This window comes from Amphiura filiformis, chromosome 16 (genome assembly GCF_039555335.1).
Source record: "Amphiura filiformis chromosome 16, Afil_fr2py, whole genome shotgun sequence".
Taxonomy (NCBI): Eukaryota; Metazoa; Echinodermata; class Ophiuroidea; order Amphilepidida; family Amphiuridae; genus Amphiura; species Amphiura filiformis.
This window is the reverse complement of record NC_092643.1, coordinates 28,109,030-28,248,341: the sequence shown is the minus strand read 5'-3', so window position 1 is coordinate 28,248,341 and position 139,312 is coordinate 28,109,030. Positions and strand designations below refer to the sequence as shown.

Below are 139,312 nucleotides of genomic sequence, written 5' to 3'. Positions count from 1 at the left end.
CCCCTTGGAGGCAGGTTAATAGAGATTGAACTTAACGTCGTTCAGCTTCTTTTATTTTCCTCCTATAGTTTCATCCGCATCAGTATATGATCATGGTCTTCAGCATCATTAACCGTATTCGTCATCAATATAAGCTTCTTAAATCTAGGCATGGTGTGATTTGATTTACCGCCATTGAGTATTGACACTCTGAAGACATTAAGAACCAATTTATGGGTCTACTAACACGCAACTTGATGGTTTTCCATTTTGAAGAACTGCTTGAGGTTATCATCCTTAGGCGCTTTACATTATGAACATAAGTCTTAAAGATAATGAATGATGAAATTGGTTATTTTTTTGCCTTATTTGTCCAAAACTTACACCTAAATGTAAATTTGTTGTGTTTGGCAGGTCAACGGAGCAGTAACATAATGTCGTAATCAGACATTCAGTCCCACATAGAACTCCACGTTAAACGGTCAAAATAGCTGGTTCACTTTACCTTGTTATTTCGGCTTAAAATAAACAGAAACCTTTCCTGACAGTTATTACTAATATTGCTTCAGCTTTTAAGAAAAAAATAACAAAATTAATATTCGATGGGAATCACACAGTATGGTTTTGAAATAACAAAGACACTTGTTATGTATGATTTTGAGATGAGAGCAATTATGATACTTTGACCATGTTTGGTTAAAACATGGGAGAATTTGGACGTAATAAAGGATGTCAACGACGGTGTGGTCACTGCTCTAATTCTGTAATCCACTATCTTATAGATAATTATTTCAGTATAATTAATTCAAAGTACAGTATCATAAATTATGTATGTCAACCCCATACACTCACTTCACATTGCACACTAAGGTTTTTTCTTGTATGGTTTTACATTCTTGTATTCTATTCCAAGAACAATGTTATTCTTGTCGCTACAGAGGTTTTTTCATATTATAACTTACAATACCTGTGTAAAATCTGAGCCATAATCTTTACTCTAAGTGCTGAAAAAATATTAGTAATAACTGTCATGAAATACATGTATTTTTGTTCAATTTTAGCCGAAATAACAAGGTAAAGCAAAGGAAATACCACTTCTATTTTGGTCTTAATTATTATGTCAAAATTATTCCGCTGTCCTGACTACACGAATTGGACGATTCTATTTAGGCGTTAGGCGTATGGGATATATGTGAACATTACAAATATGCCCAAAATCAGATTTGAACTATATTAACCTAATTTCATATTATATTCGTACATTATGACTTTAAGACACACGCATATAAAACCGTGAGTGTCTTCACTGAAATTTTTCTTCAGGATGAATTCATCAAATCAAAATAAACATGGTCATATAATTTATACAACCACAAGAAAATTTAACAATTATAATTTGGGGAGAATTGTTAAAAAACCCTGACACCCACGAACATTTCAACGATATTGACAAAGTCGCAACGCCCATGTATATGAGAATTAACCACCTTTTTGGGGCTAAACTAAACTGTGACTCTTAACTTTAAAACACTAAGTAATATCAATTTATGAACCTCATCTCTTACATCGAACATATTTAAAATAACCGGTGTCAGAATCAAATGTGTGTACTTACCGTATAGGAAGAGCTGTATCTTACACACCTTGCCACCTGGGAAGCCAAAATAAAAAGTACCACCACAACGTCTACCGTATCCGAGTAGTTTTTCTGCATTACAAGCAGATGAATTCCAAACTGAGCATAGTAGTCTTTCCATTGTACATTTGTACACTTGCAAATTCATATAATTGTGTATCATAATAGACCATATATTATCACGTGGAAGGTAGTCTAATCATTGCTGGAGGACACGCTTTGCTTTGTTTTTATTCCCTGTATTTAGACTCTGCTAGTCGGCATATACACATACAAGTTTGTTTGTGATGCAACTCTTGCAGTTCGTGTCACAACATCAGAAAACAAGCATGGAGAGACATCGAAGATGTAGACGTACTTTCTTTGGCAAAATATGATATATAAACAACGCAATCCCACATGGATGATCGTATATCCGTTGTTTTCAATATTTCACACACATAGACACATTATATATCCTATAGTTGTGCAGATTTTTCGAATGATATGAGTAATAATTACCGATCCAGTAGATGTACGATTAACATGTGACCTAGGCGTCGCTGTGATGAACTTTGCACGACTCTATCCCATCAGTGCAGAACGCATGCACTCTTGCTGCTGTTGTAGATATGGTTACAGCATCAGGAGCCAACAGACTCATCCTCTAACCATTTGGTACTGTTGAATTCCTCTGTGATGCTGTGTCAGATACATGGTTGACATTCCCAAATCGGACCGCCCCTAGATTACAACCAAAACAGATTGCAGATAATCACAATTATAGTTGATCATCAACACGTCGGTAATTTTTTTCAGTCAGTGCATTTCACAAACTGTTGAATGCAACTGCACAAAGAAATGTAGTTGCGAAGCTGCTGTCAAAATATCTCCTAACACTATCACCTCAGACAAAATATATAAATTGTTTAATATTGAAATATAAAAAAACGGCAGTATTGAGAAATCCTAGTATAGTATGCTACAGCTGGTTTTCCTCGCACGTTTGGTTTCATGCTTGAGCGATGGAGGAGCACTTTTAACTTCACTATAGGCTGCAGTATTCCCGCCCGACAGAAAACGTATCTTATATTAACGCGAGATTTACAGACTTACTAGCGAAAAGGGGGTAAAACGAGCATACAGTATATAGATAACCGGAAGTGCTGATGTACTGATTGTGAGCTGCAGCAACAATCATTATCTCTAGCTCCAAGTAAGTATCGTCGTGAAAAGACTATAACATGAATTTTACAAGATATGAAAACACAAGCCCAACTGAGATAACTACATCATGTTGTTCAACCAGTGTCCCATGAAGGAAAAACACGAAATATAGCAAACAGACTGAACTCAATATTCACCTCGCCTTTTCTTACACACTATGCCTCCCAGGCTACAGAATATTCGTTTACATACTCGCACTATGCACACATTTAAACAGGTAGGTTAGTGTCGGGGAGAGGAGGAAAAGAGAAAAGCTGCAGCACAGTTTTTAATCTATTCTTAACACAAAAAGTAAAAAAAATCAATATAAATCTATAGTAATATCCTGGATGAATAAAACGCACGTGAAATGTTACGCGTGTTATTTTTCTTGTAACGGTCTTCGTTGATTGTTGTGAACTGTGTGCCGTAGGTGTGGCTGTTGGTTCACAATTTGTTAAGGGTTATTCAAACAGATCTCAGTAACATCATGAGGGATTCTCCATCTCCCCTTATGGTGAGTTCCCTTGCCAGTCTTTATGTCCCCTCTGCAAACAACCACCATATGAAGCATCTTATTTTCGGTCATATATAAGTATAAGTAAACACGAAGAAAGAGCCTTGCCTCTTGCCCTGTAAAAATATTTACACCTCCTTTTTCAAAAAATCCGACCGATTAACTTTACAGCTCCTTAAAGGCACAAAAATACTCTGGTGGGATTACAGGCCGATTTAGTCGACTTGCAATCTAAACCAATTTCTACGTAAATCTTGTTGAAGTCCAGGAATAGAAAATCGCACGGTAGCGGACTATCAACACGATTACATAGAAGTGGTTCTGATGCGGAATATTATAATTATAACAAAATCAAATCCGAATTTGATCCATTTATAGCGTTGCAAACTTTAAATGAGGAAAGAAGTGGATGTGATAGCATCTTCCAGCTATGATAAAAAGAGCAGCGTCGCCCATCGGTTAAGGTTTGTGAGTTTGGTGCAAGAGGCCACCAGTTCAATTCCTGGTGCTGGCGAAGGCAACAAAGGTTATACTTATAGATTATCCACTCTCTCCATTACCGTATTCGAATTGTGGGGCAAATGTAGTGATCTCAAAGACTTTTCGTAACCAGTTCCTATCAGGGTACACCCAATGGAAATAAGCTTGGTATATGATGATTTCTTGGGTTATCCTGGGCCAATTAGGTAACTACACGACCTAAAATCTAAATTTCTATTGGATTAGAAAACAGTAGCACCCTGATGAACATTGGCCATTTGGACTACCGCCCATCAGTTGAATACCCAGCAAACACAGCATGGTTTAAATGTCGGGTCAAATAAAGGGTATAAAAACATATAATATTCATAAAACATTTATTAAAACATGATGCAAAAGATTCTAGCAAAATGTTATTTAACTGTTGACAAAATAAATTGCAAAAATAATGTTTGTCCCAAATATTTTACAATAATGTTTTAAAACGTATTCATGATCTTTATATATAACCCGACATTTAAATGTTATTTTAATTAAGACATTTTGAATAAAACATTTTAAGAACATTTTTACTTCTCAGTGCTGAGGACTATTAAAATTAGATCCCTTCCCCTCAACACATAAACCTACCCCCCAAAATCCCAACAAAACAAAAAACAAAAACCTATAGCTATGCCATGCCACTGGCCCGCAGGTCGGACAGCATTTAACATTGACTTAATACAGCTGCGTAATGGAAAAGATCGTGAGCAGTTGATATGCAACGGCGACAAATTTGGATGAATAATTAATCAGTTTCGACAGCTAAATATAATAACACTGTTATGATAGATCGAAAACATTGTAAAAACGTTTGAAGATTCATTTCATTCTCACACCTATGTTATTGTATGAATGAATGGATTGGGTCGATATAACAAAGTGAACACCTTAAATGGGTATCGATATTAATTATTATCGACAACGGAGATTCAAGCAATATTATTATTTTTATCACATAATACTTACTTTAATTGGCATATAAAGCTGTGTATACGTTGACTTTTCGATGTTCTTAAATATATCATGACACAGCAAAAAATAATAAAGATTAATAATCAAATCATGCTTAAAAATAAAATAACTTCGAAAGATTTTTTAAGTATTGCTTTTTCAAGGTCGATGAGTACCGTACTGATTTCCAAAGATGGATTGAAATTTAAGATTTACAAAACAATTTTAATTTTTTTTTAATTTTTAAAATAATTTTAACGAAGTGAGCTGAAGATACTGAATGTTTTAAATTTTAAATTTGACTAGGTAACAAAATGGAGAGTGTCTTCATTAATCTAGTACTAGTATAAAATACTTGTAAGAGATCCTTGATTAGAGAAAAGTGAAAGAAAAATAAACTTTTCGATTCTATCAAAATGATATAAAGGTTGCAAGGATCAAATTGCTAAGCCTTGTGTTTTATTAACTTGAAGCACAATTATTTTGTGTGTGTGTGTTGGGGGGGGGGGGGGTAGGGAAGTAGCCCAGGGAGAAGGGTGTTTGTACAGGGGGTGTAACATATGAGTACGCAGTTCATATATGTTGGGGTGTGTGTGTTAAAAAGATGAGAACTCTCCCGTTTATGTTTGCAAAGGTTCTCCCAGTGACAGAAGATCAATGAAGTACAATATTTAATCGATATGATTAAGTGCTATCATGGTACTCCATCCCATTGTCCATACATTGAACGGTTTACAGTAATATTGAGTATCCTAATTAAACAGATCCTATCATGCAAGGTTTATAAATGGGGTTTTCATGTATTTGATTCCATGTTATTTGATAACATTATAATGAACTTAAGGTTAGCAACTATTTTAAACTGTTGCGATTTGGTAGTTCACAGCATATTGCGAATGGTAGGGAGCTTTGGCAAAAAATTGCATTGATCATTTCATAGCGAGTGTTTAGAAGAATTCAAATATCACATTATATGATTTTGTAGGTCCTGTGGTTCTTGAGTTATGTTGTAAAGAGGGCAAAAACAACAACACTTTTGCAAAACGTGCATAACTCATATTAACAACAATAAACCGGGGTTCAATCCCCGCTGAGTCCTGATTTTTTCTCTCTCAAAATTTTCATATGTCAGTTTGCTCGAGCCCCAACATGTCATCCCAGCTAATCCCAGTTCATCCCAGACACGTCATTCCAGCTAATACATATTATTAGATTTATAAAGTTTACTTCGAGGACTGTCATTTTTGCCATGAAATGTGTATTATATCAGTCACCATAGGCCATTTATTAAAAGGCACTAAATTTAATGCCTACGTGACCCATGGGCGCCACCATAGCAAGACCACCAAGTGATCAGTAGATGTGCTACAATGCTAAGAATTTGCCAGACAAATATCATCAAAATGGCTGAAAATGGGTAAGGCAACTTAATTACACATTGGGGGGATTCTACTTCTTTAGTATGTTTTAAGAACTAAATTTTGGAAGTTTTTACCGACGGAAAAAAAAGTTATCGACAGAAACTCGTACAATAATACAAAATTGACAAATTTGCTAAAAAATTTGGACATGCATTCCGCGTCCACCCGCTGTGCCAATGGTCACTTTCCAGACATCCTGTCTAGAAGCTGTAATGTCTGCGCCCATCTGGTCACGTGGGCATTAAGTGCCTTTATTTAAATACCCTAAGACGATCGACTGTATATCGCGAATTTCAAAAAATCAAAATTATTTGATATCAGAAGGACATTCAACGTATTCAGAATGCAATTCGATGTCTGATGTGCTCTCATGTCCCACAAAAATACTGTCCAAACGTTCATACTTCAGCCTTTAACGTTACATATATTTTTTTCGTAATCGGGCAAGATTTAAGTCTGACAGCCAAGGCAACGCACTTTGATTAATCAAACTATCGGTAATTGAAATTGAATCCATGAGCATGATGAAACTTTGACAATTAGGACCGTCTAATTATAGAACATGCACATTGGCTTAGGGAGATTTTCAACATGGATGGTGGGGGGGGTGGGGGGGCTGACAATTGAAAACTTGTTGGTGGGCCACTCTGGGGGACCCCCCTGAGTCAGAAAATGTTGCAAAATATAGGTCAGAAACACCCATTTCCCTCTATTTTCGTTTTTCTTAGCGCGTCCATTTCAGCTGAAACGGCAAAGTCATTTTTACTTCCTTTTTTGAAAATATTTGTGCCGTAAAATCATGAAATTCAGATAAATATTTTGAAAAATTTTTACTTCATTACGATACCTGCAAAAATCTTTTAAAAAACCCAACAAAAACAAACAAAACCGCATTTTGAAACTGCCATGGTCTTTGAAACATGCTTTATTTTTTAGCCTTTTAAAGATACATGTAACTTCAAAAGAATGGTAATTGTGTAACATTGTATAATAATATCTATGGATAGAACATTAAATTGTGCAGTTTATAGGTTACTTGAACTCTATTGCATTATTTGAAGGTTACTTCAATTATATTACATTAATACATTTTAGTGATACTCTCTACACCTGCATGTCAGTTGTAATTAAAAATGAAATGAAACGCTTTACTGTTACCGCTCTGGCGTGAAAAGTTATTTACTTGGTTTCATGACGTTTGATATTAATATTCTGATTTCTCATCGTCGTCTGCGTCGGATCTCTACTTTCATACGGACGCACCATTTGATGGGGAGGTATGGCATAAGAATTTGGGTCAAGCAGATTTTTTGTACAATTTTAACGTATACCGTTATACAGTGTTGGGTGAGGGATTTTGTTTTTACTTATCAGTGAGCAGGGGTGGTGAGGCGAACTTTATTGTCTTACTTAGTGGGCGATTTTGTTTTTCAAAAAACTCCCATGCCCGCCCCTGGAAATCAAATGAAGCGCCCCTTACTGGACATCAACGTGATAACCTTTTAATTAACATTGGTAATCTGACATCAACCCTCGACAACAGCTGCATACTAAGGCTACTAAATAACCAGTATACATGCCAAGTATTTATTTATGTAAATACTTCATCGACTGAATAAATTATAGGGAATCCTATATTCAAATTGTAGTCAGGTATATAAAATTTGACATCTGTTGTACAAATAGTACCGTAAGGCGACGAAAAAACCCCTGTTCTACGTGCGGACTGACCTTTCAAGTAGGGTCGGTCGAACGGACGGCAAAAATATATAATTTGTCGCTGGTGACTGAAGTATGAATACAGTTAGATGTTGTATTCAAGCCGGCCTCGTTTCAAGTAATAAGTTTTCGTTTCTCTTTTCTTCAGAAACCAAACATCCGCGGATTAAAAAGAAGGAAAGACTTGTCTGCAATCATAATATCTAAAGCTGACTACATAGCTAAGCGACAGCGATTGGTTTATGAGGTAAAGCGCTTTTTGTTGCGTTTGGTAAAGCGCCACTACCTCATTGGTCAAATACCATACGCTTTTCGCTCAGTGATAAGAGTAATAAATTCAACTGTATTGTACTGCAGAGAGGACCATAAATATATAATTGTTTATTGTCATGATTGTGCTAAGCAAATGTCGGATACATATCCGGTTGTGTTTATATTGAATGTAGACAATTACATTATTATGGATCGGATATCAATCACACGTGGACGGTAAGAGGATTGGCGTGGCATGGGTGCTGGAAGTAAGCGCCATAAAAACTTTTGTTTGTTTGTTTATTTGTTTATTTGTATGAAAAATAAACAATGCATGATGATGGAGATGATTTGGTTATGAATTAGTTTATTGTACCCGGAAAGCACAACCCATACATCTTACCTCTGCCCCCTTTCCCCCACTTATGTAACCTCCTTCTCCTCCCGCCTCCCCACACTCGATATCTCCTCTCCCCAACACACTATTCCACCCACTCTCGAGCTCCTCTCCCCCTCCTTTCCTTCTCACTTCCAATGCTCTCTCCCCTGTTTCTCTTTCTCCATCCCCTTACCTCCCTCACACACTCTTTCCCTCTCTCTTCTCCCCCTCTCTCTTCTCATTTCTTTCGAGTAATAAATAACTTAAATGAATAAAAGTCAATTTAAACCAGCCTATATTGGAAGTCGTATAGCTTTCTATCGATCCTCCTGGATGCGATATGCACAAAAATAGAGTAGTTTATAATAATGTATATATCAATCTAGTGCCTATTCTTTTGTTATCTCGGTGGAAATACTTCGATGGTCTATATGTTTTCACAAAGAAATAAGCCTAGGTTTATTTCAAAAACTAAATCACGCTTTCAAATGTAGATTGACTTGTTCGACTTCTCTGCTCGTGAATATTGCACTTCAAACCTGATTTCCTGCTGTCACACGATTATGGAACAAACTGAAATGAAAACCGAAATGGCTTTCTACAAGTTTCTAATAATAGGTACAGACAAAGGTATTGATAATGATGTTAGTTAAGAGCTTAGGCAGGATAATAGGAAACCACGTGATCAAAACCAAAACCAATACCAAAACTTATTGTTTGAAACTATCGATTGTCATGAGCCAGAAAGTACGACCATCTCCATTGGCAAAACGCTTGTCGTTATCTCATTACCTACTGGACTGTGCCATTCAGGGATGGGTGAATTAGGCATATCTCATTTTATTTCATTTACATTTTACTTGATAATTATGGATTTTGTTGCTTAAGAGGCGTAAGAGTCACTTGACACTTGGTAGATGGCTTTTTGTGAAATCTTTTAGGCAAAAATGAGGACAAAACATCATTTGGACCGAAAGGTAAGAGAGTAAAATAGAAAAAAACTACATGCATGATTATGGTGGTTTATTGCCTATTGCGTTTGCCTCAAATTAAACTGACAAATTATACAAAAAGGTGAAGTTTTTCTCAAGTTCCACATTTCTATCTGAAAAATAAGAAGAAAAAATATTGTAACAAAATAATTAACGTATTCAGAACACGATTTTATATTTATACTTCTCTCGTGTACATTTTATCCCTATTCATTTCTTGGTATTTACAGAAAGCATAATTATCTCCGATTATCTTTGTTAACCCAAACCAGATTGCTTAAAATTCCAACTCGTTCTATTGCCCAAAATGGTATAACTTACAATGGCATCGTGAATAGCATCATTCAAGAATCATGGGAATAATAGTTATTATATACAACACATTCAAAGGTCATTCCAGAAATGTACAATAATATTGGGTTTAAAGAACCGTGCCGTAATAGATGAGTTTGACGATGCTCGACGATGCGTAGTAGTTCAATGTAATTATTTTTTTCACCGTTGTCAAAATAGTTAAGACCCAGCCAAGTAGCCAACATTTGTCAATCGCATATTAAAACTCAATACGCTTGGTTTGATGCTTACGTAGTCTTGTTTACCGCTTCTCCATTTGTTTGTATGCTCCTGGCTATGCGTAATATCGCGTTGTGTGCTAAATTAACTTTCCATACAGGTGTAACAGGCACCGTTGTCATTCCATCATTATCGCATATTAACTATGACAGTCTGCAACGAAGAACTAATAGAACTAATCTGCCTAGCTAAATGATATACATGGTAAGTCAGCCTCAGGTGAGTAGTATCCCCATCTTATATTTACACGTCATTTGGGGTCAAATAATCATAGAAAAGGGCAGTGTTCTATTATGTTGACTACAAACCTGACGAAGAAACAAATCACGCCACCGGTCATCGTTTTGTTTCTGATAGAAACAAGAATGTCATAAGCTTATTATGTCCAAAATAAAACTATGTTATTTGGTATCAATTAGGTTTGGTTTAAATTAAACTTTAAAACACACATGGATTGCTACTTAACCCTAACCCCCTCGGGGCTTTTTCGCGACGGGAAGGGAAAGAAGGAAGGAATAAAGAGAGAAAACAAAGAAAGAAGTTGTTTGCTCTGGGTGGGATTCGAACCCGAGACCCCTCGCATGCCAAGCACTGGGTCGGCGACACCTTGCTACGGGTCTTGGGCTTCGCTGGCCAGCGAACCCGTGCCTATATATTACTTAGGGCGATTGCGTCATCACACCACGTGGGATGCACACACGAACAGCGCATAATCAAGTAGTATTTTGTAGTACTTGGTCCTGTTAGGGTTAAAGATTAATTTTTAATTTTTAAATTTTGTTGCAATTAACATTATAGGACTACCGTATGCCCTTAAATATAAGATGTGGTTGCTATGACTTATAACATTTATGACATGACTTATAATGCTATGACAGGACTTATAATCAGTTATCCCAATTAGCCTATCGTACATAGGTTCAGATCATTTAACTGGAACTCCATATCCTTTACTGATGTTGTCACCAAAGCTACATCATCTGCAAATCTCAGATCTGTAAGCTTTTCGCCATCTACCGTATGTTGATCCCCCTCTCATGTAGGTTCAGATTTCTGAATATATCTTCCATTCATTGCTGTAGTGAATATTTTGGGGGATATTGTGTCTCCCTGTCTCACACCACGCTGAAATCGGATTCGATAGGTTTAGGATTTTCAGGTCAGTACATTAATTTTTATAAGTGAGACTTTTAAATATATCTAGATGTTCAAAATAAATAAAGATTGTAATTATCAATTGTTTGTTGTCGATCTTAAGTATCTATTTGTTCAACAAATATAGATGATGTGACTTCTGACGTCAATGCCTGGCAGTATGCGCACGCATCATCACAATTTCCATTGTTTTTTGCCTGACAGTATGCGCGCGCATCATATTTTGTTCAGGGATCGTGTTTTTAAAACTCCCGCCACATCACAATAAGACTATTAAACAGTGTAGTGGTTGCATGGGGTTCATTCAAGCATAAAAATATACCAGTCCCTTGCCTTTGTTGATAAACATTGAGGTCACCTCATCTACAAAATTAAACTCATTGTGCCAAGTCTGTACCTGACTACAGTTTCAATGTACGATTCCTAAAATTTATTCAGTCAATGAAGTATTAATAATTATAAGAAAATACTTGGCATGATTAATACTGATTATTTGGTAGCCTTAGATGGCAGCTGTTATTACCAACGTTAATTAAAAGGTAATTACGTTGATGTCCAATTAGTAAGCAGATAACCGACAAGGGACTCGGACGAATGATGAGAAATCAGAATATAAATCAAACGTCATGAAACATAGTAAATAACTTTGCTCATCAGAATGGCAGCCGTAAAGCGTTTCATTTACTACATTTATTATTAATTAGTTCTAGCAACCTTATACTGTAATAGAGTTCCAGCAATCTTTAAACTCCCTAATTTGATGTTACGTTGATGTTCCATTTGTAGAACTGTCAAATTAGTATAGTATTATTTCATTCATTGACGCAAAGTAAAGGTTACCTATAAAGTTACATTTCCCCAATGGTCATATTGGTTGCATATTTTAAATTAATGGGTTTTAATTTCCAAAGTATTTTGATTACAGATTTGCAATACCGATAGTTAAGTTAATCAAGGTCCATTACGTTGGCTGTCCGACCAAGACTCTTGTCCGATCACGATGTAGGATAAAAACATGTAACTTAAACCAATGAGGTATTATTGACAAGGGTGTTTATTTCGATTTATGGCATTCTTAGAATAGAATATGTTTAATTTAAGAAATTCAAGATTACTGTAAACTGTTAAATGTACGGACAATGGTACGTAGTATATGTTAGCTCTTGAGCCTATAGACTAAATATTGTACTTTATTGATCATCTGTCATCTGGAGAAGTTTTGCAAACATAACGGGAGTGTTTCATAAAGGGAATCTTTGCATTTACCCATATGCGAACACACACGCCCTACCCACCCTCCACAATACCTAAACAGGTACCTGCATGCCCATCCCTATATGTGACGAGGAGACACTTTTGGGCAGGTTTTCAATTTTGAGGTTTTCACATATATTAAATATAGCGATATTTTGCGCCACAATTCTGTTTTTTCCAATGAAATCGCACATTCCTAAGCGAAGATATTGAGTTCGTAAGTTATGGTATTATAAAATTGGAAAGTGAGATAGCAGCCTTTAAAAATATTATTGACAATGTTGAGAGTAGGAATTACCTTGAAAAATGTCTCAAAAAAATAAAAGATGCCAGTTATATTCCAGTCTGAAACTATCAGACAATATTTTTAACATTAATAACATCACAATTTTGCAACAAACCCAAATTGTGAAAAAATCACCCCGGGCAGATTTTTGACTATTTCTCCAATTACGATCCTGCCCAAAAGTGTCTCCTTTTGACATGACCCGTCATATATACCCACAAACACACTCCGCTCCCCAGCCTCTCTCACCCTCACTGCCACACACATATTGTGCTTTTATAAAACACAAGGCTTTACCATTTGATACAATACATGGTAACCTTCCACCATGTTAAAGGGGTACACAGTAATTTGATTTTGACATCTAAAACGTAATCCCAACTTATCGGTATTTAGATAGTTTAGATTTACAGCACTTGACCCTGCTACTGAATTCTACACGAATTCTACTCGAAACTGTTTTCGCTGTATATCTTTAAGTAAAATAGAGCACCCTCGAACACCCGTCGTGTATTCAGTTCAATAAACTTTACATTTACGAACAACTCACACATCTTTTGAAATCAGTAACGGCAGTACTTGTCGATCTTGAAAAACAATACTTGAACTATATTTCAATGTTATTTTAGGTATACTGTAATTATTTATCTTGTTATATTGCTTGTCATGAGGCTTGACACAGTAAAGGAATACATATACCGTATTCTTAAAATGTGAAATAAACTACGCAAAAAAAGTTTCTTTATGGTTAGGAAATTTACCCACAATTAAAATTTAGTTTTGTACGTTTGCTAAATAATCGCATGCGGGGGATTGTCCTGCGCATTTTGACACCTCAATCACTACCCTACGACACTCCTGAGAAAAGATATGAATGTTTAAGTACCAAGAGGTCGACAAATAAAAATTGCAAAGAAGCCTATATATTCAATGGTTTTAGAGCTGATTCACTGATCCAAGACGGTTTCATTATTCCCGCCATTTCAATTTGAATTTATAGCATTTTCCTTGATGCATGTTGGATAATAGTTTGCTTACTGTGCAGATGAATGATCAAAGACAAAGGTGAGTGGGTACTAAGACATTTACGTTTTGAGAGATGGGTTTGGAAAAGGGGTTCAAAACAGGTCATGATTACAGCAGTTTGGAAGATACTGTATGTTCAATATGTTACCACAACAGAAGGAATTGAGACAAGTGAGTGGCCCTCCAGAAGCCCTGATCTTAACCCCTTGGAGAACCTTTGGGAACAGCTCAAGAGACGAGTCAACAAGAAGATAAAGGCAGATACAACTCTGATGGGATTGCGTCGCATCGTTATCAACGAGTGGAATGGGATTGAGCAAGGTAACATTCGACGTCTCATTAGGAGCATGAGACGCCGCGTGGCTGCTATAAGGAAAGCCAACGGTGGACACACAAAGTACTGAAAGAAAAAGAGATTAATCTCAAGTGAAGTTGGAAGCAGCAGTATGATGCCTGAAATGTGCTCAGCAAGTAAACAAAAAATGCTATCTGCATGTTTGTTGTTTTTTGTGTTCTTTTATGCTGAAAACTTGAATAGGCCTTTTTGCAATTTTCATTTTTCGACCTCGTGTTACTTAAACATTCATATCTTTTCTCAGGAGTGTCGTAGGGTAGTGATTGAGGTGTCAAAAAGCGCAGGACAATCACCCGCATGCAATTATTTAGTCGCTAGATTTTAATAGTGGGTAAATTTCCTAACCATGAAGAAACTTTTTTTACGTAGTGTAGCTTCACCCAACATACAAGCAGCTCATCTGACCAATATAACTTTACAACAAAATCACAATTTAATTGCGGAGAGGCACGCACTTTGACGTAAACTAGATCTTCTCCGACCTTACTGGCAGGTAGTAGTATATTGACTACATAAAATATACCTGGTTCGTAATTTCCTTTCTTTGAAGGAATTGGAATGTAAGCACATTAGCAAGCCCAGAAAAACACTTGAATTGTGTTTACATTTACAGAAAATATTTTCCTGAAGAAATTGTGTAAAAAGTGAAAATAGCACCATTTTGGAGATAGTCAACCATGCGAGGATTTTATGCAAAGGATATAAAAGTCTTCAGTGCACTTCGCTGAACAGTGATCTTCGCAGGACAAGTGAATCAAGATATACATCAAGAACAATAGAACTTGAACAACAAGAAGAAGGCTGCTGGATAAGTAACATTTATAATAGATATATTTGATTGTGCATGTATTTAATATTTATGTATCAAATCATTATAAATCATATTTTACTTTTGATTAAAGACTTAAATATTGTTAACTTAATCAAACAGTGTGTTTTGTTGCGCATTCTGAATTGAATTTGGGGAAAAAAGTGTTTTGGGCCTTGAATCATTAAGCGACTCGTCACAGTATCTCAAATTTAAGATAAAGGTATCTATACTTTTACTCTAATATCATGACGGAGCAAAATTACAATATAAATAATTAAATCATACTTAAAATAACTTTCAAAGATACCTCAAGTATTGTTTTTCGAGATCAACGAATAGTGCCGTTACAGCTTTCTAACGATAGAATTACTAATCAATACAAACACTATTTTAATGAAGTACCGTAATCTGAAAGTTTTATACGCTACTAGATATCAAAATAATGAGTATCTTTATTAAAGGGGCATTTCGTGATCCACAGTCTCATCCCCCCACTTTTCCCAACAAAAGTTGAGATTTTTACACCACTGGATACCTCTGGCTACATAATGTTTATGTACCAAATATTTCTTGCAGATTAATTCGTTTAGCAAAAATATCGCCAAATTTGAATTTCGTTCTGGTGCACCAGAACGAAATTACAACACATTGTCTATGGAGCAGTGTAATACACATAATCATGCATAACTCGCAAACGCAAAATCGGAATCAACTGAAATTTTGGAAATAAGCTTTTTTCGTGGATATCTACTGAAAAATGTCATAAAAAGAGGATGCTAGGATCACGAAATCCTCCTTTAATCTGGTAAAAGAATAATTGGAAATGAGAGTTGGTAAGAGAAAAGTGAATGAAAGTTAAGTTTAAGTTTGAATATTTCGATTCTATCAGAATATTAATAATGGTATATACAAATGACTGTATATTAGAGTCATTTTTGCATCAAAGTAGATTTTAATTTTGACATCTTCAACGTATTAAATAAACCTCAAACTTAAAAACCTGCCACTCCAAATCATATTGAATAAACTTTTCACAAATACTCTTCAAGCAGAAAGATGAACAATATCAAAAACAAGAATCGCCTGTGTGTGTTGACAGCAATATACTACACACACGATGGAATAAACGGCGTATATTTGATGGTGTTCTATTTTACTTGAATATATACAGCGAAAACAATTTCGAGTAGAATTCGAGTAGAATAAAAATAGAATTCAGAAAGAAGGTCATTTTGGTAAATCGCAAAATACATATTCTATCACAATACTATTTATAAACGGTTCCAAAAAAGTAAGTCCCCCCTATAAAGACATTTTAGTATAACCCAAAAACGGCTTGATAAATTTTCTTGTTTTAAAGTTTGGAACATAGGCTGATTAGTTATGCATCACGTGAGCGGGTTTTTGTTGCTACTTTTTATCATCTTCATTGCAAAATGCAGCCATTTATGAAATTTTCGGCCAAAAAAAATTTTATGCTTCAATTTATGTTTGACAATTGTTTCCCTTTAAGTGAGTAATTTAATCAAAAAGAAGCATAATTTAATTTAATTAAATTTAAGCTTTTCCTGATTTAGGTGTCACACATTCAAACACATTTTTTATGGTTCATTGAATAAATTAAAATGAATGCTGCAGCTTATTAATGTCTTGCTGTTGGTCAAGCTGGTTCCCCGCATGCTGCAAGATTTGCTGCAAAGTCCTCTAAGGGTGTTGTCCCTCACTTGTCCGCTTGTAACAAGTTGAGCCTTGAGAAAGCCAATTTAGAAAAGTGCAACTTTTGTTGCTGATAAAATTTCAAAAATGGCTATATGATTACTCACTGAACCATAAAACATGTTTGAAATGTGTAAAAATTAATTCATGAACATCTCAACTTGTTGTTTTAATAAAAAACAAAAAAAATATAGAAACATTCCTTTTTGATTAATTTTCTTCAAGTGAAAGAGGTCTGAAACCAAAAGTCTTGCATAAAAAATGTTTTTTTTGGCCGAAAATTTTATAAATGGCTGTGTTTCTCAGTGAAGATGATAAAAGATAACAATAAAACCCCGTTCACTTGATGCATAACTAATCAGCCTATGTTCCAAACTTTAAAACAAGAGAATTGATCAAGCCGTTTTTGGATTATACCAAAAATTCTTAGGGGGGACTTATTTTTTTGGAACCGTTTAGTTGGTATTACATTTTAGATGTCAAAATTAAATTACAATATATCCCTTTAATAAGGGGAAATCTAAGTATAAATTGGATTAAATTGTAAAGACTTGTGTTTTATAAAGTACAATCATTTTATGTGTGTGGGAACGCAGGTGTACGGGTGGGCATTAGCACCAATCCGGCTTGAAACGTGGGGGATCGGCCTGAATGGTCAAAAAGTGGCTGAAAAGAACAAAGCGGGGCATTATGGAGGATGGGTGTGTGTAGGGCTTGTTCGTATAAGGGTATATGTACAGAATCCCTTTATGAAACCCTCAAGTTATCCCGTTTGCAAAGGTTTTCCAAATGACAGAAGAACAAATAAGAACAATATTAAGTCTATAGACTAAAGAGCTATCATAGTACTCCGTACCATAATTGTCCTTACATTGAAAGGTTTACAGCAATCTTGAGTTTCTTAAGTCAAACAGATTCTATTCTAAGAATTCCATAATTCGAAATAAACACCATTGTCAATAATACCTGAACGGTTTAAGTTACATGTTTTTATCCTACATCGTGATCGGACAAGAGTCTTGGTCGGACAGCCAACGTAATGGACTTTGATTAACTTAACTATCGGTAAATTGAAATCTGTAATTCAGGATATACTTTGGAAATTGGAACCCATTAATTTAAAATATGCAACCAATATGACCATTGGGTAAATATAACGTTATAGGTAATCTCAACTTTCGCTTCAACGAATGCAATAATATTAATACTAATATTTTACAATTCTACAAATGGGACATCCACGTAGCATCAAATTGGGCAGTACAAAGGTTGCTAGAACTCTATTATAGTATAAGCTTGCTACAACTAATTAATAATCAACATAGTAAATGAAACGCTTTACGGCTGCCGTTCTGGTGAGCAAAGTTATTTACTATATTTCATGACGTTTGATTATACTGATTTCTCATTATTCGTCCGAGTCCCTTGTCGGTTATTTGCTTACTAATTGAACATTAACGTTATAACCGTTTAATTAACGTTGGTAATCTGACATCAGCCCTTGAGAACAGCTGCATGCTATTAAATAATTAGTATAAATCATGCCAAGTATTTTCTTATATTAATACTTCGCTGACTTAATGTATTCTATGAATCGTACATTCAAATGTGTTAAATTATTGATCGTGATGAACGCATTCAGTTAAGTTGCACTGATATTTATCACAATCATATTATTCAATAAATGATCATAAAAGTTTCTATAATTATTGACAGTAAAAATGAAGTATACGTATGTTATTAATGCAACATATCTTGGTATAGTTATATATAATGAGGGCTCACTTGCAGAACAATTCTGATTTTGAGGTCTACCAGTTTATGGATCGCGAAAGCCCGAGTAAAAATATGGGAAGCTAACAAACAGTACGGTGACTGAAAAGATCAAATGAGAAAAACAATATGCATTAATGTAATAGCCAGAGTGTGCACAACGGGCAAGTGGACTACGGAAAAGTCTATATATATCACAATGAATTTAATCTGATATTTGTTGTATAAATAGATAAAATATTGACAACATTATTGACTTAATGTTACATTGTTATAACTTAATGTTGACATTGTTTTACATTCTTGTTTCTATCAGATACAAAACAATGACCGGTTTGTAGTCAACATAATAGAACACTGCCCTTTTCTATGATTATTTGACCCCAAGTGACGAGTAAATATAAGATGGGGATACTACTCACCTGAGGCTAACTTACCATGTATATCATTTAGCTAGGCAGATTAGTTCTATTAGTTCTTCTTCGCAGACTGTCATAGTTAATATGCGATAATGATGGAATGACAACGGTGCCTGTTACACCTGTATGGAAAGTTAATTTAGCACACAACGCGATATTACGCATAGCCAGGAGCATACAAACAAATGGAGAAGCGGTAAACAAGACTACGTAAGCATCAAACGTATTGAGTTTTAATATGCGATTGACAAATGTTGGCTACTTGGCTGGGTCTTAACTATTTTGACAACGGTGAAAAAATAATTACATTGAACTACTACGCATCATCGAGTACGACACTAAAGCAAACTCATCTATCACGGCACGGTTCTTTAAACCCAATATTGTTGTGCACTAATGGAATGACCTTTGAATATGTTGGATACATGTATAAACACTAGTGCTCCTAAACTTAGGTCGGATTCTGAGCTATGATTCTTGAATTATGCTATTGAATGATGCCATTGTAAATTATACCATTTTGGGGAATAGTGCGAGTTGGAATTTCAAGCAACTTGATTTGGGTGTTTCAGGCAATCTGGTTTGGGTTAACAAAGAAAATTGGAGATAATCATGCTCTCTGTAAATACCAAAAAATAAACAGGGTTAAAATGTACGCGCGAAAAATAATTAAAATTCCCACTTCGTGTGCTGCCTTTGTTAATTATTCTGTTACAATAGTTTTGCTTCTTTTTAATGTAGAAATGGACAACTTGAGAAAAAACCTACACTAGTGGTGCATAACAAATGACGTAATTACTTTCTTATTTTACTCTCTTGTTTTTTAAGTTCCAAATGATGTTTTGTCCTTATGTTTGTCTAAATGTTTTCGCAAAAAAACCACCAGTTTTTGCCATGCTATACTCGTACACATGTTGGCAGCTCGCAGGTAATAACCAGTTTCCCAGTCTGTAATACAGACTACCCAAAGGTATGTGTGATGTTGTATATATTTCGTTTTCTTTGCTTTGGTAAATTGTGAAACTCCAAAACTTCCCACACTCTAACAGATTCACCTTGTAAATGTGTATAACCCTGATGTAGATTTGATGTATGAGTTTAATCAGTCGTCAAAAGACGTAAATATAGCACTTTTGTCAACAACTTTGTCTCCTTCGCTCGAAAGACAACATCCTATATATCTTTTAGAGTTTGCATTTAACAACTGAAGAGTAATGGTTGTGGTCACTGTTCAACAAATTCAAGAGTTTTTCCTGATTTATACATACGTGTCTTACGTCATAACGAAAATACTTGAAAGTGGATAAGTAAAGTATTCAAGTATTTAATCGGAAAGTGGAAAAGTACTTGTCTTACTACTTTCCGTGCGACTTTATAAATTCAAATAATACAAAAGGTGAGTCAAAAGTATTCAATAATAACATTATGTTAATCAAGAACTACTGGCTCAACACTAAATTTGTTTATCTTGGTGTAAATTTGTTTGTTCCGGTCTCAACGTAATTATTATTTATGTTTCAAATATTAGGCTTAAAATCAATTCTGTACCTAGTACTGTTCTAGTTTCCTGAATAGCTCGAAGTACAATTTGAACTTCGGATAGTGATCAGAAATAACTTCAAGACATGATACTTCAGTATCACCAAATGCAAGTTATCGATATTAGTAGATCAACAATTCAATGTTCTGATTTTGTATTATAGTGTTTCTGGATTTATCAGGATTAATATTGTCATTGGTAACACAGAATAGTAGATCAACAACTCTATCCCTACTTTTTCATCATCAAAATGGAGGCTTTTGGTAACACTGAAAAGCCCATGATTATTTTTCTCAGTGCAGTGAATCTGTGCAGAAAATGTACATTACAGATGTTAAAGATACCTTCAAAGACGTTTTGTTCGGATTTTGTAAGCCGAAATGTCTCACTTATTCACGCAATGAACATTTTGTGTCTCGTGTTTCAAAACGCATATAGAATACTGGCGCGAAACTCCACATGTGGGTAGCTGAAGTTCAAATTCAAGTTCAAGTTTATCTGTTTTTATCTCAATTCACATTAATGTTATTAAAATGGATTAATGCAAGATAAAAAAACCACTTAATTATATTACTAACTTTAACTATAAGCACATTGAAGAGTGAAGAGATGTGGATGCCGCAAAGACGCAAAGCGTACAGATTGTGGGCCTGTGGCACCCGTCTGAACAAGATGGACATTTCGTGGAGTCAATGCTGCTCGTTCGCAACTAACTAGCATGTAATTATATCGGACCACTCTCTATTAAACAAAGTAGTTGGCAAGGAGAGGTCCGTGTTATCATTTGATTACTGAACGCCCTTTAATATCTTTTAATTCCCTGATTGACAAGATGACTGTCATAGTGGTCTAAATAGTATAAACCTTCGGACTGGTCGGTCTGTTATAGGCCTTTGATGAATTTGACCTACATCATCACAAAATAGTTTGTAAAACTCAAGCTGAGCACCGCGTAGAAAGAAGAGTATACAACTGCTACGCATCATCAACAATGACAAACTCTCAACAAAATCAACTTTAAATGGACCATCGACACATATATCTCTACAAACCGTGAAAGGCGGGTGAACAAAAGTCTAAGTTAATAAAAACTGCGTGCATCATTGATGCTGATGGACCACACGAGGCAGCCTGTGGTCATATAAGTTATTGGTCAGGCTAAATTGATTTAATGTCATTCGCTAGTCTTGAGCGATTAAATCTGACCAATGAACTTAATCGTTTCTCAATGCTTGAGAAAGATCAGTCCTTTTTAATTTTTTATTGGCCAATATTATTCGCGTGTCTTTAGAAACTGGAGTACGTACAATGTATTCAGATTTCAGGTTGTGGAAGATCAATCATTTGCATTAAACTGAACTGACGTTACTCAATTTAGCCTAAGTAAAGCACACTAAATGTAAGAAAGAAGAGCAATTCGAATCAATCTCAGCCTTATGTCGGTAGTAATGTCCGGAGTAATATCAGGCCATTGATGTGACTATATATCGTTCTGGATGGCCCGTGATTAACTTAATGTAATGTCGTGAATGGTACACGTGACCCAACGTCAGTTAACCCCATGAGAACTACCTGCCTATTGGTGAAAAAGAAGTTTTCATTATCAATTGGACCAACCAGCAACATTGTTAGAATAATTTCACCACGCAAAAAAATTGGGGTGAATTATTTGCACAGCTCCATTCTGATTGGTGATTAAAATGAAGATATCATGTAATTGACCAATCAGGGGCAATGCTAGATCGGCATTTAGTGCTCAGGGAGTTCCATGGCAAATGAGACGGTGTCGCAAGTTTATATATGGTTTGGTATCATATCACTATTTTTGTTTTTGTTTGTTTTATTTCTTCTTTAACCTGGGACACTCAATTGGCTGAAAACAAAATTAATCATTTGTTCCTCCTTGAGGCCCAGGGAAATTTTTTTTTTAATATTTTTTTTTCTATTTCCACTACAAGTATTAACAATCACATTTTAAGATGACAGTCACTACACAAACAGGGTTGTTATTCTTGTGAGAAGTTCCACGGAAAAGTCGGGATTTAATTGGCAACATCTGTAGATTAATTTCATGTTTCCGCTCTCCCCTTAGTTCATTTAGAATCGGGTAAATGAATCGCAAGAGTAATCCGTACTTCTGAGGGGACGGTTAGCTGTCGGTCCTGTGTGAAGAGTCATAAATGTACATCACCGTCAGTTTCGAAAAAAGTAGGGCGTTAACCCCTGCAGTGGCGTAGCGTCAGGGGCACGGGGGGCACGTGCCCCCCTCGATCTGAAATGTTTAAAAATCCCATTTGAAAATGGCCGAAAAACGGCTTGTGCCCCGGTGCCCCCCAATCATGGTCGGTGCCCCCCCCCCAAATATGATGACCCACGCTACGCCACTGAACCCCTGGCTGTTGACTGTTCCAATTTGTTCCGGTTTATTAATGGGATATGCTTAAGATCGGCAATGTTATTCGGGGTCTATAGATATTGATTAATATCAGTTTGTGGAAATTGGAATTATTTGCTTTTGTGTAAACTGTCACAACCCTGGCTAAAAATTCAGTTTAATTTAATGTCAGCTTTAAGACAAAATATATCTCAGTATGTTCTACCAAAAACAAAATTTCGAGTTTAGACCTATACACCATATTTTGCATATTTTGACCACTACCTTAAAATTAAATCTCCCGAAATACGTCTTAGCGCAACATCTTTATTGGTCCCGTAGCGCTATCGGCGCCCGAAGAAGTACCGATGGCACTTTTTTTTATCGTACCCTGAACATTTGTACAGTGTATTCGGTTTTATTTAAATGAAAAGCAATAACACCATGCAACTGTTCATTATATGATACAATTCATTACATCTCCAGGGAGTGATGTTAAGAGTGTGATGTGCCCTGAGTAATTTAATTTGATGATTTATCTTTGTTTACAATTAAAATCTATTTCATGAGACATTTTAGGGATTCCCCTTTCTTGCATGAACTTGAACAAAAACAAATTGAATCATTTCTAATTTTGGATCATATGGGAATTCCCCTGATATTGTAAAGTGAAGATGACATCATATGGGATTCCCCTCAGGAAGTGATGTCATGGGATTCCCCTCAGGACAGTGGACTTCGGGTATATATATAAATGCGCATATATAAATGCGCACGTGACATCTACAAGTCGCCATACCGTGTTCAACGATGTAAGGTACCCGGATGTGCACAAATTCCACACGCAAAAGTATAGGCGAAAATGACAGGTTACAAGGAAAATTGGCTTTGCAAAATAGTGGCATTGATTGCAAAGGGCAAAATAATTTGACCCGAAACATAAACTCTTTATTTGGATTTTCCATTACGGAAAAAAAAATTATGACAAAAATCGGTAATCTGTACACCCTTTGTCACCCTTTGACGTACAATTTAGAGTATAAACACGTAGATGACTGTACATGATCTAATCATCCCGGCTGGAAGATGTTGAGGAAGACTCGTATACTATACATCACGCTCATACGTTATATGACAATTTGACGTACAATCACGTATGTGATGCATGGTTTGAGGTTTATTCAGCTAGTAAGTCATACACATTATTGTCATGGTATTATATTGTAATTGTATACGTCAATTTTGTTCAGTTTGATTCAACCGGCTTATAAAGTTTTACTTTACACGGAAGGGGAAAGTTAGCAAAAAAACAATTAATTTATGAGTGTAAAAGGGGGGAGGGGTGGTTTTGGGGGAAGGGGGGGGACAAATAATATTTATAAAATTATAAGTAAGGCGAGAAAAGAGAAATCCTGTTCTACGGGCGAACGGACCTTTCAAGTAGGGTCGGTCGGTTGGTATTTTTTTTTTTTTAAATAACCCAAAAAATCACAAAAATCTGTAAATAAATTTCAATTTGAGAAAATACAAAAAAAAATTGTCCTGAAATTTCCGAAATTTGGGGTCGGCATTCATTTGTACAGGAAAAATTTGTTTCCCAATTTGTTCAAAATAGAACAGGGTTTTCGTTTTTCGTCGCATAAATAAATAAATAAATAAATAAATAAATAAATAAATAAATAAATAAATAAATAAATAAGTAAATAAATAAATAAATAAATAAATAAATAAATAAATAAATAAATAAATAAATAAATAAATAAATAAATAAATAAATAAATAAAAATAAATAAATAAATAAACATTAGCTATGTTTGTACATGGGGGGAGCTGTGCAATAATCATGATCCTTTGATATCCATGATTTATCCTTGCAAATTTATAGCATCGAACCTCCAGCCAATGTTCCTTGCCAGTGCTAGCCACGAAACAAGGTCACAACTGTAGCCACTCCTTCAATGATCGCCATTTCAGTGATTGACAGTGATGTAATGCAAATATGGCGCTGGCCATCTGGTCACGTGCGCATTTATAAAAGCGCATTTATATATACAACCGAAGTCTACTGCAGGAAGTGATGTCATGTGAAAGTTTAATCTTATAATTAAGACTTGGGAAGGTAAGTAATTTGCTGTTAATAGAATGGGGTTTTTGTTTCAGTGCTTGGTATATAAGAAAATGTAAACATGATTCTTCACAGTTGAGTGTTGTATTGGGCAATTAGCTAATGTGCTTACAGTAAATTTCCGTCAAAGAAAGGAAATTGCGAACCAGAAATTTTTTATGTAGTCAATGTACTACTGCCTGCCAGTGTTGTCGAAGAAGGTCTAGTTTACGTCAAATGGCGTACCTCTTCCAAGAAAGGAAATTATATTCTTCTGTCGACTTTCTGAAGTCTGTTTTATTGAAACAACACATCTGTCAATATAAGTGGGGACAACTGCAACGCAGTCCTGCTTCCTGAAGAAATTGTGTGAAAGGTGAAAATAGCACCAATTTGGAGATAGAGAACGGCGCAAGGAGTTAAGTGTTTGGTGAACTGCGCAAGGAGTTAAGTTTGGAGAAAGCAATGCAAGGAGATAAATATTTGGAGAAAGCAGCACCATTTTTGTGTGGAGATTTTATACGCAAGAATATCTATAAACGCAAGTGTACAAATGACTTCGCTGATTTTCGCAGGACAAGTGAATAAGGATATATACATCAGCCGTCCAGAACATTGCAAGAACTCTATTACCATCAAGACAAAGAATGTTGGCTAAATTATATTTGATTGTATTGTTTGTGCATTTGTTGTCATATATTGTACCAATCATATCTTACTTTCAATTAAAGACTTACATTTTGTTAGCTTAATCAAACAGTGTATTTGTGTTGTGCATTCGTGTGAATTTGGGTAAAAGGTGATTTTGGCCTTGAGTCAGTACGGCTCGTAACAAGAGTCATCGGTACCTAACCGGGCACCGATAGTTCTGTAGGACCAAATTTGATGTGGTGCCTTACTGACTCGCGTTGATAGAAATTAACCTATGTAGTGTACCGTTTTATTGGCGATAAAGCACACTTTAGAGTCTCGAGTCTATTTTGAGCCATGGTCAGAAAAGGTTTGGAAAAAGTAACTTACGTGCATACTATTAACCTCTTATATTAAGTAATTCTTACTCGCCATGAGGGTAAAAACCTTCTTGCCATGCTGACGATACATACTGTCAAATGTTATCCAGTGTTCAGAAGTACGGCCACTCGAATTAAGAATCCTTTGGAACAAAATCACATGGGAGTTTAAACCTTTCACCTTGTTTCGTTGTTTCTCATTATTGCTGTACTGTAGACACAAACCTGTCTAAGACGTCTCACTCATGTAAATTAACACCAGTCTCTCCTTGTACTTGCATTGCAAAATGCATTGGCAAGGCCGAAAAACGTGTCAACTCCTAACCTAATCAGACATGTGAAATTATCTGATCCATTCAGGATGAAGTAGGAACTTTTGGAAATGTTAGGACAAGGCTCATGATGTTTGAAAATACAAATAATCTTAAGTTTTAAATACACCATTACAAGTTCTAATTTTATATTTTTAAAACTTCTTATATACTATTTTCCACCATGATGTGGCAGTGACGTCAGGGCGCATCTCATTGTGTGCAGCTACAAATCGCCAGTGTTCGCTCATATTAGCGCTGGCGTACACACGCGTGAACGCGCGGTTGTTTGATTTATTAATGTTTTTAACAAAACATTACATAACTTTCAGTGCCAGACCAATACAATACTGACAGCTATTATACTAATATACACACATATTTTTTTAGCTATTTTTAACTTAGCTTTTCTTTTCTTTTTATCAAATTTTTCATCCTTTTCTACCTTTTTGTGGTATTTTTTATTCTATAAACTGTATATTTGTCTGCACATTGAGGGCGCAATTTACATATATTGTAAACATAATTTAGCCCCATATTATGAGTTATTCCTTTTATTTCATGATAAAAAGTAGTTGGAAAATTTCCTTGCTATCTGTTATTCATTTTTATGATGTTTTAATACCATTTTACAAGTGTTAACCCCTTGTAAAGATGCAAACAAGATTTGAAATAAATAGTGCCATCAGTGTTGAACTTTGCTTAAAATGAATATAGTAATATGCCTTCAAACAACCGCGAAACAGCTGCCTCAACTCTTTGACGTCACTGCCACATCAAGGGAAAAAATGTTATAGTTTACCTACTCTACAGATCGTGTATGTAAAGGTATAAACATACATGACCACCTATACGAAGCAAGTTAGGGCGGTTTCAAATCCCGACCGCCAGTTGACTGGCGTTTAAACCATGTTCCATTGAAATCGGGTCCAACCGGACAGAACTGGTGGGCAACCAGCGGTTGAGTTGTGAAGCCGTCCCTGAAACAAACACATTGATAATAATTATTTTGTGAACTTCATTTGCAATTATTTAGAACAAAATACTCTTATAATTTAATTATGCAATTGTCACTTATTTTGTTGTCATGATAGGCTACAACCATGGCCAAAATGTGTTGGGACACTTATGGAAAACGTACACTATAGTATGACCTTATTTCCGTTATTATTAACGTGATAAAGTGGAGGTTTCTTTGGTGTCAAGCCTAAACACTTTCCTAACACCTCAACCCTCCCCTTCCCCACCAATCAATGTTGGGTGCCACAAGGCTCGTGTGACCAAAAAGTCGAATTCAACATTGATCGGGGAGTGGGGGCTTATTTACATTACCCTATCAAACCGTCCCAACACTTATGGCCAGCATTGTAGGTCCTACACTATAAATTGGCCAGAACACATGGAACGCGTTCATTAATGTAACGGTTTTTTAACACATGACACGTGTTCAACTTATTTAGAGAACACTAGTGTGAACACCTGAGACGTGTTCATAAGATACAGTTGAACACATGCCACATGTGTAATAAGTGTTCTAAAAAATTTCAGAACATCGGTGTTCAAACTACAAGAACACCAGTGTTCAAATGAAACAAAGAAAGACATAAGGAAATTTTAAACACGTGTCAAGTGTTCAAAAGGTGTTACATATGTGTTCTGAAGTTTTGAAAATGTTATCTTATTTTTCAAAATCAAATATTAATGTAACAATGTATCCTTGTTGTGATAGTGCTAGGTAAGGAGACGCTATTTAAGGCAAATGGATATGCAGACATCTTTTCATAACTAATCTTGGAAACAGAGACAGAACACTAGTGTCAAGTGTTCTATGACTTTTACAGTGTTAAACTAGTGTATTTCTTGAGTGACCCTCTTGGATGTTCTACAAGACGATTGTCTCTATCATGTGTATAATATACACTGCAGAAATGGTGGCTCCAAAGAGAGTGGTTTAAAGTGGGTGAACAATACCTACTAAAGATCTGATGTTGTTGTATAGTTCAAAGTAGGTTGTCCTGTGCTATGTATAATCATTAAATACCATTGCTTTGAATGAATTTGATTTGTTTAATACCTTAAGGTTACACAAAGAAATGTATAAAAACGTATAAAAGACGTATAAAGTTGTTCTCTAAAACAGCGTTTTCTCAGTATTCAAATATCGCAGCGAGTGAAATGTTGGTGCATTGGATGTAGCTTAACATTATTTTTGTGTGTTTATACAAATTTTTAGAATAAAAAATCCTTCGTTTAAATCCTTTTTACGCACCATGTTCACAAGATCAAAAACGCGTTCCATGACGTTTTTTTTCAAATGTGCCCCCCGTATAAAACCACGCCGAGTGATTGTTTTATTCTTTTTTGTATTGTACTACAAATCGATCAAAGAAATAATGTTGCCATGGGGAAGAACCAAATACAGTACCGATTACATTTTAAAAGCCCGTTTTGGGGGAACATTTTCAAGAATCTAGCATTAGAAAACACTGTTTTGTTACATTATCGATATCTTGATTGTGGAACGTTAATTTTGACATCTAACTACCTACATTATTTCTCAACTGTCTGTCGATTTCGCTACCATTTGATTTTCATTCCAAATTGAAGCTACTTTTGCAAAAAAAAACCCGATTTTTTTCGTCATCGATGCGTCCGACTTTGCATGGGTAATGCGCTTGTTTATCATAACAGCCTCAAGAGGATGATTTAAGGAAGCCCCATCATGCACTGCAAAAGTGTTATCACTTTACTTTTCAAATCCCATTGAATTCTGTGGAAAAGATGTTTTTTAAGAATTGTGTGTGTGTCATTTTTACTTGGTCGATTTCAGATCTAAAGTGATGTAGGTATGCATAAAGGATAATTCACACCTTCTGTAGATAACATAATATGTGAAATCGACCAGCTTTTTGAAGGTATATTTTATTGTAAATACATCAGTCCAAATTCAAATTTAACCATGCACGTCTATGCAGTGGGCGGGCAGTGGTGTCATGTTCACTCACACAGCTATGCTAACCGCAAGACTTGCTGGGTAGTGCTTAAATCATCCTCTGACAGCCTCTATGCACTTTTCCATATTATAGTCAGTTTGAGACCATCATTTCCCGTGAGTGCCTCCGTGGCGCAATCGATTAGCGCGCTTGACTTATACTCTTCTCGACTATTTAATAGTTTTGTCCTGAACGACGACTAGTGCGGGTTCGAGTCCCTGTGTGGGCCAGTTCTATTATTTTCTTTTTGTCTTTCTTACTTTGCTCTTTTTCTGTCTTCTTTCTTGTTCGTTTCTTTCTTTCTGTCTGCAGTGATTGATTGTTTTTGCCGGTTTTTTTTATTATTATATAATTCAGGCCTATGTCATGTCATGAATATATTTTACAAATTAGATATTGGTTGTTGGTTTTGTTATTGTTGTTGTAGTTATTGTTGTATATATTGCATAATCAGAGTAGGCCTACAGGCCTATTATAGCCTATAGCAGTAGGGCCTATTGATTTATTTCACGACAGATATCATCTAAGGATAATATTTAAAAAATTGAAAATTTAGAAAATACCATAGGAAAATTGCAGAAAACCGCCCGCCCCCTATCATTGTGGCCCCCTCCCTATCCCTGCAACATAGGATGACTCACGTGCCACGGTTTCATAGGTTCGTGGTCATTGTGCATGTAGATTGATACACCAAGTACGCCTGAGTTCATTTTTTCTGCATGGCTGTTTCTATTATTAACTTACGCCCCTCTGGAATCAAGCCTTGAAAATCCATTGTATAACCTTAATAAAGAATATTAAATAATTTTCTACATCTTGATGCTTGTTACGTCTATGACCCTTTCATGCAATATCTAGATAATATGATTCAATCTTTAAAAAAATCGCTCTGGCATAAAATCAAATCGAATGTGCAATAGAAATATAGCAACATTTTATTTTAGCAACTTGAAATAGGAGAGCAACACAAAAGGTCTCCTATAAATGCGCTTCAAATCCATACAGTACTGCAATAGACTATGAAGTATTTAAACGTCAAGCATATTATGCTCTATAACTTAAGTTTAAAGTTCAGATGCCCGCTGACAGCGAGCGCGAGCGACCATGTTGGGGTTGCATTGTACTGTTGGATCAAGAAGTATCAAATCAGCTCATTGGTTAGTAAGTAATCATTCTTTTGCCAGCTAATGTGATTTATAAATCCGGCCTTCTTGCGTTCCCAAGAGCTGTTTAATTTTGCACAGCGCTAGACGCAATTGTCTCTTTGTAGCAACATGGGCTGTTTAATTTGAAATCCACCCCCCAAGACATGACCTTAAGGGTAGCAACTATTTCAAACTGTTGCGATTTGGTAGTTCAGAGCATCTTGCGAATGACAGTGAGCTTTGGCAAAAATTGCATTGATCATTTCATAGCGAGTGTGTAGAAGAATTCAAATATCACAGATATACTTTTGTGGGTCCTGTTGTTCTTTAGTTATGTTGTACAGAAGGCTGAAACAACAACACTTTTGTAAAACGTACATAACTCATTAGCAACAATAAATCAAGCAAGTTTTCAAAGTATATGATTTGTAGAATGAACTTTTGCAAACATCAAAGTGTTATTTTTCAATAATATATTGATTTAGATAATTTGGCTGCTTCGACCAGCAATACATCTTGTACCCTTAATTGTCCACACAGGAAGTGTGTCTTTCAAATAGGGTATGAATGGGTGACTCCTTCTATACCCTCTGTGGGGGATATTAAAATCATGTCTTCCTTAGGGGGTGTATGGATTTCAACCGGAACAGCCCAATTATCAAATCATCTCAAATCTCAGCGCACCTTAATGTTATAATTGATCAACTCTCGCAGATAATTTGACTTAAGAATACGAGACATTTCAGGTTCTAAAATCCAATTTTGTATAGTCATAACATGGCTGTAAGTAGAATCAAATTTCCCAGCGGATTGCTACTTAAAACATGATTTCCTTGTATACAAAGCTTAAGGGTATCTTCGTACATTTTCCAGCATGAGGTCTGCGTGGATGAAAAGGTTTGGTCAGTTTTACGATCATTATATTTGTTTTGACATTGAGTGGCTAAGGTTTAAGCTAACTATTGTTGAAATTAAGTCTTTAATGTGCTACTGTACATAATATAATTATTTAGAGGTTAATAACTGCGCATCGGATATTTGGAGGGCATTGTGAAAAATCTAAACATTTTGCCTTCCGAGGTCCAAAGGCAAAATGTTTAGATTTTTCACAATGCCCGACATATTACCGATGCAAAGTTATTAACCTCATTCAAAGCTGTCACTTTCATCTATTCTCTTTACAAAATATCACACAGTTTCCTCAAAATAAACAATTATGTATCGCGTATATTAATGAGGTTATGAATACATATTCATCAAATTTATTCATGATGTATAGGATTCATAACCTCATTAATATACGCGATTCATGCGATCCAATCATTTTTATTTATTTGGCAAAACGCAAACGCTGAACGCGGTCACTAATTAGAGGTTAATAACTGCGCATCGGTTATTTGGAAGGCATTGTGAAAAATCTAAACATTTTGCGTTTGGAACCGAGGAATATCCCGAGGGGCGTAGCCCCGAGGGATATTCCGAGGTCCAAAGTGAAAGAGATGAAAGAGACAGTTATGAATGAGGTTATAACTTTGCATCGGTAATATGTCGGGCAATGTGAAAAATCTAAACATTTTGCCCCCTCCCCCCCTCCCTACCCCATTTCTCCACTCCCACCCCCATGTCGTAAATATTGAACGGTCCCTTAAGAACCTTTTTTTAAGAGCGTATAATATGATACAGCCAAAACCTTAGTAATAAAGAGGTTCTTGATTTGCAGGTTTTGCAAGAAACCTTATCATAATGACTCGCCATTTCACGTAGTTGTCCAACTTTTGCATGCTTATATGACAGATGATGGCGCTGTTTCAAACTATACTTAACACAAACCGCTCACGCTCAGACCATATACCACAGCATTTGGGTTTGGTACAAAGAACATTACTCGTTGACTGCCGATAAAACGCCCAATAAAGACTTAGTCACCGGACCGCGCCGGCCAGTTAAAGTACATGCCCTATCACACCACTCCACACCATACATAAATTCTCCCAGTCACATTTCCCAAATATGAAATTTAAAAAAGTCAAATTTTAATTTACTTCTTTTAAAGTTTGGCAGAGGCGGGGTTCGAATTCACGGCGCAACGCTTAGTACTCTATGAGCCTAGCGCCTTAGACCACTCGTCCACTTGTCTTGTTGTTATTCATCTGAAACTTTTTTAAAAATATAATCGCAATTTCAACATAGGCCTACCACGTGACAAGCAAAGGCAGAAAACGTATTATATTTTGGAATTTTATCTGCTTAAAACATTAATGTGTATTATAATAGAGCTACCATTATTTATATTGTTGAATTCTCAAGCGCATCATTTCGAATTGGTTTTGGAAGATACATTCTCCTAAAGCCCGATACTGACTCCACCTGTACATTTTAATTTCATCGCGCGATGCTGAGATGTTTGAAAAGCATCGCAGCATCGCATACCGCTACGAAGTGGAATCAGGATCGGGCTTAATTCGAACCACCAGCATGGTTCGATGTAGAGAGTCTTTATTCAGAGGAAATATTGCAATTACACACCTTATTGCCTTTTAACAATAACCGATGACACTAGCACGTAATTCCAGTCAAGCACCAATCTTTAATCCTATTGTTGAAGAGGATAATAAGCTTATACTTATGTATAGCATTAGTAAAAAAGCTTAAGTCTTTGTTTGCTTTGGTTAAATCCTGTTCAAGTGGTGGATTAACCAACAATTAACAATGAGAGGACATTCCTGAACCTCGTTCAGTTGGCGATGATTTGAAGTGACCGCCAATTATGACCATTTGATATTTAATACCAGCAATGTGAAAAAAAGAAATAATGTAGTGCCAAAATAATGTACCCTTTTACGGCAGGAGCAAAGTTTAACAAGTTACAACTCCGCTTCAGCAGTACGAATGTCAGGTTATTATTTCCCAGTCTTGAAAAAAAAAATGCAGGCAGAGGTGGGAATCGATCTCGGTACCTCCCAGTTAAAAAGCACTGTGCAAAACCACTAAGCCAACTAAATATCTTGACATTAATCTCTGATATTGCTGAATGGAACAAATCGCGGAATTAAATCAGTAATAAAAGAAGTAGATTCTTATTTAGCGGCCAAATTGGATAAAGGGGGAAATATTTGTCCCTGCTCTAAAGAAAATATAGGTTAGAAAATTATCAAATTAATTTAAATTAAAAATTGAGATTTTATATTTATTTATTTCACAAGGCGGCATTATCACAGGCAAACACTGTATACGCTAAAAACTCGACCCTCATTACTAGATGATGGCATAGCTCAGTGTTAGAGCATCAGACTGGTAATGTCAATATCGTTGGTTCGAATCCGCCTGCCAGCAATGGTTATTATGATTTTAATGCTACGCTACAATTTGTTCAATTTTTTTCCATTTATTTATTTATTTATTTATTTATTTATTTATTTATTTATTTATTTATTTATTTATTTATTTATTTATTTATTTATTTATTTATTTATTTACTTATTTATTTATTTAAATAATTTTATATATTTGTAAGTGGTATTTGAGCAATTTGAATTTTTTACTCCCTTATAATCCTATGGGGTCATTTTGAACCCACCCATCCCAAATTGCCAAAACCTATGAGTTTAAATCATACATAATGATCAGTACGTCAATCATGAGTGAACACCGGTTGGTCACTGCATTTATTTGGGAATGGGTAGGCACTGCAGCTTGATTCACCATCCACAACATGATAATGTGTGCACATGCTACATTATATACACTTGTAGGCCTATGTTGTTGTTGGTGTATAAGTAATGGGCCTTGCAATTGAAATGCCTCAAGCTTTTAATCCGATATGCAGATTATCTATTTGTTTTCATGAATTGGAAGACATTCTTTGATGTATTACTGAGCTCAATGATCTGAAATTACTGGAGTGTGAGGTCAGCATAGTATTTTATTAACAGAAAGTATAGAGGCCCTGCATGAAATTATCGATTGGCTCCAAACAAAGGATTTGAGCCAGTGTCCTTCACCGTAGTTATGACGGAGTGCAGTCCATTCAATCAAATGTTGTCATCAACCTATTTGATTGCAATCATGCTTTTGTTGAATGCATTTGTGTAGTCCGCCATATTTACGGGATGATATGTCACATGCAAGGCCTCTATTCTCCAAATTAATTTCCTAATGTATGTGAGAATGATACAATAATGACATGATGAACATAGTCATTGATGCATCAGTTTTAAAATAGACTAGGCGGTTACCATATTTGGCGGTTCTCGCCTGGGCGCGATTACCAGGCTGATGGTGACATGCCCATATGACAGTTTTTACTAATTTGACCTCAGATGACCCCTGGCGACCCCAAAATGACCTTCCAAAATTTGGCTCTAAATGTTAACTGTACCCACCAAGTTTCATGCCCATACGACAGTTTTAGTAATTTGACCTCAGATGACCCCTGGGTGACCTTGGATGACCCCAAAATGATCTAAACTTATAACTCTAAATGTTGACTGTACCCACCAAGTTTCATGCCCACATATGAGTTTTTACTAATTTGACCTCAGATGACCTGTGGTGACCTTGGATGACCCCAAAATGACCTTCAAAAATGTTGTTTTAAATGTTGACTGTACCTACCAAGTTTCATGCCCATACGACACTTTTTAGTAATTGACCTCAGATGACCCCTGGGAGCGGACCCCGGTGTCAGATGACTTTAAAACGAACATAAACATCTTCTTGACAGGACAGAACTACACCCACCCACCGAGTTTGAGCCCCGTACGACCTAGTTTCATGCCCATATGACAGTTTTTAGTCATTTTACCTCAAATGACCTCTGGGAGGGGGCCCCGGGGTCGGATGACTTAACGAACATGAACATCTTCTTGCCAGGACAGAACTACACCCACCCACCAAGTTTGAGTCCGTAGGACCTAGTTTCATGCCCATATGACAGTTTTAGTCATTTGACCTCAAATGACCCCTTAGAGGGGGCCCTGGGTCGGATGACTTAACGAACATAAACTTCTTCTTGCCAGGACAGAACTACACCCACCCACCGAGTTTGAGCCCCGTACGACCTACGACGGCCTCACATTAGCAGTCACAGACAAAACCTAAATCTACAGAATATATCCATTACTCGTCTCGAAAGAGCTCAAAATAAATAACTTAGAAAATTTTCTTGATGTCCTTTAACATGTTTCCATAGTTAACCATCGTTAGCCATGGATATCTATGCTGTAGAACTGACCGGTGACTAAGTCCGATTTATTGGGACGTCTATCGACCATCAACGAGTAATGAAAATCTGAAACAGCGATATCGTATTAATCTTAGTTTCGACATTTACGCTTACGCTCTAAAACAAGTGTTAATATTAAAACTATTTGAGCAACAATTTTTTGGCTATTTTAGCCCTACTTTTTAAAGACTTAAAAACCTATATTAACAGATTATTCCGATAACAATGTTTGACACTTTTAACACCAATTTTAACATAAACTGGTAAATTTTTAATACGAATGTTACACTTAATATTATACTAATCATATTTATAACTATTTCATGCATTCATCATCAGCAACAACATCAAACTTAACCTTTCCAAAACCATTTTCAGGTTTTAAATGGTTCTCTTCTAGCCTTTCTAGAATCATTATCTTCTTTGTGGAACCATTAAAGGTTCCTCATACAGGACAGCTCAAGAACCATTTTAGGTTCTACTTACAACCGTTTTTTCTGAGAGTGTATTATATGATACAGCCAAAATCTTCAAATCAGTAATATATCAAATAGTCTTTTGATTTGCAACTTTTGTAAGAAAGTTTGTCATAATAACTCGCCATTTCACATAGTTGTCCAACTTCGGTTTAAGTTCATGCTCATATGGTAGCTGATGGCGCAGTTATAAAATTATACTTAACACAAACCGCTCAGACGCTCAGACGATATACCTCAACATTGGAGTTTGGTACAAAGGGAAATCTGAAGTCGCAATATCGTATTGCCTGTCATAATATATTTTTAAAATGTCAATATCTTAATCTTAATTTCGACATATTAGCACTATTTCAGCAACACCTTTTGGCAATTTTTAAACCCTTAAAACCTATATCAACAGATTATTCCGATAATAATGTTTGACACTTTTTAATACCAATTTTGACATAAACTGGTAATTTTTTAATACGCATACTTAATATTACACTTGTTCAAATTCATGAATGCATCATCAGCAACAACATCAAACTGTAACCTTTCCTAAACCAACCATTTTTCAGGTTTAAAATGGTTCTCCTAGCCTTTCCAGAATCATTTTATCTTCTTTGTAGAACTATTCAAGGTTCCACATACAGGACGACTCAAGAACCATTTTAAGTTCTACTTAGAACAGTTTTTTTTCTGAGAGTGTATAACATTATACAGCCAAAACATTTTAATCAGTAATAAATCAAACAGTCTCTTGATTTGCAACTTTTGTAAGAAAGCTTATCATATTAAATTACTCACCATTTCACGTAGTTGTCCAACTTTGGCTTAAATGCATGCTCATATTACAGATGATGGCGCAGTTTCAAAATATACTAAACACAGACCGCTCAGACCACATACCTCAACATTTGAGTTTGGTACAAAGAGAAATCTGAAATCGCAATATCGTATTGCCTGTCATAATATACTATTTACGCTTACTCTTGAAACAAGTGTTAGTATATTAGCACTATTTGAGCAACACTTTTTGGCTATTTGAGCCATATGTGTACTTTTTAAACACGTAATTCCGATTACGATTATTCCAATAACAATGTTTAACACTTTAAACTCCAATTTTAACATAAAGTGGTAAATTTTTAAAACAAATATATTTAAAGCCATAATGTACGATCTTATAATATGAAATTGGTTATATTTTTCAAACCTGATTCTGTTTTGCATATTTGTATTGTTCACTTTAATTCGCCTAGCGCTGTCTAATGTACTATCCTAGATTAAAACTTACAGGTAGTTTTCGAATTACGATTCTAAGTAAAATATCTCACATTATTATGTTTATACGAATCTAATTTCATGTACATAGTGATATATTTTCGTTGCGGACCAGACTGATTAATATACAGCTAGCTTGGCGGCTGTTTGGACTATAAGAAAGGCCCCACAACTTTTGACTTAATGTGCATCACTGCAGTACAGATTTTAATTCCTCGATTGAAGACAAAATCCACATAGATAACCTCGATGATCACGATTAGATGATAGGTAATGTATCTTTACTATCTAAGTTCCATTACTATTTATATTATTGAACATTTAGCCTACCTCTTATTTTACTTAATAGACGAGTCAATTTACGTTTGACCTAGACAAAATTAGAACACGAAGGTTTTTACTGTTAAGTATCTCTAAAAGACATCCCCAACAACATATCAAAAACGGAGGAAAAAAAAGAATACAGGCTGAGTCAAAAAGAAGTAAACTCATGTTTGAGGGGCTGTAACTCGAGATCTGTAAGGAATCTGCTAAAAATAAAAATACCACTGAAAAGAGCAAAGTCTAAATAAAAAAAAAAGGATTGTTGCAATTGCTCACAGCAAACTAAAGTTATACTCATTTAAATACAACCATCCATTTTTATAGCTGCACACGGCTCATTGATTTTCATCCATAAAAATTTCGACGAATCAGCAAAGTGCTAACAGGATTTATTGTTGAAAAGACAACTTTTGCTTTTAATTAATATTCAACAAAGTCCATGACGGTACTATAGTTTGTAGGGCATAGGCGTAGATCCCGGGGGGGATGGATTTATCCCCCCCAATATTTTGCCATGGGGGGATGGTCCATACAATCATCCCCCCAATGTTGACGCCTGATAATGGGTTTCTGACCAAATTAACCTCATATTTGCACATTTTAGCCCCAAAAGTGCAAATTTTCGCGCGCTTAGCGCGCATTTAATCTACTTTTACACCATATTTCATCAGTTTAGCTTCAAAATAGCAAAAATTTTCGCGCACTTCGCGCGCATTTATATCATAAACTAATTTTGTCGCCAAAGGGTGCTGCATTGACTATACTTCAAGATTTTTTTCCAACTTAATCCCCCCCAATGTCAAAAAGAAATCTACGCCACTGTTGTAGGGATACCAATTCATGTCTTTACGAACGATCCGGCAGAAACTTGATTGGGGAATGTTGGGTAAAGGATTGAGCTGATCTTTGGTCTTGCTGTAACGCATGCCTAAGTCTAGCAATGTTCACTTGTGATCTAGCAGTTCGTGGTCTGCCTGAAGCTTCCGGCTGTCTGTTCCTTAGCGTCCCATGCACATTGAGCTTGTTCACATTCTTATAGACTGCTCCCTTACATGAAACCCGGTTAGCTATAGGAAATTGGAGACGAAAAAACGCTGTGCTTCAGTGGGACTCTTAGTTTCATGATACTTCGTCGACAGAAACGTGCGCTCCCGTTCGATAAATTGTGGTGCCATGTTGTCATTTGGCCCGTTTCATTAGAATGTAGTGCACTGAGGTAAAATTCATATTGAAAAGAGCCCTTTTAACATGTAGAAATTATTGATCTAAATCACACCTGCCACAGAACTTTTTTTGCATTTGAATATCGCGCCTTACCAATCAATATGATAGGTAGGCCCCTACTTGGGAAGTGAAACCGTGTGCAGCTACAAAAATGGGTGGTTGTATTCAAATGAGTATAACTTGAGTTTGCTGTGAGCAAATTGCAACAATTCCTCTTTTTATGTAGACGTGTAGAATTTACTCTTTTCAGTGGTATTTTCCTTTTCAGCAGATTCCTTAAAGATCTCGAGTAACAGCCCCTCAAACATGAGTTTATTTCTTTTTGACTCAGCCTGTAGGGAAACAGATGCTAATTTGCATGAAACAAAAATGGCTGCATATGCACGGCTCTAATTTCATAATTTGTCGCTTATGGATTATTAGGATTCAGAAAAAGCATAGTTTGACCTATCTCCGATGTTCTTAAGTTATAGGTCAAGGTTAACATGATTAAATGGAATCTGACTTTTTTGATCTATTACCAGAGGATGATTTAAGGAAGCCCCATCATGCACTGTAAAAGTGTTATCACTATAGTTTCAACTGCCACTTTACTTTTCAAATCCCATTGAACTCTGTGCAAAAGATGTTGTTTTAGAATTGCCCGTGTGTCGTCATTACTTGGTCGATTTCAGATTTAAAGTGATGTATGCATGAAGGATAACTCACACCTTCTGTACATAACATAAAATGTGAAATCGACCGACTTTTGAAGGTGTTTTTATTGTAAATATATCTGTCCAAATTCAAATTTAACCATGCACGTGTGTATGCAGTGGGCCGGCAGTGGTGTCATGTTCACTCACACAGCTGTGCTAACCGCAAGACTTGCTGGGAAGTGCTTAAATCATCCTCTGATCTATTACCAAGGTAACGTAACACCTGAGATATGGCTATTTTTTGTATTTTTTGTTTAAACTGTTGTTCAAAGCGGAACAATTTGAGACCAAATTCATCATACTCGAAGCATTTTTGATTTTTGACCCATGTGGTGACAAAACTTTGACATTTGACCTATATGGCCTGGAAGATTTTGTATCCATATTCACCTAATTTTGAAATTTGAGCACTGCATATTAGTGGGCATTTTAGTTTTGTGCAAATTAGCATTTCCCCTTACTTTCTTTTTTCTCCTTTGTTGATATGTTGTTCAAGATGGTGTTTCGAGACACTACCAAGCCAAAAACATTGGTTCCAATTATGTCTAGGTGTCCGCATTATTTTACTTGACCCGCCTATAACTATCTTAACAGGTCTACATGGTCAAACGGAGCGACCAAACTATTCGCAGTCATTAAACATAAAATAGGCTATTTCAGTTGAAATCCATACACCCTGATACAACATTATTGATATGACATGGATATTGATATGAAGGCCTCAACGAATTCGTGATACCCTTGATTTATTTACGGCAGTAATGTGCTATAGAATTACTCCGTTTCTTGTTTAGAATTATTACTCTCACTCATAGTCATGACCAAGGAGCTTGTACAAACACGGAGAGTAAATAGATTACGTAACGCATTGTTCCTTTGATGCCGATTTACTTGCCGACAATCTATTCATAAAGTGGCATCTTTTGTTCAGGACAAATGGGCTCTGGCATTAAAGTCATAATGTACGATCTTATAATATGAATTTGGTTAATTGTTTTCAAACCTGATTTTTTGGCATATTTGTAATGTTTACATGTCACAACTTGCACCTAAATGGAATCAGCCAAATTTGTTGTGTTTGTAGGTAAACAGAGTAAAGTTCGACATAAAGTCATAATTCAAGAAATTATGACTTTATGTCCGCCCATAGAACTGCATGTTAAACGGCCAAAATAACAAGCAGTGTTTCTTTCACGTTACCTCGTTATTTCAGCTCAAAATGGACAGAAACCATTCCCGATCATTATTACTAGTATTATTTCAGCATTTTGAGTATATAATGACAAATTTAAAATTTGAAGGAAATCGTACATTAAGCCTGTAAATCGACAACTGACCTGACAGCGTATTAACGCTTTACCAAGCAGGCCTCTCAAAAGAAAGTCATATGAAAGCGCCCACGTGAGCTAGCCAGTGGTACCTGCTGTTCTCATATAGACGAATCCAACGAGCTAAGTGATGGTCAGAATTCAGTCGGCCATTACTGAGTCCCGTCTGCACTAAACTGGTGTTGTTGCTGCCCAATTGGGTGGATTAAATCCGCTTAAAAATCGATGTTGCATTGTATTGTGTTGTAAACTTTCATCATTCTTTGGCTACGTGTAACACGGGTGATGGAATGCAGTTTAATGTCCCCGCCAATGCCACATCATTTCACATTTAGGTGGGAGAAACCTAAGGGGGGACTCAGCTATGGCTGCCATTGAAGTGTAGGAATACGTGGATTCGTCTATAGCTAACAGGTGTGATTGAGTCTTCGCAAGCACAAAAGCACACATCAGCCGTCGATGTAAAGCTATTTACCTCCCACCTTAATTTAGGCACAACGTTTTTAAATAAATTGAATAAAGTTGCTGATCGATTACCGCGGTTTGATATTCTATCTGCGTCACTTCCTATCAAACAAATATTCCTCAGTATTTTTGTTATCATGGTTATAGGCCTATTTAATAAAGTTTTTTTTTAATTTCATGAATTTCCATTTTAAAAGCAAGGGGAAAGTGTGGGAGTGAAGAAGGGAGGAGTAGATAGAAGCGGACGAGAGATCGAGAAGGGAGGGGAGTAGAGGAAGGCAAAAAGAAAGATAAAGACGGACAATGTGGGAGCGGGAGAAAGGGAGAGGGGGAAAAGGAGAAAGATGGAATGATAAAGCGCAGAGAAAGGAGAAAATGGAATGAATATAATAATGATTATTATAGAAACTTAATTCATAACATAGGTTGCCATTCGATGATACCAAAGCCTTTATGTGTTGTGTAATTAAAACGCCCAGTCAGATATATTTCACACCTGCCAAACACAATTCACCCAATTTTAAAAACTGGACGTTGAATGTACACTCTCATGAAGATTTATTGCGAACATTTTCGAATATGTCAGCGCTTTATTCGGATACAATAGATGAGTAGACGCTGCAGTCCATTGGGCATAACAGCTCATCTCTGGTTGGTCCATAGGTTATAGAGACTCGCTTTGGATAGGTCCTGTATTAGATATCGATTCGATATCCCCTTGTGCAATAAATTCTTTTAGCATTTGATATCTCCACATGTAATGCGTTAATGAGCTAAATATCGTTGAATCATCCGTCATGACGAAATTTACAGTTCTACCAATAATTTGATTTCACCACTTCTTTAATTTTGATGACATCAAAGACAGCTCCAAACACACTGGTTCAACAAAATATGAAACATGCAACACAAGCGATATTAAACGATTCATAGTATACATATTCAATGTATACTCAAACTCTTAACTTGACGAACCCAAGGGAACAGAAGACCAAACCTCTTACGACACACGATGGCACTTTCAACACCAAATTCATATCCCGTTCAGAATGCTCAGGACAAGCCAATGATAAAGCAACAGGAGTCGACGGAAGAACACAATTCGGAACCAATTGATGATTCGTGTTCATCTTGTTTGACAATATACACGCAAGAAACCAGTTTTTCAGGTTTGAAATATGTTGGCCAGAAAGGCAGTGACTTCAGAAGGTAAGATTGTTCATAACTTTTTCAATATGCCCAGGTTCTTTCTTCATTGATGTATCGAGTTCGGCCGAAAGATTTGTTGTTGTTGATGAAATAAGATTTTTTTGGATGCAGTATATTCAAAGTTCTGGTTGTTTTGAAGTGAAGTGGCCATGGCAATTTTGATTCCGTTTTGGTACTGAGGGACGAGGACTTTAGGTACCCACTTCACAAAAGCACTTTATAATGGTATAATTAAATCAATGGTAAAAATAATATTTTAGGTCCGATTCATATATTTTAATATAATTATTTCAAGTAATGATTATATTTTAAAGAATGTTTCTTCGATTATACTCGACGCCTCGAGTAACTGAATTATTTGATGTCGAATAAATTTTACGCAAACAAAAATTCGTTAAAAGTTTAAAATTACTTAAAGGGCATATCTATTGCAAAAACAAGTTTAACTCCATTCGAAGAGAATAATTATAACATTACAAGTTGACACTCGTTGCAATTCTTTTATTCGTGTTTAATTGTGTTTGTAAATTCTGCCTCGTACACCAATTTACGGTCCTTCCCCCGCTCGAAGCAAAATTGATTTATATGGCAGGAGACTGGTGACGTCACAGTAAATGAAGAGTCATGTTATATACACATGAGCCCTGGATATGAGCTCTTTTGGCATTCAGTCATGTGTATAATATGCGACCTTGTTCCACGAGAAATTAGGAAGGTTCGAACAAAAGTCCATTGAAATTGTTTATTTGCATAATAAATACAATATCGATATACATCACGCTCAAATTCTAAAATTGCAGGGTAAAATTGGTCAAAAATATATTTTTTATTGTTTAGTCCAAATATTTCTCAAAAACCTGATATACATATGAATTGTAATATCACAATTTACTAATATATAATAAAGAAGCGGCTGATTTTATCCATATGTTTAAAAACCATTAAATTTGTAACACTTGATTAGACTTTTTTCTGAGGACAACAACCGTATACGTTCTGTGCATTTAAAGTCCCTTTTCTCAAAGCAGGCACATCTCATTTCATGACGTCAACTTTTTTCTAGGTCAAATTTGTCACCGCTTAAGTTGGTTTTTGCGGAATATCAATTTTAAACGTCTTATTTTCTCAAAAAAGGAGTCATTCGCATTGTCTTGATAATATTAGCTTGCCAATGGTATGATGTTGTCCGAGCAATATACATGTATATGACCTTTAAAACAGATTGAATAACAAAACCTTGCTGCATGGAATATTGGACGACTAATACCAAACTTTATGAACATTCCTCAATCATTGTTTTCCGAATTAAAGCCATATTATAATATTTTCATACTAAAATAAACTTTGCAATAAAATGTTAGCTTTAATCCCCCTTTAATTTTGAGCCGAACAACTAAAGGCAAAGCAAAGAAAATTGGAATTTACTACCAGCGGTGATGTCGCCAATACCTATCACTCCTTCGGTCGTGTTACAGTATGATCCTTTCTTGTGTAGATCACCGTATCGTATACCGTACGCCATGTACGTACTGTATTATGAACATCGCGTATGCGTTCGACTAATAGTTCCATTGAAAAAATAAAACGACGATTCCTGCGGATTTTGACAAAACTACACAGCACCCAGGGTCTTGATTTTTGCTGGGTATGTTGGTTTCGTCATCGTCATCGTCGATCTACTCATATCTGAGTATTCGTGACCTTTCTGATGAAGTTTCTCCACTCATGTCGATCTTGTGCTTTGGTGTAACAACTGTAAATTGACATTTTGGTTAACGAAACAATTCCATCTGTCCACCTGAGTCTCTGTCTTCCTCTGCTTCTCTTCCCCTCAACTTTTCCGAACATTATCACTTTCTCTAGATTGATTCCTTCTCGCCTGGCAACATGTCCAAAATACTGTAACTTCTGTTTCCTCACTGAGTTGATGAGTGAGACTTTCTTTCCTATTTCATGCCGAACACTCTCATTTGTCCTTTTGGCGGTCCATGGGATGCATAGAAGTTTTCTCCAGCACCACATCTCAAACGCTTCAATCCTTCTTTGATCTGCCGCATTGATCACCCACGTTTCACACGCATATGTTGCGATCGGGAAAATCAAAGAGGAGACAAGTCTAATCTTTGTTGACTTGCTGATACTTCTGTCCTTCCATAACTTGTGCATGGTGCACATTGATGTTTTTGCCATTGCTATGCGACGTCTGATCTCAGTAGAGCATCCGCCTTGGTTTGAAATCATGGATCCAAGGAAGGTGAACTGTTTGATGACCTCAATTGCTTGGTTTCCTGCATGAATAGTGGTGTTCTCTTCTTGTTGGTTGATGACCATCACCTTGGTTTTGCTTACATTTAGAAAACGGCCAACGTTTTCACTCTCCGTTCTCACTCTTTCAATCAGCTCCTCAAGTTCACAAGCACTGTCTGCTAGTAGGGTAGTGTCGTCCGCATACCGTAAGTTGTTGATAGTTCTGCCTCCGACAGATATTCCAATGCTGCAACTCTCAAGGGCCATTCGCATAATATACTCTGCATATGCATTAAACAGATGAGGAGACAAAATGCATCCTTGTCTCACCCCTTGCTCGATTTTGAACCAGGTACTGTCACCACATGTTGTTCTAACAATTGATTCCTGATCGTCATAGAGTGTCCTAAGCAGTTCTACCACATGTTTTGGGAAGCCCATTGATACTAAGGTGTCCCATAGTTTTTGATGTTGAACAGTATCAAATGCTTTTGAATAGTCGATGAAGCACATGTAGACTGGACGGTTGAATTCAATAGCTTTCTCTGTAATATTTCTGATGTTTGCTATTTGGTCTCTTGTGCCTCTGCCTTCCACAAAACCGGCCTGCTCTGGGGAATTCCACGACGCATGTGCTGTTTGATCCTCTCAACCGTAATGTACAGCATGATCTTACTTGCATGGGAGATTAGAGAGATGGTCCTGTTGTTTTTGCATTCTCTTGTGTCGCCCTTTTTGGGGAGTGGTAGGAATATTAATCTAGTCCAGTCTATCGGCCAGCTCTTGTCTTTCCATAGAAGATTGCATAATTTGTGCATCACATCCACTCCTTCATCTCCGGTTTCTTTGATCAACTCAGCTGGGATATCATCATATCCTGGTGCTTTACCTGTCCTCATTTTCTTCATTGCCATCACCACTTCTGATCTCAGTATGTCAGGTTCGTTTTCATCAACCTCAATTGGTTCTGTTTCACCTCCTAAACCATCTTTACTTGCATACAGCCCTTGACAGTACTGTTGCCACCTCTGTTTGATTTGATCACTCTCAGTTAGAATTTCACCATCTTCATCTTTGATTACATCCAGCTTTGGTGTTTTCTTCCCTGTGATTTCTTTCACTGCTCTAAAGAGATCCCTGGAGTGGTTGGTAGAAGAATGTGATTCAACCTCTTTGCATTTCCTTTCAAGAAAATCCTGTTTATCTTGTCTGGTTCTGCGTTGAATTCTCCTGCTTAGGTCTTTATACTGCCTTTTGTCCTTCTCCGTTAGTATGCCTCTTGCTTTCACCTGTCGTCTTTCGTCTGCCATTGTACCCACTTCCTCTGATATCCATGGCGATCGGGTTTTCTTTGGTTTCGGCAAGTTGTTCTGTGCTGCTGTAGAGATTGCTTTCTTGGTTTGTTCCCATAATTCATTAGGTGTCCATGTTGGTTTAATAAAGTACAAATTGAAAAATATTGAGGGCGTCCTCCTCAACAACTGTTATAATATGGCTGTATGCAAATCATTTTCGATCATTTTCGACCTTCCTTTGTGTAACCCTTGGAACTAAACTTGATAACTTCAAGAAGATGTAACCCCCATCACGGGCGGGCGTACCGGGGCTATCGAGTCAAGGGGCAAAATTTCCAAATCGTGCCGCTGACCCGTATAATACTACAATGGCTTTTACCATCAATTTTGTAATGTTGGCAGATGTTCATTACAACACACTGCACTTCCCCCTGTATGTATGCATCTTCCCCCATATGATTTTTCCCGGTCCTCTAAAACATTTAAATAAGGAACCAAATGGCTTGGGGTAATCTAAAACCATCATAACATTTTTGTGAGCTACCCCCTAACCAGACAAAACGCCGAGTGTCGTGATGTTGCTGAAGCCCACTGATACTTGAAAAAAGTGATGCGAACTTCAAACTTAAAATTTAGATTAGGGTTGTGATTTTTTAAATCTAAACCAATACTTTTTAGCAAAATCACTTATTTCTATACGATGTACCAGGCAAATCTGTCTCGGGGACAAAACGTGACGAATTTTGGTACCTATTTTCGTATCACTGGATTAGGAGATCCATTCGAACACATAGGGGTTTAATATAGACGAATCCAACGAGCCAAGTCATAGTCAGGATTTGGTCGGCCATATTTGGTTCCCCGCATGCACCAATCAGGTGTTGTGAGTGCCCAATTGTGTGGATTGAACCCGCTTAAAATTCGATGTTAGATTCTTTTCTGTTGTAAACTGCCCTCATTCTTTTATCTACGTGTAACACGGGTGATAGAATGCAGTTTATAATACCCTTCAAGGCCGCATCTTCTCACATTTTAGGTGAGATAGTTGGGTCCCCGTCGCGGCTAATGGCTACCATTGAGGAGTGGGAATGCGTGAAATTGAAGTGGATGGTACCAAATGTGTATAATTCAACAAACTAGCATCCATTCCACAGGACAGGCCGCTCCTGCGCCTGAAGGAAACTGAAAAATGTTTAACTTTGGTAGAAAACGTCCAGCTGACGTGCTACCAATACAGAGGTTATCCGTGTTCTATAAGATGCATATCCTATCAGCGACTGCTATACCTTGGTTAGGATTTTCAAAAGAAGTACCTGCATATACAACAATGACTGTTTCAAAATAACCCGCCAAAGTCATGCAAGTAACTCCGAGGTCGTGCATTGAATTGGTTTGAATGAGGAATACTACGGGAACTAGCGCCTTTTGTTAGAAGTCACACATGAGTAACGTGGATAACCTCTATTGCTTTACTGGGACATTATGGACACAAAAGGAAGATCGACATTACAAATTTGGTCAATTGTATCCAAGTTGGTAACCCACTACTAGTTTAGTAAATTTGCAGGACGGTTAAATTTCAGGTTGGTATCCAGATTGGTAAACCACTACTAGTTTAGTAAATTTGCAGGTTAAATTTCAGTTCGGCACGAGCTGGTTAGCATGTAGCATGTCCATTAAAAATATCCCGGACGTGCAGTGGTTGCTATTTTACTAGTTTTGTGCCCATGTTTTGTTCATTTAGGAGACCTCCGTGATTTCGGATGAATAGAACACCCCCTACCCCACCTTGGTAAAACGTGTAGCAAACAAATACCTTGGTAACACATGGCTGGATTTTTTTTTCCAAAATCACATGATTTTTATGTTCTACTACTAATACTGGTTGCATGCCTTCTAATGTACTTTTAAAAGCTCTGAGTAATGAATGTGAGTGATTACTTGATTCAGAAAGACGACATACACTCTCTGATGTCCTTCATATTATGCAATTAATGAAGTAAACAAATGTCAATATTAGCCTCATTCTATAATGCCTGGCATCAAGCATAGACCCTGGATAAAGCTCTTAGTTATGTTCATATATTAATTAGGTCATGATCACACAGTAAAGGGTCTATTTTATCTTTTCGGTTTCTGTTTTCGTTTTCATTTAAGTTTTCGGATGACCAATCTTTTTACTCTATCCTTTTTTTCACTCACTAATAAGTTGAAGGAAGTGAATATTCGTTTTTCGGTTTCGTGAGTTGTGTAAATTTCTGATTTCAAAACTCGAGGTCAGATGGTACAAGCTCATTTAGACAAAAGAGGTATCTACATTTTATACGCCCCAAAATTCGCGAGAAAATGCACGGCTACATTTACTTGTGTGTACTCCCCCCTAGACGAGAAAAATTGTCTGGCATCGAAATAATACTAATCAGTGTTGGCAAGAAGTATTAGGTATACTTTTGAATGCAATCGTGCAAAAATCGGTAATATGATTATTTACGGAGATGAAACGCTTAAAACTCGCGTGTGTGGTAATATGGAAGACAAAAGAATGGGCAATTCCCACTTGGTCCAATCCTATTTGGTCCAATCCCACTTAGTCCAATCTCATTTGGTCCAAATCTCACTTGGTCCAGACTCAGTTAGTCCAATCTCACTTATTCCATGTCCCACTTAGGCCATGCCCCACTTCGTTCATGTCCCACTTCGTTCCTTCAATTTTTTGCCTGTAAAAGGTGTCATCAAATCAAAAAGTGTTGTGTTGAGAATGAGACTTAGTAATCTGTTCAGTTGGTGGTGTGCTAATTAATATTCAAATTTTAACAAAAACTAATTCCTGGCACTCCGACCATATTCAAGGTCAAAGGTAAACACAGTGGTCAAATTAAAAATGTTCCCAACTCAAACTGAAAAGATAACAGGGCCCCAACTCACTTAATACCTTGCGTTTTTGTTTTGAAACAATAAAAAAACTCTCCCAAACTGAAAAGACCCTAAGTATGTTACATTGTGATCGAACTCAGCTCATGAAATATGGGTGAGCAATGAGCACAAGGTTTGTCGGGAAATATCCAGAGACATTCAATTTTGTAGTTGCAATTTTTTTCTTTTCAGACTATTCTGGTTATTGGTGGTATTGCTAGCATTGTCCGGATTGTCGTACCAAATATTCCGTTCTACTAAGAAGTTCATTAATCGACCGACTAACACCAAATTAGCCTATACACACGAAAAGGAATTGGATTTTCCAGCTGTAACTTTCTGTAACGCGAATATGTTCAGGTATTGTAAACCATTAACAGAATTAACGACAATTGAAAGGGCAAATGTAAACACGCCTTTCTCGTGACCCACAGGCTGATAGTAAAAGAATTGCTTACTTTATCCATATCTTTAGATTCCTCTTTGTCTAGCTTAAGCTAATTGGACCAACACGAAACGATCGACAAAAAGTTTTCATACACTCTTAGATAGCGAGAACCAATCAGAGCTAACGTTAGAAAAAATACGAACCATGCATTGATTATTTTTATAATGCACATAATACTACTCGCAGTACTTTCGGACGCGTTCATTTTTTCTTGCGGGTTGATGTATTTATATTTAGAGAATAAAGGTATGATGTCACGTGTTATAATATGAAACGATAGATGCATGACAGCGGCTAAAAACAATATCTTTATTCTCATTCTTAAACATTTCAATTCAAATAAAGATATTAATCATAAGTATACTAAATTTTAATCAAATTAAATCCTACATTTTACAAGGAATTATCTAGGGCTTAGAATCGATCAGTCCCGTTGATGCTATGGGCCTCAGATTGGTTCAAATAGCGAGTACGAGTATCGCGTGTGATATCATATCACACGACCAATAAGATTGCAGGAACTTTAGAATTGTTTGTATTTTCGAATATTTTAGAGATAATTTTATTTTGAGGGCTCGGATAGTGAATGACGTTTTCACGTATTTTTTGTGGGACCTGAGTGCACATCAGACATATCAAATTGCATTTTGAATACGAGGAAAGTCCTGCTGATATCAAATGATTTTGAAATTTTGAAGATCTCAATATAATACAAATTTTATGGCAAATGATTAAAACTTGATATTTTTGAAATATTAACAGTCCTTGAAGTAAATTGTATAAATCCAATGATATATTCTTAAAGTGTATATAGCCGGGATGAAAATACGACCCTACTTGAAAGGTCCATCCATCCGCCCGTAGGACAGGGTATTTTGTTCATAATTGTATAAATTATAGGAACACCAAATCCAAAGAACATAGGCAATCACTTAGTTTCGTATCAGACGTTTTGGAAGAACCAATCTTCTCAATGGTTTGGTCGTTGTTGACGGTCTTTCTCGATTTGTGGTTCTTTGAATCTTTTTAGCCCTGTGGGGCAATGTAGTTGGATATCCAAATGTATAGACCGTTGTTGGCGGTCATTCGTGGTTTGTGGTTTGTATTAAATCAACATTCTCTTTACATGCAGGCTGGATAAATTGGCAATCGCGTACGATAGCTGGAGAGATCTTTGGTTCACTGGTTTATTCCAAATTCAGAATCTCTTTAGTCAACTTGGACTGGTAAACAAAAACGAAAACATTGATATTCCTGATAACTATGCAGGAGATGTCAACCTTCATGAATTTATTGTTAATAACGGAAACACGAAAAATGAGACCATTAAATTGTGAGTAATTTACGAGTGGAACAAGTAAGAATTTTGTTATTTCAGTTTCTAAATGTATTATCAATATCAATATCATTATTACTATTACTATTACTATAACTTTGGAATGAAGTCCAATAATTGCACACATCCAATAAATTCAATAGTTAAGAAAATAAAGTTTTCCATATCAACTCAATTATTCTAGACATATTACTTATATTCATACCAACTTACATCCCGATACCACTTTTGTTAATTTCCCAAAATATAAACGGGTTTGCCTGTCATGATCGGTATGCATAATCAGAATGATGGTTGTACATCCTTACTTCCGGTTGGACGTATCACAGCTGAAGCATGTGTAATTTTAGTCAGGAGAGAATTATATACGTGGCTAAGGAATTGGACCCTTCTTCTCTGTTCATGACATTGGCATGGTTCAATAGCAGCATTCAAGAATCATAACTCAACTATTATAACATTTGCTGTTGAGGACGCCCTCACTGATTTTTAAAATTCATTTTTTACACGATTATATTGTACTTTATTAAACCAATATACCCTGCAAAAATCAAGACTCTATGTGCTGTAGTTTTGTCAAAATCCGAGATTTTGAATAAAGCGCCGGAACCGGCGTCTTATTATTACAATGGAATTATTAGTCGAACGCATACACGATGTTCATAACACACAGTACGTACACCATGTACACGGCGTGCGGGACGGTGATCTGCACAATAAAGGGTCGTACCATAACATGACCGAAGGAGTGGTACGTATTGGCGACATACGCGCTGGTAGTAAATTCCAATTTTCTTTGCTTTGCCGTAGTTGTTCGGCTCAAAAATAAAAGGGGACATATCTGACAGTAAAAACTAACATTTTATGGCAAAGAAATGCTAATCTATTTTGTATGATAATGTTATAATATGGCTTTAAGGGATCGCATAGCAATGTTTGCACGATATTTTTTGTGGGACATGAGAGCACATCAGACATATAATATTGCATTCGAATACGAGGAATGTCCTTTTGATATACAATAATTTTATTTAATAGAAATTTTAAACATTATTAATGATAGATATTTTTGATATTTAACTATCCTCAAAGTGTAAACTTTATAAACTTTAAGTATATAACATTAAAAGAAACAAATTTACTCCATTTTCACTACGATTCGTTTCGCCCGAAGGCTCCTCACAGGATCGAGCACTCTATTTAATGAAAGAAGAAACACAACTTTATGTAAACTTTAAGTATATGTAGCTGAGAGGAAAGCCAAGCGCCATTTGAAAATTTTGACATTTGAAGATATACATTCTTTCTCCCAAAAGACCTAAATGTTTATGTGTTTTGGGGGGAAATGTATATCTTTAATACCAAAGGTCAAAATGTTCAAATGATGGTCGGCTTTTCCTCCCAGCTACATACACTTAAAGAAAATATCATTAGATTTATAAAGTTCACTTTGAAGACTGTTAAATATCAAAAATATAAATTTTTAATAGTTGTCATAAAATGTGTATTATATCGCGAATTTCAAAAATCAAAATAATTTGACATCAGAAGGACATTCCTCTTATTCAGAATGCAATTCGATGTGTCTGATATGCTCTCATTCTCTCATATCCCACCAAAAAACGTCAATATCTCAACTTTTCCGAACTGACTGCACGTGTTTGTACTCAGGTCTGCATAATATATATATATATATATGTTTTTATCACAGATGTCTTTTCAACGGCAAAGAGTGTGGTCCAGGTAACTTCACCACGGTAGTGACTAACTACGGAGTATGTTTCACATTCAATCCTTCAACTGGACAAGCATTTCCAGTAAAAACGCCAGGTATGTCAGTGAAGTAAGAATAAAAAAATGAACTGCCCTAATTGGAATGTGACATTGTGACACACATCTTAACACACACATGTAGGCTTAACCTCTTTCATGTCCATCTGAGATGAATGTTAATGAAGTAAAAATCAATGTGCGTAAATCGTAACCAATAACAGATAGGTAAGAATATATGTTTAGCATTTCTTATGCATAATGCATTTAATATGCAAATGCATTAACCCTATCCACAGTGAACCTAACCCACGTGGTCCAGCTGGGTAGCATTATCTGGGTCAGGTAACATGAACCACATGGTCTGCCCATAACAACGTTACCAAGGCTGCATTTATAATGAGGTAGCATCATATCCAGTATTAGAGTGCATAGTTCAAATATAGAAGACCTTTTTTATGTCTAGCTAGCTTTTGGATCAGAACAGGATTGGTAGATTTTCCATGATCAGGGGGATAAGAGGGATGATAAATTAAAATAGTCTACTAAAGTAGACTAATTTAAGACAGAACATCACGATATGCTAATTAGGGTTAGGGTTAGGAATAGGCTTAGGGTTAGGGTCAGGGTCAGGGTCAGAGTTAGGGATTAGGGTTCGTTTCTGTCTTAAATGAGAAATTTCCCCAAATTGTAGGGTACCTTTGTAATTAGAGGGGGTTCTTAAAGTGGCCATCACAACCAATCTTGATTCACAAAACATTACAAACAGTAAATTATGTAACTGTTAATGGATTTCCACAGATTACTTTTTCAATTGAAATTTACACAGTTAAGTTTCAAAATTTGCCAAATAATAAATATTATAGTATAATAGTAATAATATCAAATCCAGTTTTGAAGTGTACTATGCATGTGCTTATCAGAGTTCTCATCTTATTTTGTATTTAGGTGAGGCTAGCGGATTAAGCGTAATCCTTAATGCAGAACAAAATAAACACATAGCTGTACCTCGTGAAAATGCCGGCTTTAAGGTGTTAGTCCATCCTAAAGATGAATTTCCAAATATGCAGGATTTTGGTTCGGAACTGGAACTTGGCACACATTCTGCAATACGCATAGCAACCAGGAAGGTAACTAGAAGGCCCTGTATTTGAAAACAAAAGGGCAATAAAAAACAATAAATTCAAGCGAAGCGCAAAAACAAATTGCACTTTTGGTGCTAAAACGGCCTAATAATTATGAGGTCAATTTGGTCAGAAACCCACATACAGGCGTCAACATTGGGGGATGATTGTATGGGCCATCCCCCCTGACAAAATATTGGGGATTTTTCCCCCCATCTTCCCCCCCCCCCGGGATCTACACCTATGCTGTCTGTAATTATAATGCCCTATAGAAGGCCATTGTGTTGACACTGTATATACAAATGTTTAATCTTTCGCTTTGTGTAGTTCATGACCAGTGAGCCCTCTAGGATCGAGACTAGCAAAAACTAGGAAACATTTTTCTGTGAAAAACCTTTGCCTGGTTGAAAACTCCGTGAAAAATCTGTGTTGGATTACAGATTTTGTATTGGGCCACTCAGTGTGCTGATTAAGGCTTGTGGGTTTGTCAGTGGAGGCACCAGGGGTTTTTCGGGGTGGGGTGGGGGAGTGAATTTCAAGGGGAAAAATCAACATGGTTTCGCTACTTGGGTTTTTTATTCGTGTTCATACTACGAGGACCAGTCAATATATTCCCACAACTATTATTTATCTCCGCTCAAGCATGACTTTCATGACTGTTACTTATGATAAAAACAAGTTTGTACCTTTGTCTTTCAAAACACACAACAGTTATTATTAGAGTACTTTGAATTACCTAATCTCATTTGCATAAAGTCATTGCTATAATGTACACTGACAATTGTCAACATTGGCAGGTGACTTGAATTTCAGTTTAATGGAACGTGTAATAAAAAGAAGGTTTACGTGCGCGCACCGTAAGTACCAAAGCAGTTTGCAAGCCCTGTTTTTGTTATGAGATAATCTGAGTATATTCACTTGATAATTGTGAAAGAAGAAATGTATTCATTGACAGATGAGTCATTAAAATGTATCAATTAATCTTGCTGTCTCTTATTATGCAAAGAACAATGGGTGAAAAATTGGATATCTTCAACATGATCTCTTATCTCTAATAAAAATGGTATAGGTCTAAAAAGAGTATCGGTCTATCAAATTGCAAACGCGCCAGATTCCATACTTTTATTCTCGAATATATTGACCGTCCCTCGTACAGATCATTTGATTCTATTTTGTTTCTATAATTATGGTATATTATTATTAAATATTTACCACATGGCATGGCCAAACTCTGCAGAAACGATGACAACAGGAGTTTCTGTTCCTTTGTTTACAGCTGAATTTGTTGCCCCATCCACATGGAGCTTGTGTAAAAGATGGCATGCAACAACTACAATATCTTGACGGCAGTTATACCAAATCTAAATGCTTATTGGAATGCGAAACAAATTTCATCGTCGAAAAATGTCAATGTAGGACCTATTACATGCCAGGTAAGTATTATCACCAGTTTCGGTTTTAGTCAGGTGATCATCAAAAAAGAATTTACCCGCTTCAACAGTTTAATCCAATATCAGATCATGTACGATTTCCGGGTCCGCGTTTACTCTCATAGTCATTCGTGGGCGGTTTTTTAAAAGGAACACTCCGGGAATCACAACATTATGCCTTTTTCTTATATGTTAGAAAAACAATTATCAAGCACGAATCACACATTTTATTTAAAACAAACGCATGTTCACTATAAAAACTAATAAAAATAGCCGGCTCTCATCACGCGATATTCAAAATTCCCGCGCCAAAATTGTCTAGGGCAAAGACGTCATAGTTATCTGTGTTCAATTGTCGTCAGCCTTCATTGTGTTACCGGTACGTCAGTGCCACAGGTAATTTCGGTGCTCGGGAAATGTGAATATCACGTGGTGAAAGACGGTTGTCTTCATTCGTTCTTTAAGGCCAATAGGAGTGTGTTTTAAATAAAACCACGTGATTTGTGCTTCATCATTATTTCCTAACATATAAGGCATATAAATGTTGTGATTGCCCGAGACTTCCTGTAATAGGGAGATGCTTTTAACCTGAACAAATCAAATCAAATGCGAACAAATCTTCTCAATAAATGCCATGGACGGGGAGTGGGATGGGAGGAGCTATATGGTTTTCCAGTGTTAACTAAAAACTAGAGTGTACAGTCTGTCTCAAAAAAATTGTGCAAGTACAAAGCGCCCTCTTTGCCAATTAGAAAATACCATTGTGACATGACGCTTACATCAGCGTCAAGGGCGCAGTCTTGGCTCTCAAATACCGTTTGTTCTGTTCAATTTGCTTGTTTCAATCACGAGATATGTTTATTTAACAACGAAAGGGTAAAATCACAATTGTGCCACTTTTACTAGGGAGCTGTACATGTAAATCAATGCTCGATGCTAGTTGATGTTGATGTGTCTAATTCGGGGCTCGTGCATTAGACGCATCACTATCAGCGAGCGTGCATTATTTTGTCTTATTTCTTTCCCAACAAGTAAGTAGGGATCCATTCATATATTTTCCTGACTAAACGTTTGTTTATGCCCGAGGGGCCGCTTGCGGACAGTAGAGAGAACAGTATTTACCATGATAAAATCATTGACATGCACATGTTTTTAATTTTACAGCAGAATGTGAAATATTTATTTATCTTTTAATCTGTTTTAACTTTAAGTGAGAAAAGAGAATCATTATTCCTTTATCATGATAAAACAGTAAAAACAGTAAAAAAAATTGCATTGTTGTGTAATTGATGCATTCTTTTGATTTCACGTAGGAACGTAACTCTTGATAAACTTCATGCTATCACTGATTTACTTGTAAAGCCTTTTTCCCTAGTAAAAATTGCACAATTGTGATTTTACCCTTTCGGCGTTAACTAATCATATCTCGAGATTAAAACAAGCAAATTTAACAGAACAAACGGTATTTAAGAGCTGAGACTACGCCCTTGACGATATTTTTTTAATTGCCAAAGAGGGCGCTTTGCACTTGCACAATTATTTTTTGAGACAGGCTGTATATGAGTGTAAACACTACTAGGGTATACTCCCCTCCGACACACCCCCAAATTCCATCACGAAACGTTCGGTTGGAGATGACACCAAGTTGATCATGGCAAATACCATTGTACCAGTGATGACACTCTCCGGAAGCAGATGGTGTCATAATATTTGAAAAACGTTTTAAATATGATAATTTGAAATGTCATATTGTTTTGAACCATTTCAGGTATTGAACCATTTTGCAATCCTCGAAATCTGACAGAGTGTATCCAATCTGCGAGTGGTAAGCAATAATATCTAATATTTCAAATAAAAGTAGAAAATAAATAATAAGATCTCCCACTTTTAGATCTTTATACTACTAGCTACGCAATGTTTATATACAAACAATTTCTTGCAGATTAATTCGTTTAGCAAAAAAAATTAATTACGCTCTCTTATACCAGCACACAGTGGCATATGGAACAGTGTAATACACATAATCATGCATAACTCGCAAACACATAATCGGAATCTTTAAGCTTTTTTCGTGGATATTTACTGACAAATGTCATAAAGAGAGGACGCTAGGATCACGAAATACTAAAAGTATTGTCATAGTCATTCAAGTGTTTCAACAACAACAATAACAACAACAACAATTTATAAAGCGCCAGTATACAAAAAGTCAATTGTTCGAAGGCGCTTAAAGGCAGCCACAAGAATTCAAGTCTGATAGGCTTGTTGAAACAGATGGCATTTTAGACGCTTTTTGAAAATGCCAATAGTCTGAACATTCCTAATATGGATGGGAAGTATGTTCCACTCTTTTGGTCCAAAGCATAACAAAGATCAGTCTGCGAATGACACACTGTGGGTTCTGAGTACTAGAAACTGAGGAGATGATGTCGCAGTTGTCGACGAACCGGTTGTGGCTGAAGCAAATCAGAGATGTAACAAGGAGACGGTTTGTGGTGAGCTTTGTAGACCTTGAAGGAGGACTTTGAAAATGATGCGATGCTTTATGGGGAGCCAGTGGTGCGCAACAAGTTTTAATATGAGTGATTGAGTCAAATTGTCTACGCTTAGCGATGACAAGTGCGTTGAGCATTTTGAAGTCTGGTGATGAGAGATTTGCTGATGCCTGTTGAAGGCTGTTGCTATAGTCCAATCTGCTGGTAACAAGGGTTTGCACGGCCAACATATCAGCTTCTGTTGTGAGCCCTACTGATGTTGATGAGATGGTAATTGACAGTCTTGATAACAGTTGCAACATGGGAGTTTCAAATTGCGACCCCCCCTACTCTAACTTTAAATGGCTGCCACAGAAAATCTGTAAGAGCTACAGACCTCAAATTTGCAGGTTTCTAATATTTTTACAGGTACAACATATGACTAAAATGTAAAGCAAATCTGAGGGGGTCAGGTGGGGCGCCTCCTTGATTTCATATGGAGTGACCCACCAGCGATATTCACTGAAGGCAAGATGAACTTTGTCAACTGTGTTCTAAAACAGATCACCATAACTAAAATAAGCTTTTTCAGCATTGAGTTTGAGACAATTTTTGGTCATCCAAATTTGCACTTTGGTAACATGGTCTTCCAGCTTTGACACAGCTGGTGCTACACCCTCCTCAGATGTTGGACACAACGATGCATACAGCTATGTGTCACCTGGATAAAATGCAGATCGAGTTCATACTGACGGAGGAGTTTACCGAGAGGCAGCATATAAATGGCAAATAAAAGGGGACGTAGAACAGATCCTTGTGGCACGCTAAAGTTTGGCTAGAAGAGGATATGCCATTTATGAGAATGCGTTGAGAACATCCAGACAAATATGATCTTAATCATGCCAAGGGGATGCCATGCACACCCAGCATATCTTCTAAGCCATGCAGTAACACTCTGTGATCTATAGTGTCAAACCACAAGGACAAGAATGGTGACTACTTGTCTCTCCATTGTCCACAAGATTTCATTGCGGACTTAAGGCAGTCTTGGTAGAATGAAACTGCTTGTAAGCAGACTGGAGTGATTCATGCAGACCATTCTCGGTTATTCTCGGTCATTGGTGGTTATTCCCGGTCATTCTCGGTCATGTTTCCTTTGTCGTTCAATACGCACAGCGTTATCATCATCCCTATATCTTCGTGTCAGAAATGTCCATGATAGTAGGGCGAATCTACTAGTTCTTCAACAGCCATGCATGGCCATTTTGTTCCGCCGTGTTTAATAGTTTCGAGATAGGGGCCGAGCGACTCAGGCTAAGCGCACTAGCTGTACGATAGATATATACGTTTCTTTTCCACTACGAATGCGCCGCTGCCATTTATCAGCTAAAATGATTAATTTTTACGATCTGTTCAAAGCGCAGACTGCAAGTTCAAAGCGCAGACAGCAGCTTACCATATTCTTTCAACACATATATTCGACTGCAAGTCAAACAATAGGTTTTTACAAACACCGAAAATAACGGCATATATTCAAGGATTTGAGATATAATCATACATTGAATATCAATAGTAAATATGAATTCAGCATATGCTGCAACTTTGCAGGTAGTCTCAGCAGCCGGCGGGGCATTTTATAGACCAATGTGTTTTGTTGCAGGTCGTATTTCTATTGGTTCGTTTACTACTTGTACAAAATATTTCTTTATTCTTTATTACCAACTCGGATAAACTCGTTGTTTGTTTATAATTGTTAAGATTCATTTCATGGAGACAAAAACAGAGTTTGTGGTCATTGCGAGGATTCCTGTAAGCAAACCATATGTTTGACGACAGTATCGCAGTCTACATTTCCATCGTACAGTGTTGCTATTGCCTTGTTAATGAACAACTCGACTTACCCTGAAGAGGCTTTTACCGACAAACTCACGTAAGTCATTGTAAATATAATCTTTTTCCTGGGTTTTTATTTAGTATGATTTAGAACTTTAGTTCTGACCAAAATGATTTCAATTGAAAAAGAAACGGCGAGAAAGTGCGTAGTGTAAATTTTGAAGATGCATCGTCGTTTGCGATTACTGGTAACTATATATTAAAAGAAGTATATTGCGTTATTATTTTGCATATTAGATTAACATTTTTGTATGCAGCACAAATTTGTGCAATGTTATGCAGATATTAAGGGTACACAAGGTATTGTTGGTCGAAACAACCAACAAATTGATTTTCATTATCTAAATCAATATATTACTGAAAAATAGCACCTTGATGTTTTGCAAAAGTTCATTCTACAAATCATATACTTTGAATACTTGCTTGGTTTATTGTTGTGAATGAGTTATGTACGTTTTACAAAAGTGTTTTTGTTTCAGCCCTCTTTGCAACATAACTCAAGAACCACAGGACCTCCAAAAGTCTTCTACACACTCGCTATGAAATGTGACACGATCTGCTCCATGGGGGCCAAAGGAGGCATTTTTGAAAATTGAGTTACAATAGCTATTACCTTGTAGTAACATTAGGCTATAATATACTGAAAACACCAAAGGTCTAGCATACTTGGTTCTAAAGTTATGAGGTTTTGTGATGTGTATTTTATTGTTTTTTACTCCATATTTTTGCCTTTATCTCAGTTTTAAATATGCCGCCTTTGGCCCCCATGGACCAAATCGTGTCACAAATGATCAATGTTATTTTTGCCAAAGCTCGCTACCATTCGCAAGATGCTGTGAACTACCAAATCGCAACAGTTTAAAATTGTTGCTAACCTTGATAATAGCTAATTTCAAAAAAATATATAAGATTCGGACAAAAATCAGTTATTATAATCACGAAATGCAACTTTAAGGGAAAGACGACTTTATCACTATTATTTTATATCATCATCAACATTATGGTGATGACCAATGTCATTATCATTTTCATCATGGTGATCGTTGTCATCGTCAAGGTCATCATCATCATCATCATCATCATCATCATCACCATCGTTTATCAAAAAAAACAGTTATTTAAGGGAAAGACGACTTTATCACCATTATTTTATATCATCATCAACATCACCATCATCAATGTCATTATCATTTCCATCATCATCATCGTTTATCACTATCTACAAAAAAACCCAAGCTTTCGTGGGTTGTGTACCTCAGGGATCAATATTGAGTCCCAAAATCTTCTTCGTCATATTCATACTCCTTAAGCTCCCGTACACTTTTTTACTTCTTTCCAGTGGCCGTTGTTACCCAATCTTTTACGATAAAGCCTCGGAATTCGTCGATGTTAAAATACGGATCTGGTTAAGCTCCGCAACAGACATGAATGGTAAAAACCTTCAAGATTCCTTTCCCGAGTCTTTTGATTTCATCAATGGTAACATGACTAATATTTTTTGGTCAATGCAATATGATCTGTATTATACGTTGGTTGAATACATATACAATGAATTAAAAATATACAATGAAGTAAAGTATTATCAACGCCCTGCTAATACATCCTACTACGATTCTAAAGTATACAAGGAAATATTGGGGTCTTTGACAGATATGTATGTACATACTGGACGATTGAAGCAACATCTTGGAAAGGGTCTTATGCAGGAGTATCAGTCAAAAATACGAAATATCTCTTTTGAGAAGTTTGTAGATAGCATCTGTATTGAGTATAACGTGGAAGGTGCGTTTTATACTGGTGTTCAGGAAGTGTATAAAAGTCTTCACGAAATACTTGTCAAAAATGGAAGAGCATTATATGAAGACACAGATCTCTTATGGCTGACAACGCAATACCTTCGGTAAGTACGCAATGATGTTATTATTATTAATACTATTATAATTATTATTATTATTATTATTATTATTATTATTATTATTATTATTATTATTATTATTATTATTATTATTATTATTATTATTATTATCATCATCTTTATCATCATCATCATCATCATCATCATCATCATCATCATCATCATCAAACTGACGATATCATGTGAAATGAGGATCTCATCTACTTCCACGACCAACTCAGTCAGTTCTTCAATGATCAACTCAACCAGTGCTTTGAACGATGAAAGACATAAACGTATGGGTCAAGGAGGCTATAGAGATGAAGGTCAACACCAACATTCTCACTTTAGTGAATTGCTGCTGCATCCTGTGTCAAACAATCCATCAAATATCAAACAGGAAAAAAGAACAATTCACTGGCAACACGAAGTCAATCAACAGGAAATCAAAAGGTGATTTGAAGACCAGTTCTCAGTAGCAGTGTTGACAAAGATAACAGTGGTTATCGAAACGTACGCAGTAACTACAGTTTATTGGATCAGCAAATAAGAATCTTTTGATTGATTATGGAGTCAGTTTAACCATCAATGACCTTCGTTCTCGTTCATTAATAGGAATAACATGGTTCATGTCGATGTATTCTTTGGGGATCTGGAAGTAGAACATATCACAGAGCAACTCGACTACGAAGCCTTTCAATTAATTTGTAAGTATTACACCCCTCTGCCTAATGGGTTATTCCATTTGAAATCCACACTACCCCTGTGGAAGATTAAACTAAAGTCTTCCACAGAGGGAGTAAGAGTTTTGAATAAAATGGATTATTCGGTAGCTTCCATTTCATATACTCACTCCAGTCATGCCAGTTGTGGAAGATATAGACAAAGCCATAATACAGGGGGAGTTTAAGTTTCAAAATGATTAACCCTGACCAATTACATTTGAAAAACATCCTCCCTCTATGGAACATATTTCCAAAATCTTCCACAGTGGGACTGTGGATTTCAACTGGAATAGCCCAATAGTCTGCTGTGAACATAGTTTGTAAGTTATTGTGTGAGTACAGTATTCCGACTCTAGCTAAGATACGCCTGGCGCACGGCAAACAATTGAAGACCTCGGAACTAAGAAGGGGTTAAGTCACAAAATCATAAAATATTAGTTAGTGTCAGATTCTGCTACAAGGGGTCTATCTACACCCTCTTTGTACAAATTTCAATATATTGAAATAATGTTGTAGAGCATTGAAATCGCTCGTTTTTAAACCATATAGACATAACAACCTTGTAATTTATCTCGGCAGTCAATTTAACTTAAACCCCTTTTAGTTTCGAGGTCTTTAATATATGATATGTGCAAGATATCACCTAGCCCTGACTTCCCGATTAAGATATAGGGTTTATAGAATAAAATGTTAGCCTTAAATTCAGATACAATCATCTTCGAATTGAAATACATATGGCTATTAAAGGAAATACATGCAGATCAGTATTCATCTCAAAACGAGGTTCTAACCGCAAAGTGCGTGCCGTGTGTGTAAGCCTGTCAAACGCATGCGTTGCTAGAAAAGCGCTAGAAATAGAAATGCACATTTTGCGCATAAGTTTGCAGGGAGAATCTCGTTTCGGAAGCAAGATAACGGATCCGTGCAAAGGGCGAATCGGGAGTTGGATAGTGTTCAGGTTTAAAGAAGGCGCAATGTCATTCTGACAGCGTACTGAACTGTATTGATAAATTGTGAGAAACTCTTACTCATTCAAGACTTTCATCCACTTTCTCCGTGTCTGCACTTACTATTCTTAAACACTTGAGAACGTTCCTGCAATCTTATTGGTTCTTACCCGTGTGATATGACACGATATCACACGGGTCAGCGCGTGTGCATCGACGCAATACTCGTACTCGCTATTTGAACCAATCGGAGGCGCATAGCAACAACGGGACTAATCGATTTTAAGCCCTAGGTAATTCCCTGCAAAATGTAGGATTTAATTTGATTAAAATTTGTAATACTTATAATATTTTTGTTTGAATTGAAGTGTTAAAGAATGAGAATAAAGGTATTGTTTTTAGTCGCTGTAAAACAACTCGGCGTCGCTGTTTTACTTAAAATAATGATGTCGCCCGTGTTATATGAGGCGATAGATGCACTATTTATTCTCTAAATAGTGCACATGCAATCATGATGATATATAACCACACGAGTACCATTTATGTGTCTTCTTTTCATTTATTTTCTTCTGTCAGGTGACTGGGGAGGTGCCCTTGGACTCTTTTTCGGAGCCAGTTTTCTCACGTTTATCGAAACAATGGATTTTTGCTGTTGCCGCCGATTTCACGAAAAGAAAAACATCAAAAAGCAATGCAATTATCATCACTAGTATCATTGAGTTTACAAAATGACACGGTTTTCATCAATACCCCTCTTCCTCTTTTTCTTGCAAATGTATGAAATACATAAATATGTACATCACCTCATGTACACAAATTATACAATATATTAGGAGTGGGCTATAGATGGCTCATACTTTGTTTTGCTTGGTAAACAGTTTTTATTTGTTTTATATAACCTCAGCATGAAATGACACAAATTTTGGCAGGGTCTGAGAAAAAAGTGTGCAGCGCCCTCTAGTGTCACCATACCTAATCTTTGAGGAGGAGTGGATTTGAGTACAAAATCCTTCATAGTACTCCTTTTCTGGCAAATTGCTATGATTTTGGTGTCTAAATATATGTAAATGAGCTAAAGATATCTAATTTTGAAAGTTTCATGAAAATCGGACTTTCTGTTTTCTTAAAAATTGCCATTTTGGGACAAAATTGAGCGTGAGGGCACTTTTTAAGATTTTGCGCAATTTTTTTTCCTTTCGGTATTTTAATGTTTACATCTGTGAAGATACACCAAAGTTTGATCTGCTCGAGAAATTTGAGCTTTTTAACAGAAGTAGTTTGTCCGTAACGCTCATCAGAACGTTCATTTGGATGCCACATTGGATTGTACATGATAAAAGTTCGTTGACGCCCATGTATTTGTATAGCAGTATCGAAGGAACATTCAAACGAGTGCTACGGACAAACTAATTGTGATAAAATGCTCAAATTTCTTGAGCAGTTTGAACTAGTGAAATTTGATGTCAATTTTTAAGAAAACGCGAGATTTTTTATTTTTTTTAGATATTAGATATTGCTGTAATTTGGTCATGGCAACTTTTTACCTATTGCTTAAATAGATTTCAGTAAAGTAATGTCGCAAAATATAACTCAACATTGAAAATAGAAGCATAATAACCAATTCGTTTTTATGATAGGTGTGGAGCACAGAAAATCTCGAAGTTCATGAAGTTATAAAAGAAATCAGGAACCATTCATTCCCATTTGTGACCCAATCTGATCCACTCAGTCCAAAGTCGGAAAGTTTTAAATTGAGTTACTACCATTTAGTACCTACACTTACTGAAGTTGAATCCCAGAGTTTCATGAATACTTGATTGCAAAGTTATGAACCTTTTATATATCCATTTTCTTTTGTTTTTATTGTTTTTTCTCCTCCTCCTTTTTACCTATATCTCACTTTCATTATCTACAGGGTGTATCAAAATTAAGTATACAGTTTGAAAAATGCCGCTAGATTAAAAAGTATGAGGTCTTTGGTCAAAATTCTCTAGTTGATAACTTTTTTTTTTTTTTCCATTTTTATTCACCTGTACTTGGGCCTGGTGGAAAGGAAAAAAGAACATACAGACATGGTCCACCAGACTCCATCTTAATTACTGTAACCAAGATAGATACAAGGATCAGAATATGAATGAGATTTAAATAATACTGCCCCACCACGACAACAGGACCCAACCAATACCTCTGATAAAAAGAAAGAGCAAGCAAATGCTGCACACTACCAATTCAAGAGTGATGAAAAAGGCAAGCAAAATAAGAAGTGGTAGCCCAGCAAAAGCATGAAAACACAAAGGTAACTGTTGGGTCCCCCTGCCATGGGTGGGCAGAATCAGCACTATATAACATGTACTTGTATAATAATATGAACAAACAAATTATGTTGGTTACAAGTACATCAATAAACTAGACCAGGGGTTTCTAGTTGATAACTTAATCAACATCTTGTCCTCCTACAGCTGACAAATCACTGGCGTGTGACCATTAATAAGGATTTGGTGGCTACTTTTGTGAGCCGAGTACAAAAAGCAGTTGCGCGAAGTCAATAAAAATCAAAACAACATACAAATAACAAAAAAAGTCTCACCACTTTTTTACTGTTTACAGTTAATGACAGTTTTAGTCTTGGTCTTCCACATGCCCACAATTCTTCTGTACATGCAGATTTCGGCTCTTCTCAACATGGCGTTCACACCACGTCTAATGAGAGGTCTGTCCTGCCTGAGAATGTCAACTTGTGCAATTATGCGTCTCTGAAGTTTATGAAGGTCTGCAGGAGGACTTGTGAAAACGTCTAATGCAAACTCTGCTTCATCGCCAATGATGAAATCTTCCAGGAAATGTAGGGGACGGGCAAGAAGCCAATGACAGAACACAGTGCTACGTTTGTGATCTGCTTGCTGAAGTTGATGTCTCCTTATCGTCTGATAGGGATGGAATCGCAAGTCACAAACGAGTTATTCTGTTAAAGGTTGGAGATAGTATTCCAAGTCCATTTCGACGACAACTAATTTGACCTCCTGCTTGCCACGCCTGCAGAGTGTTACGGAGTGCTAGGATATTAGCAGCAGATCTTCCAGTTCGGGAGCGACCACAATGTTCTCTGTTAAGATTACGACTCTTTCCAGTTATGTGATACTTCGCAACATTTTTGTAAATAGCGCCACGTGAAGGAACATTTGGATACTGCTAACGGAATCTCCTAGGCACTTCTGCTCACGCGGGACTCTGGGTGCGATGGTACATTGCAACAAGAAAGGCCCTTTGCTCTGGCGTGTGCATGCTGTGGAGTATCCATTTTCATGTTGCTATTCTCTTTGTCAAGTAAAACCTATAGCATATGTAAAGAGATAGTTGCCCAGATTTACACACAGTCATGTGTTATGTAACCCTAACAATGAGGATAAATGATCTGTACACCTGTATTTTTTCAGTTTCAGTTTATTTCACCTTTATATAATTATTACAAAGTAAAGCAAAATCATATGGTAGGAGACCGAACAGAGCAGAGCTCGACCATTTTTGGCCACCCTTTACAATATTAAGTTAAACATTCACGACGAAACACAATCAAAAGACGTATGAGGACATAATTATGTGCAGACAAAGACCGGACAGGACACGTGAGACAGACAATGTTGGCTATGGTTTAAGATTACCTATTATACATAATAGTAATAATAATTTTGAAATTACATGAAATATTACACAAACTAACGAAATTATTTATAACGAGATAATAACTCAGATTTGTACTTATTTTTGAAGCTTGTCAGAGTAAGTGAATTTTTGGTATTTAAACTAATATTGTTCCACAGTATAGGCCCTTGTCGTCTAACAGTGTTACGGGCTAAATTATTTTTTTAAATGATGAGCTCTATACATTTCCGAAGACCTAGTATTATATGCATGGATCGTATTAGCTTTAATAAAATAATTTGCAAAAATATCTGGTAGAAGATCATTATAAAATTTATACATGAAAATTGCTTTCTGCAGTTTGTGGATATCATAAACTGTGAGACTATTGAATGAAGCAAAAAGGGGCGGAGTGTGGGCAAGAAAGTGAGAATTTGAACACAATCGAATTATTCGCTTTTGCTTAATGTGAATTTTGTTTAAGTTACAGTTATTTTGATCAGCCCAGATAATATTACAATAATTAATGTGTGGCAGAACCAGACTTATATATAATGTAAACAATGTTTTTAAAGGTAGGACATGTTTGAGACGAAATAAAATACCAGAATATTTGGACACAATATTAGTTATATATGTTGTGTGGTGGTTCCAAGTAAGGGACTCATCCAGTGTGATTCCAAGGAATTTAATAGAAGAAACATTTGAGATTGATACATTGTCAACATATATGGCTGAATTGTGATACCTTCGATTGCTAAATCTGTTTTTAAAAATAAGGTATTTTGTTTTATTTATGTTGAGTGATAATTTATTTGCCTTAAGCCAGTTGGAAATGTTACATAATTCTTGATTTATTGTGTTGATAAGATAGGTGAAGTCTTTATGGGAAGCCAAGAGATTGGTGTCATCTGCGAAAATTATAAATTTGAAAAACTTTGAGGCGTAAACAATATCGTTCAAATACAGGATGAAAAGTAATGGACCTAAAATTGAGCCTTGAGGAACGCCGCAAGTTGAATGAATTAATGATGATTTAACGTTATTAAATGAAACATATTGTGGCCTACTCGTGAGATAGTTCCTGAACCACTCGAAGGCAACACCACGTACACCGTAATGAGTTCGTTTAGATAGAAGAATGTCATGGTTTAGCGTGTCAAATGCCTTCGAGAGGTCCAGGAGGATACCAACACTGTGCTGATTGTTATCTAAGTCAGTGACAATTTTGTTGTATGCATCCATAATAGCCATAAAAAAGAATGTTTTGGGCGAAAACCAAATTGAGATTGATGCAAAATATTTAAACTTGAAATAAAACCATATAATCTATTGTGCACAATTCGCTCAAGAATTTTCGAAAAAATAGGAGGACGGATATTGGCCTATAATTGCAAAATTTGTGCCGGTCATCGTTCTTGAAAATAGGAATGACTTTGGCCATTTTTAACTGATTTGGGACAGTGCCGGTGGTTAATGACAAATTAATTATATGAGAAAGAGGAGAAGCTATGATTGTGCGGACATGTTTAACAATATCGGGTTGTATTTCATCAAAGCTCCTACTTTTACCCGATTTGAATGAACGGCAGATATCTATTATTTTCTCTGGGTCAGTTGGAGTAAAAAACAGAGAATTATTTGGGGAATTAATATTGTGCAGAAAAGTATGAAAATTTGCACCAGGAGTCTGGATTTTGCGGGCTAGGTTAGGACCAACATTAGCAAAATAAGAATTGAATTTATTTGCTATTATGTTTTGATCTATTATTTGCTCCTGGTGAGCATTATCATCATAGTAAAATGAAGGTAAGGGGTGTTTATTATTGCGACCGAGAATATCATTTAGGGTAGTCCAAATAAGTTTGGTGTTTGTTTGCAATTTTCGAGTTTGTTTGCATAATGATTCTTTTTTGCGGCTCGTATAAGGGTAGTAAGTTTGTTGCGGTAAGAAATATAAGCATTTTTATTGTTTGGTGAAGGATGACCAATATATTTCCTATAGAGCTTTTCTTTCCTATGAATTGATTTGGGTGATCCATGGTTTACGTGGAATATGCCGGTTACGTGAATGTCTAGTACCACGTGCCTTAACGGGAAAATGAGTGTTATAAATACGAAGGAATTTACTAATAAATGCTTCATATGACCCATCAGCAGATGTCAATTCAGTGACAAACTTCCAATCAATCAATTTCAAATGATTATAAAAATGTTCAGTTGAACTTTGGTTATAAGTGCGAGTAGTGCCGATGTGTGGTTGAATAAAACGAAGTGGCATTGATTTTGTACATTGGAAGATTGGAAAATGGTCAGTTAGACCCACTACACAAACACCAGATTTGATTTGATGGGTAAGAACATTCGTAAAAATATTATCAATCAAAGTTGCAGTAGTAGGTGTCACTCTGGTGGGTCTATCAATTAACGGATACATACTATTATTATGAAATGTTTCCAGAAAATTATTAATAATATCATTTTCACTGTGTTGTAAAAGATCTAAATTGAAATCACCGGAAATATAACAATTTTTGTATTCAGCAGAAATAGTGTTGAGGCTATGATAAATAAGTAATAAATAAATTAACATCAGTTCTGTGTGCACGATAAATTGAACCAATAATTGTATTCTTGGTGGTGGGACTCAGGATTTCGATAAAAACCGATTCTGAGTGTGGCAAATCAATGTCAGTTGTACAAAGTTTCAAATCATCTCTGATACGGTAAGAAAGCGAGCTGTGGACATAAATAGCCGCTCCACCACTTTTCCTCTCCTTTCGTGGGGCACTTAAAAGAATATAATTTTCAATGTCAATTACATTCGAGTTATCTTCATAAAACCAAGTTTCAGATAAAGTTATTACACTGAAAGTATGATTGAAACTAGCGATAAAATTATGTATACTATCAACATTTTTGTTAAAGCTGCGAGAGTTAAGATGTAGAACAGAAAAGTCATCATTACATAATCCAGTCATATCATTGTTATCAAGTACATATCTACATGAAGTATGTATGTTTCTCTTGGCTGCACAACAATAACAAGCACCGGGCATTTAAACCCAACTGACTTCGCGCAACTGCTTTTTGTACTCGGCTCACAAAAGTAGCCACCAAATCCTTATTAATGGTCACACGCCAGTGTTTTTTCAGCTGTAGGAGGACAAGACGTTGATTAAGTTATCAACTAGAGAATTTTGACCAAAGACCTCATAGTTTTTAATCTAGCGGCATTTTTCAAACTGTATATAATAATACTGGTAGTCTGTGCCTCTGTCTGTGCCTCTGTCTGTGACTTGGTGGGTGGGTGCAGCTTGACCCCACACAGAACAAGTTTGAATTGGTTAGTGGGTCAAGCTCACCCAGGGTCAACCAGGGGTCAATTTAGTAACAACTGTTTTTCTCGGAGACTAGGGGTCGCACGTTCCTCAAACTTGACGGGTGGGTGCGTCTTGACCCGGGACAGAACAAGTTTGTATTGGTTAGTGGGTCAAGGTCACCATAGGTCATCTAGTGGTCAAATTAGTAAAAACTGTCATATGGGCATACAACTTGGTGGGTAGGTGCATCTTGACCTAAGACGGAACAAGTTTGTATTGGTTAGTGGGTCAAGGTCACCCAGGGGTCATCTGAAATTAGTAAAAACTGTTTCCCGCCTATTTTCTCGGAGACTAGGGGTCGCACGTTCCTCAAACTTGGTGGGTGGGTGCATCTGGACCTCAGACAGAACAAGTTTGTTTCGGTTAGTGGGCCAAGATCACCCGAGGTCATCCAGGGGTCATCTGAGGTCAAATTAGTAAAAACAGTCGTATGGGCATGAAACTTGGTGGGTACAGTCAACTTTTAGAGTCAAATTTTTGGACGGTCATTTTGGGGTTATCCGGGGTCACCCAGGGGTCATCTAAGGTCAAATTAGTAACAAATGTCGTATGGGCATGAAACGTGGTGGGTACAGTCAACATTTAGAGCCAAATTTTGGAAGGTCATTTCGACGTCACAGGGGGTCATTTGAGGTCAAATTATATAGTAAAAACTGTCCTATGGGCATAAAACTTGGTGAGCACAATCACCATCGGCCAGGTAATCACTACAGCAGAGAACCGCCAAATACGGGTAACCGCCTAGTTACGTTTATTTACCTAGCGTTGTCTCTTGTAATATAATAGAACTAAACTTATATGGTGATGAAATTATTATACTCTGATCAGCTCATAATAGGCGGGACTCATCATCATCATCATCATCATCAGTCGTGGATTGATTTTGAATGGCGTACACACAGCTGGGCGCACCACCTACGCGAACTGCGCTTTGTCTCGCGGTTTTGTGAATTTACGCAAGCATAAGTTGGGACTTTATTGACTTGCGCGGTAACAAAACCCAAATAATTCTCGCCTGTTACAAACTCATCTTAGTATAGTCCGATTTTTTCTAATAACGTTTCTAAGTAAAATGTATCGCATTTATATTTATATGACTCTACTTACGTTCACTGTTAAAATAACTGTAATTTACATGTCAAAATAAACGACCGTTTAAAACAAATATGGCAAAAATGTATATTTACGTTTGACCGAATTTTACTGTATATTAAACGTATTTTAATGGTAACTTTGGGACTCAAGTATTTTACCGCAAAAAATAATTACACTTGCTGGCAGAAAAGCAGGCATTTGTTTTTACATTTTGTAAACGTACACAGCGTAAACACGGAAGTGAGGTTTGGATTGGCTTATTCAATTGTCTGACAAGTAAAACAACACGGGAACAACAACCGGTAATTTGATCGGCTGATTACGCGTCAAGGAAACGATTAGTGCAGAGCGGCACTCATCAAAGCCCGGACTACCGTGATCACGGTTGTTAGATGCATATAGAATTGGCTTCATTATTAACTAAATGCAAACTATAGATGGCGCTATTTATCCTAAATCATATTTCTTTATTTGCAAGGGGTAGGTGATTAATACTGTCATTAAAACAGCTGGAATAGGTGAAACAAGCAACAAGGAAATTTTATAAACATATTTCATCAAACAAAAGGAATTATCTGTATTAAAAGCTTGAAAGAGTAATTTCCAGTAACTAAATAGCGCCATCAATTTTGTCATCAATAGATACATTTTATATCCGAAAAAGCTATAAAAATGCTATAAAAGTGAATAATTTTTGTAAAAGAGGGGAAATCAAAGTTGAAAAAAGTTGAAAAAGCATCTGTATACATTAGCATGATATCACATTTAACTGTTTAAGCCTAAAATTTGGTTGTACATGAGTTTTTGTTTGTAAAACTAATAAATGATCCCGTCAAACTACCGTGGATGCATGTCAATAGCAGGACGGGCGCGTCAATCAGATCAAGAGAATGCCGTACTTCTCTGATTCAAAGATTGTCATTATTCTTTTGATTGAGCTGGCCGACGAATTAAGGGGGTACTATACCCCTGGCCAATTTTGTGCCTATTTTTGCATTTTTCTCAAAAATTATAGCGCATATATACTTATATTCGTTCGTCAACAAGTAAGATATGTGTATTATAGGGGCAAGGACTACAACTACTGCACTGAAAATTCAACAACTCAAGGTAAGTAGTTATTGATTTATTGATCAAATATTGGTTTTCCCTCATTTTTGACTATAACTCCACAACTGTTGTCTGTGTTGAAATAAAATTTCCAGTGCAGTAGTTGTTGTCCTTTCCCCTGTAATATACATATCTTACTTGTCACTAATGCGCTATAATTTTTGAGAAAATGCCAAAACAGGCACAAAATTGGGCAAGGGTGTAATACCCCCTTAATGAGCATCCTTGATCAGGATTTAAACCAGGGATCGATCATTGGATCTCTAAATCGAAAGCTTGTGGATCAAAGCGTTGTACATGTTGTATAATTTACAGGGTCAAGTATTTCTCTATCTAGCGACTTCTACAATCGAGTATACTTGCAATTTAATGCAAAGAGTGGTTTTTAAGGATAACTTTAAATAACACTCAATGTTAATGTTTTTATTCTAAATTATTTTCCCCTCGAGTTGGTCGTGCAATTAATGCATAAGAGTATTTTTTAAGGATAACTTCAAATAGCACTCAATGTTAATGTTTTCATTCTAAATTATTTTCCTAATCAACATGATGCATAGCTTTAGCCTAAACGACATTATGAGTAATTTATTTTACGCATTGAGTTCATATTCGTGTAGATTTCGCGTATATTCAAAGTACTTCTAGAATCAAGCAATTTATAAGCCCAATCGGCATTGTAACTTCTGGTTTTTGAGAGCAGTTTTGGGACACTTTACCCTCTAACCTATCGGGAAAATGGCTGTAATTATTATTTTATTAATTAACATAATCATGTTGTTTTAAACAAGTTTTATTGTAGTAAAACATTTTAAATATCGGTTTATACGGACAAAAAAAATCCCGATAGGTCAGAGGGTAATGCCCCAAGACTGCAAAAACTGTCCCACAATGCATTGCAAATTTTAATGCCGCTTATTATTGCAGTCTAACACATAACGAAAATGACGGAAACCTGTCAAAAATCAATATAGCTGATGCCCTTGACTTCTGTACAGATTTTGATGTAGGCTATCTGTTACCTGTTTAGGATTACTCTCACTCATAAGCATATGTGACCGTACACGAACAATGAGCCTTAAATTCCTCCCCCTGTCAATTTTGTTTTATTTGTGTTTAGAAAATATATATCATAAGCTTTAAAATGGTATATCATTTGACTTCAAACGATATCCAGAAACGGGGTTATGTTTTGTTGAACTTTGCTCCTTCAACAAAATGGTAGCTTTTTTCGTTTCTACATGTGTCTCTTTTTCCACATTACGGATAAAAAATATCAAACAGTCATAATTGGCGGTCATTTCAAATCATCCCTAAGTCAACGAGGATCAGGAATGACCTCTCATTGTTAATTGTTGGTTATACATACCTAGACAAAATACAATGCTTTGTAACCCACCACTTGAAATGAGATACATTGTCGCGGCAACTTGAGTTACTGATGAATACGACCTTCATGCACATTTTACACTGTAACTCAGAATACAATTTACGGCTCATTCGTGCTGTACGGTCACATATTAGCGCATCCATGACTGGTCCATATGTTATTAATAATAGACACTCGCTTTGGATACATAGCTCATAGATTCAATTCGATATCACCTTGTGTTATAAATCCTGTATATCTAATATTTCCACGTGCTATACGCTGTAATGCGTTGATTAGATAAATTACTTCATCCAGCATGACGACATTTACTGTTTTACCGATAATTTGCTTTCGCCACTACTTGGTTTATGATGACACGCCAAAGACAGCTTCCTAGGCAAACACTTTGGTGCAATGAACAGCATACTACCTTTGATGGTCTATTATTTTTATTCTTAATTGATTCAACTCATTCTTCATACCAAATTGACAGTTGTACATCAATGTTGAAAAGCCATGATTCATGAACGCCATACATGTGTAGTGGGCAGCATCGTTTACATCATTTACATTATAGTTTACGAGTTTACAAGTTTATTTCAACAAAATATTAAACATACAACATACGCGATATTAAACTCTTCATAGTAAATGTATACCCACATATTCAACGGTTCTATTATAAGAGGTAAACTTAACACCAAGTTCGAAGACCAAGCCTCTTACGACACACGATGGCACTTTCAACATACAATTCATATCCCGATCAGAAAGCTCAGATGCAGTCAACGATGGACATAATGAAGCAAACTGAGACAGAAGAACACAATTCGGAATTGGGTGATAATTCGTGTTCATCTTGTTTGATAAAGTACACACAAGAAACCAGTTTTTCAGGTTTGAAATATATTGGACAAAAAGGCAGTTTTTTCAGAAGGTAAGATTATTCATAACTTGTTCACTCGTTTAATGGGTTATTCCAGTTGAAACCCATACACCCCCTATGGGCCATAATTTAGTCGTGTCTTCCATAGGGGTGTATAGATTTCAACTGGAATAACCCAATATGCCCGGGTCCTTTCTTCATTCGTGTATCGAATTAGGACAAACGATTTTCTCACAGATATAGGGCCAAAGAAATGTGATGGTATACCCTATTCAATATTCAAAACATAATCGTTTATACTACACCCCTTGATAAATATGTGACTATTTTTGCATTTTTCTCCAAAAATAATAACAAACTGGTAACAAAGGTTATGTATATTATAGGGGCAAGAAATCCAGTTATTACACTGGACCAAACCTCAAGGGTTGGAGGGGTAGTGAAGCCCACTGCTATTCATTTTTGCTCATGTAGTACATGGCGTGGGGTACACTACATAAATATTTTACTCAGCATTGAGTAAATTGTGTCACAACTCAACAGTTGAAGTAATGACCGTGAGCGACTAATTGCTTCAGCAAATACGAAAGACAGTCTGTAATTTCCTTCATGCACTTAATCATATCAATGAAGTAAACGAATGTCAATTATTTTATTATGTTTGCTAACAAGCTTTTAGTCATGTCCTCAAGTTCACTTTGTAGTGGCCTCTAGGAATATGATCACGATCATGATAATACATAGAGGCACTACTGAACTATGTCATTGAAAATAGAGACGAATTTCATAGTTCTAGTCCAATAAAACAGCACTTACTGTGGACGTTTCGAAATCTGTCAGATTTCTTTGTCAACACAGATGTTGTTGTGACGACCTTCTGTGTACAACTCGTTGTTGCTTAGCAACTCGGTTGCCACTTAGTTTCTTCAGGAGATCGTCAAATCAGGTTACTGGTATATCGGTAAGCCACCGGCACCGACCAGTACCTTAATTTCAGCTCTCACCATCCGCTACACCAGAAATTAGGTGTTGTTCGCACGCTCTTGGATAGGAAAAATAAGATCATAACTGAAGATCGAGACAAGGAAGAAGAGAAAGTCACCATCAAAAATGCGCTTAGTAACTGCGGCTATCCTTTTTGGCAGTGGCGTAGATTTCTTTTTGACATTGGGGGGGGGGGTGGGGTTGGAAAAAAGCAGCACTTTTTGGCGACAGATTAAGTTTATTGAACAAATGCGCGCGAAGCGCGAGAAAAATTTTGCCATTTTGATGCTAAATTGGTGAAATATGGTGCAAAAGTGTGATAAATTCGCGCGTAGCGCGGAAAGTTTTGCAATTTTAGGGCTAAAATGGCCAAATATAATAATAATAATAATAATTTGATCAGAAACCCATATACAGGTCTCAACATTGGGGGGGGGGGATGATTGCATGGACCATCCCCCCTGGCAAAATATTGGGGGGTTTATTTGTTCAGGTCCCGTGGATTTAAAACTCCCGCCACTTGACAATAAGGCTATTGAACAGTGCAGTGGTTGTATACAGCTCGCTCACGCATATCAATATACCAATCCCTTGCCTTTTGTTGATAAACATTGAGGTCAACTCATCTATATTTTACTTCATGATTAAACTCAGCTGATGACATCTGTGTGAGGACTGAGTACAAGACTTTTTGACAAATGTCCGGAAGCATTAGATTTTGTAGTGACGGTTTTTTTTCCTTTCCAGATTATTTTGGTTATTGGTGGTGTTGGTAGCATTGTCCGGATTGACGTACCAAATATTCCGTTCTACTAAAAAGTTCATTGAGCGACCGACTAACACCAAATTTGCCTATACATACGAAGACGAATTGGATTTCCCAGCTGTAACTTTCTGTAACACGAATATGTTCAGGTATTGTAAATCATTAAGGGCTCGGATAGCGGCGTTTTCACACGTATTTTTGTGGGACCTCAGACATATCGAATTGCATTTTTTAAATAAGGAATGTCCTAATATAATAATTTTGATTTTTTCAAATTCGCGATATAATACACATTTTATGGTAAATGATTAAAAATTAATATTTTTGAAATTGTATAAATTTAATGACACGTATTTAACTGTATGTAGCTGGGATGAAACGCCAAAAACCTGAAAAATTGGATCTTTTGGGGAAAAAATCTATTTCTTCAATATGAAAGGTCAAAAAAATTGTCAATTGATCGTCGGCTTTTCATTCCAGCTACAAAAGCTTCCATTTTACACAAGAGGTAAATGCAAGTGTGCACGGATTATTTGAATAGAGGTTATCCACTTCACTCATGTGTGACTTCTAACAAAAGGCGCTGGTTCCCGTAGTATTCTTCAATCAAACCAATTCAATGCACGACCTCGGAGTTACCTGCATGACTTTGGCGGGCTATTTTGAAACAGTCATGGTTGCACATGCATGTACTTTCTTTTGAAAGTCCTAAACAAGGTATAGCAGTCGTTGATAGGATATGCAGCTTATAGAACACGGAAAACCTCTATTGAGGCCTCATCCATCCCCCATTGGCTCCATTCAACCAATCATTGTTCATCGTAATATCAAAAATACTGTCCATGTAAGGTAACGTAATTATGTACATTTTGTTCAAAATATATGACTCCAAAAGCAATTTAAACGTACATGCTAAATTAAATGCCAATTAACAACAACATAATTATTATGCAACAGTTGTTTGAAATGGTCACAATGAATGTTGTATATATCAAACAACTGTTGCATTTTGTTATTGCTCCAGAGCATTACAGAGCGAACAACAAACGGAATTTGAATAATGCATCATTATTTCCGGGTATAGCTTCATGTACCAAATAACTATATCAACATTTTCTTTATACGCAGGTTGGATAAATTGGCACACGAGTACGGTGGCTGGATAGACCTTTGGTTTACTGGTTTGCTCCAAATTCGAAAGTTCTTTAGTCAACTTGGACTGACAAACAGAAACGAAAACATTGATATTCCTGATAACTACGCAGGAAATGTGTCACTTTATGAATTTATTCTGAAAAACGGACACGAAAAGAATGACACCATTAAATTGTGAGTACTTTCAGTGCTGAGCAATCCCGTGTTTTGTTTTACGATATTCTTATAATGAATAGTTTATAATATTATTCCTTTGTGAAGATTATCATTCATCCAAGTAATAATATTTGAACTACAATCTAGGCAACTGGACGTTTTTGAGTGGGACATTGACCTGTGGAGGGAATGTTGTTGCAAAACGCAAGTACCAGCATAGACGAGCCAGCACTGGTTTGTGGAGACTTGGCCGTCTATACCGTTTTTGGATAGCTTTTGACAACAAGAATGTTAAAATCTTGGACAGAGAAAATAGATGGTATTAGAGAGGGGCGAAGCGATTCATGTGAAACGGGAGGAACCTAAATTTAATAGAAGAAGCGGCCTACGTCATAACTAGGACGGAGCCTACAGTTTGTCGATCAGGAATATACCTCTTAGGTTACCTCGAAGGTGACTTGTGATATAACAACATCCGCTACATAGGTCCTTGATCTTTTACCGCAAGAAGATCAGTAGGGCTGATGATGCGTTCAGGATCGATCGTGAAACTTTGCCCCTAACAAACGGAAGTACAGTTTGTAGATTTTAGTTCAAATATTATTATTATTATTATTATTATTATTATTATTATTATTATTATTATTATTATTATTATTATTATTATTATTATTATTATTATTATTATTATTATTATTATTATTATTATTATTATTATTATCATTATCATTATCATATTCTATATATTTCATTAAAGATGTCTTTTTAATGGCGAAGAGTGTAGCCCTGCGAATTTCACCACAACAGTGACGAATTATGGAGTATGTTATACATTTAATTCCATTTTATCAGGAAAATCACTTCCAGTAAAAACGCCAGGTACATGTTCTAACGTCATATCATTATAATGAAATATTATTTGGAGTCATTTAGTATTTTTGGTTTACTTTGTTGCATTTTATTTAATGTTGGTTAATTAAATGAGGTCAGCAACTAGTTCAAACTGTTGCGATTTGGTAGTTCACAGCATCTTGCGAATGTTAGTGTGCTTTGGCAAAAATTCCATTGATCATTTCATAGCGAGGATGTAGAAGAATGCAAATATCACATATATATACTTTTGTAGGTTCTGTGGTTCTTGAGTTATGTTGTAAGGAAGGCTGAAACGACAACACTTTTGTAAAACGTACATAACTCGTTAACAGCAATAAGTCAAGCAAGTTTTTAAAGTATATGATTTGTCGAATGAACTTTTGCAAAACATCAAAGTGTAATTTTTCAATAATATATTGATTTAGATAATGAAAATCTATTTTCGACCAACAATACCTAGTCTACCCTTAAACCGTCCCCTAGTAAAAGCTAGTCAACCACTGGGGTTTGAATATTTAAGAAACTGTATTTTGATTTGACTCAAAAACAGAAGACGAAGATGTGAGTTCAGTTAGACTCTTCCCACACAGTTCAATAGTTTTAGCAATAATTATAATAAAAACCTTAAATAAAGAAAGTCCGCACATAAGTGACGCGCACGGAGTTTGTATTATATCTATATCATAGGCTTAGGAACAAGGAGGGGGCTTGCAGGGGCTCAGCCCCCTCAATAATTTTAGTCTGGGGCTCAGCCCCTTCAATAATCCCAGATAAAGTAAAACAATGTGACAAGATACCGGGTACAGAGATCTGAGGACAGTGATGTCATACTTGGAACATAAGTATTAATATAAAGTAAGAGATTTAGATAACCTGATAGGTAATGAATTCCAGATTTTGGGAGTATAATATGAAAAGGTGTGATTAGAGGCTGATTTGAGAGACTTGACTGTTTGGGTTTCATATGGCAGCAAGTGATTGAATAACAACATAATGAAAAACAAAACTATAAATATATGAAATGATTAACATCATTGGCATAAACAACAATATAAATTATGTAGAAATTAGCAGGCAAATTGAGCGACAACATTGTTGAATTATTAACACATAATAGTCATGACATATGTTTCTTTAGAGAAAGCACGTCTATCAGAAATTGACCATATTGGCATAAACAACAGCATAAACGATGATATAGAATTTAACGGGCAAATTTAATTATTAACACATAGTAGTTTTGACATACAGGGTTCAAAAGAAATAACTCCCTCCTTAAAATTACAAAACATTTCTTTGCATAACTTTGCTACGCTCCCAATTTTTGTTGGTCAAATTTAGATTATAACATTCACCAATAGAGAGTTCCCGTGTTTTGGGTTACCCGCCATCTTGGAGGGAAACCTAAACTCCGTTTACAATTTTCAGAATACCAACACTCGCGCAATAATTAGCAAATGTTATTTTGTAGAATGTAGCACCAATAGGGTCATTGACCAAATCAAAGGAATGAGGAATACGGCGGTTCGAATCACGTTATAAGCACTATTGTAGTCCGTTCCGCTTGAAAACACGGGAACTCTCTATCCGGGTCACTACTTATCTGTGCAGCTCCCCAAAGTCCATTGGGTGAAGAAACTTTTAAATACCCAAAAAACTAAACACGAATTTTGAAAGCAGAAGGAATTCGGAGATCCCGGAGAAAGCTTGCGAGAGCGAGGGTACCAAGTACACATACAGTCCAACTCCCTCTCCCAATTTTGATGAGGTTTGGCTTAGCAAATCACTAAATTATACTCATTTTATTTTTTATTTAGGTCAGGCCAGAGGATTAAGCGTACTTCTTGATGCGGAACAAATACATCATGTAGCAGCACCTCGTGAAAATGCAGGCTTTAAAGTGTTAGTTCATCCTAAAGATGAATTTCCAAATTTACAGGATTTTGGTTTGGAATTAGAGCTTGGCACACATTCTGCAGTACGCATAGCAACCAGAATGGTAAATAGTATCCCAGTGACAAAATTGAAAATAAAAAGCTTATGATTTTCATCCACATTTTTAGCTCATCAAATCACCGTGCTCCGAAATGTAGAGACTACCACATTGTTTGAGTACTTTAATAGATATGCTTCTTGAACATTCAAGTTGAAAATTGGACTGCAAATGAACCTATTCCAGAACAGGTGAAACTATGTATTCCTGGTATTATTCTTACAAGATGGTCAATCTGTGACGAAACAAACAGTGGTGTAATCAAGCTAAATCAGTCACAAGGGGTTGCTCAAATTCAATAGGGTTTTCTGCAAAATGCAGCTTTGCAAATGCTTTTTACAATCCCATAAGAAACTGAAAATTGAATATGTCCTACTTCAGATTGATTTTGCTTGATCACACCACATATGAGCCTCTGTCCCTTATTTGCAGCTGGTCATTTTGCCCCGACCCTATGGAACTTGCGTAGAAGACGGAACGCTGAAACCAACATATCTGAAAGGCAATTATACCAAATCTAAATGCTTATTGGAATGCGAAACAGACTTCATAGCCAAAAACAAAAGCTGTAAATGCAGGACCTATTACATGCCAGGTAAGAATTGTCACCAGTTTTCAGTCAGACGAGCATCGAAAATCCTTTTTTATGAGCGCGTTTACAGATAATTTCTATAATATATTCCATCATATACCAAGGCTCACGTACTGAATCTTTGCATACGAATTTTACTTGAACCGAGCACATCGTTCACACCAGGTAAATAATTATTGTGTATAGGCAGTGAACGAACCAATATAAATACGGCATGCAGCAAGGCTCTGCCGGCTGCTGCTATTTCAAGATAAGCTCAATTCATACTCCGCGCTCGGTGAGCGATTGGTTAAAAACCAATCATTGGCTAAAAATCAATCGCTTATAGCTCATAATGTAATTAATTCAGCTTTGAGTTGTCTTTCAAAATATCCAGGCAAAATTCTATTGTTGGACGTCGAGTGTCTCAATGTCTGTATAGTATTGAAAACGCAAGTGACAATATGCCTTTTCTTCATCACAAATCCTGGGTTGCATTGAGATTAAGCTAGTGACGACCGTCATTTGACTAAATGTATGGTGGGGTATATTCTTTTGATATTCAATATATGATTATATATCTCAAATACTTGAATATACCCCGTTATTTTTGGTATAGGTAAAAACCTATTGATTGACTTGCAGTTCGATATAATGTATTGAAAGAATATGTTAAGCTCCTATCTGTGCCTTAAAATTCCAGTCTGTACCTTTTCTTAACTTGGTAACGTTGAAGATGCGTAATTAGCATGCGCAGATCGTAAAAATTAGTTATTTCAGCTGACGAATGGCATTCGCAGTGGGAATGAAACGTATCTATATATCGTACAGGTGGTGTGCTTTGCCTGAGTCGCTCAGCCCCATATCTCGAAACTATTAACCACGGCGGTACAAAATCGCCATGTGTGTAGAACTAGTGGATTCGCCTCGCCCTACTACATGTATCTTGGCAATTTCTGACAAGAAGATTATAGGAATGATGACGCTGTGCCGAGATGCTTTTAAATTCAATGACTAACTTGGATACAACTCTTTTCAATAAATGAACAGTTTGTTTCCAAGAGGGATTAAATCCATTTAGTTAAATAAGGTTGTTGCATTTCTGTGGTGAAGTTTATTTTCATATAAAAGATACTATAATTATGTTAAGCTTAAAACCTGTTTGGTTTCAGGTTTTATATTTTCACTGTATTTTCTATGTATTTGTTTATTTTTATTAACAATTATTGACAATTTTGGACATATTTTTTTTGCTGTTGTTGAAAAAGCAACAGACTATTTCGTTTGTTTGCAATATAAAAAATAATCCCATTAATTTTACTTTTTCTTGATTTTATTTTATTAAGAATATTTCTATCAATGTTATATACGATAAAAGCACCATATTTGCACCATTTTGGCTTAAAAGTAGATTATATTTAAATTTACGAACATTTCCGAAATTTTCAAAAACTACCGAGGGTAAATAACACAATTTCAATTTAGTGGATTTAATCCTTTTTGGCAACAAGCTCTTCGAATAACTTTTAAAAATCCATCATGCTACTTTCGGTCGGAGATGACCATGAGTTCATCAATTGGCCACTACCCTATACCAGTGATCACCGTAACATTTGAGGAAGTTGATGCGTCCTAATATTTCACGAAAGATGTACTAATTTTGAATGTGATAATTTGGAATTCTATTGAATTTTGTTTTAAAGCTATTGCTTTTTACAAAAATTATATATATTTCATTTTTCAGGTAGTGAACCATTTTGCAATCCACGAGAGCTGATAGAGTGTTTCCATGTTGCGAGAGGTATGCAAGAATCGCTGATATTTGAAATAAAAGTAAAAAAAAAACATTCCAAACTTAGGATTGTCACAGTCATTTAGAAAAGTGTTTAGATAGGTGTCTTTCACATTCCAGATATTCCTATTTCGGTACCCTTTGGACCCATCTTCAGCAGACGACTTTCCTTCCATATACACCTTTGTTCCATAACCATTAACGTATAGGACACTTTTTGTTTTTGCTATAGCCCCCGAATGAAATGTATTTAATAATGTTTGTACTCACTCAGGTAGCATTTTGTGTGAATTTTACATCCGAACTAAGTGCTATTCTTTTTTATGGTCATTTTAGTGTCTAAAATGGTCCAAAATGAGGGGTTTTCAATATTACCGTCCATTTCTAATCGTCAGCCCCATAGACTTTACATGTAATACAAAAAGGCTCATAAAAATTCAATAGCATCTAGTTCGAATGTAAAATTCACACAAAATGCTTTTTGAGTGATTACAAAGATAATTAAATACTTTTCATTCGGGGGCTATGTGGAATTTTTTTTTAAATATATTCCTTGTACAATGACATTTCACAATAAAATGTCCATTAGAAACAAAGGTGTTTAGGCACCCAACTTGCATCATGTAATGAGGGGTCATATAATGAGAGGTCATATAACGAGGGGTCATGTGGAGACAAGAAATCAAAAAATAAGTCGACATTGGATGAATGATCTCTGACAACAAAAAAAGCGCGATTTGGACAAAATGCGGTTTAGAAATAAAATAGCCACTAACTTAATGTTCTACAGTAAGCCAAAAATTAAGGTACCAGTGTTCACCCCTGTATATCCTAAACAAAGACAGATATGTCATAATTGAAACCAGAAACCAACAGATGAATCTTTTAGCTCGAATTTAAGGCCTCATTTGTTGAAATTGTTCAAGAAATAAAGACATGACGATCCAAAACCCAAGGAAGATTCCAATTTAAAAGTTGCAGTTTGCTCCATTGCATGCCATATTGATTTGTACACAACGCATTCGCTAACAAGAGAACTAGCGCCGTGCTTCCATTGATAAGCACGTTAACACTAGCGTCGTGCTTTCATTGGTTAAAACACAAAAGTGCAAGTTTTGATTTCGTTTCTTCATTCGGTTTTATATCACCGTTTCTTTAATTCTCAACCAATTTCAACAAATAAGGTCTTAAATCAGAGCTAATGAGTACAGGTATTGGCTGTTTGTTTTAATTTTGACATATTTGTCTTTATTTAGGATATACAGGGATAAACACAACTGATACACTAATTTTTTGGCCTACTGTATAATGTTCATTCAATATAACTATGACATAACATTACCCATTTCCCTTCAAATTCTTTTTTTTGCCAAGGATTACACATGTTAATGTCGCATCATGATATTTTAATGTTTTTGTAAGAGTCGGTCAATTGCCAAAAAATCCGCAAAACAAGTATGTGTTTTGCATTGCAAACGAAAACAAAATCTAGTTCTATAGGGTTATAAACCACTAATATGCCTGGGCGATGCATGGAAAAACAGCCATAAAAGTACATTTTGCTTCGAAATGGTATAGTTTCTCTCATTATACGACATTAATTTTTTGTTGTAATATTACCAAAATTCATCCCTTTTTAGTAAATATTCGCCCTACCTAATTGTAACTTTCAGCTTTGAGGTCTGGTCTACGTATGGTGAGTTTTTGATCATTTGGCATCTAAATCATCAAATTTCACCTGATATTGGTGGCGTTTAACTGTGAGAGCTACGTATATGAGAAAATTCCGCCCGAAATTAGCAATTTTCTTATTGAAAACCGTGTATTAGATAATTAGTGGTATGGAACCATAGAAACCCCACACTAAAAGCATCAAGTTTTATTATAGCATCTGTTCTTTATTACTGACTCAGATAAATTCGTTGTTTTATTCATGATTATTCAGATGAATTTAACGGAATCAAAGACGCTGTTTGTGATTGCGAGGACTCTTGTAAACAGACTGTATATATGACGACAGTATCACAGTCTACTTTCCCTTCGTACAGTGTCGCTCTTTCCTTGGAAATTTTCAGCGACACGACTTACCTCGAAGAAGCTTTTAGAGCAAAACTCATGTAAGTCATTGTAAAATATCTTATGACCACACAGAGGTCAAGTTCAATATTGCCCCGATTCGGTTAAAAACACAAGCAATGTCTAGTCATAAGGATGTGTTCCTCTAGTCATAAGGATTCAGAAAAAATATAGTTTGACCTATCTACGATGTACCGTTATGGAGTTATGAGCAAAAATGTAATATTATGACGTCATAGATCTAATTTTGGCATCACATGGAGAAAAATTGAAAAATACTCCGATTTTGTTGAAAATCATCTCAAGTAACTGGCCTTTCCATGATAAATCAGAAAAATAATAGTGTAGGATGTTTCATTACCTCAGAAACACATTAAAATCGACAATACCTATTGAGTCGCATTGAGTTGTAATTGAATCAATTTGACCTTGACAAATTGTTGTGTTACCTGGCCAAGAAAGCACCCACGACAGTTAAAACTGTCCTTTTTCTGATTTCTTGCAACAAGACAAATAATTTGAGACCAGTTTCATCAAAATCAGAGCAAATTTCATTAACCCCCAGCGGGGGCAAAATTGCACCTATGACGTCACAATGTTACTCTTTTGCCCATAACTGCATAACCGTACATCATAGATAAGTCAAAGTATACTTTTCTGAATCCTATACCCGTGGATCACGATGGTGTAAGTTTTGAATAGGTCTGAGTAGTTTTGAACTTGATCCTCTGTGCAAAGTTAAATGACTTTTTCTACTAGATTGAGGGTACTGTTAAAATGCCTCCATAGCCTAGATTAATTAGCACTATAATAGTATAAGTACAATTCATCTGTCAAATATGACAACTTTAACATGATTTTCACTATTGTAGTGCATGTATTGAAATCAATTGCACTAGAACAACTTCATAGTTGAAGGGTCTCCAATATTTAGAGAATAAACGACAGTAATTTTTGTTTTTACTCTCCTCTACCGTGTACTAAGATAAAGAGGCAAACGACTTTATAATCATCATCATTATCATCATCATCATCATCATCATCATCATCATCATCATCATCATCATCATCATCGTCATCATCATCATCATCATCATCATCATCATCATCATCATCGTCGTCGTCGTCGTCGTCATCGTCATCATCATCATTATCATCATCATCATCATCATCATCATCATCATCTTCACCGACCTCGTCATTGTCGTCATCATTATTATCGTTTATCATAATGATTATCAACAACAAAATTAAGCTATTGTGGTTGGTGTACCTCAGGGATCAACATTGGGTCCATACTCTTTATCGTCATAGTAATAGTTTTATAGCACATTTTTTTTACTTGTTTGCAGTGGCCGTGCTTACAGAACGTTTGGGGCTAAATCCTGGGAATTCATGGAATATAAAATTCGGATCTGGTTAAGCACCAAAAGAGACAAGAATGGTAAAAGCCTTCAGGATTCCTTTCCAGAGTCTTTTGAATTCATCAACGATAACGTGACCAATATATTCTGGTCGATGCAGTATGATCTGTATTATAACCTAGTTGAACACATTTTTCATGAAGTAAAATATTATGGTGGACGCTCCACTAACGCATCTTACGGTTCTGAAATCTACAAGGAAATATTGGGGACTTTAACATATATCTATGTACATTCTGGACTATTGAAGGATCGTTTTGGAAAGGGTCTTATGCAGGAGTATTATTCCAAAACACGAAATATATCTTTTGACGCGTTTATAGATATTGTCTTTTACGATTATAACGTTGAAGGTGCGTTTTATACTGGCGTTCAAGAAGTGTATAAAAGTACTTACGATACATTTCTCAAACAAGGAACAGCATTATATGAAGACACAGATCTCTTAGGGTTGACAACACAGTACCTTCGGTAAGTACGCAATGTTATTTTCATTTCCAAGCTTTAAGTGGAAAGGTCAAATGCTTTTATGGGATTTACATGCAGGGTTCAACATCGTAAAAATGGTTTCAATGTTTTGTCTTTGAAAAATCATACAAAGTAAGAATATCTTGGATGTTTCCTTACTTAGGTAACAGGTTGAAAGAGATCGATCGCCATTGAGCTCTATTGACCATAACTAATTTTGCGATGTTACCTATGTAACGAAACACCTACAATCTTGAAAAAAAAAAGAGTTGGCACACTTTTGGTATATCTCTGTCCCCGGTCTCCCAATTCAATGTTGGACCATTGCAAGCCATGTTGTCAACATGTCCGTTAGACCCTCCAACATTGAAAGATAGGGAGTGTGTAAGAGCGAGAAACTAAGTCTCATTAGTCTGTGCTTCACATAATTTTGCTATGCATAGCTCTTCTTATGCATAGCTAGTCTAGGTAGAACGAAGGAGAGTTGGTGTACGCCAAAGTGCAAATCTTTCCCAAAAAGATATATATTTTTCTGTGGACTTGCTGAAGTCTGGTTTATAAATCAACACGTCTGTCAATGTAAGTAGAAAAGCAGAAAAGTAGAAATATAATAAACTGTTCTTGAAGAAAGTAAGTGTATGGTGAAAGCAGCACGTTTTGTAAATTGTCATCTGTGCTAGGATTTTGTACTCAAAGGATTATACAAATTTACAGTGGTATCCATGGGATATAATTTTGGATATCGTCAATCATATATACCTTTCGCCAATGAAAGAGAGAATCGATCGATATACCCTGTTTTTGTATTTAATAAAAGTTTCTTGATTTGAGAGCCAAAGTTTTTCGAAAAACTTTGCTTCGCGGTCGAGAAACCTGGTTTTCGATCGAGAAACCAGGTTTTCAAAAACTTAGCTAATCAAATGTTGTTAAACCAGGTTATATCACAAGTATTTCGATTTGCAAAGCAAAGTTTTTGAAACTCGGTTTTTCGCCGAAACCTGGGTTATCATAGGCGTGTGGAATCGCAACCCTTCTAATGCTCCCGTAACTACGATATATCAAAATACTTTGCAGTGATTTACCCTGTTCACTTATTCATTCATAGGGATAACATGGTCCATGTCGATATATTCTTTGGAGATCCGAAAGTGGAACATATCACAGAGCAAGTCGACTACGAAATTTTTCAATTCATTTGTAAGTACAATTTCACCACAAAGTATATATTTTGTTAGTACTAATTATTGTATTCCGACTCTCTAAATACAGTTAAACTCAGCTAAACACAGCCTGGTGTCGAGAAACAGTAACAGAGCGTAACCAGTATTTTAATATAAGGGGCAAAGCCAAATATTCGACCCATTTGTCAATTTTTTGTCCCATTTTTGGTCATGTAAGGACACTTTAGGGATCAAATCAAAACTTGACCACCGATTGCCCGCCGGTTCTGGGCGGTTCCGTCCGATTCTAGATATCCACAGGAATATTATAGGTCTGTCACACTACACCGAATAGGTCTTCCGTACAAGAAACGGATGGTATTTTAGTAAATCCCTTGTTGTTCGTCAATGATCGTTTTATGTTCTTTTTATGTCCTGCTATCATCCGCCAAATGCGTTTCGTGTTAGGTGATGTTCGTTAAGTCCGTCGGCAAGTTTTGTGCATGCACAAAACTTGAAACGGAGTGTACCGAATACACATGTTCGGTATTTATCCGATGTGTGTCGTCGTATGGTGCTGCATATTGCCGGAGTTTGTTCGCTCTACTTTCGTTCATGTTCGTTCTTTGTTCGTTGCACTCGGCCCGTGTTCGTTGCAAATACGTTCCTGTGAGGCCTCCACCACCGGATAGCATATTTTTGCATTCGGTGATGTACGTTGACCCAGACCGTGTTAGTGTCACACTACACCGGATTGGTCTTCCGTATAAGAAACGGATGGTATTTTAGCAAATCCGTTAGTGTTCGTCAATGTTCGTTTTATGTTCTTCATATGTCCTGCTATTATCCGCCAAATGCGCTTCGTGTTAGGTGATGTTTGTTTAGTCCGTCGACAATACGTTTCAAGTTTTGTGCATGCACAAAACTTGAAACGAAGTGTGCCGAATACACATGTTCGGAAGTTGTCCGATGTGTGTTCGTACTGTTCTGTATATATACCCTGGATTTGTTCGTTATTCTTTCGTTTATATACCGCAGGTGTTTGCAAGGTTTCGCAGGCGCTTGTGCCGGATGTAGGCCTATGGCGAACATGTGCATCGATCATGGGGGGGCTTTCTGAAGGTGTGTGACGCAATATCATATTTCCCCAATACTTTAGTGACTGACAAGTAGAAAAAAGTGGGAAAGTAGGAAAAGGTTAAATTGTACGTTATTGAGTAGGCCAAGGATAGTATATAGTAAGCCTAAGTATAGGCCTGTGATTATTATAGGCAGTGTTTTAATGTGGTTCCTTGGCCCAAAAACCTGTGAAAATTACTGCCGGCCCGTCGATATGTAGGGCCCGTGATATTTTGTCACCGTAGAAAGTCAGTATTGAAGACGGACTTAGGTCTATTACTGACTTTAACATATCAATCCATGCATGCTTTACCGGAAGTCTTATATCTAAGTGTCAGTGGATCAGTGTAACATTTTAAATTTTGCAAATTCAGTTCGGGCCTTCTTTGTTTTTTTGTTTAAGGCAATAATAGTGTAAAATTTCCAAATTTTCCATTTTTAAAACTAAATTTTTACACAATAGGCCTAGGCCTAATAATGTAAATAGGCCCTACAGTCCCCATGCAAATGGCTTCAATTGGACCTTCATTTTGGACAAGTCTTCCTTTTTGCTTCTGCTATGGACATCCACGTGTTATTTTTAAAACAATTGTTTACATTATACAATAATGGTGAAAACTTTTCAATGGCTTCAATTAGGCTTTCGTTTCACCAATTTGTGGCTGTTTCAAACTAAAATAGTACCCATTAATAGTGCTAAAATTGATCCAAAAAATGACAAATGGCTTCAATTGGGCCTTCATTGTCCAAAGGTTTCTCACCTCTATTGCCCCCGGACGCTGATTGCCCTGATATATCAGATTTGTAGCCCTTTTGTACTTATTAGCCAATATTTGACCATTTTCGTCAAAGTTTGCCCCCTTAAAAGTTGTCTTTCCCCACTTTGTTCACCCTCTGAAAAAGTGCTTGCTACGTCACTGCCTCTAAGGGGTCAAAACCCCTCTCAAACACCCTCTCCTCCCCCCACTTTTCTGATAGGGTGGACGGCCCTGTTGGTGCCACATGCCACGGATTCGCCGGTCATTTGTCGGACGTTGAACGATTGAATATAAAACGCCTGCAGGATTATTAGCGGCCACAACGCATAGAGAGACGAATGGGAATCGGACCCCCAAATCCGGACATTTGTCGGACGTTGACCCCCAAATCCGGTCATTTGTCGGACGTTGACCGATCGAATATAAGACGCCTGCAGGATTATTAGCGGCCACAACGCATAGAGAAACGAACGGGAATCGGACCCCCAAATCCGGTCATTTGTCGGACGTTGAACGATCGGATATAAGACGCCTGTAGGATTATTAGCGGCCACAACGCATAGAGAGACGAACGGGAATCGGACCCACAATCCCACCGAATCTTCTGCCGGACTGGTGATTTTTCCACCGAATAAAATATTTTTGTATTCGGTGATGTACGTTGATCCAGTCCGTCGTAGTGTGACAGACCTATAATGAGGTCAGTCGTCACACCCTGGTTAACATGACCGGTTGGTATTATCCAGTGAGTGGAGTGATTTCAAGCTATTTCTATTTCAATTTAGTACAATAGGAAGAATCGAAGAAATAAACAATAAACAATTCAAATTTAATTTGATTTTGCAACAAGACAATTGACACATGACTAAGAAAAATCGATCACCATCTAATACTTTCAAGTATGCGCTATTGTGACCTGATTGTGACCGTGAAATTTCATGTATGCTTTATTGTGATCGCGATATAACATATCGACATTTGTTAATCTCTCCGGTTATGTTCTTAAACCAACCGGCAGTTGCTACTCATGCATTCTTGAATATTCATATACCAATGACCTCTGACAACCGGACGAAACCGCCCGGAACCGGCGGGCAACCGGCGGTCGAGTTTTGATTTGATCCCGTACTTTTTATCCCAGAAAATTTTGGGAGGAGGGGCGGGGGCTATGTATTTTATTAAACACATCGAACTACTTAATTGTATTGACAAATGGCAAATTCTTAATCTTTAATCATTTTTTTCTCTTCATTTTTGCATATGGCTGAATATCATGATGCACTATTGACATTAATGTGTATAAATATAAGAATTAAAAAAATGTGTTCTTTAAATAAATTTTATGTCGTTAGGTGACTGGGGAGGTGCTCTTGGACTCTTTTTCAGTGCCAGTCTTCTCTCGTTTATTGAGACAATGGATTTTTGCTGTTGTCGCCGATATCACGAAAAGAAAAACGTCAAACATTGATACAACTATAATAAATCAGATCAGATTCAGATTCAGATTAAATTTATTTCAAATTCGTGGCCCGTAGGCCAAATTACATGAAATATTACATTTGCAATGTTTACATTAAAAGACATAAAAAACATATAAAATATACATGAAAACACCATAAAATTACTCAAAGAAATTAATTGCACTTGATGAGGCAAAATCTCAGTCACACAGCTCACACACCCCTACATTCTCCACACACACCTTACATACACACACCCCTTACATACACTCACACCCGAGCTATCAGCCCTCCATATACACACACCCCCACACACCACAGATGCACTAAAGAATTTAATTTAATAAAACAGTAATTAATAAATAACATAACAAAATATTGCACATAAATATTTGGACCAGCCAAATTATAAGGGACAAATTCAATACATCAAGATAAAATGCTGTCATAAAATCACAGTTAAACACACCAGCTGAATATGAACATGATGAGATGCACTAATTAAGTAGATGAGTGAGATAGGGTATTGAGCTGTTCCCATATCTTTTTGTTTTGGTTCTGGGGACATGATACTTATTGCACTGCCTAAGGGTCATATTGTGGGTCCTTATATTGTGGGGAAACCATTCTGAGTACCTATCAGATTCAACACATTTTTGAGCAAACTGTGTACAGAGATGTAGTCTTCTATCATTCAAAGTTTGGAGTTCCAACTGGTCAAGGGAATCTGTGTAGGATGAGTAATTAGCACCAAGGATAATGCGGCAAGCCCTCTTTTGGATGCGCTCTAATTGATGTGCCTGGTCGTTAGTAATACTACCATGCCAGACAGGGGCTGCATATTCACATGTTGGGCGAACATAACCAATATAAACAGAGACTAGGTCACCAGTTGGAACACCAAAGCGTTTGAGACGTGAGAGCATGTACAACCTTCGACTGCTTTTTGATACCATACTGTTAACCTGAGACTGCCAGCCAAGATTGGACTGGACAGTCAGGCCCAGGAGCTTAGTCTCAGACACCACCTCAAGCTCAATCCCAGCAATGCGAAGACTAGGAGGGGCGGGTGGTTCCCTCATGAAACAAACCTGCATCACCTTGCACTTACTCGGATTGAGCTTGAGATGATTGTCTTTTGCCCAAGCATCCAAGTCCTGAACATCAGGTCCAATCTGGCTGACTTGTTTAGCAGGACGAACCTCTCCAAGGGTGAGATCATCGACATACTTAAGGCTTTTAGTCAGAGACTCCTCAGAAGCATTGTTGATTACACCAAGAAATATGATGGGGCCCAGCTTAGTGCCTTGTGGGACACCACATGAGAGAGTTTCCCATTCTGACAGGGCAGAGTGGTACTGCACCCGTTGACGACGAGCTGTGAGGAAGTTAATAATCCATGACAGTAACTCGCTTCTGACACCAAGCTCGTAGAGTCTCTGTATAGCTAAAGTATGGTCGATGCAATCAAATGCCTTGGAGAAGTCCGTCACAACTAGGGTTCCTACAGTTCCTCCTTTGTCTGTACCTTTGAAAAAAACATCAAGAATTTCAATTAGACAATGAGAAGTAGACGACCCTTTGATACTACCATATTGGTTGCGGTCAATTGCACTAGAAATATCATCAAGCACCCAATTTGCAACAAACCCCTCACATACTTTTGCCAAAGGGCAGTCAATGAGATTGGCCTTAGTTTTGAGATTGTAGCAGGGGTTTCCTTTGGAATTGGGGCAATTGTTGCATCTTTCCAAACTTGGGGACCATTCCATCTTTTAAAGATGAGTTGAATATATCTGTTACTGGGATGCTAAACTCACAGGCAAACTCACTAATCAACCTCCCAGGAAGACCGTCAGGTCCTGCTGCTTTTTAACATTCAGTTTTTTCAGAGCATTGTACATATCCCATACCTGGATCTGAGGTGGCAATCTTGCAGGTAGGAAGGCAGGCAGCTCCTGTGGGTTGATTGGAGGTCTACTTTGTGAGACTGAGGCAAAATTATCATTTATAGCCCTTGCAATTGCTTTTTCATCATTTTGCTGGACACCAGGGACTGAGATAATTGGCCTTTTCTGGCATTTGTTAGTTATTAGTTGGATTCCCTTATGCCAGCCTGATGGATCACTTGACTTGAGGTTCTGAATGCGATCTTTGTAGTAAAATTTCTTCGCTTGATCAATGGCACGACTAACCTTATTGCGGAGAAAGCGCCAGAGAAACATTTTCTTCTCAGCAAAAGCTACCTGACGTTTCCTGATTAGGTTTTTAATCTCAGGAGTGATCCAAGGTTTATCCTCGGAATGTAGTTTGATAACACTACCACACCACTTTGAATTATTTCTCGTCACTTTAATAGATATCGGTACCAGTCTGTTTGTTTGCTTGTATCATTCTAGAATTTATGAATTCATGGTGCCTTTTATTTTTCACACCAAAGAAAAAAATGTATTTGTAGCCTATAAAATCTGGCAAGATGTTTCCAACATTATTAGGCTATGGGTTCCCCAGACCTACTCACAAATGACATTGATTTTGTAATGGGAAAATCAAGATCTTATCAGAAGGTGCAAAAAAAATCACCAAGCTTGGTGACAAAATGAATAGTGTTCTATTATAGGTAGCACTAACCATCAAGATCGTAGGTGTTAGTCTTTTGCTGAAGCACCGTAGGAGCATACTACACCACTTTTGTCTTGACCCAGAAGTGTGCTCCACACAATGTAATTTTTTTTCCTGCTTCATTTTAAAAATAAAATATCAACTTATGTGACAAAGATGACGAAGACAGAACATTATTTAGCGCTGTTTAAAAGGCTCTGTATTAATTTCCTTTTATTATAAATAGAGAGGGCGACATATCTGCTGTGTCCTAGCATGACATCAGTCAATATGAGACATTAAAAATTAAATATTAAATACGAGGATCCAGAGGATACATGCCTGAGAAAATACCGGTATATAATAAATAAAGAAATGGAGCTCAGACAAACTAGCATTATAATAAAGGAGAGAAAAAATCAGAACCGTTCGGATTCGAACCAGCGCCCACTGACGATAACATGTCGTTCAGCTCACCACCACACGCCACAACAGCTCATGATGGATCTGCCGGCGAATTGAGCGCGTAATGATTTTATTCTCTCGTAAATGTCTCACGGCCAATGTAAATTAATTATAAATAGAGAGGGTGGCCTATCTGCTGTGTCCTGGCAGGGCATCAGTCAATATGAGACATCAAATATTAAATGCGAGGATCCAGAGGATATATGCCTGAGAAAATATATAATAAATAAAGAAATGGAGCTCAGACAAACTGGCATTATAATAAAGGAGAGAAAAAATCAGAACCGTCCGGATTCGAACCAGCGCGCACTGACGATTACATGTCGTTCAGCTCACCACCACACGCCACAGCAGGTCATGGCGGATCTGCCGGCGAATTGAACATGTAATGATTTTATTCTCTCGTAAATGTCTCACGGCCAATGTAAATTAATTATAAATTGAGAGGGCGGCCTATCTGCTGTGTCCTAGCAGGAGATCAGTCAATATGAGACATTAAATATTAAATGCGAGGATCCAGAGGATACATGCCTGAGAAAATATATAATAAATAAAGAAATGGAGCTCAGACAAACTGGAATTATAATAAAGGAGAAAAAATCAGAACCGTTCGGATTTCTCTCTTTTATTATAATGTTTGTCTGAGCTCCATTTCTTAATTTTCCTTTATACATACACCAAGGGTTCTACCAGACAGCTCTCAAACTGGGAGCCATTGTGAACTTTTTGGTAGAAACAAGAGAGTTTCCACACATGAAGTTGAGTTCATGAAACGTGGGGCCATTTTGTATTGATCCCGGTGACCGCGGCAGAAGGTCACGAAAGGTCACACAGGAGTAAAAAAAACCCTACACTTTGGAACTTGCTTCCTTTGAATCTGCGTCTTTGTGATTCACTTGGTAATTTCAAATTGACTTTAAAATCTCATCTGTTTAAGATTGCTTATGACAATTATTATTATTATTATTATTATTATTATTATTATTATTATTATTATTATTATTTTTTTATTTTTTTTTTTTAAATTAAAATATCGCCTAGATGAATCTTGTTCATATGTGCCTATTAATTACAGTGCTATTAGAAAAATTATGCAGCGTTCTACATCAAATTTCAATTAACAGTAGAGTTTGAAATACACATGAAAACACACTGTTTGCCAAAGCCTGCATATCCATATCAGGACAGAGGCAATTTAGAGTAATTTGGCCATACTGTCGCCGGCAAAGAGGTTTCAATTATTGCAGGGTTTAATGGCACTTCAAAATTTAATTATAATGCCCAATCAAAGCAACGATTAACTATGCATTATAGTCTGGCTGGCAGTGGGTATGACATTGTTTTGGTGTCCATAGTTTTGTCTTGATGGATGTTGCTTCTCAAGACGGCCAACTTCAAAAATAAATTTACTGGACCTCTGTCAGCATTCGGCATTTTAAGATATTTTGACCTCTGTATGAACTTTGACCCTTCATATCTCAAAATGCCCAATGATAGCAGAGGTCCACTTAACTTATTTTTGAAGTTGGTGGTATTGAGAAGCAATATCCATCAAAAACAAAACTATGGACATCAAAACAAGCTTCTATTTGGCAGCCGGACTATTAAGAGAATTTTATTTCATATCGTGTGTAAGCTTCAGCCTAATGAAACCCAAATGAAGACAATAACTATTAGATACCTAAAAGTACTACGAACTATAAATCGACGGCTCATCGCCATTAGCTTTTGTCTGTTTATTTGCCTGTGATAGTTCGTAATGCATGATTCTCGTGGTACATAATACATTCGAATAGGGCATGCACTGTATTAAAGCGATAATGTACGATATTTTTTAATGAATTTAGTTTATTTTTTCAAATCTGATACTTTGCATACTTGTAATGTTTACACATTGTTACGAGTCGTTAATAACTCAAAGCCAAAAACACCTTTTACCTAGATTCACTGTAGAATGCACAACAAAACATACTGTTTGATTAAGTTAACAAAATTTAAGTCTTTAATGAAAAGTATAGTATGATTGGACAATATTCTGGCATATATAACACGCATGCGTACATCAACATATCACAAGTTTAAATCTATAACGGTTACTTATCCGATCCACTTCTTGTTGATGATGACACTGTTCCGTTCGCTCAAAGTTCCATTAATATCCAGTTCCAACTTTGTAATTATTCCACAGCAATGATATCCTTGGGCAACGATGGTACTCAAAATGATGTTAATTTCACCATTCACACAATACATGAAAACAGGTCTGCCTCCATATCCGCTGTTTCCACTAACATTAACTGATGTGTTATTTCATAAACTAAACGTCAGCTTTTAGAGAAGTTACGCACCTTCTTGTACTCGAAATCTCCTGTATTCACATTACAGCACATACAACACAATTTCCATAATCTCCTTCTATTCCGCCCGTCAGTCCGAACCATCGATAGTCCGAGTTTTAAGCTTACCTAACGCTAACCCTAACCCAAAATCTAACCCTAAACCTAACCCTAACCTAAACCTAACCCTAACCCTAACCCTAAAAATTTGGACTAGCGGTGGTTTGGACTGAAGGTATTTCGGACTGACGGGGAGACCCCTCTATTCCACTTGATAGAATTTAGAAGCTTATTGAATCAGTTATCAGCATGACGACGAAGACCATAACATATTGTTACGAGTCGTACTTGACTCAAGGCCAAAATCACCTTTTACCCGAACACACACGAATGCACAACACAAATACACTGTTTGGTTAAGCTAACAAAATCTAAGTCTTTAATTGAAAGCACGTTATTATTGGTACAATCCCGGGGGGCACTCCAACTTTGGAGGTGACGCGTATGTAGGGCTGTTAAGACCCCCTTTTCAGCGTCGCTGTCACCCAAAGACCCCATATTTTTTTACAAACACATGCTCTGTCACCCGAAGACCCTTATTTTTTTCAATTGATCTGTCACCCAAAGACCCTTACTTGTTCAATTTGAACAGCAACTTTCATTTATCACTGATTTTGTCACTTATTTTGAAAAAACAAAGAAATTTGAAGCCATTTAGAACTAGCAATTCGATTTTCAAGGTTTCTGAGGCGCAATTTCGGCTGTCACCCAAAGATGCCATTTAAAAAAAGGTCATGTTCTCACCCAATGACCCCTTATTTTTTACATTTTGCTCTCACCGAATGCCCAAAATCAAGCTCTCACCCAATGACCCCATATTTTTTACATTTTGCTCTCACCGAATACCCCTTAGTGCGGAAGCGCCAGCCCTACACCTATATCCATTTCAAATTGAAGTGCCCCCCCCCCCCCGGGGGTACAATATATGACAACAAATGCACATACACAATAATCAAATATAATTACTCTTTATCTATTTAGTACTTCGCCAGCATTCTTCTTCTTGGTTCTTGCAATGTTCTGGATGACTGATGTAATATATCCTTATTCACTTGTCCTGCGAAAATCAGCGACGTCCATTGTGCACTTGCATTTATAAATCCTTGCGTATAAAATCCTTATACAAAAATGGTGTTCTCCAAACACGTTTATAACTCCTTGCGCAGTTCTCATACTAAACTCCTTGCGCCGTTCTCCAACACTAAACTCCTTGCGCTGCTTTCTCCAAACTTGGTGCTGTTTCCACCTTTCACACAATATCTTCAGGAAGCAGGACTGCGATGCAGTTGTCCCCACTTATTTTGACAGTTGTGTTGCTCCTTTAACCAGACTTCAGCAAATCGGCAGAAGAATATATATTCCATTCTTGGAAGAAGTACGTTCTTGGACGTATTCTAGATCTTCTCCGACAACACTGGCAAATAGTAGTACTCGATAAAATATTTTTCAATTCAATTCAATTCAAGAAACATTTATTTCACAACTTCAATAAAACATGATATAATGACAAATGCCATAATTAGCGAAACAATATCATACAAAATTATTTCTGGTTTGCAATTTCCTTTCTTTGAAGGAATTGGACTGTAAGCATATTAGCTAGCTAGCCCAGATCAACACTATCAACTGTCTCAATGATATTTATTGCAGCCTGTCAGATCTGTATCCAGATGATAATAATTGTAACCTATTCCATAAAGTCCTTCACAATCCGCAGTAGACCCTATGTCTTACTTTGGTCCATTTTCGTAGCTTTGAAATAACCATATTTCCAGCTTGTCGGTGAAAATATCCATCCATCTCCATCGCTCAGAGGCTGGTTTAAATAACACTGTAGGAAACTCGTGATCTCCCTGGCCACACTCAGTAATACTCTTTCAGTATCCTGATTTTAACTGGTTAACATTATTTACTCTCTTTTTGAGAGCTATAGCTACATCCATTCACATTACATTCATATCGATACAGGTCTGCCTAGAATTATTGCAAACATGATGTTTTGAAGCAAATCTGGGATTTTCCCAATGTTCTAATAATAGACATTCACCTTTAACATTACATCACTTCCTGTGGGTTTTTCCCACTATTTCAGTTCACTTTACTATCTCAGGGGATTTTCCCATTGACATAAATAGTCTTGATTAATGATGTTGTTATTGCAGTCATCTGGGTTTTCCCCATGATGTCATAATAAACAAACTATTGCATGATTAGAAAGGTAACTTCCCCTATTTCATGAAATACAATTATACAGGGTACATCACAATCTCCAATGCTGATTCATTTTTCAACTTTGGGAACACTTTGTTCTACTCATTACACAACTCACACGCTATTGATAGACCATTCTGTCACATTTAACTTCTTTTTTAGCAATGGAGTTTTCCCAATTAACATTAGGCAATGCACAAAGATTGCAATATGAGAATTCCCAGTGTGATATTAATAACTCTGATTGAGTTTGTTTACTGTGACCAAAGGGGTTTCCCCTAAAACATGTCATAACATACAAACTCTTGCAAGGGTGTTTTATTTCCCATGTCTCATATCTCTCATTACATAGCTTTAAATTGTAAACAAAGATAAACAATTAAATTGAATTACTCCAGGCACATCACAGCATGTCTTAATTACACTTTATCGTAATCAATCAAATCACAGATATTGGAATCAAATTAGTTGTGCTTCTAGAAGGCAAACATGTCATTTTAAAATTATCACCTGAACTCATTTAATAAATCCCCATAGAATTCCACATCAGTCAGTGTGTTTCGTTCAGTTTACCTCATTATTTCCAGCTTCAAATAGACAGAAAACCTTCTTGACTAATTACTAATATAATTTCTCTACATTTGGAAAAGAATTAGAACATTTAAAATTTAATGGAAATCGTACATTTTGTCTTTTGGCAATAATAAACACACAAAACAATATTTTCATTTATTGCAATTAAGATTAATATATATAGACATGTTTTTGCGTTTCTGAGGTATTAAGGAGACATGTGATAATCATTCATAACAAAATTGGCATTTCTTCTAGAAAATATTATTATGTCGCCACTTTTTCAGTAAACCACGCCCTGTGTACGCAATGACGGAGTTATACAGATATATTGTTAATTAGCTGCACGCGACCATTCGTCACATGTGTCAATTTGTGATTCGCGGGATCTTATTTTTTCAGACTATGTAGCGTGCAAATGTGGCTGGTCCGGGATTTTTACAGTGGGGAACCTGGCTTTACATCTATTTGATAATAAAACACTCCTCAATGTCAGAGCACTGAGTCGTCATTCTGTGTAGACATCACTTTTTAATAGGTAACAACGGTAAATTAAGATTATTTAAAGGTAACAAAGCACGCGATAGTTTTTCGTACAAAATGTATTCAAATTCGCAAATAACCAAATTCTTCTAAAAGAGACACGTTTGCCTTCAATATGGAATTCCAAACACGTCTTGGCGCAAATCCGGACAAAAAATCTACGCTGACCTTTTCGCCGTCATATACTTCATATCCAGCTCAAGCTCAGACATGGAGGAGCCAAACTGAGTCACCGGAAGAACAGCATTTGGAAGCTAGTGATGCAACCTGTTCATCGTGTTTGACAAAGTACACACAAGAAACAAGTTTTTCAGGTTTGAAATATGTTGGACAGAAAGGTAGTTTCTTCAGAAGGTAAGACTGTTCATTTAATTTTTATTTTTATCTGTAATACCCTAATAATTACAAATGTTGATTGTGGTTGACAGTTGTACAATTTGAACATTCGAACACTACAATGTTTCTGTTACCGGGATAAATTGACTCAAGATTTAAACTCCAGATTACTGTTTCTGAATTTGTTTCCACATCACATGGTGTCATCGCCCCGATATCTTCATGGCAGAAATCGCCATGGTAGATTGAATCCACCACCACGCATGGCCATTGTGTATCGACCTGTTTAATAGTTTTGAGTCGCATAATGGGCCGAAGGACATCTGACTAAGGCTACTGACAATAGCCCCGATTAGCTCGGTGACTGACCTCGCTGTGTGTCAGTCGAGCATGGTACTCCATAGGTCATATTCTTTTAGACTACCTTCACGATTGGCCTATACACTGCACTATATAATTCGGCACATATAAATCAGAATTATTGCGGAATTATTGTCAGTTTTTGACTCAAGACGCAAGCTACAGTCTCAAGACGCAAGCTAACGACTATCATATCTGTTCAAAATATATATTCATGTGCAAGGAACCACATCTGGTTTCTTTTACGGGAGATATTCATCATTTTCTACACCGGTATCCAAAGATTTTCTTATCATATCAAACTCGTGCATAGCAAATTCACGTGTATCGATCCCGGGTATTTATTTTAGTATCTCTGCTGACAAAGTAATTATTAGCCAGGCGATGTCGGTGTGCATCACGCAGTGAGGAAAGTACACCAAAAAAAAAAAAAAGCATACGGTAATTAATCCAGCAAGGTGAATTATTAAAAGCGATGGTTCCATTAATTTGTTTGAAGAATCATGGGACATATTAATTAAAATCGATATAAATCCATTAGGGCGGTCGCGTAATGTATTTTAGATGTATCAAAAAAATGTAAAATACATCTTATCAAAATATTATTCGTACCAATTTTTTTTTAAATTGAATAAGGCTAATTTAAAAGCAACCAGTGGTAGGATATCAGCACTTATGACATTTAGTTTGACAATTTTCCTTGCGACAAATGACCTTCTATGTTTTGTTTTTTTTGCAATGGTGCAATTAAATTTAGTTCTCCACGACTTCATAGCAACAAAGGAATGCTTCAGTGAAAAACACTGAAAAATTGCCACTTGTTTATCGCAACGGCAAAACACACGTTAGACTATATTCTGACACTAATACATAAAAAAGGATACGCAGAATTATAATTATCAGTCATACTTAAAGCCATATTATAACATTTCTGTAAAAAATAGATTAGTATTTATTTTCATAAAATGTTAGCTTTTACTGTCAGATATGTCCCCTTTTAATTTGGAGCCGAACAAGTGAGGTAAAGCATAGAAAATTGGAATTTGCTACTAGCGCCCACGCATGTTACTCCCGCGGTTGTAATACGGTACGGTCCTCGGGGTGTGTGTGTATGTGTATCCCACACGCCGTGTACGTACTGTGCATACGTGTTCGACTAATATTTCCATCGTAATAATAAAACGCCGGTTCCATCGTTTTATTCAAAATCTCGGATTTTGACAAAACTACAACACCTAAAGTCTTGATTTTTGTAGAGTATCTTTATTGACTAAAGTACATTACAATCGTGTAAAAACAGAATTTAAAATTTTTTGAGGGCGTTCTTCTCAGCAAATGTTATAATATGGCTTTAATGAAGCAAGTGCATGTCAATATTGGCAAAATTGAAAAATATCCTAGTAATACGCCCATTTGCAAAAGTCAATGTCGGCCAATCATGCACTTATGTGTAACATCGCGTTTGAAAGGCTTTTCTGATAATATCCTGTGATCATAATTTTCCACATTTGTCATTGTGTAAAACCCTGGTACTGTGGCTGCTGCTACACGCGGATGGGGTTGGCCACAACCTGCAACACTGGCAGGACCGTCGCTAGACAATTTTCTCGGGGTGGGGAGGGGTGTCGATAAATAAATTTGGTTAGTATATGACCGGATATGCCTTTTGCTGGCCCCTGGCCAACATGATTGCCACCCCTGGCTCTTCGGATGGGAGACACCCCTCCCCACAACTGTAACCCAGGTTTTTCCAAGCCGTCCCCAGAATTTCTTTATCAGGAAAAGCGTAAGATATTTTGATAAAGTGCGCACGTAGCACTTCAAAATTTGCTATTTAAATGGCAAAATTCAAAGGAGGATGTACCTGAGTTACCAAGCCAAAGGACACTATTTCCGAAACGTCGCACTGATCTGCTACTTAAATAACATTATCGGGACAATTATACACGCGGGCGCGCGAAAAATATTGCAATTTCAAAGCTTAAATGAACACAGTTGAGGACATGTGTCCTAAAATCGTGCAAAGGAAGATGCATAGGCCTTTTACAACGTTTGGTTAATTTAGTCCCGCCATTTTCCAGCTCATGAGTTGTATGCTTAATTCAGACGTCAGCGGAGCTGCCCTAGAACTCATATTTATGATTTACATAATACAGTAGAAATAATACCATTTTTGAGATTCGTGATTGTGTTCAAGTTTAAGATGAAAAAATGGTATTTCCAACTGGGCGTCTCGCAGATCTATTCACAGAATGGGTTTGCCGAGATTAATGCGCCCGAAGCGCGCGGTAATTTGGCACTGTAATACTAAATGTTTCAAAATGGGTTAAGTTGGGGTCTAAAATACACCAAACGGAAGATGCAAATGACAAATCGTAAAGTTCATTACAACATTTCAGTACCCTCTGCATTTGAGCAGAGGGTACTGACTTGCCACCCTGCCCTATGGCCAGTGGCGTAGATTTCTTCACAGTTACTCATTTTGGCAACAAACGGATGGTTAATTCGGCCCTCCATAATATTAAATGCAAGTGATTTTGGGTCACTTAAACAGTTAGCATGGTTAATTAGACGCAAGTGACCATGTACATACTCCAAAGTCACTTACATTATATTATAGAGCGCAGCATTAACCGTCCATTTGTTGCCGAAATGAGTAACATGTACGGTAATTGTGGATATAGCTACTTCTGGCTCTAAGCCCTCGATATGAGGTTAATTTGGTCAGAAACACACATACAGGTGTCAACATGGGGTGGGGGTGATTGTATGGTTCATTCCCCTATCTATATTTCGGGGGGATTTATTCCCTGGGATCTACTCATAAAATGCCCATGGCTTATCTCCAAAGGTGTTGATATTATTTTCTTTACTTTTAGAATGTTCTGGCTAGTGGTTGTGTTGCTAGCCTTGTCTGGACTGTCGTACCAAATATTTCTTTCTACTGTGAAGTTCATCGAGAGACCAACAAATACCAAATTTTCCTTTAAGGAGGAGGACAAGTTGGATTTTCCCTCGGTAACCTTTTGCAATACGAATATGTTCAGGTAATTTTCATTCGAATTCGAAGTAACTTACACGGCTCTCGATGCATATCTTACAATGGACTTATTTTATTTACAGATCTATAATGGGAATTCCAATTGAATGAACGCAGCTTTCAATAGCGTGACGAATTTTTGCGTATACTACGCGATGTACGCCAGCGTGTGCGACTGTGCGTGAGTAACGCGTAAATAAAGAGATTGTGATTTCCAAACGTAGTGATCGTACGCACGTCGATCTATCCAAGACCACTCTCCAGTATCGAAGCGAGGTCGCGTATTTAGCCAGTTTTGAAGAGTTTGGACGTTCAAAATCACCATAGAGAACCTTTGGACTAGTAGATGTAGACCAATTAAAAGGTTTATTTTCCAAACAAGGTTCGTAAACGTTATAATATTGAATTCTTGTTTTCTAACAGGATCGATAAATTGTTAATCACGTACGGCGGCTGGTTAGAACTTATCTTCATTGCTTTGTACGAAATTCGGAAGCTTTTCCCTCAACTTGGAATTACAGACAGGAGCATCGATGGTAACATTCCAGAATATTACGCAATTCCAGAATATTACGCAGGAAATGTTTCACTTTTAGACTTTATTCTGACAAACGGGCATGAAATGGATGATAGCATTATATTGTGAGTACTATTTGCTTGCCATTTGATATCTTTTTGGGGAGGGAAATTGTTAAAGGCTCGGATTGCAACGTTTTTACATATTTTTATGGGACCTGAGAGCACATGAGAGGGTCCAATTACTATGATCGATCCCATAAGACATCATTGATTTGTTGTTCAAAAAAGTTTGATATGAGAATGACTTTTGAAATACTAATGTCGAAATTTAATACAATACAAAGGAAATGTGTGATAACCCGGTGTGGGGTATTTTGATCATGGTAATCACAAAAACGGCTAAACTGCTAAACCCAGTGAGTGGATCTCAGAGTATAGCGTGTGGCAGGCAGTGGCGTAACTAGGGGGGCAGAGGGGCAACGTGCCCCGGGCGCCACCCTAAGGGGCGCCAAATTGACCAATTCAGCATCGATTCTGCCCCTCCAAGCGATGAAAGTCAAAATTTTCGTGCGCTTCGCGCGCATTTCAGCACAAAATCAATTGAAAGAACATATTTTAATACCGATATTCAACTCCTAGTAACCAAAATTAATTAGTGGTAGGCCTTATTTGTCCAAAATTTCTTCAATTTTTTCAAGAAGGAGGGGCATTATATATCCTTAGCCCTGGGCGCAACAACCCCTAGCAACGCCACTGCCCGCGTCTAAGATATTATCGGGTGGGGGAGGGGCTAGGGGCGCCAATTTTGTTTCTTGTCCCGGGCGCGGATTATTTTACCGTAGTTCACATTTGAATAGGGAGCCTGTTTAGGCAATTATATGGTCGAATCCAACGAAAAGTGTACACGGCATGTTCAGGGCCATAACTTAAAAGTATTAATCAATTGGCATTCGTTTTTGTATTGTGTTTATTCGCCTTGATCATACGCTTCGCGCCATATATAATAAGACCCCTTCTGTGAAAAACTTAGACACAGAGACCCCAAAACATGCTATTTTTACCCATATTTTCAAAATATTTCTTAAAGTCTTTTTAAAAAAATCTAAATAAGAAAAGAAAAGAAGTCATTGGATTGAATCTAAATTGATTTCCTGAAAGGTGTGTATTCAAAGATTGCCTGTTCAATTTTTCACATATTTGTACATAATTATGAATTTTTGTGATAATTTTTTGAGTGGTATTTTTTTACATTACCTACGAATACAATTTTTCATAGCACTAGATATATCTTTAAAAATGGAAATCACTAATAAATGCGCAATTGATACAAGCTTTGATATGTCCAATACTGAAATGCATTGCATTCGGACATCTTTATTATTGTGTTTAGCTGCCAGAAATTCTAAATGGCACAAAGGTAGGTTTGGTAAAAATATGCATTACCTCCGAATACATGTTAAAAGCTGTGCCATTTCCACAAAGTGAGAGAATAGTAAACAATAGTTAAGCAATAGGTGCAGGGTAATACACTCTTTATTTCTACCAAGTTTCAATAACCTGCGTTTAAATATTTCTGATATGTCAACAATAAAAGCAAGTATTCGTAGGTAAATTTCGGTAACCGAATGTTACCTACGAATACATTTTGACATCATGACAGTATTGTGAAACACCGCCATTCATGCCAATGCCCATATTGGTACATAACGAAGGCCTGTATGTTTGCTATCAAATCATATGTCAATGAAAGTTGCGAATTCACATACATGCCCACCATGCAGAACTGAATACGGCTTAATTGGTGAAAATATGTACTGAAATAGACGACGGTCTGCTCATTTGAAAGAAAAATCAGATTCAAAGAAGATTAGAAGGGGATAAATACTTGGATTTGTCAACTGTCATGTGTGCTTCATTTTAAATGTTTACCGACCTTCTGGTTTCTTAGTAATTTGTGTCCAAATTGATTTATTCGAAGGTAACTTTTGACGTTTTCGCTAAGGTTACCTACGAATACCATGGAAAAAACGACTGTTCTCATTGTCTCATGATCTAGACAACACATTGATGGACCCTGGTATAAAGCTAATTGTAGTTGCCCTCAAACGAAAGGCCACAAGACGTAACTGACTCCAAGATGGACTTCACAAGTCTGCAATAATGGTTTTAAGCAATTTGTGTGCAATTAAGCAAATTAAAGTCACTTTAGTGCCTTTGTTTCTTACTTCAATCCTCTTTCAACCGTTGTGAACCGACATTATTAATACATGATAGGGTCTTAAGTATCAATAAACGAACATAAGGAATATAATCACTTCAAAGTGCTTTATAAAATGAAGTTTTGATTGCGATATCCACCAAAAGTCTAATTCTTACCTACAAATACTGAAATGTTACTTACGAATACAGCATAATACATGACATGTGTAATGAAGTGTCCCTACCAATGGAAATTAATTGTCAAAAACTTTAAGCGGTATCCCAGGACACTATTATTACCCATAATACGGATTCATTCAACAATTATTTATTATGTAAAATTGCTGATTAACTACTTGTATATCAAAATGAAGTGGTCAAAATCTTGCTAAAAGCATCAACAATTTTTTGATCTAAGGTAATAGCATTTATTCATTTGGACGTACCATCTGAAAGGGATCTAAAACTACCATTTTATTAATTCATTACCATAATAGCAAAATTTAAACCTATAAACTCAATATAGATATTGTTAAATCGCTCATGTTACCTACGAATACCCGGGTTTCTTCACCTTTTCATTGTATAAAGCGTTAGGTGTATGCGTATAATTCCTAATATTCTTGAAAACATATATCATACTCGTTCTTATACAATGTGTAAATTGATTCATACTCATTTGATAAATAAAATACAGAAACTGACCTAAACTTCATTTTCAAAAATAAACTAGCATAAATTGACTAAGATCATATTGATCGCGTTATAAAAATAAAAACAAATATTTTCTGGTTGAGTTAGCATTTTCCTGACACCCTGTGGTCTACATTACACGAAAAAAGCGTTAATGGGAATATTCCATTTGTTTTAAGTTGATTAGTATTGCGATAGTGAAAGCATCCTAGTGGTATTCGTAGGTAACATTGGGTTTTGATATCACATTTACTATCACACGTCCTGGATTTATTTTTCAAGATTAGTAATGGCACTTTTGGTTCCTATAAGGCCAATATGTCATCAATCAATGGGCAAAAGGAAAAAATTGTGGAGACATTTTTATTTCGGACTTTTATTTTTGGCCCGTGGACATTTTTGGTTGGATTCGACCATATACGTTAGTGTTAGGGTCAGGGTTAGGTTTAGGTTTAGGGTTAGGGTTAGGGTTAGGGTTAGGGTTAGGGTTAGGGTTCATTATTGATCGGAGATTATACCGTATTCACTAGTAATAGTATATCGTGTGTTTGCGCTTTATTCCGTAATCAATAAGTATGTTAAACAGACGCATTTCTTGCAGAGCGACTTGTAGCACAGTGGTAAAGCGTCTGACTATGGATTCAAAGGTTGTTGGTTCGAACCCCGGTGAATCCTTTGGTAGAATTTTAAATCTAATGAATTTAATTTCTTTTTGTTAAGTAAGAAAAAATTAATGGCAGTGTGGTGGAGCCAAGCCTATAATACATGTAACACTATACATTATGCATTATAAGTTTCTCCTATTCAAATGTTAACTACGGAAAAAAATATTGCGTCCCGGGCGCTACCAACCCTAGTTACGCCATTGATGGTAGGAACAATGTGTGACTGGTATGAAATACAAGTAATACTTGAAGTCACAAAAAAGTTCGTCACCTCACTTGACCTTCCACGTTGCACTCTATTTGTCTGTGTGTTCGTATTCGTGTCCTCGTGGCTCCCGGCATGCATTGATTATACTAGGGCACATGTAGTGCTAGAGTACCAGCAGCATGATAGCGATACTGTTTGACCGCGATGAAACGCTTGGAATTTTTACATGTTCCTGTCGTACCACGTTTAAGCGCAATAGGGCATACTTTACCATTTGACCTATACGATCTTTGACCTCGGATAACTGTAGGTTGATTATGTTCAGGCTGCCCTGGTATGGAGAGTTACTTTCACCAAATTTACGTCAAATCGGGCGAAGTTTAATATTATGCCCTACATTGTAGATGACTTTTGACCTCCGACAATCTCGTTTCATATTTCCCTCATATCAAGGATAACACCTTTAAGCCCAATCGGACAAAGTTTAAATTTGAACCTTTCACCACCTTTGACCTCCAATGACCTTTAAAAGCACCCCTTCAACAGCGTACGCCCTGTACCTAGACTACATAATATCCGAAATACCAGATCGATACACCGAAGAACGGCGAAACGCATAGCTGGTCACACAGACATACAGGCATAGACTGCTCAATATTTTATATACCAGATAAGTAAGTAAAGAAACCAAGTCTGACCGAGGTCACATGTTGCAATGACGTGGCCGGCAAATCGCTTGGGCCAGCATTTGAAGATTCGCGGCTGGTTTACATGTAAAATTACATTTAAATTATTTATTTATTTTTGTTACGTCTCTTTTAAATGCTAAAAAGTAACGCACCATAGTGCAGTTTTGTCCACGGCAAATTCACCGTGACATTTTCAGCCATAATCCCGCTTAGTGAAGATTAAACCGAAATATGCAGAACTAAACCATTATAGTAATCGATTGTCCAATGCACATTTCTTACCATGTGATAATATTAATCCAATGAGCGATTGAATTGTCCGCTCCGGTCGACTAATCCAATCGATAATGACGCTATTGACATGTACGGGTGGAGCTCCACTGACTGAGTTTTGGGGATTTTTCACTGGTTTGCTATCATTTACTCATCAAGGCGCTCCACCGTTATTGTAAGTACTATGCTAATAACTTAAAGATTGTCATGTAGAAAATAAACCATACTTTATTGACAGAAAGTACTAAATTTGTACCTATTACGGTTTGGTGGCACTCCTCTTCCAAACGCGACCAAGTCAGGGCGGCCCGGTGAAGCAAAAAGTGCATTGGATTAACACGGGAGTTTGGATAAGATGGTAGATTTCCTTTCTCATACAAATGCATGCTTCCCCGGCAAATTCACCGTGACCTTTCCAGCCATAAACCCGCTTATTGATGATTAAACCGATATATGCAGTACTAAACCATTATATAGTAATATATTGTCCAATGCAAATTTATTACCACCTGATAATATTAATCCAATGAGCGACCGAATTGTCCGCTACGGACGACTAATCCAATCGATAATGACGCTATTGACATGTACGAGCGGAGCTCCACTGACCGAGTTTTGGGGTATTTTTCACTGGTTTGGAGCTGTTTGCTGTCATTTACTCATCAAGGCGGACCACCGTTATTATAAGGACTATGCCACTTATTTAAAGATTGACATGTAGAGAATAAGCCATACTTGATTGACAGAAAGTACTAAATTTGTACCTATGACGGTGTTATGACACCAAATACGACAAAGCCATGGCTGCCCGGTGAAGCAAAATGTGCATTGGAATAACACGGCGAGTTTGGATAGATGGTAGGATTTCTTTTTAATATATATGTATGTTCAAACGTTATTAAAGCTTGTACAAAAGCTTGTACCGGGTAGAAGATTCAGATATTTGGAGAAGAATAAGTAATTGAAACATAGAGCAAGTACTAAAATCATAGCTTTTATACTTTTTGATATTATGATGCTAACTAGTTCATCCCCTATAGCTACCACATAGCGCTACCAGTAGGGTTCAATTGCCTATTGTGAGTGCCCCTGTGTTGTGTGCATACATGTTGTTAACAATAACTGCATGATGCAAACTTCAAAGTTGAACCACAATATAAAATTCAACAGGTACAATTATTTTTATAAATTTACATTTTGTGTAACGAAATGGTATACAGGGTGTATCAAAATGATTGGTACCGACGACTTCTCATTTTGCCGATTTTTAAAACTATTTTTGTACCAATTTGGGGTTAATTGCTTAAATATTTGTAATTATAGTAGTTTTATCTTCTCTAAGAATTGTAGATCATAAAGATAACACATTCTGTTCAGAAGTTACATGATTCTAAAGGAAAGTGGGTGTTTTTACACTTTTCATCGTAACGCTGGATCAGTAGCGCACCATTTTCAAAGCTCTATTTCACTACAAATACCTAGTGAGAATGATATGTTGAAAACCATGGAACAGTTTAATATTTTCCTTGCCTATTTCTGCATAATATATTATATAAATATTCTAATCAATATTTATTAATTGAGAGTAATATTATTGACTTGAATAATTTAGGTGCGGTGAAAGAAGTTTGTGTATCAACACCTTCCAGGGCAGTAATTTAAATTGTAGTATTGAGATTACTAAGTAGATGGTGTGGAAGAATTGCTATAGACTGTAGAGAGTGTAGGTTAGGTTAGACCTGGTAAAAGTTATTGGAATGGCTCCAAAGTACTCCACAGTAGTTAATGTAGGCTTTTTTGTACGCTGAATATTCATGAGGTGGGCGTGGCTAATTAGCATATATGAATATTAATGAGGTGGGCGTGGCTAATTAGCATATATGAATATTCATGAGGTGGGCGTGGCTAATTAGCATATATGAATATTCATGAGGTGCTAATTAGCATATATGAATATTCATGAGGTGCTAATTAGCATATTCATGAGATGGGCGTGGCTAATTTGCATGAATATTCACGAGGTGAAATATTTACTACGTGACGTTATGAATATGATGAAAGAGTCACTTTTCTTTTATTTCAATGCAATTTATTTCATTGTAATTAATTCATTTCATTTTAATTAATTTAATTTCAATGTAATTTATTTTATTTTAGTTTATTACATTGAAATTAATTCATTTCAATTTAATTCATTTAATTTCAATGTAATTTATTTCAGTTCAATTTATTTAATTTGAATTGATTCATTTAATTTGAATTCATTTTTTCATTTCGATTTAATTTATTTCATAACGATATGTGTATATGTTAAAAAGTGATCAAACTAATACATAATCATGAGGGGGTGTGACGATGCATATTTAATGATTTAATAAATATTTTGGCATCAGTGTGATGAAGGTGTCAAGCGTGAATATTAACGAGACGCGGCGTTTCAAATACGTGAACGGAGTGTATAGATAGGACCGGTCGAGTCAGTTTTCCTGAGATTTCAAAAAGATTGGATCGTAATGTATCAGACTGAAATGACCTCAGAATGGGAAGAGGAGAGTGCGTTAGGAAAAGATATTAAAGCGTGGCGTAAACGGGAAAAAGCATCGCCGTATAAGAAACCACACCCCATGGAACAGCGACCGATGAGACCCGCTGTATCCGACGAGGTATTGAGGGTTCCCATTTCGGACAGCGATCGTTTCGTCGTCGTGCAATCTTTTAAGGGGAAAGTGTACGTGAACATCCGAGATTACTCCAGACACCCCGTTACCCAAGAATGGACTGCCGGATTTCGACGAAAAGGGATAAATCTGACCCTGGATCAGTGGACGGCTTTGAAAGATGCCTCGCCCCAGATTGACGATGCCATACGGGCAATGGAGGATAAGGACAAAATAACTAATTAGAAACGGTTCTTTAATAAAAATGTAAAAATCAACACGGTTTTGTCTTTGTGTTTTTATTAACTAACTACAGTGATTACAAGCATGCATTTTAACTAAATTCTACTTTTTAAAAGGTCGCACAATTTGATTTACGAGATAATCCCCGTCGAGTACATGTTGATTATCGTCGTACTGTAAATTCACAAACTCGTTGACCAGAACGTCGTTGATGTCCGCGTCTTTATGAAACATGTGGGTAACTTCTCGCATATCGTAACCGCGACATCGATGATATAGGTAAAAAAGACAGAATTGTCCGCATACGGTACTGAAATCTCCCTGCAATCTTTTATCGTTGTAAGAATAATTTTTGACATTGTTTTTAAGAAACTCCTCAAATTCTGCGGCTAACGATGGGGGAGAATTACCGTAAGAGTCGAAAAAGTCCCCGTAATCTTCGTTTTGGAGGTAAAACACCACCCAATGACTGCCCTCTTCACGGCTACTGTCCGTATTGACGATGAAGGAGACGGAAATGTTTCGATAAGATCGGGTAGTTTGTCCCTGGGTAGGACCCCTCCGAAAGTTCGACGAACGACGTCGTCCGATTCGACGTTGCGAAGCAGCTCTACCGTATCCATCCTTAACGATCAAAGTCAGCGATGACGTGTCTCGATTTGTTAATTTCCACCATAGAATCCCACTCGGCGTACACGATGAGATTGACGGTGTTGGGCAGCGGGTTCTGAAACTGTAATTCTAGACGAATCGAACCGGTCTGTATAGGGTTCAAGTGAGCTCCGTCGGAAGCGTCGGGCGAAAGGTCGAAAGCGAACAAACTGTATCCGTCGGCAAACTCTTCACGATCGATAGGTACTCCTTGGTCCTTGTGTAGGATGTTAGTACCCTGAAATAAGGTTTGGTACGCCATTATATGATCCTTGGCGTTGGGGGTGTCGAAACGAAGTCTGAGAGGTTTCCAAGGGATCGTCTCGCCGTTGCTGTGCAATGCAGCGTAATTGAGGTCGAAATGTTTAAAGTGGTACGGGTTCTGGGGGTAAGCTCCGTTGTAGGCGGTGTTATCGACCATACCGAAGACGATACTTCTCGGCAATTGTCCGTAAAAAGGCTCTCTCTGATGAAAGACAAGTTCCCTGAGGTATGGAGAAACTTTTGACATCTACCCTTCGTATAGGGTACTTGGCGGTTACTCCTCGCTCCAACTCTTTGGCGTGCTGCATCATCAGGGTAGGATTAAGTTTGGCGGATCGAACCAGCAAGGTAGCGTCCATAATCTGAACCTTGTATTCGGGCTGGGCATCCAAGTCGTCGTCATTGGCGCGCAGAAGACAGAAGGCGTTCTTGCTTCGGTGAAGTTTGAGTTTGAGTTCCACGCCGTTGAGCAGAAATTTTTCCTGGCAGAAGATGTCGGCGTGCAGCATTCCAACCATGTCCACCACTCGACTTTGTTGAGTAAATTGGTATCGTTTCTTCAAAACCAAGTTGGCTTGATTATCGGCGGCGGTGGGGTTAACGACGTCCATCCGCCCCGAGGTGTCCTTGTAAAAGAGCGAGCTGGTCAGTTGAGATTCCATCGCGTCCGAACCGTACGTCAACAGCGTCTCGATCATGGCGCGGTAAGGGTACGTGTTGGAAGCGACGCTCACCATCCTATCGTTCAAGTAGACGTCCACTTGATTGAACAAAGAGTGGAGAAAAAGGTTGGCGGGTCCGCACAGGGCATTAGCGGGTAGGTTGGTTCCATCGGGATTGACGATTTTCACTCGCAAGTACAGCTGCGTCTGGAAGAGATCCAAGTAGTTGTCTGGGGATCCGGGTACCGTAAATTCCAGGGGCCCGTCGCCGGTCACGGCATTGAGGGGCTTAAATTCCACAAACTGACTGCTCAAGATGTCCGTCTGCGTGGGGGGCACACTGAAGAGGTCCGTTTCGGACTTGGAACAGGGGCAAGAGTGACGATTAGCGACTGACATGTTGATTAACGATCGAAGATATCCGGAGTTCTTTTAGATCTTTTCGCGGTCCCGCCTCGCGAGGAAATGACCGATTTTCCGTTCCGCTTGCGTTTAGTACCTTTTGGCTTCTTCCTGGCGATGTTCTTCACCGTTTCTAGACCTCGACGACGAGCCGCTTTTTTAAAATTCTGTCCTCTCAATACGTCTTGACCGATGTTCACGCTAGTACGTAGAGCTTCTTTTCCCAACGCTTTGGCCCCACTCTTCAGGAAAGGAAGGGCTGTACGGAACATACCGGAAAGGATGCTTCCTAAACCGTATCCTCTTTGCATCCTGGAACCCCTAAACACCGGAATTTCGCTCCCTCCCCGAACGTAACCACCGTACTGTCTGCCCACCATGTCACCTTTTAAAGTATTTGGTCTTGACGGGTCTGAAACAAAGTTTGGCGACGATCTTGCCGCGTTGAAACCGGATCTTCTCACCTGTATCTCGTCTGATACGTACGGTAATAGTATCGAAATGTTTCATTCGAACTTTTACGAAATGGGGGGATTGGTAGGTCCGCGTGACGACGTCTCCGGAACCTTTTTTATCCATGTGAACGATGCGTAGAAGAGGCGCGAACGCGTCGCCAATGATCTGGTCTTCGATGATGTCCGTGTACAGGTAGAGGGAGTACATACCGGCGTTTAAATCGATCGGTAGATTGGCCTCGTGAGTACGCAGGAGACGAAATGACAGTAAACCATGACCCTTCTCCACGAATCCTAGCATAGCCGCGAGTTCCGGGTGAAATTGTATGAAGGCGTTGTTTTTGAGTTTGACGCTGACTTTTGAGTGTTCTTGTCCAAAACCAGTTTAATGTTGGATTTTCCGAGCGAATTTAAAAGTTCGTGCACTGCTAAGGACAACTCTTCCAGATCGTTGTAATAACCCGGCGGTACCCGTATCGTGTCGGAGTTTAATTCAGACCCATCCCGCTGTAGAAGATTTCGTTGAAAGGTTCCGTGATGTTGTAGTAGGAAAGGGGGAAGATGATTTCCGTCAAAGCTACTTCCCATTCGCCGGATAGATCGATTGGTTTGAATAGTTTGGTGGTAAAATCGCTGAGAGTGTTGGAGGGGTAATAGTCGAAGCTGCTGTTACTCGGCAACGTGACGTAAAACTCGTCGACCGCCATGTTCGCGTGATGAAACGTATTATTCAATGTCCTGAAGATCCACGACCCAACTGTTAAATTTATCCGGCCAGCCTAACCATTTGACGAAGTATTCGGTCGTTCCGTTCCGTTTTCTCTTTCTGAGAACTTTCTCCACCTTGAATAAATCACCCTTGGCTTTGATTACTTTTTGAATTTCCCAACCATAAAATGTACCTTCGATTTCTTCCTCGTTAAAGTCTTTCAATACGTAAACGGGTATTCTTCTATCGATTCGTTCGGATACGACGAACAATTCTTCCGACCATTGAGGTAGATATCCTTTTCTGAAAGGAAGTTTCTCCGTGGAAATACGTACGATATCGTCGGGATTGAACAATTTCTGCTTTTTACGTCTTCTTCGAAGCAAGTGCCCGTACATGGTCTTCCATACGGCGCTTTCATTGTCCTTGTTGACGCTGGCGGGGGCTCTTCGGATAGTTCTGTGATAGGCGTCGTTGTACCCGCGCACCACATCTTGCAAGACGCGCTGATATTCGGAACCGTTCGTTTTCGTCAAGTGTCTAAAGATTCGACTTTTCAACGTCCGATTGAACCTTTCCACGATGGAAGCTTTGGTATCGGGATTCTGAGTGGTGAAAAAGTGTATTTTCTTTTCTTCGAACAATGCGCGCACGTGAGTGTTCAGGAATTCCTTCCCTTTATCGCTCTGAATTTGGGTAGGTTGTCTTCCGCGATCGAAAATTCTTTTCAACGCCGCGGCCACGGTCTGTCCTTTCTTGTCTTTCAGAGGTTCTACCCAGGCGTATTTGGAAAACACGTCGATGCAGGTCAAAATGAATTTATAACCGCGATTAAATTTAGTCAGTCCGGGAAGCTCCACCAGATCCATCTGCCACGTCTGATCGATACCGTCCGAAAAGTAACTATTTCTAGGAAATCGTCTTCTCGCCGGCTTGTGTAAAGTGTACGCGTCTTGAGCGAGGAGCCATTTCTCGACGTCCTTACGCGTTAAACCGACGCCATCTTCTCTAACCTTTCTGTACAATCTATCGATGCCCCCCAAACTACCGGAACTCGACGGATCGTAGTATATTCGTTTCAAGTAGGCATCCATTGCGAATCGCTGAAAGACACATTTAAATTCTACTCTAGGGATTATCGCTAATCTTACTACTACTTTAAATAAATATCGATCAATAAAGTTCCCACAATTCCTCGTGAGGGAAAGTCTGACGACGCTTCTTGGATTTTCTTAGCTTCCGTTTCGGGGTGGTTTCTTCGACATGTTCGACGATCGATTTCCGTTCCCTCAAAAGATCGCGTCGTTTGGTATTGGCGATTAAAGATTCGGGGACGTTGTTGAGCGCTATAGCTTCGTTGAACGATTTCCACCCTACGGGATCTTCGTATCCTTTACGACTTCTCAGGGAGTCGTGGATGAGATCGACCAAGTTGGAGCCCTCGACTTTACTTCCCGACACGATGATTTCTCCCGAAGGGGTCCAATCCAGATAGCCTTTGGACCGATTTCGTTTGAGATTGTTCATGAGAGATTTGGCTTTGGTCTTGAAGGAGGCCGGGACGGTTTCCAAAAGTTCCCTTTCCAGCGCTTCGTCGACGCTCTTTACAGCTTCTTCTTTAATCTCCCCTTCTTCTTCGTCCTTCATCGGTTTGACCGTAATGTTCAGAGGTTCTTTCGAGTAGAGTCGCATCATATCGTGCGTAGAGAGATCGGTGCGGTCCAGTGTGCGCTTCATATCCTTTTCCGTATCCCCTATTTTTTCATCGTCGTTTTTTTGGACGCGGTCATTGACCCTCTCCAGTTCCCGCGGATCGATCAGAATCATTTTCTTGGAGTATTTTAAAGTTGACATTATTTGAGAAGCAGAGGTACGAGCGCTCTTAAAACGGGAGCGAGGAATGCTCCGACGAATCCTCCGTGTTGCGTAAGAATGCTCTTCTTCTTCTTGCGCGCGACCTTTTTATTAGTTAGAGCGCGCAGGCGTTTTTTGTGCGACGAGAGTTTCTTCTTTTGTTTCGGATTGAGTCGGACGTGTCCCTTCAGGAGATTCAACGCGCATTCGCACAAGGAATCGACGAGACTGTTGTCGGCGTGCTGTATGACGGCTTTCCTCTGACGAGGATTGCATATACTCAGAAACCGAAGAGCGTCGGCGTTTTGCTTCATTCTTTTCGACATGTTAATGCTCGAATGAATTATTCTAATCGCGATCATCACTTTTATACTCTCGGAATGTAGACAGTTTGTTTCAATCCTTCAAAAATGTCGGTACGTAGTCTCAAATCTTCGGGAGTCGTAGCTCTCAGATCCACCAGCAAGTATCCGTACCGCTGTTTGGTAGCGTCCATGAAACTCTCCTGCACGTACTTGACGCGTCCGGGAAAGATCTGTTTGGCTAAGTGAATAATTTGCGAATTATCTCGGGGATTCTTGAAGAGAACCATGTAGTGGGCATTGAGAGAAATGGTGCGAAATTGTTTGGAAGCCAAAAACAGATTCTGCACGATAAAGATGACGGACATGTTACGATGATGACTGGTTTTGGTAAACATGTTCATCACCCTGGTATCTCCGGATAACTCAGTCATGAGATCGTCGATGACGACTAGATTTCTGAAGTCGGGGTCGATCAGAGATTCCATGTCGGAAGGAAATCCTTCTATAAAGCGTATATTGTCCATGGATTTTCGCATGTCGTCGTACGCGGATTGGTATTCCCCGTAAAGCCATATAATTTTATCGGGCGGACCGTCTACCATCATATCCCCTTCCGCGATGAGTCGTTTGACGAATTGAGTTTTCCCAGAACCCGTAGGTCCCGAGACGATGGCCGTGTAGGGATGTGCGAGTCTCGCGTCCATGATAGTTTCTCGATAGCAGAGTCTACGAAGCTTTCGTTCCTTTTCAACGCGTTCCACTGATCGATAGATAGGTAAATACCTCGTATAGTAGGAAGAATTCCTTCCTTCTCCACGTCACCTACGAACCGTCTGATATCCACGCGCACACTGCCGCGGAATTGACACACGCTAAGGTATATATCTTCTCCAAGGTGAAGCGCGTGTTGAGGGAGACAGTGTGTCGACTCTTCGCGAAATTTGACTTTATCGTTAATCGACCTGGTTTGGTAAGACGCGAACGGTAGCGTAAGGTTATGGCACAAATTAAAGGAAGTACCCTCTCGATGTTGAGTGACGGTCAGTGCAGCGTTGGTGACGAGGAGTAGAGCCAGTCCGATCATGGGAAAGGTGGAGTATTTTTTCAGAGAATCTTTGCAGAGACATTGTTGCGCGTGTACATTCTCGACCTCCATCGTGACGTGAAACTACTCGGTTTTGACAGCCTCTTTATCTACCCCGTAACCGTAAGGTAAGGTGTCGAATCCTTCGGAGATCCACCTCTTGTCGAACACGACCCTGTAATCTTTCTTGAAAACGCGACTCTCGATGTTCTTGGTCTTGACGTTACGCACGATCTTGCGAGGATCCGTTACAGTCACTCTCTCTCCTTCACCGTGTAACGTTAATCCTTTGACCATTCGTTCCAGCGTCGAAGCGTTGACCAGATTTGAATTTCGAGCGTTGAGGGTGATACCTCTCACTTTCATGGTTGTTTTACCCGTATCCGTGGAATAACAATAATTTTTACATCCGCCGGACACGAAAGCGGTAATATGGTTCCCGTCGTGCGGGGCGACCTCGTCCGTCAATTGACCGAGATAATCGCCAGTCGGGGGCTCCCAATCTCCGGGGCGACTGAGGAATACGACGCTATCTGAAATGACAGAAACATGAGAATAGTTAAGAAAAATATAATTTGAAAATACGAATCATTAACAAAATAAAAACTATAAACTTACCCGTATCTTGGTACATGGCGCGATCACCCAATTTTTCCAGAACTTCGTACAATTTGAGTCTGGCGTGACAGGTCGTAAAGGCAGCGATAACGACGTTTGTTTTAGGGTTGATCTTGGCGAAAGCTCCTTCTTCTTTATACGTCACTTCGACAACCTCTTCGTTGACGAGTCTGATATTATCGACCGTGATGGTATCGTCCGTCAACAGCTTGTACACTTCGGAAGGATCGTCGTGTATAACCGTCTTACTCAGGTTGGATCTTTGGGCAAATTTTCCCTGTAAAAACAATGGAAGAAAAAGAGGTTTTTTATCTACTTTAAATATTTCAGATGCACGATATTTAGCGATGATACTCACCCACATACTGTTTAAACAAAGTTTAGCCAGAGATCTCATCCCGGGATTCTTCGCGATGTTGTCGGGATCCAGTCGTATCCCTTCATTTTCGTAGTAGTCGTCGACGTAACGTCCTTTATTTTCAGCCGTCACGCACCAGTCGGGGTACCCGCTAGCTTCTTGTTTCAATCGGAGGAATCGGTCGATATACTCGGTAAACAGGCCCCCAGTCTTTGTCTCTTTATCGTACACGGCGCGTCGTTCCCAGTGCCACACTACCTCGGTACTAACGATCCGGTAGCCCATCTCCACGGCCTTCTGGACTTCCAAGGTTACCCACGTTCCTCGGATGGTTCGCTCTTCGTCCGAATGAGGACAATAGGCCCGACGTTTCTCTTCCATACACGTACCGCACAGGGCGAACATCAACTTGCCGTGACATCGGGCGGGTAAAACGGGATGAAACAACCATCGCGGCGGCAGGACAGTGCATCGAATCAGGCCGAAGTAAGATGATACGTCGTCGAAATCGTTCGTGTAGATCTTTGGGAAACCGACGATGTACTCGCTATATTTATTCGTCCATGGGTAGAGGCTGATTCAAAGAATAAAAAGATCGATAAAAATTAAATAAATGAACAAATAATTGCAATACGATGCGTTATTTTGAATCGATCGATCGACTTACCTCGTAAAGTCCAGGTATCTGATGACCTCTCCGTCCGCGACTTCGTGAAAGAGTTTGTTCGTCTCGGTCCTGCCACCGTACAACGCTTCTCTACAATCCAAAGGTTCCAGATGGCGGGAAACGTCGATCCTTTTTCTCACGTCGTCGGGTAGATCATTCCACGTCTTTTTCCAGTCGTGTTCAAAAATTTCGACGATCTCGTAATCGGGGTAATTGATCTCCAACTGTTTCCTACGTAACAGAGTCTTCCTGTACAGCTCGGCCATTGGTTTCCCCGAGATGGGATTGATGGTATCTTCATCGAAACAGGACCTGCATCCGTGAAATAGGCAACCATGATAAGAATAGATCTTACGATTTTCGAGATCAATACCATCGGCAGTCACTCTTCCGTATAGCCGGGCTTCCCCACCATTCAGGGCGTGTAGGATATAAACGTCATCCTTCATCGCTTCGTAATTCAACCATACTATAGAGTCCCTAGAAAAATTCTGACCGGGTCCGTAACCTTGAGGAGGGATGATGGCGATGGTTTGGGGTGCTAAAAAGTTACGGCGCAATACCAGGTTACAGGCTGCTGCGATGGTGATGGGGTCTTTCAAAGGGTCTACCCCGGGATCTTCTAGACAGGTCTTGGTCACCTCCATGAACATGGTCCGGAACTGCATGCAACATCTTCGAAGGATATCGACGTCGTTGATACAGTATTTCAATAACTCATCTTGCAGAACCCATTCCTTTCCTTTCTTCTTTTCGTCTTCGTACCATTTTACGAACTCTTTTTCCCCCCTTCGGACATACCCTCCGGGTCGAAATCTTCCATGTCAGGTAGCTTCCCTCGGTAATTCTCGTTGGCTTTCGTGTTCTTCAGATGTGGATAAAATCCTTTACAAAGCTCTTGAATCCCGAAACTTTTCGGAAGCTTGGAAAGAGCCATGGGGAAGAAGTTTAAACTGTCCTTGAAGACGATGCCCGATTCAGGTACGGTGATGGACATGACTTTTGCCCCGTTCATGATGACGTCAGGTTTGACGTTATTGTCGTACAGATACTGGAGGATAAAGTACCCGTCGTAGCCCTTTAAATTATGAGCCAGACATTTCGCGCCTTTATGGCGTTCGTTCTTGAGAACCCACAGACAAAATTCTTCCATACAATCATTTCCTCGGAAGACGACTTGCTTGCCATCGCCGCAGAAGTCGCAGGCATCTTCGATCGGTCGCTCGGCGCACGTTTCGCATACTTTTTGCGCGACGCAGAGGCATGGTTTGTGTATTCCCGTCTCCATCTGAGATTCCACGTCGAAAAAGATGTAACTGAACGGTTTCTCTTCTTTTTCCTTAACCTCCACTTTTTTGATAAAACATCGGTGACCCACCTTAAAGTTTCCAATGCAAACGCGACACCAGATATCGGTACAGTCGTGTCTTTTATCTTTTTGGAGGTATTTTTGTTGACGACTCTTTCGCACTTTTCGCATTTGTAGTACTGGCTGCAGATTGTCCCGAATTTCTTGACGCTGGAACCGTCCGCTTTATGGTTCTCGTAACATTGGGGGGATTTGAAGTACCGATTACAGTCGGTACAATACGTCCAAGCCTCGATCTCATCGCTCGACTGACAATTTCCGGAGTGACATACCTTGCAGGTTTTCTCGCATTCGTGACGCCTCTTGTCATCGTATGCAGCCTTACACTCGTGGCACCAATAACTCCTGTTCAGATAAGCCGACATGGAGGTGATGAGATCGAAATGGTGGTTGTTGTACAACAAATAGATTCCTTTGGATTTATTCGGCCCTTTCCAAATTATTTTGTCGAACTGTTCTTTGGAAACGACCACGAGTTGATAGTCGGGGACGACTTGCTGGAAAGCTTCTACATGCTCTAATCCACACGCTTTAAAAGGCATCTTGACTGCCTCGTGGAGTGCCGCAGCGCGTGTCGTTTGGTGGTGCCCACCTCTCCTGATATCTCTCCAAAGCCGTTCCGTTGATTTCAGTTCATGGTTCGCCTTACCGGTTACGATGGCTCGGGCCAAACACATATTATCGCTCTGGTTGGAGATGGGTACGATACAGTACAAATTTTTCTTCTTCTCCTCCCAGGTCTGAAACATCGGTCTATCCGATCTCCCACCTTCCGGCATTTCCATATGCACGAAATTAATGTCCATATCGCTGTTCAATTTCACGTCCTTGTTGGATTGAAGCACGTGCTCTACCCTAGCCATGAACCTATCTATAGTGAGATCGTCTTTCTTGATGAAAGGTAGGGCTATAGGTTTATCTAAACCTGGAGCTTGCAGGATAATTCGCACCATATCTCTGGGACGGACACCGAGAGTCAAATTCTGCAGTACATCGTCTATAATCCCAGACAACAGAGGCAAAGCATCCAGAGCTACTTCGTCTAAATTTCTCAGTCGCAATCGGTAATCCGTAGCCGAGGCTTTGTATTTTTTGACGCGTTTCGTGTTCACGGCCTCGATGCTGTAGTATCGGGACAGGTCATCGGACTCTTCTCGCTGTTCTTCTTTCTCATCGAAGTTTAAGGGGTCGTCTGTCGTCAAATCATCCACACTGTTTTCGGCGGGGCGTTTACGACTCCCGGTTACAGCGATCTAAAAATAAATAAAAATACTCGATAGCTTGATTGATTGTCTTAAACTTTTTCGATTTTAATAACAAATAATTCATCCTGCGATTCATCTTAATCAGTTTAATGACACGTAAAACAACGAAACGAATGACTCGTGCTAAATAATCATGAGGAAGTTTAACTAAAACACCGTATTATGTTTCAATAACATAAAAAATGTAATTAAATCGATCGGAAATGGAAACGGAGACTATAGACCTAATAGTAAAATAAAATAGGCCCCAATAAAGCTATGATTATCATAGAGGACGCGCTTTAATAAATAAATCGTGATCTGATATCGCGAAGTGAGAATATCGCAAATTTGAACTGTACGTGCTAACATTACGGTATTTTTTTTCTTCTAATTTTCGCGATGAAGGTGTACTCAATCAATAAATTAGCTGACATCTCGCACCGTGCGTTAGTTAGAACATTACTCGTTTTAACATTAAAATCGAAAGTAGGCCCTCATTATATAAACCTATGAAAGATTGTATTAAAAGATGGCGCACTATCATAGTCCATTAATTATTCCCTGCGTGCAGAGGGTAGGATACTCGATGCACGCAGGGAGACTACACAATCTCTATTTACTAAATAAATCTAGCAAGATGAAAGAAACAATCTGAATTAAAAGAAAATGGTACAGTTAGGTCTAAAACATGCGCGATGATGTAAAAAAAAGTGGAAATTAGTGTAGGCCTATTTATTTAGACCTACGGTTCATTATTTATTTAAAAGAAGTTCACTTACATTTTCATTCACATCAGGGTTTTCACCACCCACCATCGGAACATTCCGTGCACTCTCCGTTTGATCATCCCTTTCCACTCCCCCGAGCTGAAAAATTCTATTATATGCCAAGCGAGTAGCATCCGTTTGCCAATCATCCTCTTGTATGATAGCTCTCAATATATCCACATTGTCAATCCTTCTAATTTCATCCTCAGTCATGGGGTCCATGGTTCTATCCATTCCACCGCATCAGCTTGAATCCAAGATCAGAATGACAAATCTTCTGGCTGACTTGGCTTTATATACTGCAACCCGAGACATCGAGTCTACATCGGTATTTCATCGGTACCGATATTTCTTCACTCGCAAGCCACCGAAATTCATGATTCTTTACGTTAATAAAAAATACACCGTGAATAGAAAATTTCGCTATCAAGAGAATAATATTGCAAGCCACCAAAATCATCGTAGGTTTACGTTGTAAAAATAAATAACCGTGAATTATACTTCCGCTACTGTACTTTTAAGAATCATGTTCGCGTAAAGCATGATGGGTGATAATTGCATTCGTAGTTTGTAACACAGTGCTTCTACTTCACTTCACACCTTACCATCATGTGGAACACTTCTTTGCATTGTACATAGTAGACCTATAATATGCAAGCTATTACATGTAATACGTTGTAATAGTTGACTGTGTAATATGAAAGTGAACATGGATTTAATACTGGACTGTCATGACTGTGTGATGTACCGATAGTGACTGGATAATAAATTATTTCAATTCGTCAGTCTTAAACGGAATTAAACCTACAGGAATGCTGTTTTGATGTCATTTACTGCCGACGGTAGGTCCATTATACGTAAACTATATTATATCTATTAAGTTATAATATATATTATATTATATTATTTTATACTTAAAAACAATAACAAGAATTTGTGGTGTTTTTTCTATTATTATTTATGGTTTAAAAAAACCCTTTTTGTAGGCCTATTTATTACGCGTATATTGTATAATATTGAACTTATAAAGTTGAGTGCTGTACAGTTAAACTTCCTTGTTGGAGTTACGTAATGGTCAAGGTCTCTATGTACATGATAATGGTCACTCTGTGCATACAGGAGGTAGAACAGGAAACTATTCAGGATTTGATATTACATAATAGGATCTGATATTATATTATACTTAAAAAAACAATAACAAGAATTTGTGGTGTTTTTTCTATTATTATTTATGGTTTAAAAAACCCTTTTTGTATGCCTATTTATTACGCGTATATTGTATAATATTGAACTTATAAAGTTGAGTGCTGTACAGTTAAACTTCCTTGTTGGAGTTACGTAATGGTCAAGGTCTCTATGTACATGATAATGGTCACTCTGTGCATACAGGAGGTAGAACAGGAAACTGTTCAGGATTTGATATTACATAATGGTCAAGGTTTGGTAGGTCTATGGTATGATGCGGTAATTTTCACATTAACATTTTAATTTATTTGTTTCATTCATTTTAACTTAATTTTCTATTTTACTAGATCTGTATTTCGTTTTATTTTAATAGGTTTATATAAATTAACACACACATATAGACCTATTATAGGCCTATATATTAAATAACAATTGTATATTATTTAAAATAAAAAAATAAATTGAATGAAATTGATTCAAACGAAATAAATTAATTCAAATGAAAGAAATTAAACTGACATAAATTATATTGAAATTAAATGAAGTAAATTGAAATGATTTAATTGAAATGAAATAAATTACATTGAAATTAAATGAAGTAAATTGAAATGAATCAATCCAAATGAAATAAATTAATTACAATTACAAAAAATTAAACAAATTAAATGATTACATTGAAATTAAATGAATTCAAATAAAATGAATCAATTCAAATTAAATAAATTAAACTGAAATAAATTACATTGAAATTAAATGAATTAAATTTAAATGAATTAATTCCAATGATATAAATTAAAATGAAATATATTACAAATAAATTAAATGAATTAAATTGAAATGAATTAATTCCAATGAAATAAATTAAAATGAAATAAATCACACTTAAACTAAATGAATTAAATTGAAATGAATTAATTCCATTGAAATAAATTAAAATGAAATAAATTACACTTAAATTAAATGAATTAATTCCAATGTAATAAATTAAAATAAAATAAATTACATTGAAATTAAATTAATTAAAATGAAATGAATTAATTACAATGAAATAAATTGCATTGAAATAAAAGAAAAGTGACTCTTTCATCATATTCATAACGTCACGTAGTAAATATTTCACCTCGTGAATATTCATGCAAATTAGCCACGCCCATCTCATGAATATGCTAATTAGCACCTCATGAATATTCATATATGCTAATTAGCACCTCATGAATATTCATATATGCTAATTAGCCACGCCCACCTCATGAATATTCATATATGCTAATTAGCCACGCCCACCTCATTAATATTCATATATGCTAATTAGCCACGCCCACCTCATGAATATTCAGCGTACAAAAAAGCCTACATTAACTACTATCCACACTTCAGCGCCTGCATACATAGTAAAGAATTACTGGTTGACACGAAGCTATGGAGAGGTGCGGAGAAGATTTAGAAGACAGTTTCCAAGAGCAAGGAGTATCCCATGGAAACATGCTATAACTTGCAATGTTTCACAATTTGATATGGGCAGTTTCAGAATGGATCCATGCCAGGTGTTATGTTCATTCAAGATAGGGCTTCACCTCACACTGCCAGAGCCGTAAGGCAGGGATTTCAGGAACTATCTTTCTATATAAAAGCATTTGTAAAGAAATTTTATGTTATAAAGACTGAGGTGAAATAATGAAGAGCATGTATGCAATAAATACTTCAAGCAGTGAACCTATTCATCTTGTGTTGTGTAAGTAAAACTATGATTACGTCGATCTTCGTTCAAATGACAATAGCTCCCAGACGCATCAACCTATCATCTTCAGATTATTAGATCAATAAGTTAACATATACCCCTTTCTATTTATAGTACAAAAACTATATTAATTAGCAATTTTATATTTTTGAAAAAGTCACATAGCCCGGTACCAATCATTTTGATACACCCTGTACTATGGAAAGTCTATCATTTAACAGCTACTTAATTGCGCATAACCAAACACAGAATTCATGTCGGCATGTGATATTGCCACCCCCTGGGGAGGTCAAGTCATCATTTTAATAACAATACGCTATTTGAATAACAAATTGGACACATGCTAATTAGGCATTGCCATTTCTAGATTTCTATTACTTTTGGGTACCAAAAAATGGCACGGTTCCTAGTGTTTCCCCAAACTTCGTCATCATCATAATAATATCATCATTAATTCATCATCATCGTACATGATAATTAATAACATCATAATCATTTTGATTTTTATTACCTTCTATTAAAGATGTCGGTTCAATGGAAAAACATGTGGTCCAGCTAATTTCACGACAACGGTGACTAATTATGGCGTGTGTTATACATTTAATTCCATTTCATCTTACCAATCACTTCCAGTGCAAACACCAGGTGTGTTCAAATAAAATAAAATAACTACTCAATATTGCATATAAGCCGCATGTGTTCGTTGACACTTCAATAAAACGAAAATCTAAATTTCTCATCTTTTTACATGCGTCACTTAATCATCTAGGGCCCCGGGGTAGGGCTATGTGGCTAAATTGTACACTTTCATTGCACCATGAGTACAAACTTAGTACACCTCATTTATTATCTTGCTTATCACGCATTTACTTCTGTCACCTCTAAATCAAGATGGCGTCCAAAACGGTCACCACCTTATTATTTCGATCATAACTTTCAATATCAATACGTGATCATGATGCAATTGGTGTCATTGAGAAGATAATTATTTTCTGTCAATTGTTTTGTATCCCATTAACCTTTTTAGTATTAAGGTGTAGAGAAAGTTATTATCTTTTCAGTGACTCCAATCGCGTCATGCTCACGTATTGATATTGAAAGTTATCAAAATATTGCAGTATGTGAAAATGGTGACCGTTTCTGACGCCATCTGATATTTAGAAGTAACGGAAGTTACTTTTTAGTATTAAGGTGTAGAGAAAGTTATTATCTTTTCAGTGACTCCAATCGCGTCATGCTCACGTATTGATATTGAAAGTTATCAAAATATTGCAGTATGTGAAAATGGTGACCGTTTCTGACGCCATCTGATATTTAGAAGTAACGGAAGTAAATGCCCAAGATTACACCACGAAAATATTGTGTCATGGAATAAGCAATAAAATGTTGCAATGGGGCTCGTCAATGAGATATGGCCCTTCGATTAACTACCCAGCAAACACAAAACGTTTTCGACATCATTCGCAAAAGGTTATAAAAGGTTGTCAGAAAACGTTTAAATGTCGGGTTTTATAAAGGGTATATTAAGAGTATAAAACGTTTTCATAACCTTAAAAAACATTTTTTGATAATCTACTGCTCAGCAAACAAAAATGTTTTACAGAAAACGTTTAAATGTCGGGTTATATAAAGGGTATAAAAACGTTTTAATAACATTCCAAAAACATTCTTGAAAACTTGATACAAAACATTCTAAACAGAATGTTATTTTGGAGTTGAAAAAATATTTTGCCAAAAAATGTTTGCCTAAAATATTTTCAATAACGTTTTAAAAACGTTTTCATGACCTTTATATAACCCGACATTTAAATTTATTAAAAGGTTTTGAAAAAACATTTTAAGAACATTTCTGTGTTTGCTGGGTTCAAATATTTTAACATAATGTTATTTAAGTATTGACACAATATTTGGCAAAAATGTTTGCAAAAATAGTTTACAATAACATTTTTTGAAAACATTTAAAAATATTGTTGTAGTGTGTTTTCATACAAAACGTTTTAAAACGTTATCATGACCTTTATATAACCCGACATTTTAATGTTATTAAAACGTTTTTACCTAAACCAAAAGCCAAAATATAACTTATTTAGAACGTTTTTAAAACGTTTTTGTGTTTGCTGGGTATAGCAATATATCGTTCAGCAAAAGAGTTGAGCATCCACCCTGAGATTGTTTCGCACAATTAGTCACTTAATAGTCATTGTAGGGTAAAATAAGTTTTCCCACTTTTTCACAATCATAATCTTACTAGGGGAGCTAGAAGCACCACCTGTGCACCCACAAGAACCAAACCAAGCCAACTTGTTTAGGTTCCTGAGATGACCCCAAAACATAATCAGGATGTTCCCAAAATATAATCTGGCCCAAAGGTTTTTTTGCAAGGTGGCCTCCAAAATGACCGCCAAATGCAGGCAACCAGGAGAGTTCATAGAGCCATTTACACAGAAGGAGCCGCTCTTCCTTCACGCCTGATCTCTTAGAAGATATCACAGAGGAAGAAGAGAAAGGTGTTGATGCAGAAGAAGATGATACTGTCTACATGGAATCTGACTTCTCAGATATGAAAGACTCTGACTGGTAAAATATTAGAAAGATGAGCAAATGGTAAGGTGGACACACGCTATCAAAAATGGCTTATTTATTTGTTTATGTCATTTTTGACGTTTTATAACATGTTCAATAGTGAGAAAAGAATACTTGTTATATATTTCTTTTTAACAGGTTTACATGTTTATGAGTAGAAAGCGGCGGACACCCGCTCTAGAAAATTTCCATTCATTCATTTAAATATCATTACTGATGTAAACTTATAATAGGGAGGAAACAATACTTAATTTTAATTGTTTTTTTGTCATGCAGGGTCAAAGATGTCTCAAGTTTGACTTTATATTTGAATGAATAAAGCATTAATATTTGAGAATTTAAAGTCATTTTTAGTATTAGTGCCAATTTCGGCGGACATTTTAGGTGCCATCACAGAAGTATACTGGTGGCGGGGATGTTTTTTACCTTTAACTTATGTTAGAAGTATATTAGGCCCTAAATTAAGCCCAAGAGTTATACTTTGGTTCAGATAAGCCCCGATGTATGATAACTTTTTTGCAGTATTTGGCGGTATTTGGCGGCCATTTTCGGCGCCATTTTAAAAATACACTGACTCTTGGGACTTTTTTTAGTTTATGATGGGCTTTTTAATTACGCTAAAAAGGTTAGTTTGGTTCAGAAATAATATTCATATATGGTCATTTATAATGATTACCTGCATTTGGCGGCCATTTTGGACGCCATCTTGGAAAATTCCCCCTTGGGACCAGTTTATTTATTTGGGAACATCTTGATTATGTTTTGGGGTCATGTCAGCTCCCCTAGTATCTAATTCAATTAGTGTTTTCCAAAATGTTCAAAATATCTGCCCATAGACCAAACAAAAGTGTTATAAAAATGTGCTTTCGTTTTCTGGATATCCTTTTATTAATACTCGTATCAATCAAATTTTGGTGCATCTTTGTGAGCTATTTTAACATGGGCTTGGTTACTATGCACTTAACAGATTCTTTATTTTAATCTACGATAGGCCAAGCCCGAGGATTAAGTGTTGTCCTTAATGCAGAGCAGTTGTCACACGTAGCAGCACCTCGAGAAAATGCAGGCTTTAAGCTGCTAGTTCATCCAAAAGATGAATTTCCAAATATGCAGGATTTTGGTTTGGAATTGGAGCTTGGCACACATTCTGCGGTACGCATAGCAACCAGAAAGGTATACATGTTTTGTTTTGTTTTTCCTTCAGAGGTAAATGATAAATTACATAGGTTTATTGTGGTCGATGTTATGCAATGCAACTCCCGCTTTGATTTTAAAACAGTTCTCTAGAAAATCAGATTGTGATTCTGTGGCTTACTGTGAAGCGGTAATAGGCCAATCAAATTAACAAATCTACCCACCCCTAATTGCAACAGAAACCATTTAATCAACATTCATTTCAGAAAAATATATTAAAAAACATATTAAAAGTCACCAAAAGTCCAAGTTGTGGAACAGTGCCTAATTTGTATAAATCCAAAATGGCTGGTTATGCAGGGGTGAAATTTCAAATTTGGTTGTTAAAAACCATACCATTGTATTCCTTTCGTCACAAGGATTCAGAAAAAGTATATTTTGACCTATCTCCGATATAAATTTCTTGAGTTAAGGGGGGAAAGGTCATGTGTCAAAATTGGGATTCTACAGGGGGACACAAATTAAATAATGCTCTGATTTTGATCAAAAATGGTTTCATATTGCTCCGCTTGCAGAAACATTTAAAAAAAGAATAGTTTGCCATATCTCAGGTGGTTTATTACCTTGGTAACATGGTAAAAAAAGCGCCGTGATTTATAGTGCGCTACGCACATGCACAACGTCTAGACGTTGATCCACAATTCTTAGTCAGTGGGAGTGGTCTAGTTCGTAGACACATTTTTGATTGGACAATCGCAAGATTTCGGGTGCCGTTTATCAGGCCGTAGACGACCCCACGTCATCATGCGTCTTGATAATGCCTTACACGCTTGTAGAGGTGCGCGTATGTATCGCGCTGTATGCGTAGACTAGTGCGGAATACGCGACGCGCTAGCAGTACGCGCAACAGAATACGTGAAGTTGTAAACAAGTTTCGTTCATTTTATAATGAGGGAGTTTTTACTTAGTTTTTGCTTTAAAAAATTGTTTACAGTTATTAAAATAATATTTAACTGACTAAGAATGAGAATAAACGATAGGAATTTTTATTTTGCCTATCCTCTACCTATGATAGACGACAGGCAGGTCCAATATTTTTATATCGTCTATCACACGGTAGAGGATAGGCAAAATAAAAATTCCTATCGTTTATTCTCTAAGTCTCAGCACACTTTACAGATAACTTTTAAAGAAGATCGAATTTCATTGAGACCTATTGACCTTGACCTATTTGGTGATGTTACCTATGTAACAAAACATCCAAAACAATGCAACTTTTCTCATTTTGATTTAGTGTTGCCAAAGGAACAATTTGAGACCAGTTGGATTAAAATTGGAACATATTTCCATTGTAAACGACTTGGACCCCAAAATGTGACCTTTGACCTTTTTACCTATAACTCAAGAACTGTATGTCGGAGACTGGTCAAACTATTTGTCTTTCTGAGTCCTTATTATGAGAGCAAGACATTGGCATGGTTTTAAAAACAATATTTGACCAACTTTGAAATTTCACCCCTGCATAAGCTGTTATTTTGGATTTATGCAAATTAGACATTGTTCCACTGCTTGGATTTTTGGGGACTTAAGTGGTGAAATAAGTGGTGGGTTGAAACCTAATTTTCCTTTATTTGATTGGCCTATAACGCAGGCCGATCAGATTCATGATAGTTGACCATTACCAAACTTAAAGTACAGGTATCGGGAAAGAGGAAGCGACGAGTTGCCCCAAATCAAGGCGCCAGCTGATGACCGGGACACCTATTGCGAATGTGTATCTATTTTGGAAGGTTCATGTTTGTTTTGAACGTGTATGGGCCGCATCTGACTAGTCTTGGCAATTCGTGAAGAAATATCCCATACATAATGTCAAGCCTGTAGATAGTAGACTAATATTCATTGGTTTATTATTGAATGTTGCACTTGATTGATTGCTTGCTTGATTGATTGATCGATTGATAGCCATAATACAGGTACATTGATAGTATGGAAACTTCTATTTGAATAGCATCGTACATTAGATACATCGACAGTATTGATTTATTCTATTAACATGATTAACATGATTAAGCAGGGTTGGTATCAAACTTCTCACAGCTAGTTGTTAGTTGGCATAGTGGTAATACAATGTGATTCACAACCGGGGGTCCTGGGTTCGATTCCCAGCTCTGCCTAAAATATTGCAATTTCAGAACTTCTGAATTTCTTAACATAGTGAGTGAGACTGCCCCACCGCTCTAATCGGGAAATATTTAGTGACTGCTGAGAGTCGAGGACAGCTCAGAGAAGGTAGGTCATGGTTGTCACATTGTGTGAGAGATGAAAACTTTATTGTGGACTCATATCAAGCCTCAGAATCTGAGAATTTATACTGAACATACTAATAAAATACCCTTTTTCCTTACAGCTGGAGCTGTTACCCGCGCCACATGGAACTTGTGTAAAAGGTGCAGAACAGCGGCTGGAGTATCTGGGCAATTATACCAAATCCAAATGCTTAATTGAATGTGAAACAAACTTCATAGTCCACAACTGTGGGTGTAGGACGTATTACATGCCAGGTAATCATCACCCTGACCGCTTAGCATATGCAGGGGGAGGAGTGGAGGTTGTAATACTTTTGGCGGAACGTGAAAATATGTGATCACCCATGTAAATAGGATAGCAACGTCAGCACAGTAATCGGATAGCATCGTTTGCACAGTATTTTTTATGGGACCTGGGAGAACATCAGACATACCAAATTGCATTCTGAATACGAGGAATGTCCTCATATCAAATAAAAATTCGCTTTATAATACAAATTGTTTTGGCAAATATTTTTATTTTATTGATATTTTTTATACTTTTGATATTTAATAGTCCTCGACATAAACTTTATAAATCTAATGTGTTGTAATGATAGTGTATGTTGCTGGGAGGAAAAGCCTCCATCATTTGAAAATGTTGACCTTTAGTATTGAAGAGATACAATTTTGCCATAAAATTTGCCATAATAATTTGCCATAAAATTTGTATGATATCGCAAATCTAAAATTTGATATCATAATTTAATATGTCTGATGTGCTCTCATCTCCCACAAACATATTATGCAAACGTTACTATCCGTTCCCTTAATTAAGTACCCTAAAAGCTAAACTTTTTGACGGCAACCATTTTGATATAATGTTATTTGGCTCTCATTATTTCAGGACGTGCCCCCTTTTGTAATCCTCGAGATCTGATAGAGTGTTTCCATGCCAAGAGTGGTAAGGCAATTATAGTCTATGGTATTTAAAAAAATAAATAAATCAAGTAAATATTGCACCCGTTTTTCAATACTTCATGTTATAGATTAAAATGGGCAATTACAGAAAATAGATGCACACCCCCTATATAGGAGTTAGTATTTCCAGACCTTTCGTCCAGTCGCGATTGTTGGAAATCCAGACTTTTGAAGTGTCCAAAGGTGAAACAGAAATCCATCAAAAAATAGTTCAAAATAAGAAATCCTCAATTTGAGAATTCATTTGGGACATTTCCGTTCATTTAATTGCATTTCCAAGCTTTTTTCCAGTAACATCAGCAATTGATATTCCAGTCGTTTTCAGAAAGCAAACCTGGAAATCCAGACATTTCTTTCATTGAAAATTTACTCCTCTATAGGGGGGTATGCACTTATTTTCTGGAATAGCCCAATTGACAGACACGTTGTTTTTCTATTTCTAGATGAATTCAACGGAATCAAAAACACTGTTTGTCATCATTGCGAGAATTCTTGTAAGCAGACCATATATCCGACGACAGTATCGCAGTCTACATTCCCGTCATATAGTGTGGCAACAGCTTTGAATTTACTCGAGGATCGGACATATCTGGAAAAGGCTTTTGCTGAAAAACTAACGTAAGTCAAATAATATTGCTTATACATACCTGTCATTAAATAATCATTATCCTGCTCATCTCATATCTATTTTGTAACTCTTCACTTTACAGCGCCATTTCTACAGCAGCCTTTTGGGATGAATCGTGGAATTACACGCTTGATCGATTTCCGCTGTTGTTAAGTAACGCAGCCAACAAGGATGGTAAAAGACTCCAAGAATCATATCCCGAGTCGTTTGATTTAATAATTGGAAACCTTACTGGTACATTATTTTCCATGCAATTTGATCTATTATATGAATTGTCCGAATACACATTCATGGAGGTGGCATATCGCGTCGACGCATCCGTCGGTTCCAACGCGTACATAGAAATATCGTCGTATATGGCATCGGTATATAGCGGGCTGCTGAAGCAACGTTTTGGAGATGGTCTTAAGCAGGAATATTACTCCAAAACGCAAAATGCTTCCTTTGCACAGTTTGTTGACATTATATTTGAAGAATACAACATGGAAGAAGTATTTCATAATGTCTTTCAAGAAGTGTATCAAAATATTCACGAGATATTACTCCCAACTGGAAGACGTATATATGAAAGTACAGATCTCAAAAGTTTGACCACACAGTATCTAAGGTAAGTCGTATAATGTGTTGTTGTCTTAAAAGATACCAAACGAAAGCAAATTTCCATAATTATTACAAAACGTATACCGTATTTATTCCTGCTCTCTTGTTCATTCATAGGGAAAACATGGTCCATGTCGATATATTCTTTGGAGATCTGAAAGTGGAGGAGATCAAAGAGCAAGTGGACTACGAATTTTTCCAATTTATTTGTAAGTATATCACTATAAGTTTCCAAGTACATCGCTAATTTATTTGATTCACCGGTGTAGCCCGTAAACATGGAAAAGGCACAAGCCTCAGAAAAATGCAAAAGCAAGAATGGGAAACTAATAAAAAGCATGCCTACCTGCACTGCGTCAATAAACAAAGAAATAGACTAAAAAAATAAAGAGATATATAGAAGGGAACGAAATCCATTTCCAAAATCCAATATTACAAATCGGCATTTAGTAGAGCGATGCGATATGTTCTTCGGAATAGGTCAAAAGATATAAGTAGCCCTTTAAACGTCAAGAGTTGCGATAAAAGCTTGACCTATTCAATCTTCATGTGTAGCTTAACCGGAAGTGCGGCAAATATTACATCGACACGCGAAGTTTGTCTTGCTCACATAGGGATTCATCGCTCCTTTTGGCCAAAGATATTTTCCATCACTGATGATATTGTTTGTGCCGTCAACGTACTGGTTTTCCAAGCATTAATGTTAGGGTTGGAGTTTAGGGTTATGATTAGGGTCACGATTATTTGATTCCGCTAACGCTTAGTATTAGTATCAGTGTTTAGAATTAGGAATTTGGTATTCAAATAAGTAGTAGGGTTAGTCGTTAAGAATAATGTTAATTTATGGTTTTATCATTTTCTGTTATTAGGTGACTGGGGAGGTGCTCTTGGACTCTTTTTCGGTGCCAGTCTTCTCTCGTTTATTGAGACGATGGATTTCTGCTGTTGTAGGCGATTTTACCCAAAGGAAACTATTCAAAAGTAATGATTCGAGGCACGTTATCGACAAAGCATCGCCTTCAGAACGAGGCACGATGGCTCAACGGTTGGGGCGTTCACCTCATGAGGTGCAAAATGGGGAGTCGATACGGGGTAGTCATACCGGTGTCGTCGGCAGCCCAATGGTGTGACATAGCGAGCAAGTCTCGCTACTAGAGTGCTAATCTCGCTATTAAAGTGCTAATATTAAGCACTATACAACATGCCTCAAAGTGCTAAAGGCCCATACTCACCAAATGGTTACATACTGTGTCTCCGGTGTTTAACCGTATTTTGCAAGAACTAAGAACTAAAAATCCATCTTGGAACTTACTAATAACTTACAATAATGGGTGGAGGTTAAAACGTCAAACAGTGATACAACTGAATACCTGAGTGGACGAAGGGCCCAACTCCATCAAAACTGTTTTTGAGATATTAAGAAAAAACTTGATATTTGGAAAAGTTTTATAGGCAGAATGTTTTTACCTTTAATACATGAACATACAATATTACATACATTCAGAATTATATATGATGTTTCCATGGTAATGGTACAGGTCTTAATACGAGCTGGAGTTGGGCCCTTCTTCCACTAATATACTGCAAGTGCCAGTTCCGTAAGCAGATGTCTTATAAATAGCTACAGAAATTTGGTAACTATCCAAATAGAAGCATGTAATATGTTAACAAGAAAGTTTATTGTTGTGAAAAGCAGATTTCATGGATGAACAAAATTCCTCTTTAACCCAATATTTGTGGAAGAAGGGCCCAACTTCATGGAGTTGGGCCTTTCTTCCATAAAAACCATGATTAAGTGTATGTGGAAGACTATTTAGAGAGTGGATTTTGGCTCATCTTTCACACACAAGGAAGAACAGTCTGCAAGCAATAAAATGCTGGGTCTAACTCATTTTTGTAAAAAATTGGAGTTGGGCCCTTCTTCCACTCAGGTATTCAACTATAATGAATCATACCAGTTTGAATTATTTGTTGTCACTTAATAGATCTCGGTACCAGTCTGTTTGTTTTCTTGTGTACCAGCGATAACAGTGGTTAGCTTCTTGAATTTATGAATTGTTATGGTGCCTTTTATATTTCACACTAAATATAAAAATATAAAAAGCCTATAAAATCTAGCAAGATGTTTCCAACATTATCAGGCTATGGGTTGCCCTGACCAATTCCTAAATGACATAAATATTTTTATGGGAAATGTTTTTTTTTTTATCAGAAGGTGCAAAAAAGTCACCAAGCTTGGTTAAAAAAATTATGAGCATACTTCTAGGTTAACGTGGCTGTGTACTCTAAACATTGTTCTTTCGGAAAATTGAGCTTTTTTGAAATGCATTTACTTTGTTATGTTTTTTTATAAATACATGGAAAGAAAATCCAGATTTGTTAACTCCAACTGCTCTATTTTATGGATTTTATTTCATTATTTCACTCGTTTCCGCAATTTAAAAGGAAATAAAATCTTTGTTTTACCATCGGGGTACACGCGCGCAACAACACATCGCGTTTTGTAGTCGCGCAATTTGTTAACGCACAGATACGCTACGCATACACAACGCTTATCCGCATGCGCGGCGCATCTTATGGAAGCACCACGGAAGCACTGATTTCACACAAACCTAGCGGTCAAATGACTCCGTTCTAGCTGATAAAATGTGAATTTTTGCAAGTTCTTTCCCCCGATATAAACATCAAGATATGAATAGATTTCGCCCAAACTTCTGAAGGGGCTGTTGATTCACCCGAATGTTTACGTAATGTAACGTAGAAAAACGAGAAATGTCGCATTATCCTGTGAGCTTCGATCAAAGTGCAAAATCTGACCACTTTAAACTTCAACGGCCTTTATTTCAATGTTCATTTTCTCGGTAAAATGACGATTTAAGTACACGATAACTCAATAAATACAGCATATATAGGTAAGCAATATTATGATCATCATAAAAAGCATGATCAACTTAAGAAACGGTTCTCTATTTTTTTTTATGTTGGTCTATATCCGATTTTAGGCATCATATTGTGTAAATAGGCGTTTGTGAATTTTAAAAAGTTCATTTTGATGCCTTATAAGGCCAATATCAAAACACTAAAAAAACGTTTTTGGAATGGTGCCTCAACACTAAGAAAAAAACAAAACAAACATTTTTGGAAAGAGTGTTTTTTTGTTGTGATGTACCGAACAAAAATGGCCAAAAATGAACTTTTTTGTGATTTTCATCATAATTGTTGTTTTTACACCAAATCTGTATTTATATTGAGATTCATTGATGTCTTACCTTTACAAAAATGTATACTTTTATATGTCTTGCGTGAATAATTGCAAAGTTATGGCACTTTTACTACATGCATATATGAGAGTACACAGTCTCCTTAAGGCAACAATTAACCCAGAAGTATGCTGCACACAATGTAATTCATTTTTAAAATAAAATATCAACTTACGTGACAAAGATGGAACAGACAGAACATTATCTAGCGCTGTTTAAAAGGCTCTGTATTAATTTCCTTTTATTATAAATCTGCTGTGTCCTAGCAGGACATCGGTCAATATGAGACATTAAAATGAGAAAATATATAATAAATAAAGAAATGGAGCTCAGACAAACTGGCATTATGATAAAGGAGAGAGGAAATCAGAACCGTACGGATTCGAACCAGCGCGCACTGACATGTCGTTCAGCTCACCACCACACGCCACAACAGCTCATGGAGGATCTGCCGGCGAATTGAACATGTAATGATTTTATTCTCTCGTAAATGTCTCACGGCCAATGTAAATTAATTATAAATTGAGAGGGCGGCCTATCTGCTGTGTCCTAGCATTACATCAGTCAATATGAGATATTAGATATTAAATGCGAGGATCCAGAGGATACATGCCTAATAAATAAAGAAATGGAGCTCAGACAAACTGGCATTATAATAAAAGAGAGAGAAAATCAGAAATTCGGATTTCTCTCTTTTATTATAATGCCAGTTTGTATGAGCTCCTTTACTTAATTTTCTTTTTATACATACACCCAGGGTTCTACCAGGCAGCTCTCAAACTGGGAACCATTATGAACTTTCTGATATAAACAAGAGAGTTTCCACACATGAAGTTGAGTTCATGAAATGTGGAGCCATTTTGTTTTTGATCCCGGTGAACGCAAGGTCACGAAAGGTCATACAGGAGTAAAGAAAAGCCTACACTTTGGTACTTGCGTCCTTTGAATCTGCGTCTTTGTGATTCACTTGGTAATTTCAAATTGACTTTAAAATCTCATCTGTTTAAGATTGCTTATGACAATTATTATTATTATTATTATTATTATTATTATTATTATTATTATTATTATTATTATTATTATTATTATTATTATTATTATTATTATTATTATTATTACTTTTTGTTACTTTTAAAAATTAAAATATCGCCTGCATGAATCTTGTTCATATGTGTCTATTAATTACAGTGCTATTAGAAAAATTTGTAGCGTTCTACATCAAATTTCAATTAACAGTGAAGTTTGAAATACACATTAAAAGACACTGTTTGCCAAAGCCTGCATGTCCATATCAGGACAGAGACAATTTAGAGTAATTTGGCCATACTGTCGCCGGCAAAGAGGTTTGAATTATTGCACGGTTTAATGGCACTTCAAAATATAATTTTAATGCTCAATCAAAGCAACGATTAACTATGCATTATAATTTGGCTGACAGTGGGTATGCATAGTGCAGTTTTGTCCACGGCAAATTCACCGTGACCTTT

At 37.1% G+C, this 139,312-nt stretch overlaps 6 protein-coding genes and 3 long non-coding RNA genes across 13 annotated transcripts in view; 6 read left to right on the top strand and 3 right to left on the bottom strand.

The window, feature by feature from the left end:
• LOC140135836 (neuropilin and tolloid-like protein 2) overlaps positions 1-2,705 on the bottom strand; it is a 268,948-nt gene extending 266,243 nt beyond the window's left edge. The window contains exon 1 of one of the 5 annotated variants that reach the window (XM_072157470.1): positions 1,595-2,705. In XM_072157470.1, coding sequence (XP_072013571.1) covers positions 1,595-1,778 — 184 coding nt within the window. In that variant the 5' untranslated portion in view covers positions 1,779-2,705. The remainder of the gene's footprint in view (positions 1-1,594) is intronic. The other 4 variants (XM_072157465.1, XM_072157468.1, XM_072157467.1 and 1 more) reach the window with 4 other exon arrangements.
• Positions 2,706-49,422: 46,717 nt separating this feature from the next.
• Positions 49,423-56,506, top strand: LOC140172549 (acid-sensing ion channel 1C-like). Its single transcript, XM_072195694.1, has 5 exons — positions 49,423-49,430; positions 50,651-50,851; positions 52,566-52,684; positions 53,573-53,754; positions 56,492-56,506. Exons 1-5 carry the CDS (start codon positions 49,423-49,425, stop codon positions 56,504-56,506), a joined length of 525 nt encoding a protein of 174 aa, XP_072051795.1.
• Positions 56,507-56,952: 446 nt separating this feature from the next.
• LOC140136548 (uncharacterized) lies at positions 56,953-61,127 on the top strand. Its single transcript, XR_011856685.1, has 3 exons — positions 56,953-57,003; positions 59,411-59,582; positions 60,885-61,127. It is a non-coding gene; the product is annotated as an uncharacterized lncRNA (long non-coding RNA).
• LOC140136547 (uncharacterized) lies at positions 61,128-63,797 on the top strand. The gene is made up of 3 exons (XR_011856684.1): positions 61,128-61,445; positions 62,055-62,146; positions 63,688-63,797. It is a non-coding gene; the product is annotated as an uncharacterized lncRNA (long non-coding RNA).
• Positions 63,798-76,328: 12,531 nt separating this feature from the next.
• On the top strand, positions 76,329-91,373 carry LOC140135834 (uncharacterized). Its single transcript, XM_072157464.1, has 10 exons — positions 76,329-76,492; positions 77,472-77,672; positions 78,412-78,533; positions 80,345-80,526; positions 80,953-81,115; positions 82,836-82,892; positions 84,829-85,000; positions 86,312-86,854; positions 87,957-88,048; positions 91,241-91,373. Exons 1-10 carry the CDS (start codon positions 76,485-76,487, stop codon positions 91,354-91,356), a joined length of 1,656 nt encoding a protein of 551 aa, XP_072013565.1. The 5' UTR covers positions 76,329-76,484; the 3' UTR covers positions 91,357-91,373.
• Positions 91,374-100,272: 8,899 nt separating this feature from the next.
• Positions 100,273-104,493, top strand: LOC140136546 (uncharacterized). Its single transcript, XR_011856683.1, has 3 exons — positions 100,273-100,491; positions 103,713-103,880; positions 104,297-104,493. It is a non-coding gene; the product is annotated as an uncharacterized lncRNA (long non-coding RNA).
• Positions 104,494-113,080: 8,587 nt separating this feature from the next.
• On the bottom strand, positions 113,081-113,995 carry LOC140172548 (uncharacterized protein F54H12.2-like). The gene has a single exon (XM_072195692.1). It carries the CDS (start codon positions 113,993-113,995, stop codon positions 113,081-113,083), a length of 915 nt encoding a protein of 304 aa, XP_072051793.1.
• A 4,494-nt stretch (positions 113,996-118,489) lies between these two features.
• Positions 118,490-120,701, bottom strand: LOC140172547 (uncharacterized). The gene is made up of 4 exons (XM_072195691.1): positions 120,049-120,701; positions 119,382-119,955; positions 119,024-119,300; positions 118,490-118,938 (listed from the first exon to the last, which is right to left on the bottom strand). The coding sequence occupies exons 1-4, from the start codon at positions 120,699-120,701 to the stop codon at positions 118,490-118,492; spliced, it is 1,953 nt and encodes a 650-aa protein (XP_072051792.1).
• A 5,444-nt stretch (positions 120,702-126,145) lies between these two features.
• Positions 126,146-136,551, top strand: LOC140172545 (acid-sensing ion channel 1A-like). The gene is made up of 9 exons (XM_072195690.1): positions 126,146-126,207; positions 126,878-126,999; positions 129,929-130,110; positions 132,479-132,632; positions 133,264-133,320; positions 133,781-133,955; positions 134,048-134,572; positions 134,683-134,774; positions 135,435-136,551. Exons 1-9 carry the CDS (start codon positions 126,146-126,148, stop codon positions 135,548-135,550), a joined length of 1,485 nt encoding a protein of 494 aa, XP_072051791.1. The 3' UTR covers positions 135,551-136,551.
• Positions 136,552-139,312: the final 2,761 nt, after the last annotated feature.

Coding starts and splice junctions, on each gene's coding strand:
- LOC140172549 (XM_072195694.1), top strand. Junction 50,852..52,565: donor AAAAATGAGACCATTAAATT/GTGAGTAATTTA, acceptor TTTTTATCACAG/ATGTCTTTTCAACGGCAAAG. Junction 52,685..53,572: donor ATTTCCAGTAAAAACGCCAG/GTATGTCAGTGA, acceptor TTTTGTATTTAG/GTGAGGCTAGCGGATTAAGC.
- LOC140135834 (XM_072157464.1), top strand. Junction 77,673..78,411: donor AAGAATGACACCATTAAATT/GTGAGTACTTTC, acceptor ATTTCATTAAAG/ATGTCTTTTTAATGGCGAAG. Junction 86,855..87,956: donor TTGACAACACAGTACCTTCG/GTAAGTACGCAA, acceptor ATTCATTCATAG/GGATAACATGGTCCATGTCG.
- LOC140172548 (XM_072195692.1), bottom strand. CDS start 113,995: ATGTCAGTCGCTAATCGTCACTCTTGCCCCTGTTCCAAGTCCGAAACG.
- LOC140172547 (XM_072195691.1), bottom strand. CDS start 120,701: ATGTTCATGGAGGTGACCAAGACCTGTCTAGAAGATCCCGGGGTAGAC. Junction 119,956..120,048: donor AGATACCTGGACTTTACGAG/GTAAGTCGATCG, acceptor TCTTTGAATCAG/CCTCTACCCATGGACGAATA. Junction 118,939..119,023: donor CGCCATGTACCAAGATACGG/GTAAGTTTATAG, acceptor CTGTCATTTCAG/ATAGCGTCGTATTCCTCAGT.
- LOC140172545 (XM_072195690.1), top strand. CDS start 126,146: ATGGATCCATGCCAGGTGTTATGTTCATTCAAGATAGGGCTTCACCTC. Junction 126,208..126,877: donor CACCTCACACTGCCAGAGCC/GTAAGGCAGGGA, acceptor CTTCTATTAAAG/ATGTCGGTTCAATGGAAAAA. Junction 134,775..135,434: donor CGAATTTTTCCAATTTATTT/GTAAGTATATCA, acceptor TTCTGTTATTAG/GTGACTGGGGAGGTGCTCTT.